This window comes from Perognathus longimembris, chromosome 3, assembly GCF_023159225.1.
Source record: "Perognathus longimembris pacificus isolate PPM17 chromosome 3, ASM2315922v1, whole genome shotgun sequence".
In the NCBI taxonomy this organism is placed as follows: domain Eukaryota; kingdom Metazoa; phylum Chordata; class Mammalia; order Rodentia; family Heteromyidae; genus Perognathus; species Perognathus longimembris.
In genome coordinates, this window is record NC_063163.1 from 17,478,950 (window position 1) to 17,623,128 (window position 144,179).

General features: G+C 33.9%; 1 pseudogene; it reads right to left on the bottom strand.

The window, feature by feature from the left end:
* Window positions 1-131,267: 131,267 nt before the first annotated feature.
* LOC125349765 lies at window positions 131,268-131,368 on the bottom strand (annotated as a pseudogene).
* Between the last annotated feature and the right edge of the window lie 12,811 nt (window positions 131,369-144,179).

The window sequence follows — 144,179 nt, forward strand, 5'->3', positions numbered from 1 at the left end:
TACTGTTTTCATTTGACTTCCATGTCCATGTGTACAACCGGGAGTCAGACAACACAGGTAATGAGAACACCAATCCCTGCTTCATCATTAGTTTTTGGATGAACTCTTAGGAAGAGTAGTTTGGGAAGACAGGTCGATTAGTAGCAAGGGAGTGAGTAACCCTAAGCACTTTGGCCAGCCCATCTTCTTTTCCTAGCTTTAGAATTCTGTGAGCCTTCACATGGAGAATCTCAGGCCACCTGGAACTGGGTTGGCTCACCATAAGTTAGAGTGTGTTTACCACTGCTCAACATTAAATAAGAAATGTTTCTCAAACTTGAGGAGAATGACCTGTAAAAGATGGTGGAGCCTCATTCTGAACATGAAAAGATAATGTGGTATTCTATAGAAGCTGATCCAAAGCACAGAACTTTGAGTGCTATTCGGTTTACTTGAACACATTAACTGAACAGTAGTAGAAGAGTTGGATGGATCTACAGACCTGCCCCCAGGACATTGTTCTGTTCCCGGTTCCCTTCAGAACTGGCATATGCATTTCATGTTTAATAGAGAATTATATGGTTTAAGCCATTGCTCAGCTTTCTCACTTATCGATGGTAATCTACGACTGATCTGCAGGCACAGTTCCTGCTTTTTGCTGGATAATTAAGATAAGAGACACTGAATTTCACTTTCCGTGTTGATTTGGAACGCTAATCCTCAGATTTGGGCCTCATGAGTATCTGTGTCCTTCATACTAGTAGGTGATGCTGGCTGTAGGTCGTGTAGCAGAACTTGTCAGACAGAGAACTGAATATTTGTTTTAGAGGACATATCAATCTGGCTAAGTAATAAATCTACATGTGGAAAATCATGGGCAACCAGAAACTCAAACTGGCCAAATTTATGCTAATACAACCCATGCTTCATCCTCCAATGTGCATGTCTTCTTCAAAGTTCAGTCAAATAGACCTGTGAAGGGGTTTACCTTTCCTGCATCCTTTCAAGTCCTAGACTGTGGTACGATCAAGGAATTCAGTAGGGCTTTGGGCTCACTATTTTCCTAAGTAGAGTCTATTCTAGTGGCCTTTAGTTGGCTTTTCCCACCGTAAAAGTCATCACTGCCCAAGACAGAGAATAAAGGTGATAATTCTACCTATTCTGTATGAGCTTATTGTGATTATGCCTTGCAGAGTAGGGACATATCTACAGAATGAGTTTGAATATTAACTGGCCCCTCTATAAGATGCACCTACATTAAATTCCTTTGATAATCCATCTCCACAAGCCCTCTCCTGACCGGTAAATTGTTTTGTATCTTTAGACATTTATTTTACTTCGAAGACATTGTCCAGTAAATCCTCCTTTCTTTTTTCCTCAGTATGGTCACCATAGCAACTTGTCCTAAGTCCTATGAGTAAAGCTGAAAGTAAGTAATCCTGGAGGAAATATTACTATTACATGTCTTTGTCAGTGTACAGCATTATTCATCGGGAGGGATTCAGGATTGGTGGAAGCTGATTCAGTCTGTGATTTTATGGAGAAGTCATTTTACTGTGCTTCAGTGATTCAAGATGTACCTGATACTTTGTTTTAAAAGATCAAGTAAAAATTTAGACTGCCCTTTGATTCTTTCTATGGTTGCAATACTTGACAAACAATCATCCTCTGATCAGTGTGTTAAAATATTATGAAAAATTTATCTACCTTGCATTGTCACCACTTATAATGATCACAAGATTAGAGATTCAAGTGTTGTAATACCAGTCACTAATTTAATTCATTGTCCACAGAAAAATAATAATCACAGAATTTTCCAGTGAATTTTGAGAATCTCCTTAATGTAGTTTTCCTTAGATATTTAGGAATATTTATTTTGTCTTTGAGTAAGAAATTAACTGAATATTCAAACCTCCTTATTCTCTTGGGTATCTCTATAATCTTTTTAGGCAGTTCTGATGTAGAATATCTTATGGGTTCTTTGTGAAAACCAGCAAATTGTTAGTCATCTCAGATTTTTACAAGAGATAATGAATTTGGTGTATCTGCATGGTTGGTCATCCATTGATTAATTCAATTCAGTTCAACTTCATGTTCCATTTACCATGATCTGATAAGGCCCTTAGAACAAGTTCCACCTATATGCTTCAAAGTTCTCCTCATATAAGTTGTATAAAAATATGAAATTATTTTGTAACATAGTGCAAAAACTATATACTTTATTCCATGAATAATTCCCCATGCATCACTTCTTAGTGTTGCACTGACTTGAGAATAGTTACAAGTTTAAAACAAAATAAGATGGATGAGGAGATGACCAGAGGCCCACAAGTGAATTATTTCAGGTGTTCTCAGATTATCTATGAGGAATATTTTTACTTAAAGACAAATAGCCATGGGGAAATCTTGCATCAATCTATTAATCACTAAAGTAATATTTGTGTCGTTAGTGACTCTGTTCTTGACATATTGGCAACGTATAACTGATCATAACAATTCCTTGGTTTCAATTTATCCAGATAGATAGATAGATAGATAGATAGATAGATAGATAGATAGATAGATAGATAGATAGATAGACAGATAGATAGATAGATGCCTCAGTCTAGTTAATACTCTCAAATTTTTTCTTCTGAAGAATTTGGAAGTGTACCTGTGAGATTCTGCTTCTTTTTCTCCTTGTTATAGATACAATTTATGAATTTTTGTGCTGCAAATACAGTGTTAACCACTTTGTGGACCAGTAAAGCATGAATTGACAAAATGCAGAGTGATGGAGGAATACATTAGTGCAGAGAGAGGAACAGATGTATGGATCAAAATGTGCTGACTCTGCTGGCATATTTGTTTCCAGTCATCCCTGAGGTCCAAGCACATAGATATCCTTAGGTATTTTCCTTGAAAACCCAGCTCCTTGCAAAACACATCCTGTTTGTTAAAATTTTACTTGGATTGGAGTTCTTTCCATTTCAATTCATAAGTATTCTAATTCCATCAGCTTTGCAAACAAAGTACTGTAAAAAATGTAGAGTAATGAATAAATAAAATCCAAACAAAATATTTTTCCACACAAAGAAAGCAGTACAATGTGATTGAAATCCTGAACTCTAGAGTCAGATATATCTGCTTCAGATAATGCATATGTCATGACAATCTGTTCATTAATCAGATAACTAAGTGGGCAACTAGCTTTCTTGGCCAGGTATATATTGGACAAACAATCCTTACTTCTGTTGAAATTAAAGGCTGATGATTATTCCGTATTTACTGTCTCCACAATTCTGTATGAGGCTAAGGCTTACTGCTAATTTTTCTAACTCAAAACACTTTGAGATTATCAGGGTGACAACTTCATAGGTTTGTTAAAGGCAAGGTGATTATATATATATATATATGTATATATATATACATATATATATATATATAATGACAGACACAAAGTTGTTAACAAGTTACTTACAATGTGGTTGGTAATTTTTAAATGTTAGAAAACAAGTGTCCTCATTTCCAATCATTTGGAATTGGTCAAAGTCATCTCTAAAGCTAATTTAGACAATTGTAGCTCTGGGTTTAGAATAAAAGGTTATATGATTGTGTAAGAGCTAACAACTACCTATTCATCCCAAGCTCATTTTCTTTCTTAGTAAAAAATACTTAATTTTATTGTCGTTGACAATATATCTATTCTATTTTTCATGTTTATTTTGCAGCTTTAAGATTTAGCCCAATTTTTAATTCTGTCGATGAAAGTGAAAGTTTTGAGTGATTCTGCTGGGATTCATCAATAAAATGCAGAATTGCAATTTTTATTGGTTTTCTTTGGCTTTGCCTTCCTCCTTTACTTTTCATCACCTTTTAGGAAATTCTCTGTCACAGCTAGACCTACATAAGCCATCTTATAAACTGATGGGTTGAAATGACATGTTTTAGTGACAGACCATGAAGGAAGGAGAAGACAGTCTCAGTTGATTGCACTTACCAAGCACTCACTGAACTGTGGGTTTATTCAATGTGAAACAAACAAGCATAAAATAGGAATTATTTTTAATCCTCAGTAGTTTGGTGTCTATTAATACTAGAAAATTTAAGGTACAATGGATGCATCTGTCTTCAGGAAATTAAAAAATAGGGTTAGTATAAATAAGCAGTATCTTGAAAGTCATAAAGAAAAATCAAAATTAAGCAATAAACCACTGCCATGATGCCTACTTTTCTTGATGTTTTCATTTATTTAAATCTTGAAAAAGGATTTGCATTTAAGGAAGAAGTAATATACCAAGAGAATGTCACATATACCTTTAGTAGCTAATATAAAATACTGACTAAAATGTAGAAGAAACAGGCAAGACCAAATAGCACATGTCAATCAGAGATAAGAAGCTACTTGCAAGTAAAGGTTAAAGCATTTAAACCTTAAGGTCTGGAAATACTCTGCCAGTACTGGTACATTTCCTTGGCATTTATCTTGTCATTTAAAATTGTCACAGCATGCAATATATTAGGTTTAGGCTTCTTGCTCTATAGGAGTTTGGAAACCATAGTGAAAAGCTGAGAGATGAAGACGAGGAAAAGAGATAGCCAGTAGGAAGCCAAGACCTCTGTTAAAGAAAACAAGAACATTCTTGTGGCCCAATTGCAGAAATAAAATACATGCATATGCACACCCCGAACCCCTGCAAATATGCATAGAATCTTCTCTACAGGTCAATGTGTGAATTGTAAGAATAATTCTGTGTCAGGATAAGCTTCCTTGTAACCCAGGACACAAATAACTGAAATGTATGTTCATGGATTCTATCTTCTTCTGAGAAACTAATGTTAACCACTAATGGCTAACATAAGAATGAAGTTGCTCATTCAATTAACCACTTATACTGCTTCTTGTTGATATGAACTTTTCTCTTGCTTTTCCTGTTTTCATTTCTCTTCTCCATTTTCTGCATACCACCTTTACATTTAAAATTAAAAATGAAATTACAAATTTTTCAGTTAATATATTTTAAAAGATAACTGTTAACAGCTAAGTCATATCTCTGATTTTTAAAAACCAAAATTAGAATTAAAATCTGATTAAATAGATGAACCAATGCACATACATATATTCAAACTTTAACTTGTTATATAGTAAATTATCCAAGAAGTCGATTTTGAAGGACAGAATCTTGGAGGCTTTATTAAAGCATTAGCTGTCCATCAGCAGACAGTTATTACAAAGGCCTGCAGCCCAGAAATACACTTTAAAGTATCAGGAAACAAGTCAGAGAGTGAAGAAAGAACAAAAATCATACGAACTAACCACTTCAGCTCCGGAAGAGCTGACCTGGGATGCCATTGAGAACAAAGAGAAGCCAGGAGACAGCACACAGGACATGAGCATGGAGACATGTGGCATGGCATAATGGCGCCTGAGCTGGCCTACCCTTAAATAGGGTCAGGTGAGGGGACAGTGTCACAGGAAGCTCCAAGTCCCAAGCACTTGACTGAAACATTCTTCTAGGATTCAGGCATGCCCATCAAGACAATATACCAGATAATATAACTCATAATGGGCCAAATGATGGCACTGGCAAGATCTGACCTCCATATTACAAATTAGAATTTAAAAGTTATACATCTGTGTATATGTCTATATATGTCTATATATATATATATACATACATACACACATATATACACGTATAGCTTTTAAATATTTAACATAATGTATTTTATAATATATCTGTATATTTTATCTACCTCTCTCTATATTCTCTATATTCTATATTCTTCATACTTGAGTTTTTCTTGACGCTTCCACTTTGACACTGGCAATGTGTCTATTTCCTGTCTTTATATCAATTCATTGGATCACACTCCTCTATAGACTTCTTACTGGGGACCAAGCCATATGGTATATCAGAGGTTATTAAGTATTATAATCCTATATTCCCAAATCCTTCATAAAAATTTTACCCGTTCTTTTTTTCCCCCTCAATCCTGGAGCTTGGACTCAGGGCCTGAGAACTTTCCCTGGCTTATTTTTGTTCTACCCCTCAAGCCACAGCACCACTTCTGGCTTTTTCTGTTTATGTGGTGCTGAGGAAATGAACTGAGGCTTTCTGCATGCTAGCCAAGCACTCTACCACTAAGCTACCTTTCTAGCCCTTAACCATTCTTTAAGAAGAAAAATTAGACTGGCTTATTTCTCAGGCTGGGAGCTTAGTTTAATTATTTAAATAATATTCAGTTTACTTACTTGGAAAATGAATGAGACCACATCCCTACAATTTTCTGGTTATCACAAGGATTAGAAAAGACAAAGTAAAGACAAAAACCGTACAAAAGAGCGAGCTGAGCAACACCACAATTCCAATTACTATTTAATCAAGTTAATAGACAAGTTATTAACTCATAAATGAAGTTATATTCTAAATATCTTAAAGGTGTAAAGGATAATTTCTAAAGTGTCACACTTAAAAATAATTTGTCCCTTATTTTATATAAAACAATATATCACATACTTTACGTAAATATAGCTAAATAACTATTGTGTGTCAGATACTATTCTATAAATGGAAAATATAGTGATATTAATAACAGAATCATAGAATCCATTTAAATTTAAATCTGCCTTCCTCTCTCTCTCTCTCTCTCTCTCTCTCTCTTTCTATCTCTCTCTCTCTCTCTCTCTCTCTCATATATTCCCTACAGTAACAAAAATGACCAATTGCTATTCAGGTGTATTATACCTATTTCAATGACACTATGAAAGTACTGAACAAACACAAATTAGAAAACCTATGTTGTTAGAATTTAAACGGTATTTTTCTTTCTTGACAACAACCGTCTTCAAATGCCATTGCCTCCTTAGTGGTGCTATATGTTAATCCTTAAGACTGCAACTAAAGATTCTCCTCCTGAGTCATTGTTCCCAGAACAGTAAGTAACATAAAAGATCCTGAGAACAATCTGGAAGCTGTTTATCTGGGATCAAAGGAATCAAATTGGCTGCATAAATGTATGTCTGTATCTGCCAAACAGGAATCTGAATGATCCTTTAACAGCATATGTCAAATTCAAAACATTCTTTGCTGAAAACCTTCTAATGGAAAACAAATCATGATTGAGGCCCTTGTCCCTTGTTTAATTCTCTAGTCTCCTCCCTTACCAATCTTTATTTTTCCCCTTTTAATTTGAATCCAAAAATGGGAGACATTTTTTGCTCATTGTATCATCCTCAATTCCTAAAAATGTACCTGGCAAATATGTCTGCATGTATGTATGTTTATACATATATTCTTATTTCATAGTTACTAAGTAATAAACATATAAATGATCAGAAGACTTAAGAGTACTTTTGAATCAACAGAGCATCCATAATGTTATTCAACATTAATTTGCTTCATTGATTCTGAATTCCTATGCATACTGAATTAATAGTGAAGAACTTCATGGAGGGGTGGATTTACCAGAGGGCACTAATAAGACTATTCATTGCAAAGTTTCATAGATCCCCTATGGTAAAATACCAGCCTGCAGTTAACAATTCATTCATGAGGAATAGAGATTTGTGCAATACACTCTAATTTACCAATATGTTAAAGAATATCGTCTGGCATAAATGTTTGTATAGCTGGATTCTATTAACCACAGTAACCTAACTGTGGTAGTACCAAAACTAAACGTCTATTCAATAGTTTCTCCCATCCTAGAGGGGAGGGTAAAGCCTATTCAATACAGTTTCTCCCATCCTAGAAGGGAGGGTGTACCTTACTGCATAAAGTGTATGGAGTATGTAACATACTCAATATATCTATGTATCTCTCCAAAATGAACAATAGGATACTGTGACATACAGGTTGCACCTTAGGAAAACCTGGGTTTAAAGCATAATGCCACTACTTGGTTGCTATGAGAGTTTATATAGTTTAGCAAAGTGAAAATAGAATGTAATTGATACCATTTCTGCAGGTTTTGCTTTTTTGTTTGTCTCAGGAAAATAACAACCTGATCAATGTCACAGCAATAAGTGTTAGGCAATAGTGTTTACTATTTTGCATATTCCTCAGAAGTGTCCAGGTATATACAGGTGGAATGATTTTCCCTCTAGAATTGTTTTTCATGTTAATTGTTACCTTATCGATTATAGTTTAGTAATAGTAATTATTTTTGTAATGTTTTTTCTTTACCAAGTACATAATGATAAAAATGAATAATTTTAAAAGAATTACAAAAAAGTTATTTCTAAACTGGTAATAACAGTAAATAATTCAGTGTTCAGAATAAGGTAAGAATGTGCTTATATATATTATCTGCTTACAACCCTGGGAAACATTTTTAAAACAATCTCATTTGCATCTCGGTACATTTTTTTTTTATGTCTAGATGTGATGGTTTCCTCTTAGCTATTTTGGAATGGAAGATTTATGCACTACAAGTGTCCCTCAACATTTCTCCCTATCTCAATAGCTGATATCATAGGTACTCTCTTACAATGACAGGTTGGGAAATTAGCGTTATTTCAATAACAATCACTAATCTGTTCTATTGGACTTGATGCTGCTGTAAATTCAGGAAATTGACAGGGAGAAAGACATGAACTAGTTTGGGGAGAATTCAAATATTAACTAATGCTTATTAATTGATTGTCAAGTACAATAAAGAATATGGGATAGCACTGAATGAAATCATGAGCAGCAATAACAATAACAAATGTCTTCTCTCATTAAATAATGGCACTATGGATATGCCCCCCTCTCTCTATACATAGTGTACTTTGTAAAATCTATTATGCACTCTAATCTAATCTAAAATCTAATACCTAATATATATGTGTATGTGTGTATCTATACATTATCTATACTGTATATTTATGTGTACATATTATATAAATATGGATATAGTGCTTTTATGTATATATAGCATTTATTTATTTGGGTGTATATGTAGCATATGTATGTACACACACATATATCCATATAACCTTTTTTCTATTTCAGAAATTCTTCAGTTTTAACAGAACCAAGGACACATAAAATGGTAACATAAATTAACAATAGGTAAAATTATCAATTTCTTCTTTAATAAAGACTTTGGATTATATAATACAAAATGATTATTTATTAACATATGTATATATAAGCCTATATTATGGCATCCTTAGTTAACAAAGCAGAGAAAAATTACTTCATGAAATGAAGCAGTTAAATGTGAATGTAACTAAGCCACTGAAATTTGAGAATATACTTGCTGAATTACCACAGGTATTAGAAAATGAACATTTCTTATGCCACAGTGAAAAAGAAAAATATGAAAATATTTGGAATCAATGTCTCATTAACAAAAGTATATGAAGGAAGAAACTAAATTGGTAAACAAAAAATTATGGGATACTAATGCAATATTTCTAGGCATTGGATCTACAAAATAGCTGCACGGCAGATATACATACATAACCTAAACACAGAAACCTAGTGAGTCCTCAGGTTGGAAAATGACTTTTCCGTATTGATTTGAATGTTGTGGAATTACCAGTTAATTAGGTCAGAACAATGAGAGCTTATTTTAGCTTGTTTTACTAGGAACAAGAAAGGAATGATGTCTCAGAGCATAGCCAATGACAAAATTTGATTGCCAGAAAGCTTATCCAAATTGTTGGTAACTTATCTGAGATTCCTCCAAAAGTAGAACTCAAGACAGAGCATGAATCTTAGCAGTTGAATTTTTATCTCAAAAGGGTCTGTTTTTTCTTCGACTTGCTTGTATACCTGCTGCTGTTCATTATGTTTTGAACATCAATGGATCATTCATATATTATATTACCACACTATTCTAAACCATTTAAGAGGCAAGCCTTCTACTTTTGTTCAATTGTCTGTCAATAGAAAAGTACCAGGCCACAATATGCTCAGATGGGAGGTATAACCGAGGTTAATGAGACAAATGTATAGAACAAAGTGTTGGGTATGTGACTTGCGAAACAAAAATATTGATGAGCAGTTTGAGCCCATTAAAATTTTCAACTAAATCCCATAACAGACATGATGCTACACAGTTCATGCTTGGCAAACCTAACCACCATTGTTTGGAGTTCTTTAAGGATCCATCCTCTACCAGAGTCCAACTCTGAGGCAAGCTGTACTTGCCATGTTAGAAGAGTTTCCTAATATGAGAGCATGGTGTTCTTTGAGAAACACAAACCAACTTGTTATGATTGTCGTCAGATTTTTCAAAGGTGTATAGGCATGCAAAATGAAAAAAGAAATATATTTATTCACTAAGAACACAACTTGGTTGCAAGTGGAGATAAATTTGTACATATGACTTAATTGGTTAGTTTGATTTTTTTTTTCTTCACTCACTTAGAAGAGTACCTGTGAATGTAATAATGAACAGTTGGAGTCATCATCAGATGGGTAGTATAGGTAATCCTCAAAATCTAAGATACTCTTTTGTACTAGCAGACTCAATGTACAATGCCTTCTCCTTTAACTTGGAAAATAACACAGAGGTCAAGACTGCACTCCACTAATCTAGCAAAATGGAGCTAATCTCTAACAATTTGTGGTTTATGAGTCTCATATTAGACTTTTACTTACAGATTCTATTTTGATCTTAATCCACAAGTCCTTGAATGGAAGTATAAATCTTTCCTATTTTAACTGTATTTATTTAAAGCAAGTTACCAGGGAAATGAACACAGGATAGCTCAGTGGCTAGCCGGTCAGTTTGAGAATTGACTGAAAGCAAACTCATTTTCTGGTTTTCAATCAGGAACCTTGTACCTTCTAAACCAGTCCACAGTAGCTTCTAGGTACCCAGGTTTCAGCCATTCAACATCAATATCATTGTAATTGGCTGCATCAGGATCATCCACATTAATGGCAATGACTGACTTTTCTTTATATGTAAGGTCCCACACACTTCTACAGTAAGAAAAGAAACTGTCAGAGCTTAATAGAAGGATCCTTTATAAATTCTCTGTCCAGACTGTTGTTTCCCAGTTGATTCAAGTATTAGATTTGTAACTAGAAAGTTGTATCAAATTACACAAACTAACTCTTAGTCTTATAGAGCAAACAGTTATATAAATAAATAGAGGAAATTCATTGTACAGAACCTGAAAACTACCAAGTGAGGTAGTATAATCAAAATTTGCCAGATAAATATAACAGACAAAATTCTATTACTTCCCCCTTCACAGTCATTATGTTATCAATAAAATAACCTGAATACAGATGTAATATAGTATTATATTTAGGCCAAATCAAATGTATCAAAATTAATTAAAATTACACCTTTTGAATATAATCAGGTTGACATTTTCTTCTGTAAATGTTTGTGGGACAGTGCAGTGCCTTCTGTGACTGTCCTTCACAATTTTACACAGAGATAAAAACTCAGATTCTTTTTATTAATATATTTTTTTATTATTTTAAGTACTTGTACAAATAAGTTGCCACCTAACAAAGCAGTTTATGAACATGATATTTATAATGTCATTAGGTGAAGTTAACATATGGCCTTGTGGCAAGAGTGCTTGCCTCCTATACATGAAGCCCTAGGTTCGATTCCACAGCACCACATATATACAAAATGGGCAGAAGTAGCGCTGTAGCTCAAGTGGCAGAGTGCCAGACTTGAGCAAGAAGAAGCTAGGGACAGTGCTCAGGCCCTGAGTCCAGGGCCCAGGACTGGCAAAAAAAAATTGAAATAATAGAAATCAATGATTTGAGAAAATGCATTTGGAACAGGAAAAATTAGACATTTTTCCATACAGTAGATCATACCAAAATAGAATGTAGCCAGAAAATTAAAATTATATACAATTTTTTTAAATATGCAATCTACTCTCTGTATTAGAAACAACAAAAACCTGAAGAAATTTACCCAGCTACCCTAAGAGCAACAAGAGCAAAAATAATTCAAGAACCTAATAACAAACTTAAAGGTTTATTAGTATTACTGAGTTTTGATACCTCCTGACATTTATAAGCTACTTTACTTTGAGAAAATAATTTCATTCTTCCTACTTCCATAAAACCTCTGACTAAAAGATTTCATCAAAATATAGTTGAAGAAATGTAAAAAAGAATGAGTGATAAAATCAAGGAAGAAGATGTCATTATCACAGCAAAACTATTTTTCTCTTTTTTGTTGTAAAATAGTTATAAGCTAAATTTCAGATATCAAATCAGATCATGCTCAATATAAAGTTTTGTTAACAGAAACATGAAAAATGAGAACATTTTTACCCCTAGGGGAACAAGACCTAATTTTGAAAAAATAAGCATGTTCATTTGGTTTAGAAAATGAATTTATTGGGATATGAAAGGAATATATGTATATTTTTTAGAAATTATGTAAGATTTGAGTTTCAAATATATCAGAATATAATTCTAGAGCAATTGATCCAAGTGTATAATAATTTTGTATTGTATATAGGTACCCTTTCAAGATTTTTTTAAATTAATATATTACATTCATGTTAGAAATACTGCAGGATACTGGAGTGTCATATAGGAAAACAGACAACTACAAAGGAACTCAGCAAGGTAAAATTTACTTCCACAGAAGGGTGTGCCATCAGACAAAACTCTATCAAGAAGCACAGCGATTAGGCAAGCTGCTCCTTTTTGATTCCTGACCCTATAAGGCCTCACACCTCCGCTCACACTGGCTGATAATAAGGTTCACAACCGGCAAAATGATATGGCTTAACAGGATGCTATTAAGGTAAAGAGCTTCTAACTTAATGTATTAATTAACATGATTAGAGAAAGGACATATGCAACTAAAACAGAAATGAAGCAAACTACTTTGATAGAACAGACACTTTTCTCACATTTATTATCTTTTCTGATTTCACTTGGAAAAATATGAGCTTGACATTATATTTCTACAAAATAAAAGTAAATGAGTAATATGATACTTAGAGAAAAAAAGAACATTCTGGAGTATTTGTCTATGTATTGGGTTGAACTTGTGGGTTGTATATACCTCACAGGTAAATACTTGTCTAGTTCTGATATACATTATTAGGCAGTATTTGCTAAGTTTACAAATGAAAATGTATGAGATCTCCATAGCACAAGATTAGAGAGTGGAAATAAAAACCAGGAGTCAATGGTTTTACATACACAACACTGCACTGGGTTTTTAACTCTCAATTCCATTTTAGAATTCCATTACCACAGAACTACAGAGTCTGATGAACCCCTAGATCATCCATCAACGAACTATGTGGTCCTCATGTACAGAAGATCAAATGCATTTCCATCTTCCAGCCTCAGCTGCCAAGACAGGTTTTGGGTATGGAGAACGGGTAAGGGTGGTAAATTTTATATACTGAATAGCTAGGGTGTGTTATGATAATCCAGCCTGCCATTTTCCGCCCAGTTTGGGACAATGTCCAGGCAATATTGACTTCAGAGTTATCTACTTGGACAGCTAAGGCACTGCCAAGTCTATATTAATCTTTACCATTACTTTACTCATGTTTTTTTTCTTTTTTCTTTCACAGGCATTATTCATGGTGTTTAATAAATATTTTATACCCAATTCAATCTCAGCGTCTATTTCTGAAAATTCAGTATGCAACACCAATTTCCTCACAGGACTAATTGTAAAAGTCCAACATTCCTACTGGGCTATGAATGAACATTTTTTCATGGGCTTCATCCTTTCAGTTATAATGCAAAGATAATATTTGGAGAAAACAAGGTAAAATAGTGAATATTTTAAGCAATTAAAATAAAATAAAAAGAGTCTGGGTGCTGGTGGTTCATGCCTGTATACCTAACTACTTAGGAGACTGAGATCTGAAGACCACAGTTCATAGCCAGCCCAAGAAGGACAGTCCATGAGACTCTTATCACCAGTTAACCACCAGGAAATTGGAAGTGGTAAGCCCTAGCCTTGAGCAAAATAGCTTAGGGACAGCCCCCAGGATCAGAGTTCAAGATCCACAGCTGAATCCCCCACCCAGCCCCTGAAAAGTGTATGTTTTTTCATACTGTAGTGACATTTGCCTAATACTTCATCCACCTTCTCTTTCCATATTCCACATGAGCTCCCAGTAAGCTTTTCTAACTTAAGAATTCTGTTTCCCACTTGAAAAATCTCCTGCACTTTCACTGAGCAGACAAAGATCATAATCCTTCAGTGCACATCACCACATGTGATTCTACTTGAGAGAAATTCTTAAACCTTCAATCAGTCTTTCATCTTGATAAATTATCAAGGATTTATAATTTTCATACTCAGGAAGAGCTAAACAATTCACATTGACTAAATACAACAGATGTATATTATTTGACTTTGTTTCCTGTCTTGACTAACCAACTCCAATGCAACCACCGTTTCAGTAAATTTTTTGTATAAAACTTTTCTTAGACTTTGTAAGTAGGCAATGTCATCACACTGCCAGATTACATAGAGTTGGGATTTTTGTTTGTTTGTTGTGTGAACTCTGCCATATCCACAGGAGGCTATTATGTGTGTGTTTGTGTGTGTCTGTGTCTGTGTGTCTGTGTGTACACTGGTGCTGAATCTCCTTTTCGCAGGCTTCCAGAACAGAATCCCAGCCTTCAGATCACCCAGTTCTATCACCTAGTTTTCACCTTTCATATTTGGTGCTGATCCTGAGGCTTGAATTCAGAGCCTGGGTGTTCTTCCTGAATTTTTGTATTTCAGTGCTCTACTATTCTGAGTCACAACTGCATTTCTGGCTTTTGTTGGTTAATTGGAGATGAGAATCTCATAGATTTTGCTGCCCAGACTGCCTTTGAAAGATGATCTTCAGATCTCAGCCATCTGAGTTGCTACATTTACAGAGCCACTAATGCCTGGTCCTTTTGGTGTTTGAACTATGATAGAATTATATCTAAGCATTACCTTTGACTGTTCAATAGATGCTAGCCACTTTGCTAGGCATTCTCTGTATAGCTCCAAATATAAAATTTATTTAAATAAGGTGAGGCATATAATAAAAAAATCAAAATATGATTGTCGTTTAGTCCCTCAGTTGCTGACCCAGCAGCTTCAACTTATTGCCTGTTTTCTACCAATGTTCTGCTCCTATTTCAAGAACTATTTGGACTTTCAACTTAGGAAAATATCTCTTCCTCTGTTATCAGAAAAGGAAACCAAATTAGTCAAATGTTAAATATTTAAACATCTAAAAAAGAACAAGTGAAAAAAAGATAAAGATTTTCACTAGGTCTTACATTTAAATTGAAAACAAACTAAACAAATAAATGAAATATACCTTTATAAGTTCATGGTATTTCCCACATATTTGAATGATGAACTTACTATAATAGCAAGAACATAATGTTTGCTCTTATGATCTTTTGCTCAAAAAATTTCCATGTGTGTCTTGTCTAAGACACTTTTATATATCGAAACACCACCAGAAAGCATTGATTTTACTGTAACAGAACTGTGTCATCTGCCAAAAAATATCCAACTTTACCTAGATCAATGATAAATGTATCTCAAATGGCTTCAGTTAATGCTGCATAGTGCACAACTAGCAGCTGTACTTTGGAGCCTTGATGGAAATCATTAATTTTTAAGCTGTGACATTTGTTGAAAAAGTTTCATAGTTTCCAAAGAAAGTCCCAATGGAAGTATTTCAACAAAATGGTAGGATAACAGTTCAACAATGCTGCTGTATCTTCTGAAAACAGATGACTTCACAACTGCCATTCTTAGCACCAACACACCTGCAGAATATGGCATCAGCTGGCAGGAAAATTCACATTATATTTAGTCAATTTCAGAACTATGTTGAGGAAGCCCTTTCTATGAATGAGCAATGAGAGGCAAAGGTTTTGTTCACATATGAAGGAAATTTTATTTTTCTAATGGAATTAGATTCAAAACCTGTGGTGAATATTAAACAATATAGATACATAAGTGAGTCAGATCTTACTGATGTTGAACAAGAACACAGGATCAACAGAGTAGAAGCAAGAAGAGAAATATGAATGGATTATTATGATGTAAACAAACTAATATGCTGTAACTAAATACTCATACACTAATTGAAAGAGAGTGATCATACTCATCAAAACTTTAATTTTACCATTCATTTACAGTCAGATAAATACATTTATATTTGTATTTGATTTTAGAGGTTTATTTAATTTAAATTAAGAATCCTCTTTACTGACAAAGTTAAATAAATCTGTTTGTCATAGGAAATAAATATCTTGGATAGACTCCACTGGACTAGTAGAGGTGTCTTGATTTTGGAAGACAAAGTAGGTAGTTCTGATTAGGAGAGTAACATCTAATGATCAATTCCCACTTGGAACAGGATGCAACACTCACTTGTAACACTGAGTGAGCTTTACCTCTCCAGTTAGTTTTCCTCTTCTGAATGGAGATGAACATTAGAGGCATAAATTGTTAATGACAACTAATGAACATTTGTCTGTGTTTCATTAGCATGTCTTTGCAAACACATGATACAAAAGCTGATTATAGCACCAAGATTGGGGGTGTGAGTAAGCAAAATGGAAAATTCCATCACTACTGTCATTTCCAGGATATATCTCCCCAGAGAGGAAAAGGTCTTGGTGCAGACCCACTTAATCCTGGTGACGATCATTGTACTGATTCAAAAGAAATCAACATAGGTTTAAAGGCAATGGTTTATTAAGGATATACGTTAACCTGCAGTTCACTTGCCGGTAAAAAGGGAACTATACGGTGGCACTGACAGAGGACAGAACACAGAACCATGTATCACAAAGCACTTACCCTCTGTGAGAAAATATTCATTTCAATGAATATGTGGTACATTTCAGCAAAAACTGTAATATTATAACCATAATATAACCATAATACTATACCTACAAAATACACATTTTTAAAAACTATTGTTGATAGGACAGTAGACATTATCTTTATAAGGTATCATAAACAGGTGGCAAACAATTTGATGGTAAACTTAATAACTTGTGATGAAACATAGACATTATAAAACGGAACCTATGAGAAAAAAAACTAATTTTATTTGTTTAATTTTGACATTTGAATTTAGGGTTTTGAGTGGTTTCACTGTGCTTTTCAACGTAAGCCATGCTTCCAATGAAAAGAACATATTTTAACTGAATGGCATGTAAATAGTGTTTGTAAAATAATAAGGTATATGTATGATTCATTGTATATACTACTATCAAATATGTAGGGTTTATAGATACATCCAGTGTGAGTGCTGCAAACAATTTCTCATCAACAACAAATAAAATAAACAATAAAAAATAACTCATTTTCAGACTAAAATAGTACATGGCTGTTTTAAAGTCCATATTCCAGATAATACCAATATGATCTAGAGCTCTAAAAGGACTTCTTAATACTTCTTAGTTTGAGAATGATGGTGACATAGACACACAATAAAATTCAAACAAAAAGTTAATTTGAGTAAAAATGCATCTTTTTATCCTACATTTCTGTTTCCCAAGCTAGCCTTCCAGAGACAGTCAAGAAACACTTTTGCAATATTCATCTAGAAAAATTATAATCTTTGTAATATATGATCTACGCAAATACAGTGTTAGCATAGCATTCTTTGTCGTCTTGAATATTTTCACTTAAAATGTGCTTGGGAAAATTGCTTTATGGCAACAAATGTAGATTGTGGAAATTACTGCTGACATTCCATTACTGTTGCATCACATTAAATTAAAGCACTCTGAATCATTCTCTACCGTACTGTTCATATAAGCAGGAAAGTGTTACAAAAGCAAACTATATTCAAATTCATGTCTTTTCTGATGTGAGCACATCTGTATCAAACCAAATGGAATATGAATTTTAATTTCCACAAATGACTCTCCAGAGAGTCATGACAAATTAATTTTCAAATAAATGGTTTATGAATGGATTTCAGTTATTCCTTTGGACCCATATTTGTAGCTTTGTGGATTGATTATGAATTTGACTGACTTATTATTAATTAGTTACAATGTAATAAGCTATTTGTATTGGGTTTCTACTGTTAGCAGATTCACCACCCCTCACTTAGTATTAGAGCATACTATATTTTTTCTTATTTTAATATTATGTATATTAAAATTTTAGAGGAATTGTCTAGCTGCTATGCTGTTTGTTTCTGGTGTTGAAAAATTAGGAGGAATAGACAATAAAATAGAATGTACTTTCAAACTCACTAGGTCATTGATTGAATTCAGATTTTTTTGTGTGACTATTGGACTGAACAATTTTCTTGTTAGATATCAAAGAGAAAATGGTATTATATCCCTCTTCTGACACATTCTCTCTGGTATCAGTCTGAATAACATTCTTTGTTTTAAGAATCCATGTGTTTATTCCAACTTAATATTCCAAGAATAATTTCCATAACCTTCATCACACCTGAAAACCCCACTTTCTGTCTCAAAATACATGGTCACACTTCAGGAATCAGGGCATTAGTGTGCCTGAATGAAAATTATTCTTCCTAGTACACTTCTAATCTCTTTTATGAGTTGTATGAAACACATAAGAAGATAGCAATGTATGCTCACCAACTGTGATAACTTCATATTTAATCTAGGGAATACTGGATGACAGATCTAAAAGTACTCATAGACTTCTGATTCCAAGGTCTCTTCCATAGGAAATAAGTAAGGTGAGCATTAAGCTTCCATATGTAAAATAAGCAGAAATATATTTACAGATATATATATATATATAAAATCATGAAAATACCACTTTAAGGTCAAACTTGACCGTATATTTCAATGAATATAGCCCATTAGCCAAAATTACAAATTCAAGAAATGGCCTACTTGTAGTAGGTCATTTAAAAATTATGTGTGTGTGTGTATTTTTTTCTACCAGTTTGTGACGTGTTAAAACATGACAATCCCAATGCAAACAAAATATATTAAGCAGTTGGATCACGACATCAGTATAGAATTAAAAAATGCAATATTGGACATTATTATAAACATAATAATGACACCATCCTAAATATTTTAAACTTCTATTATCAAAGCTGGTGAATGTATTAGGAATAACAATAGAATTAAGACCGATAATTGGCTGATGCTTAAATAAGTGAATTATGCCGAATTATCTCTGAAGCTACCTCATTCACAAGACTTCTTAAGAGTGAAACAGTAATCTAAAACAGTAGATTGCTGTGATATGAGGAAGGCTTAGCTCATTGCTATTGGTTCTGAAGATGAAATAATGACAATAGTCAGGGATGAAGGAAGAACATTGGCTAAGGAATGGGTAGAATAAGTAAGGAAACACATCCCCCTAGGAGCTTCCAAAGAAAATGGAAAGCTTCCATTTTTGTTTCATCTAAGTAACCTGCACATTGAACACGTATTGATGCTGTGATAACAAAATCATAGTTTTTGTGAGGAACTGCACTTGTAGAAATTTGCTCCCCATTTGACAGAAAGGTAATATTTCATGAATTAAAGTATATCCAAGAATAATTTATGATGTGAACAATATTTATTATATAACATTAAGCAAAATTTGTTTCTTTGAATATAATTTCAAGAAACTAAGTATAGCTCAAGGGGTGAATATGACATTATCCAAATTGATATTTGACAAAAGTTATGATTTAGAGTTAGACTTGTATTTGTATCCTATCTCAATCATTTCTTAGCTCTAAGATCCATGGACAAAATCATCCAATCATGGCCATCTTTGACTTTCGTACTTACACAATGTAAATAATTGTTTTTACTCCATATGATTTTTTTTGGGGGGGGGGTTCCTTGGGGTGTATACATTCCTAGCATAGGCATATGCTAGGATTACACTAGGCACTTGGATAGTTTGTGGCTAAATGCTATTTTTTTTTTTTTTTTTTTTTTTTTTTGCCAGTCCTGGGCCTTGGACTCAGGGCCTGAGCACTGTCCCTGGCTTCTTCCCGCTCAAGGCTAGCACTCTGCCACTTGAGCCACAGCGCCGCTTCTGGCCGTTTTCTGTATATGTGGTGCTGGGGAATCGAACCTAGGGCCTCGTGTATCCGAGGCAGGCACTCTTGCCGCTAGGCTATATCCCCAGCCCCTAAATGCTATTTTTAACCTTTATTCTACCAACTACAAAGGGCTATGAAATAATCTTAGTAATAATTCTTCCCACAGTAGAATTAAAATTATTACTAAAAATATCTTAGTAGAAATTTGTAACACAAGTGTGTATCTATCTGACATAGTACAGGGCAGATTATCAGAACAATGTGCTTTTTCAAGTAGTGAGAGTCAGGTGATCACCATCAGGTGAGCTGGTAAAGTATGTTTTCTTATCCTCATCTGTTTACTTGAACTTAGTCATTTTATCAACCTCAGATTCTGTAACATTCCATGTGTCTCTAATCATTTACTTACAAAGGCAGTTTTAATGGCAAACCAGTTGATTTCTCTGGTGAAGAAAGTGGGAGAAAATACACCAGGAAGAATAAAATCTAATAACTATCCAGTCATATTGCAATGTCATACAATTAGCAGTTGACAGTGATACTTTATGGTATGACATTACCATCAGCTGGTAAAACATTCTTGTTTTATTTAAAAATATAATTCTACTTTAGCATTGAACTAATGTCAGGTTAATACTCGTTTAGACTTCAACAATAAATACCTGATGATTCTTTTATAGTAACATAAACTTTGTCTCAATGTTTACTTATTTTATAATAAATCATTTTACATATTTCTAAAGGTCACATGGAGGATTTGTTGTAAGCAAAACACTCCTTAGTATTCTCCTTAGTGAAGAGCTGTATGCTATTTGTAAGGAAGAATCACAACCCATGGAGGCTGCAAGAGTCAGACTGCTGTTGTCAACAAAGAGGGCGTGAGGGCAGAAGGTGAAAAGACTCAGCAATGTAGAAAAATCACTTACAGCCAAGTTCACCCAGATGCATTTTTAAAATCCCAACCCACTCTCTCCCACACTTCCTTAAGAACAGGTGTGACCCTTGGAACAACAGAGAATCTGCAGGGGTAAGCGAAAGGTTATGCAGAGTTGAACACAGCAGAAAAGGTGAAAAATAAGCATATTTAATAAATAACACCTGTCCTCAATGGGGGTTTTGAATATTTAGACTTAGCAGGTATATCTTTAGTTCTGAAAAGCAGACTGGCTGACTCATCTTGATCTAGAAATCACTGACATAAATAAGCACAGATTATGAAAGAAAGAAATAAGAGGTCAAGACATTATCATAAATAGGTTATTTTAAAAAATCTATGCATCTTATTTCATAAAATTATAGACATAGAGCTAATATATATTATTCTGGTTCATGGACTGGTCCTATCCTAATTACTTCATTTACAGCTTATTTTAGGTTTTCATTAGGAATTACCATTAAAAGTTTCTAAGCTAGTCATGACAGTGAATAATGAGCAAATTGTCAGATTTAGCCCATGCTGACATTTTTGTTCTCTATTTGATGGTTGTTGACCTTATTAGGTGCACTTATAAAATATGGCTTAAAATTTGAGAAGTATTGGAGACTTGAACTAAGATGCCGTACAACCTGTCATTATTTAAGCTTTCAGAACATTGATTTTGATGAATTAACTTTCCCTAAAATGTTAAAAAATGATGAACAGATTCATTAATACAAACTCAGACTTTAATCTTAGCTACTCTTACTAAAGTATTGACAGCTGGTGAATTTGAGATTGGTGTTGCCCAGGTAGAAAAAAATATCACATAACCATGTCCTGTCTGTTGTTCAAATTATGAGCAATAGAAAATAGCACATTTATTCTTCAGGACAGCACAAGTCACACCACCTTCAATGCCAGTAGCTATTAGCCAGCTCAAAGTGCACTTCAACAACACACACATATTATTTTCTTTTAGCATATTGAAAATATATTCTACTCAGTATGAGTTAATTGAAATTGTTTATTTAGACTTAAAACAATATATAAAATTAAAGATAAAGGTGAGCTGTAGCTTAGTGACAAAACACTTCCCTAGCAAATGCAGTGTCCTGGGTTCAATTTCCAGTACCAAAAAAGAAAAGACAAAATATAAATAAACAGTCATGATGAGATTTTTTAAAAAAAAGTTAAACATAGTGGGCACTTCTGTCTTTCACTCCTTTTTTTTCCACACTGAATTAATGAAATTCCCAAGTCTGAATATTCCTAGAAATATGGTTTCCATTTCTCTACTGATAAATTTTTATTGAAATGCTTCTTTTATTCTACATCTAGCTTATAGGCTTTTTGGTGATGTTTGCTCAACATTAAGAATCATTTTTAGGGGCAGGGAATAGGGCCTAGTGACAGAGTGCTTGCCTTGTATACTTCAAGCCATGGGTTCGATTCCTCAGCACCACATACATAAAAAAAGCCAGAAGTGGCGCTGTGGCTCAAGTGGTAGAGAGCTAGCCTTGAGCAAAAAGAAGCCAGGGACAGTGCTGAGGCCCATAGTTCAAGCTCCAGGACTGGCAAAAAAAAAAAAAAAAAAATCATTTTTAAAGACTTCTTTATCCTTAGTTTACATAAAGGAAAACAGAAGTTTATTGAATTTTGTTTGTGGTCTTCAGAAAAACTAACATGGTAAATTGAGTGTAAGCACATAAGGTTTAATTACTGTTAGTATGGATTCTCTAAATTTAAATTGGCCATTCATTAACTTAATACACAAGAAAAGAGAATGTCATATCACTTTCATTTCAGAAACAGAACACCTACATTTAGTTAGTTCACAAGAAAACAAGGTATAGTCAAATTAATTAGCCCAAACTAGAATATAAAACCAAAGCTTTATGAATATATACATACATTTATGAATATATGTATGTATATAGTCACATTAATGGCAAATGGAATTATTACAAACATTTAAACTGAAGGGCATTATAAAAATTGTCAAATATATCACATCTTGTAAAAAGCTAAAATACCGATTTAAATGATTTCTACTTTAATCTGTTCTATGATGTGTCAACTAAACTTTGTAAGTATTTTTCTCTAAAGTGAATGGTTCCATACTGGCATACTTTCTTTGAATAGATATTTATTCTAAACTCATTTTAATAGAAGTTAGTTACTTGGATAGAAAAGACAACCATTGTTATATCTAATTGCATTTATGCTGGTGAAGAAGAAAAATGATCACTTGAAGTAGTCACATTTCAAGTATTTTTAATCTGGTCATTGTCAAATAGCTTTTAAAATAAGCTTTTCAGATGTATAGTCTAAAAAGCAGAAAAGAAAATAGATTGGGTTCTAAATCACTCCGTATCAATAAGTCAAACAATTTATCTTTATTACTTTAATCTTCACAATTAAATAGGCCCATGTACTATATATAGATTTGTGACTAAGTCTATCCTACAGTATTTATGAGGTAAATTTACTAAGAATCATCATGTACTACCAAGGTTAAATATTAAAAGTATTTTTTAAACTTTAAATTTTAGTCATATTGGAGAAAAGTGAATATATACTTATGTTTTAACAATACTTTCTCCAAAATCTCTGTATTTGGGCACAAGGTAGATAAATTATTGAATTTGTACCAGAAAATCTAAACTTGCATTGATTGATATGGCATTTGTCTTACTTCCCTGTGGATCCTATTAGTTTCAGGAATATTGTACCTCTCCAGCTCAACAACAGTGCTATGAGGATTACAGTACGTCAACTGCAGAATATGAATGAGGGAAATTATGTGGTTGGTTGTGACACTAGAAAAATTTGTTTATTACTTATGTAAGAAAAATGTGAAGAAAACCAGCCATCTTAACATAGAAGATATCATTCTAACGATGGAATGTAAAACAGATGATGCAGCCTACTAAAAAGGGAGAAAATGATAAGGGATAGAATCTAGAATTACTAATAGAAGCATGAACTTCATACGTAAAATTTCTTTTCCAGACAACTCACTTAAATTATTCTTTAATAGTAGAGACACTGGGGGCTGGGGATATGGCCTAGTGGCAAGAGTGCCTGCCTCATATACATGAGGCCCTGGGTTCGATTCCCCAGCACCACATATACAGAAAATGGCCAGAAGTGGCGCTGTGGCTCAAGTGGCAGAGTGCTAGCCTTGAGCAAAAAGAAGCCAGGGACAGTGCTCAGGCCCAGAGTCCAAGCCCCAGGACTGGCCAAAAAAAAAAAAAAAAAAATTTAAAAAAAAGTAGTAGAGATACTTCATCATAAAAAAAAACCATTGAATTTAAAATTTTGACTAAGGAAGGGATAATGATAATCTAACAATGATTAATTTAAGGATATGATTATTTGAAAATATAAATCAGAATATTTCTTAATATGTGATTAGCACTGCATTCTATTCTTTTCTTATACTTGTTTCCCTCCAACAAACTGAAATGTTCTGAGAGGAATAATCACATTTTATTCCCAATCTTTTCATCTGTCTGCATAAGGAAATATGTGTGCACAATATACACCGTAAGTGTTGGTTACTTCAGATATTGTCATTTTATCTGACAAAGCACAGTAAACTTCTGTAATGAGATGACAAGGGTGGATTGTCTCTTTTACTGTGATATAGAGTAGGTAATCCTCACATGTACCCTAAAGGAAATCAGAATTTATCATTTAGATTTTCTATCCCCTTCGTTTATTTCTTCTCTGTAAGTTTCCCTGATTTCTATGTTTTCTCACCTACAATGGCCATATATTACCAACAACACATTAATTACTATAAATTTTGATCAATAATATAAATATTCCTTAGTGATAATCCAAAAAGTAAATATATCCAAGAAACCAGTAAATTTGCCTACAAACCACAATTCATAATGGTAAAAAAAATAAAGTGACAGACATGATGAGTGTTATGTAACAGTGAGGAAATACTCACCACTTCAGCTATCAAATCTACATGTTTACTTATATAAAACAAATTATAGGGCTGGGAATATGGCCTAGTGGCAAGAGTGCTTGCCTCCAACATATGAAGCTCTCGGTTTGATTCCCCAGCACCACATATATGGAAAATGGCCAGAAGGGGCGCTGTGGCTCATGTGGCAGAGTGCTAGCCTTGAGCGGGAAGAAGCCAGGGACAGTGCTCAGGCCCTGAGTCCAAGGCCCAGGACTGGCCAAAAAAAAAAAACAACAAAAAAATAAAAAAGAATTATACAAGAAATGTACCCACTGCCTTACATATGAAACTGTAACCCCTCTGTACATCACCTTGACAATAAATAAGTAATTATTTAAAAAAATGTAATGTGGCAGCCAGCACCTGTGGATTATAAGTGTTAATCCTAGCTATTCAGCAGGTTGAGATCTGAGGATCAAGGGCAGTAGCTTCCATGAGACTCTTATCTCCAATAACCTACTCAGATAAGTCAGAAGTGGTGCTATAGCTCAAGTAGTAGAGAGATAGCTTTTTTTTTTTTTTTTTTTTTTGGCCAGTCCTGGGCCTTGGACTCAGGGCCTGAGCACTGTCCCTGGCTTCTTCCCGCTCAAGGCTAGCACTCTGCCACTTGAGCCACAGCGCCGCTTCTGGCCGTTTTCTGTATATGTGGTTCTGGGGAATCGAACCTAGGGCCTCGTGTATCCGAGGCAGGTACTCTTGCCACTAGGCTATATCCCCAGCCCTAGAGTGATAGCTTTGAGCAAAAGAAGCCTATGGACTATGTGCAGGCCCAGAGTTCAAACCCCAGGACTACTACTACTACTACCACCACTAAATATAATGTGGCTCTTTCTGGTAGCAAAAGAAGCTAAGTGTGGTTTAAAACCTGAAATACAAATGAGGGAAGAGGTGACACTATTCAAAAAGAAATGAACTTATTACCTGACCTATGTAACTGTAACCCCTCTGTATATCACCTTTCCAAAATAAAAAAGAAAAGAAAAGAAAAAAAGAAACAAAAACCTAGGCACTCACCTTACAGATGCACTTGAGAATCAAAATCTAACTGGCAGAAACTGGCCATTAGTAAGAGTTTGCTAACAACCTTATCGAAGCCCTGTAATTACAGTAACTCTCCATTTCTAAGGGGGAAAAAAACCCAGTACTTATCCCATGTACTGCTTTTATATCATAGTTCATTCTCTCCATTGCAGCTTATTTACTCAAGCCCACATATGGTGCTGCATACTTTACAAAGTTGTGGATTTTAAAAGACTTCTCTGCTCTTTAACCATCCTACTATGTGTAATGGTAGCCCAGGGACAAGATAATCTGAGTAAAAATCTACCGTGTTCTCACTCATACATGGAATCTGAAGGAGCTGATCATATGTAATTTGAGAGTCAAGAGTGGTTATTGGAGACTGGGGACAGAAGTGGGATAAGATAGGTTAATGAGTATGATTCACAACAAAATAACATCATACTATCATCGTAATACATTAATAAGCAAGAAAAGTAAGTTCGGTTACCTACGTGTTCATTATGGTTAATCATAGTTGATGATAATACACAATTTAGTTCACAAAAGCTTGAAGAACAGATTTTGAATTTTTTTCCCTGCAAACCCAAAACTATAACTGCTTGAGATATATTTATCCTAATTTGAGTGAAATAAAATGTAATTCATAGATAAAGCAACATAGAACACTCCCAAATTATGTGAAAATCTGTATGTCAGTTAAAAATTGTCTCTTGCTATAAATAGCAGAATGATGAACACAAAGAAGCAAAATGATGTGGGCAACTATGAACTTTTGTCCAATAACAGTAAGAACAATTTTTGTTAGGCTCATGATCTCTGAATGTGTCAACTGACAATTGATTCCAAATTCTATGAGTTGGTTCCTGATGCAATTTCCTCTGTAGCAGGAACTAGTTAAATAAAGCGCCATTGGGTTGTGCAGACTTTCTTCTATGATGAAGAAACATACCTACTTTAATTTTTCCCAAAGATTGAAATCTTTCCTTTAAGAAGTTTTAATAAATATCATCATGAAAAATTCCCTTTCTCAATATATTTTATTTCGTTAAGTTCCACCAGTTTTTAGATTTCCCAGAAATGTGCATTTCACAATTTCTCATCACTAATTTTTCTCTTCTCTGCTCCAACTTTTTACCATTCTTTATAGTGGGTACATCAAGTAAAGGTTAATAAACTACTCATTCTTTTGTACAGCTAAAGAATTAAGCAGCACATGTGTCTTATTTAGAATGATTGAGCATAACAAGTTATTGCAAGTATTTTATCACTAAGCTTTATGTTTTATCATAGCTGCCTTGAAGCTGTCCACTTATCTTTGCTATTAACAGTTAATCTTGAATATGATTTAAAATTCCACATACCATTTCTTATTTCTTATATTATGGATTAACTAGGTTAAGGCTAAATGAACTTAAATCCCAACATAAAAGACTACAAATCTATTTTTTTTAGCTTGAAAGCAGTTAAATGTTACTTTACTCATCCATAGATCCCCTGATTTTTCTTCATGCTATGAATGATTTTTTCAGCTCTACTTTGTGGTTCCAATTCCACACACAAAGAGTGTCAAAATCATCTACATTAACACTACTCAGTTAGAAGAATGAAAAAGAAAAAGACACAAAGAAAGTGCACATCATTCCCCGAAACCCTGGAAAAGAGCACATGCCCTACTTCAGGTAGCATATTTTGTTGAGATTTAGGAAAAATGTAACAGGAAATAGAAAATGGGGGGAGGTAATACAACCCTAAGCCAAGTCCTTACTATGGAAATACAAAGGATACTGAGAAATAATTACCATCTCAATTTATTATAGCCTGTAAAATGTCCCTCAAACTTCTCATACTGACTTATCCTAATTTCCAGTTTCTCAAAGAACATGACTGTATTTAGAAATAGGACTACCAAAAAGGTAAAAGAAAGTCATTGAAGCTGAAAGGAATCAAATCAGACTGATCTTATAAGAAAAAATTTGGATACCAACAGATGTGGACAGACATCTTAGACCATGGGGAAGACACAGAGAAGGCCAACAACAACAATGGGCCCAGGAGAGAGGACTGGTGCAGGGCCTTCGCCTTTGCTGTAGCATCTCATGAGAAACAGACCTCATTGACTCCTTGGCTTTGGATGTCTGGACTCCAGATGTGTGAGAAAATAAATTTCTCTTCATTAAACCATTCAGGTTCTAGTATGGTTTATGGACATTCTACCCTAGCAATACACTACTACCTAAAAGAAAGAAAAAATATTAATCATAGTAAAAGCAGATTCCAAAAGAAATAATTATTCAATACATTTTTAGAACTATTTATTTTGTTGATATGAAAATCTATGCAAGTTCACAGATTCTTTTCATGAAAATGAATTCTGAAGAGCAATGTATTTTATATTAATCTTTGCCTTGGACCAAAGGAGACCTGTGCTCTTCATTATGACTGGAATAAAATAGGCAGCCATATTAAGAACTTCTAGAAGTCAGCTTTACAAATGTGTAGATATCTAGTCACCTTAAAGATCTGTATGTGTGCCTACACCGTTAATAGTTTCACCTTCAGCTGATACTGTTGGTTCCACGGGAAACAGTGGTTCAACCTGCAATTGGTATCATTTCTTCTCCAAGTAGAGAGACAGTAATCACTGTATAAATGTGTTATCAAGGGAATCATTTCATCAAGTAGCTGGTGTATAACATGAGAGCTAAACAAGTACTTATGAAATCATCTAGCAAAATAAGACAAAGAAACACTATTCAATTTATTTCTCCTTGAGAGGCAAACTGAAATAATGGAGCTTCTGTGTTCCAGAAGCCTACAACAGCTGAAAGACAGAAACCAGCAGCAGCATCTGCTGGGAGGAGTAGAGGAGCAATGAGTAGAGAGAGGTGAACATCACAATGTATGCAGAAAAGACGTATGTTGAAAGGGCAGGGGAGATGCTTTAATGTTCACTAGCTTAATGGTAACCTTTCATGAGTCATTGAAATTATATTGAAGTCTAATAAGTAAAGCACCCAGTATCTATCAATCACCACATCTATTTATTATAAAATTTAGGAGTTGGGAAATAAAAAAATAACAAAGAATAGCCTTCTTCATTCAACCTCATTAGTTTATCCATATTAAATATAGTATGCTTTCACTTGATATGAACCAAGTATGTGTTCCAACATTCATTTCAGTTCTCTTCCTTTTCCTCCTCATCCTCCTTCTCTTCCTCTCTCCTCCTTGTCCTCGTTCTTCTCCTTCTCCTCCTCCTCCTCCTCCTCCTTCTCCTCCTCCTCCTCCTCCTCCTCCTCCTCCTCCTCCTCCTCCTCCTCCTCCTCCTCCTCCTCCTCCTCCTCCATCTTCCCTTCACTTACTCCTCTTCCTCTTTCTTCTATTTAGCACATTCTTTTCCTCTCTATTTCATCTTTGTACCCTAATAAGGATAACAATCCATTAGTAATTACAAAGAGCTATGCTAATCTACTAAATTCCAGATTTGTACTAATATTTAGTAATGGAAATACGGAGTTTTCTCTAAAATGTACAACACTAGATCAAATTATGTAATTAATGAACTCATAGATTTGATAATGTGTAATGTTCCTCTTCCAAAATAGTTATATAGTGAAGAGAATGCAGCCAAACTACAGAACAGATTTATGTATGGACTGCATAGCCTTTGTATAACTGGACCTCAAGCTTCCTTAGATGTTTGTCCTGTGGTAAACAGTCTATTCGCCATGTTCAGAAAATAATTTGACTCACAACATTTTCCCCCTTTTGGATGATAAAGTAGTATCTTTAATATTCAGAGTCCTTTTTAATTTAGATTTAATATAAGCATGGGGAAAATGTTTCTTTTTAAGGATCTAGTAATTCTGAAGCCAAGATTGTATGGATTGGAAGGAAACATAAAAAAAAGTAGATTGTAGATAGGAAACTGAGGTATTATGAGTTCCCCATGCAATTTATCTTTGTTCTCTTGACTTTCATATTCTGCTAATGTAAATAGAATGCAGTATATCATCTACTGCTATATACTCAGACTCAGTGGATACTTCTTCCTAAACAATATGATAATAATAATTTTGGAAATTCTATTCTTTTGAGCCATTTCTTCTTCTCTCAAAAGACAAACTAAAATCTTGAGATGGCTAATATCTGTGCTATGATCCTTTAGTGATCTGCTTGTCAATGTGTGCATTCTATCTGGGGACACATTGAACAGCAACAGATCTACATGTGACCATTTATATCAGATGGTAATATAACTTCTTGTGCTACAGTTAATTATACAATCCAACTACTAAAGGTATTTCTTTCCCATTAAATCTCATAAGAATTAATGAGTTACCCATTTATTTCTTTAACAGTTTTCACAGAAAATAGGTTATAACCTTGTAAGTACATGTTGCCACTACAATCCAAAAAGCCCTACCAAGTATTATGGATGTTTTTCTGCAGTACCATGTATCTTCCATTCAGAAAGCAAATTCAGTAATCTTTTATACTCCAGAAAATTTGCTAGTATGACAAGTGCCTGAGTATCTGTTATGTCCTATAGTTTAGCTCTCATGCATTTATTTGGAGCTCTGGAGTAGGTGGTTTTCTTTCCCCAGCTCTAATGTCACAATATTAATGCATTAGGCCAGTATGATTTAATAGAGGATGTCTAAACACTCAAGGCTGGGAAAGCTATATAATGGCAGGAAAAAAAAAAAGACTTAAACTAGGCCTAGAAAATTGGCTTCCAGTACCTATCAATGCTTATAATATCTTTTTTTTTCAAATTTTTATTATCAAACTGGTGTACAGAGAGGTTACAGTTTCATACGTTAGGCATTGGATACATTTCTTGTACTGTTTGTTACCTTGTCCCTCATACCCCCCTCCTCCCCCTTTCCCTTCCCCGCCCCCCCCCAGAGGTGTTCAGTTCACTTACACCAAACAGTTTTGCAAGTATTGCTTTTGTAGTTGTTTGTCTTTTTTTTACCCTGTGTCTGTCAAATTTGGTATTCCCTTTCAATTTCCTACTTCCAATACCAGTATACATGGTTTCCAATATACTCAGATAAGATTACAGAGATAGTGTAGGTACAACCACAGGAAGGGGATACAAGAACATCATCAATAATAGAAGCTACAGATACACATGGGACATTGAAAGTAGTTACAACTGTGATATAACAATTGTTTCCATAACATGGAGTTCATTTCACTTAGCATCATCTTATGTGTTCATAAGGGTATAGCTATTGGGCCTTGTGATGCTCTGCTATGACTTGCCTAAACCTGTACTAATTATTCCCAATAAGGGAGACCATAGAGTCCATGTTTCTTTGGGTCTGGCTCACTTCACTTAGTATAATTTTTTCCAAGTCCTTCCATTTCCTTACAAATGGGATAATGTCATTCATTCTGATAGACACATAAAATTCCATTGTGTATATGTACCACATTTTCCTGATCCATTTGTCTACTGAGGGGCATCTGGATTGCTTCCAGATTCTCACTATGACAAATTGTGCTGTGATGAACATTGTTGTGCTGGTGGAATTACTGTGATTTTGTTTGTGGTCTTTTGGATAGATGCCCAAAGTGGGGCTGCTGGGTCATAGGGAGTTCTATATTTAGCCTTCTGAGGAATCTCCATACTGCTTGCCAGAGTGGCTGAACCAGTTTACATTCCCACCAACAATGAAGTAGGGTTCCCTTTTGGCCACATCCCCTCGAACAATTGTTGTTGTTAGTTTTCTTGATATATGACATTCTTACTGGGGTGATATGGAATCTCAATGTTGTTTTGATTTGCATTTCTTTTATGGCCAGTGATGTAGAGCATTTTTTCATATGTCTCTTGGCCATTCTCATTTCCTCATCAGAGAAGGCTCTTTGTAAGTCTTTAGCCCACTTGATGAGGGGGCTATTGGTTCTTTGAAGTTTTGTTTTGGAGGAAGGTAAATTTTTTAGTTCTGCATATATTTTAGATATGAGGCCTTTGTCCGTTGAATGTCTGGTAAAGATCTCCCAGACTCTTGAAGTTCATTCATCTTTCTATTTTTGGATGCCATGAAATTCTCCATTAATTTTTGCTTTGCCTCCTCACGCTCTAGAATGATTGACTGAATAGATTCAAACTTTTCATTTATCATTTTTATCAGTAGACTTTGTAGAGCATTTTGGGGGTTCTCTTCTATGTCTTTGATTGACTGCTCTGCTTCCTGCTTGTTTTGAGTGGGGGATGAGACTTCATTGTTTGCCATCTTACTTGTGTTCCTTCCTCCCATTTGAATTGGGAATGCCAGTCCACCAGCACCTGTGAGCACCGTTTAAGTCCCAAAGAAGCCCTTACCAAGCACTGTTGTGTAAATCTTACAAGTTCACAATTATATACAGATACCTTGTCTACCTGTCTATAAAATTAGATTTGGTGTTCCTAAAGAATACAATTTCAATATAACCACCGATCCTGGGCCCTGTATTCAGTAGTTACTTATTTACTGTTATAACCCTATACACAATTCTTGTTTTTATATTAAGATCTTTTAGGACTGCCTTTCTCTATGAACCCCTTTGATTCACTCAGAATAAGCTGGGATACCCTCTATCCAATAACCAGGAGTCAATGGAACCTGGAGGTCCAGGCAGTAAGTCAGGAGAGTAAGTTGGAGGTAGTAAAGAGAATAGAGTAAAATGTATTGGGGGGGAATGGTGGTGATTTTGGTTTAGTTTCAGTGATGTGGAAATGTGGAGAAGAGTAGAATCAGTAGAAAGAACTAGGTTAAAATGATAGACAATGGAGAGTTAGCAGAAAAGAGTGGAGGTGTTATTCATAGGAAAGTAATTTTTAAAGAAAGAGAACTTAAAGAGAGAAATAAAGTAAAAATACTGGAAGACAGATGCACAAAACAGAGAAAAATTATTTTAAAAAGAAAAAAATAAATAAAAGAAAAAAATGGAAAAGGAACAACCCAAACAAACAAACAAACAAACAAAAACTTGATAAAACAAACCGGTAGAAATGGAAAACAAACAAACAAAAAAAACAAAACGACGTTTCAGAAGTGAAAAAATTAAAAAGAAAAAAAAATTTTTTTTAAGTTTAAAAAATGTTTGAAAAGAAAAAAAAAATGGAGTCCTCCTTGTTTTGGTGGTCTTTCCCCAGTCTCTGGTTTCCTTGCAATGGTCTGCAGTCTATTTTCCTGATTGGCTGGTTTGACTTGATTTCAGTTTGCAAGGGGTGGATCTGTTCTGACCCTTCTCCCCTGTTGGTGCAATCCTGGGTCTCTGTGGTTCACACAGCTTGCAGGTGGTCCTCTGTAGATGGAGACGTGAGCAGTCTCGGGAACTGTGGCTCCTCTGTCTGCTGTGGGGCCACTGCCTTTGATGCCTGGATTTGAATAGGCTGTGGACTTAGCAGGGCGGGGCGCGCCTCTGGCCTGTTTTACCCAGCTGAGAGTTGCCTGCCTGGGCGGGGCGGCCTCCTTGGTGGATGTGGCTATGGAATGCAGCTCTGTTTTGGGCTGGGAATTGGGCTTCCTCTGTGACGGGACCGTTTAACTGTCTCAGGAACTATTTGTTCCCCCGTCTTCTGTTTCCGGGCCGCTGGGAGCTGCTCGCCACTTATGCTTTAAATTTAGAAATTCCGGCGGGCAGGACAGGGCACCTCTGGCTAAGCTGAGGCCCAGGATTCGCCTCCCACCTGGGCAGGGGGCGTTCTCCTGGGCGGAGCTGGCTCTCACTGATCGGACCCTCTTGCCCTTTTCAAAGATGGCTAATTTGACCTCGCTTTCCCCAGGCCCACTTCAGTTCCAATCTGGTCTGACCCTATGCCAGTGGCAAAGATGGCGCTTTGCTCTGGCAGTGGGGGAAGGGCTGCCTTCCAGAAGCTGCTTTGTGGGTGTGAGTGAGAATATCTTTCATGGGGTACTCACACTTTCTCTGCGATTTCAGGTCGTCCGTGCTAAGCCGCCGTCTGGAGGATTTCTCGCTGGTCTCCGCTGTGTGCTTTAGCCGCGTGGAGTGCAGGTTGCTGTGCTGGGCGCTGTGCCGGCGCTGGCACTGGCGTGGCGGTGGGATGCCGCCCGGAGCTCAAATCTGTGTTTTCAGACGAGCAAAGTCGATTTTTCCTTCCTGGCCAGAATCCCTGTACTGCTAGAACTTACTCTGGCTGTCTTTGTAGGAGTAAAAGTTTCTCTGGGGTGAGAAAACTGCGATGTCGGAGGGAGCTCAGCTAGGGCTCTGCTGCTGCTCCTCCGCCGTCTTCCCGGAAGTCCTGCATATCATATCTTCATAGACTTCTGGGATAATTATAAATTTTCCAGAAATATTATTGGTTTAATTTAACAAAGGTGCCCTATTTGCTGATACCTCAAACACTATCTCACTATAAGATTCATTTACTTTTTTTCAACAAACAGAGCAAGGAAAGGTCAATATAATTTCAGTAACATTCTTTTGTAATCTTATGGATTTTCGAGGACCTCAGAAAAATCAGAAAAATTCCCAGAATATAGTATTTGCTTGTTTACTACTTCTAGGAGCTGGGCAGTTCTAAGTTTCACTTAGCCTTCACAGCATGAGTGAGAGAGCCACATATAGATTTTATAATTAACAACTGGGACCATTTTGACTTTCCCTTAAGGTATCAAGAAGCAACTTCAGAAAGAGTTGTGGGAATTCTATTTCTTTCCAGAGGTAAACATTTACTGTTTTTCTTACTATTTTTTTTCTTTTTTCAAAAAATTAACTTTTTTCTTTATTGTAAAGTAAAGTACAGATGGGTTACAGATTCATATGTAAGGCAGTAAGTAGATTTCTTGTTCAACTTGTTACCTCCTCCCTCATTTCCCCCCTTCCCTCCCCTTATCCCTCTCCCCCCATAAGTTGTTCAGTTGGTTTACATCAAATAGTTTTTTATTATTGCTTTTAGAATGTTTTGTCTTTTTATCCTTTGTATCTCAATTTTGATATTCCCTTTCCCTTTCCTAGTTCTAATACCCATATACATTATCCAGGGTACTCAGATGAGGTATAGTGATAGCGGGGGTTCCAATCATAGGAAGGGAAAACAAGAGAGACAAAACAAAACAAAACAATCAAATAAGCAGACAAGACAAAAAAAAAAAAAAAGGTACGGTTTCACGTGGCACGTTGAAAATAATTACAACAATCATATAATACTTGTTTCAGTTAATGTGGAGTTCATTTTACTTAGCATCATCTGATGGGTTCATATGGGTGTTTTGGGCTATTTTGATCTTTTGCTATGCCTAGACTAATCATGTGCTAGCTATTTCCTATGAGGCACACCATAGGGTTTATGCTTCTTTGGGTATAGATCACACACTTAGTATGATTTTTTCCCCAAGTCCTTCCATTTCCTTATGAATGGGGCAGTATTATTCCTTCTGATAGAGGCATAGAATTCCATTCTGTTTATGAACCACAATTTCCTGATCCACTCTTCTACCGAGGGGCATCTGGGTTGCTTCCATATTTTAGCAATGACAAGTTGTGCTGTGATGAACATAGTAGTGTTGGTGGCTTTAGTCTGGCCTTGCTTGTGTTCTTTTGGGTATATACCCAAAAGTGGGGCTGCTGGGTCATAGGTTAGCTCTATGTTTAGCCTTCTTAAGAACCTCCAAATTGTTTCCCAGAGGGGTTGAATGAGTTTGCATTCCCAAACAATGTAGTAGGGTTCCCTTTTGGGCACATTCCCTCTAGCATTTGTTATTATTAGATTTCCCAATAATGGACATTCTTACCATTCTTCAAAGAAATAGAGGAATCAATCTAGAAATTCATATGGAATAGTGAAAGACCCCGAAGAGCAAAAACATTCCTATGTAGAAAGAACAGTACAGCAGGAACATCAATACCAAACTTCAAGCTCTATTACAAAGCTATAGTAATAAAAACAGCTTGGTACTGGCACAATAACAGGCCCGAGGACCAATGGAACAGAACTGAAGATCCAGAAATGAACCCACAGCCCTATAGTTACCTAATATTTGAGAAGAGAGCTAAAAATATGAAACAAAGACAGCCTCTTCAACAATTGGTGCTGACAAAACTGGGTCAACACCTGTAACAAACTAAAACTAGATCCCTGTTCATCACCCTGCACCAAAATCAATTCCAAATGGATCAAAGACCTGGAAATAAAATCAAATACCCTGAAAATACTGCAAGAAGGAATAGGAAAAACTCTTGGACTCCTTGGCACTGGAAGAAACTTCCTCAACAAAGGTCCAAAAATCCAACAAATCAAAGAAAGGCTGGACAAATGGAACTGTATCAAACTACAGAGCTTCTGCAGGGCAAAGGACATAGCTTGCAAGATAAACAGAAAGCCCACAGATTGAGAGAAGATCTTTACCAGCCATACAACAGAGAAAGGTCTGATATCTAAAGTGTACACAGAACTCAAAAAGTTAAATTCCTCCAAAACAAATACTCAGTGAACCAACAGCGTGCTCAAACGATGGGCTAAAGACCTAAAAAGAGACTTCTTTGAAGAGGAAATGAGAATGGCCAAGAGTCACATGAAAAAGTGCTATGCATCACTAGCCATAAAAGAAATACAAATCAAAACAATATTGAGATTCCACCTCACTTCATTAGGTATGTCCATTACCAGAAAATCTATTTTTTTTCTTACTAAGTAAACTTCTGTTGTGACCAGAGGCTGATAGTTTGACTTTATAATGTAAAATAATTTAGAATAAACATCCCAGTCTTTTCTACGTATAAATAAATGCATATACTAATAAGCAATCACCATGACCAATAAACATATTATTCTTCAGGGTAAGTGAACCAAATCACAGAGGGATTGGAAGATTCTTCCTTAGAAATAGTGCTTCTTTTAGCATGATTGTTTCAGGCTCTTTCAGTTTGTTTACAAATGACATAATGTCATTCTTTCTAATAAATGAATAAAGTTCTATTTTGTATATATATATATATATATATATATATATATATATATATATATATATATATATATCACTTTTTCTTGATCCCTTTGTCCATTGAAGGGCATCTGGACTGATTCCATAGACTGGCTATGGTGAATAGTGATGCAATAAACATGGTTGTTCTGGTAGCTTTACAGTATCCTGGTTTGTAATCTATTGGGTTTATACCCAGAAGTAGAATTGAGACAGAGAATGAATGTTTAGGCTTATATATAAAAGCTAGATTTAGCTTATGAACTTATAAATAAATATATTGAGTGAGATGCAACTGTATATAAATGTATTAACTGAAATATTGTAGATTCAAAGGATATCTCAAATAGTGTGAATCCTTAATCAAAGTTTAGCAAAATAATATTAGGAGGAAGATAAAGTTGTGGGGAGGAGACAAGGGGAAATAGGTCGACAAAGACAAGTGGAGGTGAGAAATGCAGTAAAGGATTCAATATATATCATGGAAAATTTTTTTTAAAAGAGTGAAAAAAGGAATCTGTAAGGAAGAAATGGGTGAAAAATTTGAAGGAGACAATATCGATCAAGATAGGTTATACTCATGAACTGCTTCATTAAATTTCAACTCCATTATATGGCTAAAGATAATAATAATAATAATTAATAATAATATTGATTCTTGCACTATACATTGTATCACTTGGGGTCCTTTGCAGATACTTTCTGAAACTCTGTATTAATTTCTTTGACATTTAAGAGAACTTGGATCTCTAACAAGTCTCCAATCAATGCTGATCTTGTTCTATCAATGTTAAGACCTTGGTAACTCTAACTTAATAAAATAAACTCTGTCTACATCATTGAATTTTTAGGGTATAATTTGCTTTTAATCTCAAGTCAAGATAGGTTCTATTTTCCAATTTGACATTTTTATGAAAAGAGGAATAAACCTGCCTTCTGTTCCAAAGATGTCAGTTTTTCTATTGCACAGATAAAATCCTACTTTTATTAACTACCATATTATTTAGGGCTGATAAGCAGCATTCACTTAGTCATGTCCATGATCCCCAAGTATGATATAACATTGATCCTGCTCAGCAGATGGTGTGCCAATTTGACACACCACCTGTGCAAGAGACCCCATTTAATTTTGAGTAAATGTCTCCTATTTGCCCATCTAATTGAATACTGTGCCTCTGAAAAATTGCCCTTAGTCATAGTCAGTGTGCATTCCCTCACAACCTTAATGATTTTATTATAGACTTATTAGCATCTCAGAACTCATGTAAAATACATGATGCTTAAATTTAGCAACACATTGATATTTTATTTTTATATTTAAACCTTTTTTCATTATGTAGTTGTACAAAGGAGTTGCCACTCAACAAAGCAGTTTATGAATACAATGAATCCTGACCTTCATCCCTGACCACATTTTTTCTTAATTGTGTAAGACTCACATTGAAATTTCCACTATAGTGTCTGCCTCCTTTTCTCTATATTGCTTTTGAAAAAGGATTCCAAATTTTACTGGTTCAGTGGGAATTTATTACTAGGAAATACGCTTTTGTCATATTGTTTCATTATTAAAATGTATTTTATTATATTTATGTTATGATAAAAAGTCAAACATGAAAATAAAAATTCTAATATTCCATGTATTTAGTGGCACCTCTGTAAAATCATAAATCAAACCCAAATCTTTCATTATGAATAAGAAAGCAATGTATTTCTGAAAATGAATATATATAATTTCTTCCATAAAAAGATGTCCATCAAGAACTTGTGACATTTGCTTATCAATGGGAATTGTATGTAAAGAAATTTGAAACTTCTTTACTACTTTGTACTCTTTGATAATACTTTATGTAGTACTATTTTTAATATGATATACTACTTTATATCTTGTTAATTTCTATCTGGAGAAGTAACTTTTTGCATAATTTAAAAAGCAGATATTAGTTGTACAACAGACTTTCATTTAAACGTCTCCATTTATACATAGCATGCTTCATGATTGTGTTACACCTCTATCATTCTCCTGTCTCTCCCATCCCATACCGGTCTTTTCACACTGTGTTGATCAGTTACACATGTATATAAAATACTTTGAATATGTTTATGCTCCTTCTATTCATTAACTGCCTCCTTCCATCAAAGCCTGCACCCCACCCAAGAAATGTGTCAACCAATTAATAATAATTTTGGTTAAAATGCATGTTATTGTTCAAAGTGATTTTTCTCATGTTGTCTGCTTAGCACATGTATTTCACTTAGTCGACCTGATTACACACACATGCACACACATGTAGTCGTATATGTGTGTATGTATATATTATACACATATACACACATACATACACACATATACTTATATTTTGAATGAAACATATATGTATGAGAGAAAACAGGTGCCTTTTATCATTCTAAGCATGGTTTATTTCACATAATATGATGTTCTCTATATCCATTCCTACCCATGTACCATTTTCTGTAGTTTGAAACGGACTTGCAGTTTATCAGTTTTCATGAAGGTCTTAAGAAAATGGTGATTATTGAGAGAGCAATAGAGGATAGCCAATGCCATTGAAAGAAAAGTCAGTAATTCTCTTTGTTTTGCAAAGCTGGATAAGCTAAGTTGGCTTGCCAAAGAACCTTAGAAAATTCATCAAAATTCACAAAGATTGTCTTTCTTTACCTGTCTTGAAAACAAATCTTCAAACATGGAAAAGTCATACTACCCTGGAAGCTGTTTTACAGATAAAGAGAACAGCTCCCAGAGAGGAGGACGTCAAAATAATTTCTTGAAAAACAATACTTTTAAATGTACAAGTCTGCTCTTAGAGTGAAAAAATAAACCTATTATACATAATAAAAGTACAGATAAAAATTGAAGTGATCAATTGATCATTTTGGTAAAGAATGGAAAGAGGCACATTAGATTACCTAAATTATTTTTACATTTCTGAGATAATTCATGTAATCATTACCTAAACTCATGTTAACAGTATTTCTGAAACACTAGCAATGCATTATATACTATATTTCAAACACAAAACTTGTATGGACGGAAGCCCAAAGTATTAAATCCTGATTTCCAATTACCTCTAGTTTCTTCAGCATCTAAATCAATTTCTAAGGCAATTAGAATATCTGGAACTATTATGTATATTCCCTTTCTTGTTTTTAGCAGTTTATATAATCACTTTTTTGTTCTCATCAGTGATACAAATTGGTTGATGTTACTGATGTGTTTACAATTTTGTACACTGCAAATTTTTAAAGTGGTGTTGTAGATTCTTCTTTTATCTGCAAGTACCACTTCCTGTTGGAGACTAGAGATGGAAAGAATATCACCTTGGAGTTTGAATCCAGGATCCCAGGTGTTTCCAAGGCTCATGACCTTGCTTATCATTTCTGACATCCTGCCAATGTAAACTTGAGTGGTGCTTTACTTGAAACAAAGTTTAAAAAGACCAAGAAAATGTTTGGTAAATACATTCATAATATTCTATGTACATGTGTGAAGGTGGAAGTAGGTAACTTGAGGGAATAAGTAGGAAATGAATAGATGGTGGAAGAATGATGAATGAGTGACAATGAACAAGATTCACTGTACTCATAAACTGACAGGTAAAATTGAAACCCCTTTGTCCAACAACTTAATAGTAATAATAATTATTGTTTAAATATAAGATGGGAGAAGAACAAATGGATACAAAATGGAATGAAGATTTATTAACTATTCCATCTATTTGCTATTGCTACTATAAGTAATAGCTGTTTAAAATACCATAAATACATTATTATCTCAAGCTCTGGAGATCAAATGTACTAAATGTGTTTTACCTCTTAAATCAAGAAGTCCTCAGGACTGTGCTGTTTCCTGGATACCCTACATGGTATTTATTTCCATATGTTTTCATATTTTTCTAGCTAGTTGCTAATCATATCAGTTATGTTGGTCTCTTTTATCGTCAAAGTCAGGATGTTTCCTTCTGACTTTCTCACTTCTCATTTTCTTTTTCCTCCTCTTCCTCCACCTCTTCCTCCTGTTTTGCCTGCCCCCATTTTTTTCTTCCTTTTCTTCTTCACTATTCTTTTTTGTCTCATTTATATTGACTTTTAGTCTGAAACAGGATCCTTCTATGTAGCAGCATCCTTGAACTCAAAATATAGCCCAGGTTGTGCTATTACTCCTGAGCCTTGCCTCTTCGATCCTAAATTACCATACCTATTTAGACCACATTGAGATTTCTACATATCTACATATTTCTCTTATATATAAGTGCCCTTGAGCTTAAGTTAGGCTCACCTCTATAATACAAGTGACCTCACAATCTCAAGGACTTTTAGTCTGAATCATAATTCTACTTGGTACATAAATTACCTTGCAAATTATTATAGCATTTTCACAGGTTCCAAAAATTAGTAATTTTGAAGATTTTATTTTGCCAACTGCCTAGAACCAAACAACAAACCACAGAGAAAATGTGTATTATCATATTTGATACACAGAAATTTTTAAAAATAATTTTAATGTCAGATAAATCTTTAAGATATTTATTCTTACAAAATTATTTGTGAGAATTCACATAAACAACAATTTCATCTAAATTTAAGACAGAGTTTTGTACTTTAATTTCTGCTAAGAATATGTTTCCTCATGCAAAATACAGAAAGCATTTAGAATAGAATACTATTAAAAATACAGATAGGAAATACTAGACATTTTCTGTGTAGCTACTCACGAGGTACTTGTTTCCCTTTAAAGATGCCTAGAGTTTCTCTGCCCAGTACAATTGTACCTACTGGTGTTCTTCGTGTTCCATTCATGAGTTAATAGATACTTTGGTAGGCAGTTGAAGAGGTTTTCCTGTCTCTGCTACAGTAGGCTTTGTGGCTATCAGTTCTAACAATTGCTTATTGAGCTGCTTGAGTTAGTAAGACTGTGTTTAACAGTAAACTATGCACATGTTCTCACCCTTTTGTACCATTTCAAACAACCTGGATTAAACACATACTTTTTTTTAAGTGAAGGTTGTATTACCTCTGGTGATTAATTTGCTTCTGAGTCACAGCCTGCACAGCTAACAAAGAAAATACCTCTTGTCTTTTAGAATTAACATAATTGCAAGCACAGTCAATAGGTAAGTTCTAATGAGTTAACACACAATCTTTTTTTACATCACTAGAAAGAATAGAAAGAAGTTTTGTCATACTTAAAATTATGGTCAGGATATTTGCCTCATAAATGTAATGGTGGCTAGATTCTAGAATGTTCATAAATATATCCCTATCTCACTAGGAATCTCAAAGTTAAAGAAAGCAAGCACAAATTGAGACAATTCCTTTTGGTCTTGTACAATGTAAAATAACAAATTACATTACTGTTACATCTGACAATTATCTATTAAGCAGAATATATCCATCATGACCTCAATGAGACAAAAAGGAGTTAATGCTGATATTTATGAAAATCCACAAATGTAGTTTGTCTCCGCATTAAACACAGAAATTTAGTCATGAATATCCAACTCAAATACAGTAAATTCTTCAATATAAATAATAAGCTTGCACTCTAAATGGTAATTCATGTTTAATAAGGCCCATATTCTCCCCTCCCTGCTTTTCATTGCTTCTTGGTTGGGTATTTATATTTTGTGATATTCTTGCACATAGAACAATGCATTTGCACACATACACACCTACACATAGACAGACTTTTTCAGAGATACTAATTGGATATAGAATGGATAACTTTAAAGCTTTGGGGAAAACTGATTGTCTTACACATTGTGGAACATTTGACATCTCTGAAATGTACAGTGCATCTTAATACATAGATGTGGCCATGTGGCACGATCTGACAACCAACAGTGACATTTTATTGAGAGAATAATATACTGATTTGAGAACAATGTCTGCATATGGTTTTAACATAAGAAGAAAGATTAGTGATGTTCTGATGCAGACAAAAAGATAATAACAGCTTCAGAACTCTGTACTTTAATAGTCCAAAGTTTTTGATAGCATGTTTATATAACAATCCCACTTGCCATATATATATATATATATATATATATATTTTTTTTTTTCTGCTTAAGTCTCTCTCTTTACTTAGTTAACAAGTTTTAACGTTGTGTTTAGTATATTGTTACTTTTTATTTAACAATTCACAATATCTAAATAACCATCCTGTTTCTTACTTTATAGCTTTAAGGAAATATGTGTCTTTTATTTGTGATGTACAATATTTATTGCATACTGATTATGGGTCAAGAAACTCATGGTGTTGTTCACATGCACGGTTACATTTAATCCTATATTTAGCTCTACTTGGTAAGTCCTCTTATTTCTTTTCATGTGCAATGCAACTGAAGCCATAGAATAAATTATATCTGACAAGGCCTCATGGCCTTTAAGGCCTGGATGCAGATTGTTTCCAAAGCTAGTTATGTTGCTCTGCTGGCTACACTGCTGACTAGAATTTGACTAATTGCACATGTGTGTTCCTCCCAGGATAGCAAGCTCACTGAACACGGGAATGATGGATCTTCTTAATCAGCCCGGCGGTCTTTCTCTCTCTTGCCTTTCCTGGTAGATTGCTTGCAGACCCTGCTGAACCTAACTAATTTCCTCTAGCCAGGAATCACTTTGCCTCTTTTTGTCTCCAGACCCCAGAAATAATATTTTTCATCTCAGCCTCCTGACTTTTCCACACTGGAGTTAAGAGACAGAAATCACTGGATTTTGACAGCACAGCTTGGTTAAGTTGTAATTTTAATTTTGTAGTGTTTCCTACCATTGGACCTTTTCTTCCATGCTATGATTCTTGCTGTTTTTTAATAAACTCACCTTGGTCTGTTGCTCTTTTTAATCAGGACATATGGAAAACACTAGGATTTGGATTTTTTTTAAAAATCTACTCTTCTTGAGGAAATTTAAATTTAAATAACCCTTGCTGAAATCATCGGTTAGAAGTATTGCAACCCTTAGGGTAAATGTGATGGAGAGTGAGTGGAATAATCTGCAGTGTTAAAAGAAAGACAAGGAACTCATGTGGTCTAGCCTAGAGCTTCAACATTTGGCTAAATAAATATGTAAAATACAAGTTTTTAGGAAGGAAAAGGTACCAATGACTCTAACAACTGTGAGGAAATGTAACCTTTCAGGAAATGAGAGAAACAATGAATGCTTGTTGCCTGTAATATGGGGTCATAGAGATTCAGAGATAATGTAAATAAGGCTAGCACACAGACTAGAAGGAAGGTCACAAAATGGACAATGGCTCATTGAATTTTAATTCTTTCCTGCTGTACTTGTCTTGCCACACCCTTTGGTACCATATTATATAATCACTGGCAGCATAAAATTCACCAAACAACTTGAAAAGCAGCAAGAGAGATCTTCATGGAAGATTTTTTTTTTTGTATGAAAAAAAAAAAATCACATAATCCTTGGGAAATGTTCCCCTTTATACCGTTGTACCAGAATTGTTCAGCAACTACAATTCAATCACTGTCAAAAAGAAACTGGATTACCATATTTAGTTTCTGTAAGTGTTTTGTTTCTGGATCATTTCATGTGCTTTCCTTCTCCAAACACATTTAATTATCATACAAATAAATAAACAGAGCAAAGTAGCAAAGGGAGAATTAACTCTGCACAATGAGGCAAGCCTGTAATGCCAGTTACTTAAGAGAGACACAGGCAGGAAGGAACATCATGTGTTCAAGGCTAGCATATGCAATGTTAGGAAAGTTCTATCTTCACATCTGTTGGGGTAGGATAAGAATGAAAGCACAGTCATACTAAGTGAAGTGAGTTAGATCCAATGAAACAGACACTATGGTTTCCCTCATTGGGAATAATTAGTACATATCTAGGGTAGTCCTGGCAGAAGATCACAATGGCTCAATAGCTATGCCCATATGAACACATAAGATGATGCTAAGTGAAATGAACTCCAAGTTATGGAAACAATGGTATATCGTTGTTGTTATTATTTTTTAAATGCCATGTGAAATTGTGCCCTTTTTCTTTTTTCTTTCTTTCCTGTGGTTTTATCCCTAAATTAATTGTAACTGATTTCAGAACCCTTGATATTGGAACTAGGGAAGGGAAAGGCAATACGAAACTTGAGAGAAAAGGATAAAAAGGCAAACCAATACAATAGCAATACTTACAAAACTATATGGTATAAACCAACTGCACAACTCATGGGGGAGAGGCAAATAAAGGGGGGAAAGACTGGGGAAAAATGAGGGAGGAGATAACAAGTTGGATAAGTTGCATTACATATTAAACTGTAACCCCTCTGAATATCATTTTGACAATAAAGAAATGAGAAAAAAAAAAAGAATGCAAGCACAAGGCCTTGGCTTCAACTCCCACAAGAAAAAAATAGTGAGAAGATAATAGAAGCCAATCCATATTATTTAAGTATTTGTTACATCTGACAAATACTATTTAGGTAAATTAAATTTAAAGTTGTCAGAGAACAAATTAATGAGCATTAAGATGTAACTTCATCAGCATGTAGTACCTTTAATGTGTTCTTCTTCCATAATATAACCTGGAAATAGCTATTGATTACAGCCCTTGAAACACACTACCTTGTCATAAAAATATTTGATTTCCCAAAAACTTTGAAACCCTAAGATAAAATTCTTTAAACCAGTAAAAAATGAAATGTTTTTAATGGATTGACTTTGTAATTAGAATCAGAAAATATATTGTGTTCTTCTGTCTCATCATGAATGAGACTGAATTAGAATGCAGAGTGACACCACCTAGGCTTTAGCATTTGTTAGCGTTGACTTGAAATCACCACTGTAAAGTGTATGTCCTTAATCAGGTTTCCCTGCGTTTGAATTTTGCAGTAAGTATGAAAGAGGGGAAGGGAATATTATGTGACTTCTGGCCTTAATCTATCCACAGTAGATTGATTTTTACTTCTTTTTATATCCCTTCTTTATTTCTTTTTAATTTCCTGCTTCAACATCTTGGTGTTTAACTGACTCCTACTAGTCCCACTGTCTCTCTGATCTTGTCATTCTTTCTGTCATCAACTATTTCTCAAACAGACCTGTCTATACTTGGTCTTTAGCCATACAAACTTGTCTATAGGAGCAATGCAGACTTGTCTATGGGGAGCAATGCCTTTGTCATTGCTGGAACTTGTGATACCCTGGGCATAGAGGAAAGAAATCGGTGCATAACAACAATTGGCATGGATCTGCTTTCTCTTCTGAGCAAGTATCACAATGATTAATACTAGAGAAATATAACTGAATGAACTATTTACTTTTGTAAGTGATATTTTTAACTTAATTTTATTGTCAAGGTAATATACAGATGGGTTACAATACATATGTAAGGTAGAAAATGTATTTCTTGCTAACCTTTTTATTTCCTCTCTCATTTTTCTACCACTTTCCCTCTTCTCAGTTCCCTCTCCCATGTTGTACAGTTCATTTCCAACATATTATCTTTTTAGTATTGGTTTGACTTAATACTTTGTCTCACCATTTTGATGTTCTCCTTCCCTTCCCTGATTCAGATACATGTATATACAATACCCAAAATCAAATATAGTGACAACATGGAATAAACCACAGGAAAGAAAAACTTCCATCCTAACAAGGCTCTACTGGCAAAGAACAAGTCATAATCTCTCTCTAAATCATGTGAGTATACAATAAGAAGGTGATTACCTATACATAACGAAGAAGAAACTTACTAAGATGAAATTCTGACAGCAACTTGACTGTTGATTTATCAGCTGCAAAGCTGTGAGAAATAAATGACTATAGTTTAAGCTATCCAACAAATACCATTGATACGACAAAATCTGGGACATAAGACTTGTTAGGTCCTGGAATCATGACACCTCATTACAAATGCTTGTAAAAATAAAAGAACAAAAGTTATATATAAAGTAACTTATATTTATATGTATATATATTTGGTTTTTTTTTTTTTTTACTTTTCATGGTATGAGACAATCTCTACAAGTCAGACACTCTGAATTCAGCTCTAAACTTGAAAAGTACACTATAAGAACTTGCCTGAAAGATATTCAGAAATCTTTTCCACCACTCTCTAAACCTATCCTGTCTCTGGAAAACAAATAATATATAAGTCAGTGAATTTTTAACACCATGTACTAAAATCTCTGATAAAACAATGTAAAAAAAGGGAATGATTCATTTTGGTTCATGACTTCAGATATTGCAGCCCTGGCATGTGCTAGGCTACGAGGTAAACCATAATAACACACACACACACACACACACACACACACACTACATGCATAAACACAAATAGGTGCCAAGTTGAAAAGGCACTGCTTTCAAAACAATCCTTTTCTAGAGATATTGCCTCTAATTCCTCAATTCCTCTAATTACAATTAGGAAGTCACCTGGGTGGAGCCTGAATGTGATATTGTTTAGGTGGGTTTATTCTATCTGATTAGCTACAATGTTCTTCTGCAAGGTTTCTCTTGACAGCCCAAAAACATTGTCTACTTAGCCCTGAATGACTGAAGCAAATTCATTTCTCCTTTTCAGAGATTTTAGGATTAGCTATCTAGCTTTGTGCACTTTCAACTTCAAAACTCCCAACCACCGTAAGAAAGAAATTGGTCACACATGTCAAGGTTCATCATTTCAGTTGTGTGCAAATGCTAAAAGCTCTGCAGGTTCTTGTGTGACTCAAGAGGCTGCAATTGGAGTTCTTGAGCCCTTAGCTGTTGGAGATTTTATGTGGAAAAGTAGCAAGTGAATATAAATCATCATGATCAATAGAATCTCCGCCTGTGACTTCCCATGCCTGTCTGTTTTATCTGCATGTCCTTGTCCTTAAAAGTTTCGTGTAAACTAAATCCCAGGACAAGAGAAGATTACATGCTATACTAGAGAAGGTTTCAACCCAGCTCCTGATTTCCTAGACCATCAGAATCCAGTACTATCTTGTACAGAAAACCATTCAGATTCCATGATTGCCAAGTTGACTTCAGCCTTGTTACTCCTGCCCCACATAACTAGTAAAAGATTTGACAGCAAATCTCTGTTGGCAGAGTGTTCTGCCTGAATCAAACATTATTATTTACCCACAACTGAAACTGATATTCAATAAATTAATAATCAAAATAAAAAAGAAATCTATTAGTAATTGTTTGATTTGTTCTGAATGGTAGTTATATTCCCTTTGGAATTTATTCAGTACAAAATTAATTATATTCGCAGGCATCATAACAATTTTAGTTACATTGTTGTTTTGTTGAGACTTACGCAGCCAGCTTTAGCGGAACTATCTCTTACTTTCAACTTCCTCTGTATTCAAAGCAGAAATCTTACAAATCAGTTAAATTTGCCTACCCAGGAAAAAGCTTACTGTTTCTCTATAATACTAGGCAGCATCTAGAAACCTGATTGTGAATTATCTGCCATATCCTCTAATTCTTTAATTACCATTGAAATGGGTTTTTGTTTCTACCTAGTAAATTTCCTATCCCTTTAATTCATTCTTCCATACTTATTGTTAGAGATCTTACTTTATCTCAGGGTTTCAATAACTTTTCAAATGTGTAGGATGCAAAATATCTCTTTCCATCCACATATTATTTTTTAAATCTCAATTTTTGTAAAATGCTGTCCATAATTCAACACATTTTTTAATTTAACTATTATTTCTTTCTGTGTCCCTTATAATGCCACAGAAGTGGAGCTTTGTTTTGGATATAAGAGTCTCACAGACTTACAACTGCCCAGTGAACTGTTTTTGAACTGTGAGCCACCAGTGCCCAGCTGCAAATTTGTTAAACTTTTTTACTAGAGTACATAGAATAAATGAGGAATCTAAATATTTTAAATGTGACTAAAAAAGTCAAAACAGAGCATTAAGGGATGTGTTATCATTGTAAGAATAGGGAACACAGACATTAACACTATTTATAATTTGTTGTTTACATTTGTTTGAACATAATTGTAGAATCTTCATGAATTTCCCAATACTTATGAGAGCTATTGCCTCTGAAATTCTCACACATGCTGTAGGTAAAAATCCATTGTGACTAAAAGTTTTCTAAATGGTCTCTTCCATAAATAAATGCCCAGAGGCACAATAACGTACAGTTGAAATAAGTTAGGTATTTTGTAAGTTAACACTGAATTGGGAAAGAGAAAAGTTAGTGTACTGGCAACAAAGAAGAAAACCATAAAAAAAAAAAAGGAAAACATGTACTGTCATCCTTGCTATTAAAAATTTCTCATCATCTCTATTCTATGACAAGTTAGATATTAATAGACTCAAAGAGAATAACACTGATGGTACTATGAAATGTGGGTTATCAACATTATTTTATTAATCTCTTGTATTCTAAAATATGTATCAGATTTTGTCACTTATAAAACTGAAAAATTATTTAAATATGTGACTTGAATAACGTCATATACATCTTTGAAATCTCCAAGGAGTTAAAACTTATTATATATATATTATATTATGTATCCAGTTCCCATTTGAAACACTCAGTTAGAATAAGCTTTGTGCTATAGGGCAGCAGTTAACCTGTACTTGGTCTTTTGAGTTCCAGTGTAGCTCTAGAAGCTTTCAAAATAATCTCAGTGTTTTAAAATGCTATTCTCAACATGGGATGAATTCTGTTAGAATATCTTTTACCATCTGCTCACATATTAGCAATTGGGAAAAATAATAAAGATTCAGTTCACAGGATTGGATGTTCTGTCAGTATTTACTGTTCCTTGTGTCCTTTAAATATGAGGTTCCTCATTGTGCATATAATATGTGATATTTTTTATAAAAAATCCTTAGAAAAATGATGGCTCAAAATGCATGATTATTAAACATCAGGCTCAATTGGCCTGTAGAATTTAGAGTTTAGTTGCTTGATCATTCTCTCTGGATCTGAATGCAGGACTTTTCTTGAAGTAAATGACCTTACTTAAGCTTTACTTACCATGCCATTGTAATAAATTAAGATTACCTGATAAATTAACTGAAATAATCTACACAGAAATTTAACATTATCTGCTAAAAAAAAAAAAAACAAACTAAACAATGGGTACTTTCTACCAACATGAGTAATGACAATTATAAGAAAGGCACAATAGGATACTGAGATGGCCTCTCAACACTCCCTTCTAGACACATTTCATGTTAATTTTTAATGTCTTTGCATCTTTATTATAAATCATCAAGCAGTTTCAATTTCTACTTTTGGAAATTGTCTTTGTGAGAGTAGACAATTTAGCTGCAATTTTTTAAAAAAACATGTTTCTCCATTTGAATGGAAAGAATATACTTAGTGTTCATTTCTTCTAGGTCAATAATCTAGCTATTTCTTTCTCCACTAAATTTAGCTCTCTCAATTCAGTATTTCCCCCCTTAGTCCCCATGCCCAAAGTGTAATTTTTGTCTTTCATCACTGGCTTTGTTAGTGATATCATTTGATCCCAACACTGTATTTATCTTGGGCTTTGCTCCATTTCTAAAACACAATGGGCTAATTTTAGGAGTCTATGGAAGGGCTAGAATATGTTATTTATAAATTTATCCTTGCAGCAAATTTTCATGAATAAATGAATTTAGTATTCCTTCTCCATTATCTGGCTATAAATACTATTACAACATTGTATTCTCAAGAAAGTCTTTATATTTTAAAACCTGTTATATAAAGTTCCCCAAAAGTGATAAAAATATACATTGTTCCAGGATGTCAAGTGAAATGAACCTGAAATAACCTGCATAGTCTAGTTTTGTCATTCACTCAGTTTTTGTAATGTGTTCTCTATAAAATTGGATATTTTGCAGCAAATATTATTATATTCATTCATATGTGAATACTTTCCTTGTGTTTTAAATGTTCTTTTAATGTCACATGCAGGTATGAGGTTATTTAAACTGTTTGACTTTCTATCCACAGAGAACTAACTCTCTTCTCTAATTTCCTTGATCAAGTCCATATATATCCAAATATATTTGGAGATGTTTTCATGGTTCCCAAACTTTATGAGGAAATGTGCTAGATCCAGCATATAAAACACAGGAAAAGAGGATACTAAGAAAAAAAGTGAGAGTTATTTGAAAGTTATATGGATGCCTCAATTTAGACAGTTATTCATCATTAGGTGTTGACGACAATGATAACACAATCATTAAAAAACATTATTCAAAAATACTATTGTGCTTAACATGGAGAATTTCTTTACATTTGGCATTTCTGACATTGCAATGTGATACCAAAACAAACAAGCAAACAACAACAACAACAACAAAAGAACCCAGCAGATTTACAGCACAGAGAGCAAATAAACACAAGTAAACAAATGAAGAAAAGCTCACACTATACACTTCCATAAATTTATACATACCTACAAAGAAAGTTCTTTAAACTTTATGATCTTCAAATTGAAACAGCTTAATTTTTTTAAAGAGATGATTTTTTTTTATTTTGGTCAGGTTTGCTAGCGGTCTGTCTATCTTGTTAATTTTTTCAAAGAACCAACTCTGTTTTGTTGATTCTTTCGATTTTTTTTTTGTCTCTAATTCATTTAATTCTGATTTGATTTTAATTATTTGCTTCTGTCTGTTGACTTGGGGTTTGGCTTCTTGTTCCCTTTTGCGGAGATTAAGGTGCTTCCTTAAATTCTTGAGTTTCTGTTTTCCAGTTTGTTGATGTAGGCACTCAGAGATATAAATTTCCCTCTGAGTACTGCCTTTGCTGTGTCCCAAAGAAGCTGGTACTTTGTGTACTCATCTTGGTTAAATTCCATAAACATTTGAATTTCTGTTCTAATTTCTTCAATGACCCACTGATGTTTCAGCAGTGTGTTGTTTAGTCTCCATGTATTGTAGGATTTTCTGCTGTGGCTGTTTGAGTTGAGCTCTAATTTTATTCCATTGTGGTCTGAGAGAATGCAGGGAATGGTTTTGATACTTCTAAATTTGTACAGATTTTCTTTGTGCCCTAAGATGTGATCTATTTTGGAGAATGTTCCATGTGCTGCCAAAACAATGTGTATTCAGTTGTTGCTGGATGGAATATTCTGTAGATGTCAGTTAAGTCTAGTTGGTCTATGCAGTTGTTTAGTTCTGTGGTTTCTTTATTCCATTTTTGGTGTGTTGATCTGTCCAGAGGTGATAGTGGAATGTTAAAGTCCCCAACTATCAATGTGTTTGGTCTATGAGTGTTTTTAGAGTCAGTAGAGTTTGTGAAGTTGGGTGCTCCTGTATTTGGTGTGTAGATATTTAGGATGGTTATATCCTCCTGTAGGAGAGATCCCTTTATTAGAATGTAGTAACCTTCTTTATCTCTTCTTACCGTTTTCAATTTGAAGTCAAATTTATCTGATACTAGGATTGGAACACAAGCCACTTATGGGAGCCATTTGCTTGATATATTTTATTCCAGCCTTTTGCTTTTAGAAGATGTTTACTTTTGCTGTCTAGATGTGTCTCTTGGAGGCAGGAGAAAGTTGGATCTTGATTTTTGATCCAACTTATGAGCCTATGTCATTTGATTGGAGAATTAAGTCCATTAATATTGAGTTAGGATTCAGAGATGATCATTTGTTCCTTTCATTATATCTATCTTGTAAAAGCTGTGTCTTCCCATTTCTTGATCTAATATTCTGGTTTTGTATTTAGGGTTCACTTCTCTGTCTGTATTGGGATCTTGATTATTTTCCCTGTATAGTACATCTTTGAGGGTTTTCTGTAAAGCTGGTTTGGTAGAGATATATTGTTTCAATTTTTCCTTACTGTGGAAGACTTTTATTTAACCTTTGGCTATGAATGAGAGTTTAGCTGGGTACAGTATTATTGGTTGGTATTTATTTTTATTTAGGGTTTGGTATACCTCATTCCAGGCTCTCCTTGCTTTCATGGTCTCTGCTGAGAAGTCTGGGGTGATTCTGATTACTTTTCCTTTATATGTGATTGTTTACTTGTCCCTAACAGCTTTAAGGATTCTTACCTTGGACTCTATTGATCCTGTTTTGATCACAGTGTATCGGTGGGATGTCCTATTCTGGTCAGGTAGGTTTGGGGTTCTAAATGCTTCTTATATCTGTATAGGCCTATCCTTCTGAATATTTGGGAAGTTCTCAGCTAATATTCTGTTAAATAGGTTGCCTATTCCACTAATTTCTTTCTCCAGGTTTTCCTCAATACCTGTTATCCTTATATTGGGCTTCCTGATTGTGTCTTGAAGCTGATGGAGTGATCTGCTTTGTCGATTGGATTGGTTTTGTATTGATTTTTAATATTTCACCATAGATTGTAGGGAATCTTAAGCTGCTGAGATTCGATCCGCTGCTTCAGATAGTGAGGACTGTAGGCTAGCTACTTGATTTCGAATCTCTTTTCTTTCTGAGTGGACTTTCCTGATGATTTCCATGTCCTTGCTATACTTATCTCTTAGGTCCTGCATGGACTTCTTTACTTCATTCACTTCATTAATTTGGTTTTGAGTGTTGTCTCTCAAATCTTTTAGCTGGTAACTATCTTTTCATTTGACTCTTGAAGTTCAATTATCTTTCTATTTGTGAGGCCATGAAATTCACCATTAATTTTTGCTTTGCCTCCTCATGCTCTAGAATAGTTGACTGGAGAGATTCAAAACTTTTCATTTATCATTTTTTTCAGTAGACTTTGTAGAGCAGTTTGAGGGTTCTCTTCTATGTCTTTGATTGACTGCTCTGCTTACTGCTTGTTTTGAGTGGGAGATAAGACTCCATTGTTTGCCATCTTTCTTGTGTTTCTTCTGTGTATTTGGATTTTGAATGCCAGTCTACAAGCACTTGTGAGCACCATATAAGACCCAAAGCATACCTTACCAAGCACTGTTGTATAAGTCTTAGAAGTTCACAAATATATACAGATACCTTGTATACCTGTGTATAAAATTAGATTGGTGTTCCTAAAGTACACAATTTTGATATAACAACCAATCCTTTGCCCAGTATTCAGTAGTTACTTATTTACTGTTACAACCCTATGAGCAATTTTTGTTCTTATATTAAGTTCTTTTTGGACTGGCTGGCTTTGTCTTTGAACCCCTTTGATTCACTATAATTGAGCAGGGATACCCTCTATCCAATAAGCAGGGTCAATGGAATCTGGAGGTCCTGGAAGTAAGTCAGGAGGGTAAGTTAGAGGTATTAAGGAGAATAGAGTAAAATGTATTGGGGAAAAGGGGTGATGCTTTGGTTTAGTTTCAATGATGTGAAAATGTGGAGAACAGTAGAATCCGTAGAAAGAACAAGGTTAAAATGATAGACAATAGAGTGTTAGCAGGAAAGTTTGGAGGTGTTATTCATAGGAAAGTAATTTTTTAGAGAAAGAGAATGTGATGAGAGAGATAAAGAAAAAATAGTGGAAGACATATGCACAAAACAGCGAAGTTATTTTTTAAAATCAAGAAAAAAAATAGAAAAATGAACACCCCCCCCAAAAAAAAAAAAAACTTGATAAAACAAACAGGTAAAAATGCAAAACAAAAAAAACAATGACGTTTCAGAAATGAAAAACAACAACAAAAAAAAAAACGCTTAAAAATGTTTTGAAAAATAAATGGAGCCTTCCTTGTTTGGGTGGGCTTTCTGCAGTCTCTGGTTTCCTTGGGAAGGTCTGCAGTCTATTTTTGCTGCTTGGCTGGTTTGACTTGCTTTCAGTTTGCAGGGGGTGGATCTGCTCTGATCCTCCTCCCCTGTTAGTGAAATCCTGGGGCTCTGTGGTTCCAACAGCTAGCAGGTAGGCCTTGGGCATCCACTGTAGATGGGGACCTGAAAAGTCTTGGGAGCCATGGCTACTCCCATGTGCTGTGTGGCCAGTGCCATTAATGCCTGGCTTAGAATAGGCTGTGGACTCAGCAGGGCGGGGCACCTGGTTTACCAGGCTTAGAGTTGCTTGCCTGGGGGAGGTTCTCCCTCCTGGGCAGGGGGGCCTCCAGGGCAGAGCTGGCTATGGAATTCAGCTCCATTTCAGGCTGGGAATAATTGGGCTTCCTCTGTGATGGGACCATTTATCTGTCTTGGGAACGGTTTGTTTTCCCGTCTAGTTGTTCCATGCCAGCTGTAGATGCTAACTGCTTTCAGTTTTAATTTAGAAATTCTGGCAGGCTGGGTGGGACAACTCTGGCTGAGTTCATAGGAGTGTGTGAGCTGCATCCCAGGATGAGCCTCCGGCCTGGGCCTGAGTGGAGCTGGCTCTCACTGGTTGGTTCCTCTTGCCCTTTTCAAAGATGGCTCCTTTGTCCTTGCTTTCTCCAGGCCTGCTTTAGGTCCAGTCTGGTCTGACCCTATGCCAGTGTCAAAGATGGTGCTTTGCTCTGGCAGTGGGGGAAGGGCTAACTTCAAGGAGCTGCTCTGTGGACATGAGTGAGAATATCTTTCGAGGGGTACTCACGCTTTCTCTGCGATTTCAGCCCATCCATGCTCAGCCTGCGATCCGCGTTTGTCTGCCACCATCTGGAGGATTTCTCCCTGGTTTCCGCTGTGTGCTTTAGGTGCGCGGAGTCTGGGGTGCTGTGCCAGCGCCAACATAGGCGTGGTGGCTGGACGCTACCTGGAGCTCAAATCTCTGTTTTCAGGCTACGAAAATCAGTTTTTCCTTTCTGGTCAGAATCCCTGTTCTGTTACAACTTACTTTGGCTATCTTTCTAGGAGTAAAAGTTTCCCTGGAGTGGGAAAACTGCAATGTCGGAGGGAGCTCAGTTAGGGCTCGGCTGCTCCTCCGCCGTCTTTAACAGGATCACAGATGAAACAGGTAACATCACCACAGAAATATCCAAAATTCAGAACACAATAAAGGACTATTTTGCAAACCTTTATGCCAAGAAATTTGAGAACCTGGAAGAAATGGATGATTTCCTAGAAAAAATTGATATCCCCAAAGTCAACCACGAAGATTAAAAACTTCTGAACAGACCTATATACAGCATTGAAATAGAAATGGCAATAAGTGATCTCCCATCCAAGAAAAGCCCAGGTCCAGACAGATTCACAGCAGAATTCAACAAGGCCTTCAAAACAGAACACACACCAATATTTCTCAAACTCTTCAATGAAACTGAAAAAGAAAGTTCACTACCAGACACATTCTATGAAGCCAGTATAACCCTCATCTCCAAACCAGGCAAGGACTCATCACGGAAAGAGGAATATAGACCAATTTCCCTGATGAACATAGATGCAAATATTCTCAACAAAATTCTGGCCTATTGATTTCAACAGGTCATCAAAAAGAAATCATACACCATGATCAAACTGGATTCATACCAGGGATGCAAAGTTGGTTCAATATACATAAGTCAATTAATGTTATCTACCACATCAACTGGAGCAAGGTAAAGAACCACATGGTTATATCTCTGAAGCAAAAAAGGCATTCGATAATATCCAGCACCCATTTATGCTAAAAGCTTTGGAAAAACTGGGATTCCAGGGAACACTCCTAGATATAATAAAGGCAGTCTATGACTAACCAACAGCAAGTATAACTCTAAATGATGAAAAACTAAAGCCATTTCCTTTAAAGTAAGGAGCAAGACAGAGATGTCTGCTCTTTCCCCTTCTCTTCAACATAGTGCTAGAGTTCTTAGACAGAGCAATTAGGCAAGAAGAAAATATAAAGGGGATCCAAATAGGAAAAGATTAACTTAAACTTTCTCTCTTCACAGATGACATGATCCTATACCTAAAGAACCCCATTGATTCTACTCCCAAGCTACTAGAGTGATCCAAAACTTTGGCAAAGTTGCAGGATATAAAATACACCCTCAAAACTCAATGGCCTTGCTATATGCTAATGACCCAAATGCAGCGGCTAAAATCAGGAAAGCAACACCTTTTGTAATAGCCTCAAAAAACATAAAATACATTGGAATAACCTTAATGAAAGAAGTGAAAGACTTCTATGATGAGAACTTTAAAAACATGAAAAACAAAATTAAGGTAGAACTAAGGAAATGGAAAAACCTCCCATGCTCCTGGATTGGGAGGATTAATATAATCAAAATGGCAATATTGTAAAGGCTATCTACAAATTCAATGCAATACCCATTAATATCCCAACACAATTTTTTAATGAAATAGAGGAAGCAATCCAGAAATTTATATGGAACAATAAAAGACCTAAAATAGCAAAAACAATCCTAAGCAGAAAGAAGAGTGTCAGAGGAATTACAATACCTTACTTCAAGCTGTATGATAAAGCTATTGTAATAAAAACAGCTTGGTATTGGCACTGAAACAGGCCTGAAGACCAATGGAACAGAATTGAAGGCCCAGAAATGAACCCACAGAACTATGCCTACTTAATCTTTGATAAAGGAGCTAAAACAATAGTATGGAAGAAAGACAGCCTCTTTAACAAATGGTGCTGGCAAACCTAGTTCAACACATGCAATAAACTAAAACTAGATCCTTATAAATCACCGTGCCAAAATCAATTCCAAATGGATCAAAGACCTCAAAATTAAAACAGGTACCATGAAAACACTAAAGGAAGGAGTAGGAGAAACACTTGGGCTCCTTGGCACATGACAGAACTTCCTTAACAAAGACCCGGAAATGCGACAAATCAAAGAAAGGATGGACAAATGAGGCTGTATCAAACTGCAGAGCTTCTGCAGGGCAAAGGACATAGCTCTCAAGATAAACAGAAAGCCCACAGATTGGGCAAAGTTCTTTACTAGCCAGACAACTGACAAAGGCCTCATAATTAAAATATGTGCAGAACTAAAAAAAAATTACATTCCTCCAAAAGAAAATCGCAAAGAACCAATAACCCCCTCTACAAGTGAGCTAAAGACTTAAAAAGACTTCTCTGATGAGGAAATGAGAATGGCCAAGAGACATATGAAAAAGTGCTCTACATCACTGACCATAAAAGAAATGCAAATCAGGGCTGGGGATATGGCCTAGTGGCAAGAGTGCTTGCCTCGTATACATGAGGCCCTGGGTTCAAATTCCCCTGCACCACATATATAGAAAACGGCCAGAAGTGGCGCTGTGGCTCAAGTGGCAGAGTGCTACCCTTGAGCAAAAAGAAGCCAGGGACAGTGCTCAGGCCCTGAGTCCAAGCCCCAGGACTGGCAAAAAAACTAAAAAACAAAAAAACAAAAAACAAAACAAAACAAAAACAAACAAACAAACAAAAAAAGAAATGCAAATCAAAACAACACTAAGATTCTATCTCACCCCAGTAAGAATGTCCTATATCAAGAAAACTAACAATGACAAATGTTAGAAGGGATGTGACCAAAAGGGAACCCTACTTCATTGTTGGTGGGAATGTAAACTGCTTCAGCCACTCTGGAAAGCGGTATGGGGATTCTTCAGAAGGCTAAACAAAGAGCTCCCTTATGACCCAGCAGCCCCGCTTCTGGGCATCTACCCAAAAGACCACAAACAAGAACACACTAAAGCCACCAGCACAACAATGTTCATCGCAGTACAATTTTTCATAGCTAGAATCTGGAACCAATCCAGATGCCCCTCAGTAGATGAATGGATCAGGAAAATGTGGTACATATACACAATGGAATTTTATGCCTGTATCACAAAGAATGACATTGCCCAATTTGTAAGGAAATGGAAGGACTTGGAAACTATTATACTAAGTGAAGTGAGCCAGACCCAAAGATACATGGACTCTATGGTCTCCCTCATAAGGAATAATTAGCACAGGTTTAGGCTAGTCACAGCAGAGGATCACAAGAGCCCAAAAGTTATACCCATATGAACACAAAAGATGATGCTAAGTGAAATGAACTCCATGTTATGGAAACGAGTGTTATATCACTGTTGAAATTACTTTCAAAATATGATGTGAATCCGTAGCTTCTATTATTGATGATCTTCTTGTATGCCCTTTCTGTGTACCCTCACTATCTCTGTATCTTATCTGAGTACATTGGAAACCGTGTATACAGGTATTAGAACTAGGAAATTGTATGGGAATACCAAAATCGAGAGACACAGGGTAAAAAAGATAAATGACTACAAAAGGAATATTTGCAAAACTATTTAGTGTAAATCCACTGAATATCTCATGGTGGGGAAAGAGAAAGGGGGAGGGTGGAGGGGGGAATGAGGGAGGAGGTAACAAACAGTACAAGAAATGTATCCAATGCCTAAAGTATCAAAATGTAACTGCTCTGTATATCAGTTTGACAATAAAAAGAAAGAGATTTTTTTGAAACTAGACAAACTTAAAGGGAAATTTCATACATGCAACAACAGTGAAATTGAATATTTGTATTCAATGGTCATTTGGCTATGCAAATTGGGGAAAATGTTTGCAGTATTCCTTTAGAAGAAAATAAAAAGTAAAGTGTAAAAAGAGAGCCCCAAATCTGATGAAATAAATTCATCTTTCAGATGTAAAAGAAATTCTAAATACAAAAGGCTAAGTATATACTTTTCCACCCATTAAAATTAATGTCCATGCAATTGACAGTGTTTATGAAAATAGCATAAAATTTATGAAATAATGGTACTGATGCTTCTAGCCACAAGAAAAACAAAACAAGAACAACAAAAGAAGTACCATTTGATATCATTAACAGCTTTGCTGAAAAATAGTTACAAACACATAAGTTTTAGATCACAGCTCCTTGCTTTTATTATTCCTTTAGGTTTTCTGGCCATGATGAAAAACTTCAGAATGAAGTTGATTTTTATTACTTATCTTAACAATTTAAAGGTAAGTTTATTTATTATCCTTTCTCTTTTCCTGGTGGTTTATATTAATTGTACAAAGAGATTTTAATGCTAAACCTCCACACTGGCTTATAATGTACTTTGATCAAAGCCAATCCTTCTGTCCTTCCTTATCTCCTTTTCCCTTAAAAAATGTTTTTTGCTGTTTTATTTTCACACATGGGTATAAAGTGCTTCAATCACGTTCACAGCCTGTCACACTATTTTTCTGCTCTGATTCTAAAACCATCCCTGTTTTGCTCTTGTGTCATTTATTTGCTTAGGTCAATTTCTGCAAATAAGAGAAAACGTGATCATTTTTAGACTTGCAAGTTACTCTCTAGTGTTATCTATTTTCATGAAAACCCCATAACCTTATATGTTTATTAATAGCTGAATAATGAATAATCCTTTATTTAGTATATATTCACACACACACACACACACACACACACATATATATATACATATATATATATGTATATATGTATCATGGACTTGCTTGCCCAGGCTGGCTTGGAATTGTGATCCTTAGGTCTCAAACTCCTGAGTACCTAGGATTATAGGCATGAACCCGTGTGCCAAGCTCATGTAAAACTTTTTGAATGATCCATTATTTTATTATATTTTAACTGAAACCATAACTAGTTTACAGTTTGTAACTGCTTATAACTAGGAAGAACTGATAAAGTTGCAGAAATGTACTTTTTTTTTCTTTTTTGAAACTGGGTCTCTCTATATAGCATAGTATCCTCAAACACATTTCTCATTTTTTAACTTTACATCAATATTTTCTCTTTCACACACTAACTTCTTTACAAATATTGGTTAATTTATTTTGCAGGACTTTCTATGAGGGCTGGGCATATGGCTTAGTGGTATAGTGCTCATCATGGATAATAAATCATATATATATATATAGATAGATAGATAGATATATACATACATACACACAAATGGAGAGAGACAGAGAGAAGAGATTGACACGTTATTCCATAATTCAAAAATTACTTGTACTTCATCTTGGTATGTATGATGTGTGGATATAAAAATCTGTGGCAAGGTGTGGGTGGTTCATGGCTATAAACCTAGCTATTTAGGTGAATGAAATCTGAGGATCACAATCTTTTATCCTGGGCAGGAAAGTCCCATGAGATTCTAATAATTCCAATAAGCTATTCAAAAAAGCCAGAAATGGTGCTGTGGCTCAAGAGATAGAGTGCTAGCCTTGAGCACAAAGAAGCTCAGGGACTATGACCAGGCCCTGATTTCAAGGATCTGGACTGGCAAAAAAAAAACAAAAAACGTGAAATTAGGTTGACAAGGTACAAGTACTAGAATATTACAGGTCTCTAGAAATATGCATTCAACTTCTTTCATAATTTTTAACAATAATTGTGGTAATATTAATATAGGTTGATATGCCTTAAATAGCTTCTTATAGCTTTCTATCAGCAGGTAATTCAGAACTGAATTTTACTAGGCTTGAATTAAAAAAAAATATTTCCATTAACTCAAAAAACTAAAAGGTAAAGCTGGATATTGATAATTTCCTCCAAAATATCTACAGAACTTCTATTTACCTTATGTTTAACCATGGACACTCCCCCCCCTTTTTTTTCTGAGACAAATCTTTGCCTTGTGAGCAGATAATTCTGAGTTACTTGATGTCATGCCAATTGTTCTTTCAGAGTCACTATGAGTGAATTTGAAACCTTAAAACTACAATTGTTTTCTTGCCTGTTTGGGGCTTGAATTCCAGCTGTCTGAAGTACTGTCTCTGAGGTTCTTAGCTCAAGGCTAGTTGTCTACCACTCCAGCCACTGCTGTACAATGGAATTTTGGGTGGTTAGAGGTAGACTCTCATGAACTTTCCCACTGGGACGAACTTGATCAACTAGGATCTGATCCCAAAGTCATGTGTAGCTGGGATGATAGGCATGAGCCACATAAAATGGCAGCAAGTGTTATTTGCATTGATATCATTAACAGCTTTGCTGAAAATAGTCACAGACCTTTAAGTTTAAATCACAACTCCTTTCTTTTATTATTCCTTTAGATTTTCTGGCCATGATGAAAAACTGCAGATTGAAGTTAATTGTATTCCTTAACTTAACAATTTGAAGATAAGTTTATTTATTATCCTTTCTTTGTCTCTGTTAGTTAATATTAATTGTACAAAGGGATTTAAATGTTATACATCCACACTGGCTTATGATGTACTTGTTTCACTGTTAATCCTCCTCTTGTCTGTGTAGCTTTAAATTTTTTCAGGTAGTTATTTGTTTTTATGCTTTTTGAGTGATAGACAATTTATAAGTGTATTTAATTAGGAAATTGTATTCCTTTGCAAAATTTGGTGAATAGCTAGCATTTTCAAAATAATGGGGTCATAGAACAATGATTGTGATGTGTTGCCTGGGTAGTTTTCTGGAATGCTCATGCATCACAATAGCTATGCAGGAGAAAATGTACTCATTATGTTCCTCTCTGGAATTTCTAACACTTTGCTGAACTCCAGTGAGTTAATACTATCAAATATGTGCTATTATTTAAATCAATGTGTTGTAAGGGTCAAAGAAACTCCAAGAAACAGCATTTCACAGTAAATGTATCCATAAACATAAGGAATACAAACAATAGCGTCTTTTTGCAGAAAATCTTAAGAAAAATGATACTAATTTTCTAAATTATGGTAATGCCAATGTGTGCATTGAAATTATAACTCCAATTTCAGTATTAAGAAGAGTACATTTAATTGTTGAAGAATACACTAGTAAAATAGAAATAGTCATTTTAGACTGACTTTCTGTTAAGTAGTCAGATTTTGCAAGGTCTGCTCACCAAGTTTCTCCACACATTGATTTAGTAGTCTTAAGAGCTCCGTGACTAGACTATTGCTCACTGCAAGACACCCTAATTTGTTCCAAATTATCACAATTAAGGAAAGAGCTTTAATGCTTCCATCATTACACAAAAGCTGCTTTGGGTTTCATACTATTTTGCCTTGGCATTTTAAAATTAGATAGTTTTAGGTTGTATTTTTTCCCTGAGAACCAGTAAAACACTAGTAATTGGTAAATAGCTTCAAAGCTCTCCTGAAGAAAATTTCTTATCTTGGTTCATCAGAGCATTGTAAAACTATTGCATTTTTTCAAGAATTAAAATTTATAATGTTGGTCACCATTTAGCATTAAATTAGTTAAAATAATATATTTATTACATTTGTGAAAAGATATATTCAATAATAGAAAAGGTCTCTCATAAACAGAATAAAACATTACTATAAATAAACATTATATATATACAGTAAACATGTACAACATACATAAAAGCATGTGTTACATACGTATGTGTGTACATATATATACATGAATGGACCCCTCCTATCTGTTTGAAGACAATTATGTCACTTTTTTTTTTTTTTTTTTTTTGGCCAGTCCTGGGCCTTGGACTCAGGGCCTGAGCACTGTCCCTGGCTTCTTCCCGCTCAAGGCTAGCACTCTGCCACTTGAGCCACAGCGCCGCTTCTGGCCGTTTTCTGTATATGTGGTGCTGGGGAATCGAACCTAGGGCCTCGTGTATATGAGGCAGGCACTCTTGCCACTAGGCTATATCCCCAGCCCAATTATGTCACTTTTTAACCAAAGATGGTCTCATTTGTAATCCTTCTGCCTAAATTTCCTGAGTTTAGGAAATATAAGGTTTGTGCTTGAATGTCTAGCTGTTCCCGTACATTTACAATTTCATCGGTAGAGTATACTTTTCAGTATTTACACTTGAAATCTTGAATCTTATAGTCAGGTGGCTTTCTTAGTGTACTGCAAATTTAACTTCATGTCAATTCTGTTCATTTAATGGTGAGAAATAAATATTTCTAGGATTAGAAGTTATTTTAATACTCTAGATTTCCCTGGTTTCCTGGTACATATACTCTTAATTTCTTCCTAAAGAGCAGTTTTTGAGAGACAAAGTTTCTAAATATTTACATGTGAAATTCTTTGCTCTACTTTCACACTTTTGGGTACATTGGCAGATTATAGTCTGTAGGTGGGAATAGTCTTTTCCTGTGTTCCAATGAAGCTCCATTCTTTTAGAGCTTCCTATATGTTCAATATCCCAAACAATTGACATTTCCATCTCCTATTTCTGTTTTATTTCCCATGTGTTCTCCTTCCCTGATTGTTATTGGACCTTGGATCAGGTAGTCTCCGGAGATCTCTGATCTTTTAAAAATCTTTGGGCTAAGTGACATTTTCTTGTATTGTAATGATAATCTTTCTTTTTCCATCTTTTCTAGCTCTATTTCTGTAATTTCTGTTTGTTATTAGAATGTAGCTGTCATGATTCTCAAGTTGATCCTGTAAGGTACTTCTCACTTGCCAACTTTTTTTTTTTTTTCTGTTCTAGTGACTTGGGCATTTCTCAAGTTGTTTAAAATCTTACCAAAAAGCAATCAACTTCTAACTGTGGCTCATGCAAGTTCCGAAGACCCTAGGACAATACAACATTAGAATCTTAACTATTATATTCTTAAAAGTACTAAACAATGCTGATGAACTGTGAAAAACTCTTAAAACCTTCTGCATTATTACAAATACATTTATGAAACCTAAACAATCAAGTAAAATTTAGAATTCTCAATTGGCATAGTTTTCTTTCTAGGATAATTTCTTCCACTGGATGACCTATAAGAACAGAATACAAAAAATGTGTTCCAATAGAAAATTTGCTTGTCAATAGCTATGTACATATGATCACATAAGATGAAGCGTAGTGAAATGAGCTCTGACTTATGGAAACAAGTGGCTTATCACTGTTGTTATTTCTGAAACACTGTGTGAAATTATTTCTTTTTGCTTTCCTTTAACTTCTCTATGGTTTAGCTCTTGTTCTCACAGTATTTGATTTTGGTACCCTAGGTGTTGTTATATACATTTGTCTAAATCAGGGAAGGGAAAGGGAACATAAATATGGTGAGACAAAGGGTAAGAGATGAATCAATGCAACAGCAATACTTAAAAGATGTTGTAAACTAAACAATTAGGAGGGGGCGGGGAGGATTGAAGTAGAGGAAAGGTGGGAGAAAAATGAGGGAGGGGTAACATGTTTAAGGAGAAATGTACTCTCTACCTTACATATGTAAATGTAACCCCTCTGTACATCACCTTGACAATAATTTTTAAAAAAAAATTTTTAAATATTTAGAAATCTATGAATTTAGAGTAGAAATGAATGTAAAGTGTGGATATTTATACTTTAACAAAAATTTAGCAAACTGAACAATAATAAGTTATTCACCAAAATGTATTTGAGAAATTTAATAATACTATGCATATACATTAATTAAATTTTGAAGATAAAATTGTATAACAATCTCACATATTCCCTAAAAAGGCAAAAAATAAACCAGTAAGAATAGTGCAAGCAAGCAACTAAAGTATTTGTCATATAGTCACATGGTAATGTAAACATTAAATGCATCCTTAATATAGTAATCAACAAATCAGTATTTCAGAATCAACTAAAAACAGTTTAGAAAAAAATAAAGGTAGGTTCAATTTAAAAGAATAAAAGTTTCATAAAATAAAAATCTGTATCAAAGAGATAAAGCAGATATAATATCAAAGAAAATTTAAAAAGATAAATAAAGAGAACAGACTCAATTCACTAAGAAGCCATGGTCATTTTTAGAGTGTGTACAAAATAGTGAAAGTAAAAAGATATACCACAAAATTTACCACAAAATTTGCAAAACTGAAAAGCTGGCAAGAGAAATGCACAGTTGCATTCAGAAATTTCAACTGATCCTCAAAGAGTTCCCAACACAATAAAGAATATAGACAGATAAATAATCCAGAAGGACATCAACAGTATTTAACCAACAAAATGATTTTACTTGATGAATACTGTTTGTTTTTATCTTTCTTTTTGGCCAGTCCTGGGGCTTGAACTCAGGGCCTGAGCACTGACCCCACCTTCTTTTTTGCTCAAGACTCTACCACTTGAGCCACAGCACCACTTCTGGCTTTTTCTATATAAGTGGTGCTGAGGAGTCGAACCCAGGGCCTTCATGTATAGGGGGCAAGCACTTTACTACGAGGCATGAGCATTCTAGAAAATTACCTAGGCAACACATCACAATGATTTTTCTATGACCTAGTTATTTTGAAAATGTTATTCATTAAATTTTGCAAAGGAATACAATTTCCTAATTAAATACACTTGTAAATTGTCTATCACTCACAATGCCCCGAACACTGGTTTTTATGAGTGCTCACAGATGTAAACAAGAAAACTGATCCTGAATGAGGGAGAAGGGGAAAGAACCAAAAAATAAAATAATTGAAATCGTGTATAGTAATTTATATTTCATTTTATTATAAAGATGATGTATAGAGTGGTTACAGTTACACGGTACGGTGATGATTGTTAGGAAAATGATGGAGAAAGGAAGGAAACAGGAGGGACTCGATCTACGACAGGCCAAGACTCTTTACTGAGGAAGTGTGGCGAGCTTGGAAACTATATCCGAGGGCTTGGGGTTTCAGTCAACAGTTTTATGGAGTCTAAGTAAGGAGGCAGACGTTTACTTGAGTTTGGTATGGTGGGGGATGAGGGGTGTTGATTGCAGGTACAAGCAGAGAATAGGGTACATATTCCTTTATCCATGATATAGTGTGTGTGTGTGTGTGTGTGTGTGTGTGTGTGTGTGTGTGTGTGTGTAGAGAGAGAGATACATTCAGGGCTTTATTAAAATTAAATATTAGCTATGACATAGGGGGACCAAATGGATTTTATTCCAAGAGTATTAAGATATTTTAGTATTGAAGACATAATGATTGTACACAAAGACAACGACATGGAACAGAACAGCACTATCAGTTGATGTATAAATCATATTTAAAAGAAATAATCAATTCATATTTTTGATGAAAGAGGACAAAAATTGGAAGAGGGAAACAATTCTGCCACATAACAAATACATTTGAATTTTTTTTCCATGTCTTTAAATTCAAGTACTATGAAAATGCACTGGAAATTACAAGATTAAATATACTCAATTCCTTTTCATTCATAATGATGTAATAAAACCATACTTTCAGGAAAAATTGGTAAAATTTCTAAATACATATTTTCTCATGCTAAATAACTAGATAATGATATATAAAGCATGATATTGTTTTCAAAATATGAATGTAAATTGGCTATAACTAATATTATTAGTTATTCTCTATTTCTAAATAACATATGAGAAGTAGCATATTTCTCACATATTAAATTTCAGATTTATTTGCTATTGTTTGTTTAGACTCTAGTGCTACATTTAAAAATGTTTATGTAATATATGCTTAGTAGTGAATACATCCTCAAATGCATTGTTATTCAGTTCTAAATGGAAGCATTTAAAAGAAATACAGAGCTCCAGTAACTTTAAATCATTTCCTATTACAGGAGGCAATTTGAAACCATTGAAGCATTTTTTAAGGGTTTCTCTTTAAAGTGTTCAATGTTTAGGGATTATAAAGAATTGTTTAACTTTATTGCAATACTTGAGATTTATTGGTATCATTTTAAGAGGGAGGATTATAATGTCATATAAATCTATCAGCTAAAACAGTGTAAAATATATTTAATGACTATAACTGCCATATGGAGACAAACACTGAGTAAGAGAGAAGGCAGGGGAATGCAGAAAAGCAATCACAAATTTGAGGTCAAAATTTCACGGGCTACATACAATAGAATAAATTTGTCAGTAATAACCATTTTGAGCAAAGTGTATGTATTAAAAGAAAAATTTTAAGCAATCCTTCCTTGAAATAAATATAATCTTCCTTCTAAACAAGATATCCAAGGTGAATGCTGGCAGATTAGAAATTCAGAAAAAAAGTGGTAGGATTTTAGCTATGACTTCCTATGATTCCAAACTTTTTATATTCATGTTATTATATGATCCTATAATATTTTTAAATACTGTCTGGTCTCTACAACTCACTTTTAAGTATGATTGGCAAGAATTATATCACCATCATATGTATATATTGAGACAGGGTTGTTTAGGGCCTCAGATTCATTATACTCCAACCTTAACCTTCCCAATGCTGGATATATAATGATGCACTAATACACTCATCTTTCATTTCTAACCTAAGAGCTCTGATTTAATTATTTGCTACCCTGAAGCCAGTTATTATGGGGTAAACAGTATTGCAGATAGGGAAAGAATCTAGATTTGAAACCTGCTGTCCAATCTCCATTGAAAGCTAAATCTGCCAACAATTGTTAATAAAGTACAAAGCATATTCTTCTCATCAGTGATGACAGAGGACGCATTGTCCTGAGTTAACTCTCATAAGCTAAAATATCACCTTCTAAATTTCTATTCTCCTTTCTAACTTTGCTTTCTTTCCTTTTATTTTGGGGACTAGTTTTATCTTTTGTTAAGTTTTGTCTATGCACATCAACCCTGTTATCTGTCCTTTTGATTGAGTCTTGGCAGTAAGCTTTTCCTTCTCATAAGGAAACTGGCTTTGGCGTTCACCATATTGCCTGCCATAAATGTTTAAGGATACAAAACTTTTTCTTTTCCCTCTGCATTACAGACTCACTAATAGGTACTTCTATGTGAAAAATAAAACAATCTGAGTAACATGAGGGTGCTAATGTATCTTATTATAGATATCATATATATGTGATAGATGATATAGATGATAGATAGATTATAATATATATGTCTTATATTCCATAACAAAAAATAATAATTCTATGGGACAAATGTTTCCCCTAACTTATTTTCTGAGTGAGCCTGTGGAGGGACAATTGATTTTTAAATTCCTATTCCTTCATAAAAATAATCTTGATGACATGAAATCAAGATGTTCTGAAGAGCTCTTATCCATGGAAAATGTGCTTTAAATTGTTGACAATTCTACCACATCACTTTACATTCTTTTTTTTTTTTTTTTTTTTTTGCCAGTCCTAGGCTTTGGACTCAGGGCCTGAGCACTGTCCCTGGCTTCTCTTTGCTCAAGGCTAGCACTCTGCCACTTGAACCACAGCGCCGCTTCTGGCCATTTTCTATATATGTGGTACTGGGGAATCAAACCCAGGGCTTCATGTATACGAATCAAGCACTCTTGCCACTAGGCCATATTCCCAGCCCTCACTTTACATTCTTGCTTTAGATTTTACCCCCCCCCCCCAAATTAAGATTCTTACTTTCTTCAGGAAGACTTTACTGTAGCAAGGTTATTTGGAACCATTTTTACTGCCCTCCAAATTCCACCCAAATGAAGAATAAGTTCTTTTTAGTGTGTCTCTCTTTGCTCATTTTGTTATAAAATTCTATTTCCAAGAGCTTCTAGAAGTCTCTGTAGCAACATAATCAAACTATTAAGCATATTTTCTATTCTCATATTACCACGCATGACAGTTTAGTCACATTTTCTAGCATTTTATCATGGTTCATGTCTATTAGCTCCCAATAATATTTTCTTGATTTTCTTTTAATCTTTCACTGAAGTTGGGTTCAAAGTCCTTTCTACTTTTTCACATCCTCTAATCAGCTCCATCCACTTCTGCTAAGTGTTCTCCAGGGTCTTCTTTTTCTGATAGAATCCTCAGTTCTAAAGCCAAAGTCATATCTTTTCATTTCTGTCAAGGGTATGGATAAACATACTCTGCATGTGAGTGACTAGGATTGTATTAAGAGGGTACTGTTTGCCCATTGAAATATGAGTGAAAAGTGTTAATGTCTTGTCTTATGCCTTATTTTATATTATTTTTTGCTTTTGATTTCAATTTAAAAAGTCCAGGGTCGGGGAGTGAGAATGTTGTTGCATTGCATTCCATCACATAGTTATTTTTTCTTGTCTTTTTTAGTACTGGGGATCAAACCCAGGACATTGTACTTGTTACACATGTGCTTTGCCACTGAGCTACATCCCAACCCAAGATAGTTAATTTAAAAAATGGAAAAAAAATCAGATTCATTATAATGGTGAGTGTCTTAATGGAAAAAAAAAACTTGGCCTAATACATTTTGAATGTTCATTAATGAAGCAAAACAGAAGGAAACAGTAAGTCCATCAGGACCCTCGATGATATCTTTACTCTGTTCAGTGAATCAGAAATGCTCTAGCTCACCTTGAATGTCTTAAATGAGAGGTATAATCCCCCACTCGACACCAGATAATACTTGATGCACATGGATCACTAATTTATGTCTATAAAGAAAGATGATGATTCTACATCAGTAATCCCTTTAATAGTAATACAGGCAAACCCAATATGCATATGATTTAGTGAAAAGTTTATTACAGTCTTTCTATCTTCTAAGAGGTATATATTGTAGCTACAAGTTAAGGTTACTCATATAGTGCTGATTATTCTTTTACAAATGTTTTTATAATTACATACAATTGAATAGAGAGAATAGGGTTTTCCTATTTTTCACTTCTATCCATTTATCTGTATTAATATCTCAATGTGGACATATACCACTTGCACACAATGCTAAATAATACAATTGTGTAACCTTGTACAAAATTTGTATCCTTTCCCATCATTGATTAAAAGATTTTATTTTTAAAGATGTTTTATAGTCACAAAGAATTAACTGAAATAAATAGATCTTCCTATTGTTTGCTCTAACCCCACACATGATACCCTAACATTTCTCAGTGACACACTAGCTAAAATTGATGCACCATGATTATTCACTGAAGATAATCTCTCTAGGTCAGTGATTGACAATAGGGATCTCTAGCGCTCTCTCTCTCTGTCTCTCTCTCTCTCTCTCTCAACGTTGTTCATTGCACATGTCTTTGTTAAATACATATTTGCACACATTAACCATCATAATTTGATTGAATAGTTTTTGCTGTCCTTAAAATACTTGTATTTAGGGGCTGGGGATATGGCCTAGTGGCAAGAGAGCTTGCCTCGTATACATGAGGCCCAGGGTTTGATTCCCCAGCACCACATATACAGAACATGGCCAGAAGTGGCGCTGTGGCTCAAGTGGCAGAGTGCTAGCCTTGAGCAAAAAGGAAGCCAGGGACAGTGCTCAGGCCCTGAGTCCAAGGCCCAGGACTGGCCAAAAAAAAAAAAAAAACAACAACAAAAACTTGTATTTAAGATTTATGCATTCATGGTTCAAGTATTCATCCTTCCTTTTCTTCTACCCCTGAAAATTATTGACTTTTTTATATAATCATGCATATTCCAGAATGTCATAAAACTGGAATCATATTGTATGCAATCATTTCAGGTGTGCTTCCATCCCTTTTTAATATGAATTTAATGTCCCTTTGTGTATTATATTGGCTTGAGAAGTCATTACTTTTAGCTCAGAAGAGTATTTTCATTGTCCAGATTATCACAAGTTATTTATCTACTCATCATTTGCAGAATATTTTGATTGATTCCACTACTACAAGTAACTACTACAAACTGAATGTTCAGTTATGAACATCATTCATGTCTATTCAGTATAGGATTTTTATCCGTCCTGTATTTTTTTCAGTAACATTGGTACTATTTTCTGAAATAAACTATCTGCATTCAAACTTTCTGCCAGTCTCTGTTTCTGTGGAATTCTTGGCCAAATTAACATATAGTAGTTATAGCTTTCAGGTATTTTGATGATAATACTTTTTTGTCTATACTAAAAATACTGGCCTGTAATTTTCTTTTTGTAGTTATTATATTACTGTCATGTATTAGAAATAATGAAATACTGGTTCACAGAATCACATTAGTAGTTTTCCTTTTTTTTTATATGCATGGAAATGTTTGAAGAATATTTTGTTCAGTGATTTCCATCAGCTACTGGACTTTTCTGATTTGAACTTTCTTAAATACTGTATCTTACCAAAGAATGTTTCTGCTTCTTCTAGATTTTTCAATTTATTTCAGTAATTGTTTTCAAAATAGTTCCTCAACATTGTCTTCATTTCATTTGTGTTTGTTGCTTAATGTATTTGGATTTTTTTCCCTTTTATTATTTTTTTTCCCTGTGGTATTTTTTTTTCAAATTTTTATTATCAAATTGATGTACAGAGAGGTTACAGTTTCATATGTTAGGCAATGGATACATTTCTTGTACTGTTTGTTACCTTGTCCCTCATACCCCCCTCCCCCTCCCCCTTACCCTTTCCCCCCTGAGGTGTTCAGTTCACTTACACCAAACAGTTTTGCAAGTATTGCTTTTGTAGTTGTTTGTCTTTTTTTACCCTGTGTCTCTCAATTTAGATCTGGGAAGGTAGCTTAGTGGTAGAGTGCTTGCCTAGCATGCATGAAGCCAGACGTTGGACTTCTCATGACCAAATAAACAGAAAAAGCTAGAAGTGGCCTTGTGACTAGACTAATAGAATGCTAGCCTTGAGCAAAAGATCAACAACTGTGCCTAACTAGGCTTTGAGGACTGACCAAAAAAAAAAAAAAAAAAAAGATAGACTAAGGAGTTATGAATATATTTTTACTTTTTTGAAGAGTGAACTCTTTGTTTCACTAATTGTTAGTATTTCATTGATTTGTTTTTCAGGTTTTTTTTTTGGCCAGTCCTGGGCCTTGGACTCAGGGCCTGAGCACTGTCCCTGGCTTCTTCCCGCTCAAGGCTAGCACTCTGCCACTTGAGCCACAGCGCCGCTTCTGGCCGTTTTCTGTATATGTGGTGCTGGGGAATCGAACCTAGGGCCTCGTGTATCCGAGGCAGGCACTCTTGCCACTAGGCTATATCCCCAGCCCTTCAGTTTTTTTAAAATTATTTTTCTATCCACTAATTTTGTGTTTGATTATTTCTTGTCAATCTAGGAACATAAGGCACATCATTAATCTAAATATTTGATCTTTGTCTATCTTTGTCTTTCTCTTTGTGGTGTGTGTGTGTGTGTGTGTGTGTGTGTGTGTGTGTGTGTGTGTGTGTGTGTGTGATTCTGTAATGCAGAAGAAAAAAAAACTTTTGGATCCTTAGGAATTCACAGCTGTAGACTTTCTTCTAAATTGGCTTACAAATTAAATATATCCTGTTATTTAAGGAAAGTAATTTAATGCAATGTATTTGAAAATAAACTGTATCTAAATAAAATTAGAATGACCAGAAAAATTGTTTGAAATAACAACACAATCCTCTGGAATTTTTCACGCTTATGAGTCAACTATCATTTAGAGTGTGTGACTGCATGATGGCAGAATCCATTTTACTCTTTAAGAGAATGTGGAGAAAAATGAGCTAGCAAAGGGGTAAAGGATAAAAAGGCAAAAAAAAACAGTATATAAAAATAGATTACACATTGGTCATGGGAATTTCAATTGCTTGGAAAATGTCCTGAAAAATAGTGTTGAGCTCAATTTGGATGAATAGTTGGGAGAAATGGTAGGTGATTTTTAACACCTTATTTGTTATTGATATCAATAGCAAAGTGAAAACTGGATCTCTTCAGAAATGTGCCAAATAATATATGTTACTGTCTAGAAACTACAATCTGTTAATCACTGGACTTTAAAAGTTTCTATTGAAATATTACTGTGTTTCATATTTTGATAAACTATAGAAACTATCACAGTTTAATTCTGTTTTTGTTATCCAAAAATCTTCATTGAATAATGGTGTGTATGTGATTATTTCATAAAAATGAAGATACTTATTCATAATTCTCAACTACTATATTGAGAAGAATGAAAAAAAATCAGGCCTCCCTTCTTCTTTTTTTTTTTTTTTTCATGGACTCAGGCTAGCACTTTACCACTTGAGCCACAGCTTCACTTTTGGCCTTTTTTGTTTATGTGGTGCTGAGGACTCGAACCCAGGGCTTCATGCATGCAAAGTGAGTACTCTACCGCTAAGCCATATTCCCAGCCTCTCTATACTTGCTTTGACAACAAATTACTATGATTATGGTTGACTTGGTGAATGAAATGGTGGGGGTTTTTTTTGTTTTTGTTTTTGCACCAGTGGTGGGGCTTAAACTCAGGGACTGAGCACTGTCCCCTGTAATGAGTTTTAAGTGAAAGGTAATAGTGCATCACAAAAGTTTCTCTGAATTTGTGTTCACATAAAACAGTGCAGTTATAATGAAAACAAATGTTCGGTATTTTCTGGATTGGTTTGCATCATCTTCTTCAAAAACCTTTGTCACATTTTGATATGTGACGCATATATACCATGTTCCACATAATTCTCTTAAGTAAATAAACATCTTTGCATTTTTCTGAAAAAAGCTTAATTCTATATATATTTTACACATAATGAAAGTCATCACAATTTATCAGTATACTAACATAGATTGTGGCCCTCTTGATCTATTGTATACTTTTCGTTTATGTTTCCTGGTTCTTGAGTGTGTATTGCAATTTTTGGATAAGAATATAAAGATTTGATCAAATGAAGTAAATGTATTACAACATGTTCAGTTTTATGGAAAAATTAAGTCATAAGTAATTTCATTATATGAAAGAATGCTAAAACATTAAGAAGGTAATGCTGCTTTATAAAAAACAATAGGAATCATAATGTCATAAATATATTGGCATCTATATAACAAGTTTGATAAATTACACATTGCTTATATCATTTAACATATTTGATTAAGCACTTATTATTGTAAATGAATCTATTAAATCGTAGTAATGAAGTAAACTTACCCTGTATTTTTAAGTTATACTGCCAGAAATAATAACATACTCATTTTAAAAGCATTATGTAAAATATACCTAATTTTATCAAAGGAAATGTTCAATATTTTAGAAGGTTAATGATATCAAATCTTGTTTGCGTGTACTCTTAATATATATTAACTTTATTTTATGATAGAATTTAACTCTTTACAATTGATTTATTTTTCAAGTTGAGTTATTTTCACACAATTTTTAAATGAACATGACCCCCAGCAATTAAACATTCCTTGAGATTAATACACTTTTGTAAAACAAATCCAAATACTATGGCAAAATAAATTATTGTTACTTGGTATTTTTATTTAGTAGGATATTTGCTGTTGTTGTTGCTAAAGTGATTTGATGATTTTTGAGCTAATATTTCAAGGACTATACAAATTGTAAACATATTTCCATTACAACTGAAAGTATTTTTTTATTTCTCTGTATATTCTAAGACATTCAAAATATTGTCAAATTCGTGATTTATTACACAACTTAGAACTGGTTTCCACACTACGGTTGCTGGGGCGAGCTAACAAATGTAGGACTACCATTTGATTTTTCCCTGTGACAACCATTCACAAGGGAATAATGAATGTGCAAATAAAGCACCTGCCCTGTCTCTTCCTTGTCCACAACTTCCAGTGTGTTATATCCTGGTGCCACAAACACAGGAAAATGATGCTTTTAAGAGTTCAAGTTTCCAAAATACAAAATGTAAAATTTTACCACATTGAACATTTCAGATGGTTATAGTTTGACTCACTTTTGTAAATTATGTAGCAATTTCCTTTGTTGCTTTTCTTTTACTCCCTAGGAAGATTTCATATTGCTTACAAAGCAATATACTTTTCATAAATATATGTATATATTTGTTCAGAGATTTTTGTTTTATAATTTCTTTTGTGTCATTTTACTTTTTTTTAACTTTCATTTTGATACTGGCTTGCTAATTGAGTCTCTGAAATATGTTTCAAAGAGTTTGGTTACATTTAAAAAATATATTGACTGAAAGATTAGTTCAAATTCTGGAAATGAAATATATTTTTATAAAATAATATTTGGAATTGTGAAAGAAATTGTCTTTACAATATTTTCAGAATGTACCTGCATACACTTGTAATTTTTAGTAAGAATGTGGTTATACTGTGGAGATAAACTAAGTTTAGACTTGCGTATTTAAGAAGTGCTTATTCTAGATGTGTACTTGGTGTTAGTAAAAACTGAAAGATGATGGCTGGAAAATACTCTGTTACATTTCCAAGACATGTCGGGTTTTCAGACGTAGTAACATTTATATATTTTATTTCTGCATTAGAGTTTTCTAAGTAAAAAAGTATAATTCAAATAGTAAGGATAATAAAAACCCAAAATGTCAATCCATTATATTCTTATTCTTCAATGGCTATCATATTTCCCATGCTATTTCTTTGAGTCAACTTAATTATGAAAATTTCTATTCAATAAAATCACAAAACTATTACCAGATTTAATAAAGATTATTTTCAAGTACTTGAAACAGCTGATAAGTAAACATTTCCTCCCCTTAAATTGTTTCTCAGATTTTTATCATAGTTACTGAAAACCAAACTGTTATCCCAATTAGGAAATGCCACCAGTTACAGGAAATAACTGCTAGGATTCTTCAGTAGGTGATTCCTTATATAATATTTTAAGAACTATGAAAGAAAAATTACAAAGGCTCTCAACACAACATGTTGATAATTATTTTCAAAAACAGAAAGGCTAAATGCCCTAACTGTACCTTATACGCCATGACCATGCTTTGAAGGAACATATTGCATTACATAAATAAGGGTGAGTTTTTAAATAGCAGGAAAATAATATTTCTGTAATGAATATGCAACAAAGATGTTAATTATGGACAGTAAAATTGTAATCAGAAATAGAATATTTGGGTGTCAAATTATATCCTCTATGATATTCATATGTAAAAATGAACAGAGAAAACTGTAATCTATTTTATTTGTGGTTATATAATTATAAAATAGAATTTTTAGTAAATAATACTAGGAGACAACATCTTTATTCAAAACATCAAAACAAAGTATATGTCACATGAATTTCAGAGAGCAATCTTTGCTTCCATAATATTCTTGCAATTTGAAAGGCACTTTCCTAACTTCATTAACAAAACAATTAAAAATCACCATGCAAAGAGAATAGAAAGATCTTGTACAAAAATGTACACTGGTGACTTAAACTTCTAATTCTAGATACTCAGGAGGATGAGGATATGAATTTTTATTTAAACCCTGCCATAATGCTTTTAACTAAATTCTTTTACCAGTTATTCTAAATCTTACTCCATGCTTCTATCTAAGTTAACTGTGCCTCCTCACATGAAAACGGAGCTGAAATACTTGCCCCATTTTTCTGTCCATGTTTGTACGACAACAACAAGAATAAAATACAACTATCACTGAAATGGTTGCATTTGGAAAACTCCATTTTGTTTTCTCTTGAAGTGCAGGTTCGGAACACATAAACACCAAAATTGACTAAGGAATTTCTCAACCTGGAGTATTTCTTCTGTCCTACAAACAGCTGCATACCCTATAGCACAAAATGAAAAATGATACATCATATCAGCACTCTCTGTACAAGCTATTGGATTTTTATTTAATTATCCATTTATTTTGGAAGAAGAGTGGACTGGCTAATATTTTAGGAAAATATATGATTTCTACTACTTTTTTTTTTTTGTTGTTGTTGTTGTTGTTTTGGTCCTTTGTGTCTAAGTTACTCAAAAACTGATTCCTGTCGTTTGCTATGTGGTCCCAGATCATACCTGCATGCTAGGATGCCTTAAGCATTCTTCTCCAAGTTAGGTGGGGGAAAATGCTTCTTTCATATCCAAGGTGGATGGGTAAATTCCGCAATTATGATCTTCAGACAACTCACTGAATTAGTAAATTATGTAGAATTATGGAATCTTAAAATGGCAAGAGTATTTATAAAAGTTATCACACAGTGTATTTTAATACTACTGATTCTGGTACAGGATCACATATTGGATGGACATTGTGACCATCCCAAACACTAAAAGTTGTTCCAAAGCCTACTATTATGGAAACTTGCCAAGATCATTTTGGGTATGCCAAGTTATTATGCTCTGAATTAATTTCTAAATATACAAGAGAAGGGCACACATCCTAGCTATGATATGGTTTCCAGTAGCCCATGACTAGCCAGATTTCCAGGCTGCTATGCTATTTCCAAATACTTTTAAGCATGCCAAAATTTTATTCTCTCATTTAATTCGCAAATAACTAAGAATATGCCAGATTGTGAGACTATAAAGTCAATGCCAGAACAGTTAATTTCTTGGGAGGAGAAAATTCTCATATAAACAGATCAGTTTAAAGTTTATAGTCTTACATGGTAATTTATACACTTGTCTCTTTTTCTCCAGTGAGCTTTTTCTTTTCCTTTTGATTTTGTATTTGTGAAAATTCTAATAACTTTGTGCCAGGCTCAAACTTGGCACTTTAAACAATATAACACCTAGTGTAGGAAAATTATTTTTTAAAAATTAAATATATAAATCTTTAAGTCCATCAATCATATGCCTTCCTTCAAATGAATTAGCTTCCCCTGTGACATTTTAAATGAATTATAGCACTATTTTAATTTTGTTTTCCACTCCAGTCAAAATATTAACTATTGTTCTGTCCTATGTCTTTCAAAAATCAGTTATTTTTAATTCAACTAGAATACTAAGTATAAAACAAATTATGAGTTTCACCATCATTACAATTATGTTAAATCAGTTTTTCAACCATATTGTTAAAATCAGTATAATTTTCCCCAAATGTATACATCCATCAGCATGTCTGCAAAATCAAAGATTATAATCTGGAGACATCTTACATTTCTATGAAGAAGTTTCCATTTTAATTTTCCTTTGAATATCCCCAACTGCTCATGGCTAGTGGGTACCTATCATCAATGAAGGTAATGACTGAAAGAAAGTGTATGATTTAGAGATGCTTTGGGTATATTTCCCCAAAACTCATCATTTGGAAGCTTGGTCTTCAGTGTAATACTGTTCAGGTGTTAGGACTTTAAAGATAGTTAGATCATGGAAGCACAAACCACAGAAGCAAATAACAATGTTTACCAGGACCTTGATAATTTTAAAAGAATAGATTGTTTTTAAAATGCTCCTAGCAAAAGTCATTGTTATATCTGGTCTTTCTTGCTTCCTGTCTCATGATATGACATTGCTTGCAATGCTGACATAGCAAGTGATGACGTTTGTCTTGTTATAGCATATCAGAGGCTTTACCAGGACTGTTGCCCAAAATATTTTGTTGATAACTACCAAGATTCAGAAAATTTGTTAAGCAAAGTAAAACTAACCAAGAGAAAAATTCTATGTATTAATGCCAGAGAGATAATAAATAAATGGCAAAACAATGTACATTACAATGAAGAAGCTTTCAATATTCAGAAAAAGTTATTGATTATATGAATCTCATGCTCTTTGCAATATAGGAAGATAAAAATAATACAATGTAGACAGATTCAAAAATTGACTGAAGATGACCAATTGAATATTTATGTAAAGAGGTAATTGAAAGCATTCAAAAACCAAACTTCATATTCAAAATCTGAATAGCAAATTGGATTCATTGATTGAAACAGTATTTAGCATTATCTCTATAATGATAGCTAACTTAGGTTTCATGGAAGGAGTTGGATGAGGCAGAGAAATCTTTATAACTCGTGTTTTTAAATATCAAGTTATCCTTGCGTCTCTTCAGGTACAGTGTATAAGTAAAGTGATAAAGACAGTAATGAGTCAGTTTTCATGGATAGGTAATTGGGTCATCAGATAAAGTTATCTGAGAAAGTCATGACCTGAATGAATTTAAACATTCAGCTATGAGTTTGTGGAAGAAAGCTTTCTTACCACAAGAAAAAAAGCAATAGGAATATATATATATGTATATATATATATATATATGTGTGTGTGTGTATACATATATATATATATACAATCTCTTGAAAAAATATACTTGAAAAATAGCAAAAAGAGAAAGATTACTATTATAAAAATGGTGGATTGTAAAGCTTAAATTCCATAACATATGGGAATCACTCAACAAATATGTGAGGCAATATAAACACTCAGTAAATGAATCCTGTGCATTACTAATTTATCAACCAGCACAGATGTTCCAGTATGACTAGAAAACTTAGGCAAATACAATACAATGTGTGCTTTCTTCAAATTTTGCCAATTTTGGATCTTTATGTTTATTATAGAGATGTTTTGTTGCTCCAAAAGAAAACTTTCTTGGAATAATATCCAAAATTAGTTTCTACATCACAAAATTTACACATTATATGAACATTATAGAACATTTCTTTCCATACTGCCTCAGTTGGAGGTATACCCTGATAATCATACCTTCAGCATTTGCTATTCAGGCTTTAATATATGCTAAGATCTCTTCTAGGTATAGGAATTACTATAACAGGGTTCTTCAAACTTAAGACTTCTCATTTGCAAGAAGATTAATAAATATCAAAATACTAAAATTAGCATCCTAATGTTAATTGCTACAAGCAAGAACAGCAATTTTAGTTGGTCTTTAAACTGTATAAAATCCTGTTTTAATTTAAAGTATACCATCTAATTTCTTTTAATGTGGGGAAAAAACACAATATGGCAAAGACTGCCTGAAGTGAAAATATGATGCAGGATAAAGTTATCTTTTTCTAATGTAACAGTTAGTAGGAGACCTATTTGTCACAAGAACTCTCCAGTGAAATTTGGATAAGAAAAAAAGGAGTGGCAGAACAAAAAGTTAGCAGGAAGTAAAAGAGAGATTCATTATATTAATAAAGAAGGATATTAATTCCTATTAATGTTGCCTTTGCTTGTCTACAGTGAGCGAGTAACTGGTTATTAAGACAAAGTAGTCAAAGATTTGTACAATTACTTTCCTTTTTATTTTCCCATGAAATTGAATTAGAAGATGTATATTATGGATTGTTAGTGCTTTGGGTCATTTTACTTTTTGAAAAACTATTTTAAAAAAACAGATTTTATTTATTTATTTATTTTGTTTATTTTTTGAGTAATTGCTTATTTATTGTCAAAGTGATGTACAGAGGGGTTACAGTTTCATACACAAGGCAGTATGTAAATTTCTTGTAAAATTTCTTCCTTCCTCATTTCCCACCACCCACCCCCTTTCTCTTTTCCCTCATGAGTTGTTCAGTTGGCTTACACCAAATGGTTTTGTAAGTATTCCTTTTGGAGTCGTTTGTCTTTTTGTCCTTTGTCTCTCGATTTTGATATTGCCTTTTCCTTCTCTAGTTTTAGTACCAGTATATACAATATCCAGGGTACTCAGATGAGATACAGTGATAACATGGGGGCAAACACAGGCATGGGCTACAAGAGGATCAACAACAACAAAAAATCTAAGGTTTCACATGGCATGTTGAAAATAATTACAACAGTGATATAACACTCATTTCCATAACATTAAGTCAATTAACTTAGCATCATCTTATGTGTTCATAAGGGCATAGCTATTGGGCTCTTTTGTGATCCTCTGCTGTGACTAGTCTAAACCTGTACCAATTATTCCCTATGAGGGAGACCATAGAGTCCATGTTTCTTTGGGTCTGGCTCACTTCACTTAGTATAACTTGGAATAAACAGAGTTTTTAGATGCCAGGCCCAAAGCAAATCATTTTCATATGTCTAGACTGCCTAGTGGTACCTATAGGCCAAAGAAAAAGAAGGGAGTTTTGCTGAGTTTGCCCCCATATTTCCTCTTCATTTGTTTGCCTCTTTCTACTGGACCCTACAACACCCCTTTGGAGTTCCTGTTTCCTGGTGTTTTATTTTGCTATACTTTGATTTTTCTTTTCAAAAGAATTTTACTCTTTGAGATTTCCTTTGAATCTACTGCATATCAGTTAACATTTATATTATTTCAATATATTCAATGTACATTATACAAAATGAGTAAGAATGCCAAAAGGGTGATATTGATGAAGATATATTGTATTCATTAATTGCAAATGGAAACTTTTTTGTGCAACTAAAGATAACAATAAATATAAAATAAATATATTTGTAAACAAATGAAAGTAGATTTAATAAGTGACAATTATAGAAGATAAAATTTCAGTGTATCCTCAGTCATCTTCTGGGTTGGATATCTGGAGTAGGTGGCCTAATCCTTCCAGGCTTCCTAGGTGTTAAAAAGGGCCTACAAATACAATTGCCTAGGACAAAGGACATAGGTACAAAATGGAAGGCCCTGGGTTCTCTAGCCTTCATTACATTCCTAGTAACCGTATGGGCCAATAAAAACAGCATTTAAATACACCTTAAAAGTGATACACAGTGCTGGGAATATGGCCTAGTGGCAAGAGTGCTTGCTTCATATACATGAAGCCCTGGGTTCAATTCCCCAGCACCATATATACAGAAAATGGCCAGAGGTGGCACTGTGGCTCAAGTGGCAGAATGCTAACCTTGAGCAAAAAGAAGCCAGGGACAGTGCTCAGGCCCTGAGTACAAGGCCTAGGACTGGCCAAAAAAAAAAAAAAAAAAGTGAAACATAATTGTGGTATACAAATCCAGATCAAGATATTTCCTTACAGTATGGAATGATCTAACCAAATTAATTAATATATAAATTATCATAAATATGTATTTATTCCTCCAGTCTAAATGTAACTTTTGTTCAAAGTCTTTCTTTCCCAACTTTCAGCCTCTGCTCATCATTCTTCTACTCTCTGACGCTTTGAGGTACTAGATAATTATGTGTATTTGAATATTAGTTGTAACTATTCAACATGTCTTTTATTTTTTATTGACTTGGTTGGATATTCTTTTCAATGTGACTTCCTATATTTCGGGGTGTGTGTGTGTGTGTGTGTGTGTGTGTGTGTGTGTGTGTGTGTGTGTGAGAGAGAGAGATAGATATTGGGCTATAATAAATTCTGAAAAACCTCAAAAATTCTCTCAACAAATATTTTTCCCTCAAAATTACTGTTTGCCAGTGGATAATTTGATGGCTCCACACAGTGAAAAATTGATATAACCTTAGTTTTATTGGTTTATAAAATTATTTTAAAGGATTTTCTGAGCTAAATTTGGATGTGGATGTTGATTGGCTTCAATTGCTTGGAAGTGAGATACATGCTAAAATAAAATCACTACATCAATGGGTCATCCTTTAACTTTCTCCAGTACTTTCAAAGCATAATGACTTTAATGGAAGGATGTATGTTAATTTGTATCACATCTACCAACTATTTTACACTCTCAAATTCAGGACATTAATCATTTTCAAGAGTATCTTGTCATCTTTCTTTCCTTTTTCCATAAAACATATGTCTAACTCTTCTCTCTCACACACAGCTGAATGTCTCACCACCCGATTCTCAGAAGACTCAACCTCTCATTTTCTGTGGATAATAGAATGTGTCCTGTAGGATCTCTCTGAACTTTCTATTTCTATCTACTGCCAATCATACATATTAAAGATGATCTTTTCCCATTGCTGTTTCTCAGACTCCGCCACAGTCAGTACTTGCATGCTGAAAAAGCTCTCCAATTTAACCATGGCAGTTATACAAAGTTGCGGAATTGTAATAGGTACTTAACACCAGCTTTTGCTGAGCCCATAAATTGACTGAAACAAAGAATACAGCTTGGGATCTCTGTCTATCTTTTGTATTTTCTTGCTCTAAGTCATTCTATTTGTATTCACTTCATGGTCACCTTGGAATCTGGAAGAACAAAATCATCCATATTATCATTATTACAAGAAATTGAAAGTAATCCTAAAGTGCAGTAGATCTTCCTATCATAAAAGGCTAGCTTATTGATCATGGCCAGTGATAGAAGCTATAATAACTTTTCTAAAATTCCTCCCAAAACAAAGATTAAAATTATCATCAACAAGGCCACATGTAAACAGGACTACTTTAAGTATGTATATAGTCTTTTCTCGTAGTTCTCCTTATTTCACCTAAAGCTTATATTTGTACCCCCAATGATGCCCACAGATGGATTGATGGGCAATCATCCCCTGGCATGTACGAGTGAATAGTTGGATATGAAACAGAATTCCTACAGTGTGGGCCTGCAGTGTAACATTCTAGTATCAGGATTAACACATTGGATATTTATTTCAGTCATAATTTTGTAGGTAAGTAGTTTGGATAGGATTCAGCAGTTGTTCACTTCTGGACCACATTACTTGTGAATCTGCTATTAGCTAGCTGGAAGGAAAGAGCTAAGGCTGAATGGTTCATGTGCATTGGTCTGGATTGGCAGGGATAGATGAATTCACATTTGTTTCCCTGTTACAGAATCCTGGTCCTCATTCTCGTAGCGTCAGACCTCATGGATCTAGTTGGAAAGCCAGGTACACAAGCAATTTTTGGTAATGTTTTGCAATGGTCACACTGGCAAAAACAAGCCAAAACCAACCTTTATTGAAAGTTGAGAAGAACTTCATCTTTCATGACAATAGATAGTCATATTACCTTCAATGGATAGATAGCAGGTACTTACAAAAAGATTTTTCAAAAAAGCAGTACAATCTTACTTGGGCCCAAAAGTTTACTCATAACAGATTTGCTTTTTATTTCTGCCTCTCTTGTGTGCCTGTCTTCTTTGCTTTGAGTCATTCATTTTACCTCAGTCACCTTGGATTCCAGGAACAATAAGACTGATAAACATTTTTATGACAAGGGACTAAATTACCCTGGGGAAACTGCAGAACTTCTCAGACAGTTGACCCTGGAAGCAGAAGCAATCATCTTGCTGAAGCGGGCTGTCCCCTTGAGCAATAATGACTTTATAAAACCACCTTACAGGACCAGAACTAAGATTGTCATTAACCAGCCCTTGCATCTGCTCTGAGACTGCTTAGTTATTCATACTTCTCACATTCTGCCTTAATTCTTCCTTTAGTTAAACTTAAAGCTCATATTTGTACCCCAAAATTGGACAGAACTTATTATTATTATCCAGTTTCTGAAATTTGGCACATTCAGTAAATATCTTTTCCCTGCCACTTCACCACTATACTTATCTTTACTCACTATATGGAGGCAAGTGGCTGGATCTGACATGACTCCCCAGAGCCAGGCCTAGGACTGCCCAAGGACTTTAGTTAAAAATCACTGATCTGGAGGAAGGGAAAATATCTTTATTCACCACCATAATTCACCACAAAGAGATAACAAAACAAGTGTAAAGTGAGGAATATTATCAGGTAAGCTTTGTCTCTAATTTCCTTCTTACAATTTATTTTTTCTTGAAGTAATTATGAGTAATAGTGTGATGTTTTACAAATATTCTGAAGATTAGATAAAGTTGTGTAATATTGACTTCAGGTCTATAGTTTAATTGTGTGCTTTTTGTTGAGTAACACCGACTCCTTACTTGGTGCCCATATAATAACTGGGAGCAGAATAAAGAATTCACAGACTCCTCCATTCTGAATCTATGTTCTTTGCCGTGAGCTTTTCTCTCCTTAAGTCACTTTTTGAGAAACACAGTCCCCTTTCTGAGCTCAAAGAATGGATGCTGGAGACACAAAATAAACCTATCCAAAGCACTTACAGCAAGCATTTTATCTAGTCGTAGCCCCTAACAAGCCTGTCACTAAGTACTGTAAGGAATACAATCATTTTGAAGATCACCTAAAACTCATTATTTTCTATTGAGTAATTTTAACACACACACACACACACACACACACACACACACACACACGCAAACACACATATCTCTTGGGAATAGTAGAGTTTAAGAAGTGTCTATATCTGCCTTTGTCTCCAGTTCACTTTGTTCTCATATGGCAAAAAGGCTTTGTGCTATGTGCTTCCTGGAACATATATAGTTTGTACCTAATTTGTCATTTCATTTGTGATCCAACATTTGACCATTTCTAACATACTCTGTTTACCAAAGGGACCTTCCACAAGCTCAGATTTAGGAGTGCCAAAGCAGCAAGCTTTTAATTCATTTTGTAGACAAGGCCCTGGTACTTTCCCCACATGGCCAGACACCTTGTCTGGAAATGGACCACCATTGGCTTTATTTCCAACAACTTTATAGCAGTCTTGGAAAGTATTATGGACAAGACGTTCTCAGGCATCAATGACAATGTCGGACATGAGCAATTCCAAGATAACAGGCTATCCCCTCCTAAGCACACATCTAGTCATCTCTGAACACATTTATAACCTCCTGCCTCAGTTCTCCTTTATGTGATGTTAAAATTTATGTCTGTACCCAAGGAGATGTGTTAAGATGAACAGAAATGTTTTCTTCCTTTGGCTGTCATGTAATACATATCCTTCTCTGAACTCCTCTATGTAACCTTATGTAATACTTGAAGGTGAATGGCCAGACCTAACGTGGAATTCGTGGATTATGTGCTTGGGGTATAAGAACTCAGGGTTTAATGGTTCAGAGAGATTGAGTTAAAGACAATTTTTATTAGAAATCTACACTATAAAAATATTTTTTCTGGATTGTTACATGAAAATTTAGGTGTTAAGTTAGTTAAAATTTATGTAATTGATATGGATTTTTTATAGCTACTGTTTTAGTAATATTTCTCATAGTTCCACAGTAATTTAGGACACTGAGTTATTTTAGGTATTCTACCTACAAGGGTATTATTCTACAGCTAAATTAAAAGTAGTGACAAAAATAATGTATGTAGGACAAATACTAATATTCACCAAAAATCTGTATTAATATGCTTAACTTCTTTTCCACTGAGACTGAGGCTAGGTAAAATATTTCATTGTTTCTCATAAATATATGGAACATATTTAGCATGAGATATACCTTTAAAAAACACTTGGATTTTATGTACTTAAAAGAAGGTATGTTTAAGAAAAGTATATCAGAGTTCAAAAATATATTTAAATATATATTTAAAATGAAACATTTATGGAGGTATTTCTGATAAAATTTGGCTCTTCAAAAGTATTTTGTTTTATATTTGTGATTGAAAAGGCTTGATTTAACACAGTAGCCAAAGAAAGTTGCAATATACCTTCTTGGGATTTCTGAATCAATTCTGTGTGGAGAGCAAGGTAAAATTCTGATGTTCCTTACACATAAGAAACATAAAATGCCCAGTAACAGGTAGAACATAATGATGCTCTCAGATTGCTCTGCATGCCTTACCATCTCCTCTAGTGTGTATGAGGGCCTTGACTGACTGAAGAGTGCTCCGTTGATTACATTATGTCAAATTATGTCAGATTGATGTTGTGGTAAATTTCTTATAATGAGCACAATGTATTATATAGGACTCCGTCAAAACAAACTTGAGAAAGAGTTGCTTACTGACTTGAAGAAGCAAAATTCTGTGTTCTTTGAAGCGGCCTCATAGTGGGCATGCCACTGGCTTCTTGTGGATAACAGCTCCCAGCTGCCACTCAACATGAAAGCAGGTGCTGCAGTCTGGCAACAGGAGGGAACTTCAGCCAACAGCATTGGACTCTGGGCCTCTGATGTGATTGCAGCCCTGAGTGGAATTGATTGTCGCATGGTTACACCTAAGCTGAGGATGCCTGTGTCAGATATCGAACAATAATCCAAGGATGGAGACTTTGAGTAACAAATTTATGATTTTTGTGCTTTTATATTTGTGACAATTTGTTTTGCAACTACTGTTTAGGAAACACATACAAGCATAATCTTTTCAGGCATACTTATTATGAAAGGGATGGATGAAATATAAGGTTATAATATTTTATATATCCGTGAATTTTACAATAAGCAAGTGATTGGTCTTCTAAATTATTCTAGTTTTTAATTATTTTTATTGTAAAGGTGATGTGCAGAAGCGATACTTACATAAGTCAGGTAATGAGTGTTTTTTTTCTTTCAGAATAGTGTCACCTTTTCCTTCATTTACTTCCAAATTTTCCCCTCTCAGCCCCCTCTTCCCCAAGTTATGTAGCTCATTTTAAGCATTTTGACTAGTGAGTATGACTATTGCATTCACTCACTGTCTATTCCACTATATCTGTCCACCCCCTTTTGAACCCCTAAACATGTAAACTTACATACAAGACAAAAGGTACAGCTATCACAAACTGCAACAGCAGAAAATAAAAACAAAACAAACAAAAAAAGCAAACTAACAAAAATGTTTTCTTTCCATTTCTTGGAGTTTATTTTGATAAATATCATTTAACATAATCATATGCACATAGTTATTCAGCTCTTGTAATCCTCACTTAAGTGTATGCTCCTTTGGTGTCACTATGTGAATTGTTCTTATTTTAATATATATTTATAACGGAGACTATTCACTCATATACTTTTTCAAAAATATTTTCTTGAGCATCTCTGTTGTACTCAGAACTCATGTCCACATTTTCAAATAATTATTATATTGCAAACGTTTATGTATTTGAAAACATGTGTGATGATATAGACCTTTGGTACAGTAACCTGGGAATGAAGAACAATTCAAACCGTTTTTGCCATTAATAGAAGGACAACTCGTATTTGTTAATATCTGCCAATATTGCCCAATGTTGGACCTATTTCAATTATACCACCGTTTATTTTTCATTGGAGATCATTTCTAATTATAGAATATAGGTAGCCAGAATCAGTGTTTCTCAAACTTTAGAGTACAGAGGAATCTCCTGGGGTCTTGTTAAAATGTGGGGTTTGATTCAGTCAGACTGGAGTAGGCCAAGGACTTTGCCCTTCTAACAAGCTTAAAGGCCATGACAGTGCCACTGGCCAGAGGATCATACTCTAGGCAGCAAGAGTGTCCATGACCTCCACAGGGTTATGCTAGGGTCAAGGAAGATAGCTGGTAATGATTTATCACACTTTTGTGCAGTCTTAAATTAGTGTCTTTATCTTAGAAAAAAAATCCATAGCCAAATGCTATTTCCATCAACATTAGAGATGTATAGCTATAATCTCGAGTATTTAATATTCCTTAATTTTCTTCTACAACATAGAAAAGATGGAATAGAAAGATAGGTAGGTAGGTAGATGGGTGGATAGATAGTTAGATATATGCTATGCTGTTAGGAAGAATAAAATAGTTTTTCAAAATATTAATGTTCTTTAATAGTTAACAAATATTTAATGTATTCTCTGTCAAAAAAAAACAGATAATATTTTGACCTAATTTTAAAGAATTTGGGAAAGATAAGAGAAGAAATATCAAGCCAAGATAATATACCTACATGAAAAAGACAAAAATAAGGTATGAAATAAGACTTTGACTAATGTTTGTGAAATTTAAGTAATTTTCCCTGCTTCTTTTCATGTGCCCTTAAACATAATGCAAAAAAGAAATAGCACTATGAAATTTAATTTAAGTTCTTGTAATATGTATAGAATCTTAGGCAATGCAAGTTGTCTTATTTGTATTTATTTGTCTTATTTAGTACTAAATAATAAATAAGTAAATGAATCAAGAAAAAATTATATCAAAAGAAAATCTGTGAGAATTTTTTATCATAAATTTCAGAAGTTGTTTCGAAGGAAGAATCTTAAAAAAGAAAAGCAACAAACAAAAACAGAGTTATAAATATAGCAAGGTAAATGTGGAATTCCTTATACAACTTTTTTTTCAGTTAATCTTTTCTATGATTGTTTATTTTTTTTCCTTTAGTGAATTATTGAGGGGTTACAGTTTCATATGTATGGCAGTGAGTACATTTCTTGTTCAACTTGTTACTTTGTACCTCATTTTTCCCCACCTTACTCATCCCTCTTTCCCTCTCCCCCTATAAGTTGTACAGTTGGTTTACAGCAAATGGTTTTATAAGTATTGCTTTTGGAATCCTTTGCCTTTTTATCCTTTGTCTCTCGATTTTGGTATTGCCCTTCCCTTCCCTAGTTCTAATACATGTATGAACAGTATCCAGGGTACTAAGATGAAATACAGTGATAAAGTTTCCCAACAACCCAGCATCCCCACTTTTGGGCATCTAACCAAAAGACTACAAGCAAGATCACACTAAAGCCACCAGCACAACAATGTTCATTGCAGTACATTTTGTCATTGCTGAAATACGAAGCCAATCCATATGCCCCTCAGTAGATGAGTGGATCAGGAAATGTGGTACATATACATAATGAAATTCTATGCCATATACAACTTTTATAAATGCATATAAGTCTGATAACAAAGATGACAATAATCTTGCATGTTATAACCTTAGGAACTACTTAGTTGCCTTAGATTATATGTGACTGTCTTAGAATTTTGTTTAGAACATTTTCCATGATTCAACTGTTTTACTTCTTTCCGTGAAATTTCAGTGGAAGCTTTTATGACACCGAATGGTTATTCCTTTCATGTGTACAAAAGCACCATTATGTGAACCACACCAAGGTTTTCCAGCAGATTGAGTCGCGCATAGGCCCTATAGTGTCATATAGCCTCTGAGTATCAGGGCATGAGAGCACAGTGAAACAGATCCTGGGGTAATATTTTGCTAGGCAGTCTTGGATGGTTGGGGTTCCCTAAAAGTGCTCTGTAAGGGAACTTTTACAGAACAATTTAATCTTTTGTACACTTGAAATTGCTATTATCCTGATGCAAAGTACTTTATTTCATTTAATGGCTTTACTTCCTCTCCTCCCTTCTCTCTTGCTCTCTTGATTTTTCTCCCTCCCTTTTGCTTCTCTCCTTTTTTTGTATCCCCTTCCTTCCCTTCCATTCCTTCCCTCTTCCTACATCCTCTCCCAACATTTCTTCCTCTCTCTTTCCTCCTACCTCTCTCCCTCATTTTCCCCTTATCTTTTATTCCTTAATTTCTTTTTTTCCTTCATTCACTTTAAAAAATATTTTAAAGGTGATGTACAGAGAGGTTAAAGTTACATGATTAAGGTAATGAGTACATTTCCTTTTAAACAGCCTCACTCCTCCTTCATTCCCTCCCAGTTGTTTCCTCTCACAATTTCCTTCCCCCAAAGTTGTAGTTCTTTTCCAACATTGTGTCTAATGGGTTTCAGCCATCTTTGTGCTTTCTCTTCCTCTCCCCCAATTAGATAAACTTATAAACAAGACAAAAAGTACAGAAATCAAAAGTAGTGACACTAAGGAATAAACCAAAGAAGAAAAGGAAAAATAAGATAAAGAGATTCTGGCAGTATTGTGGCCAAAAGGGAATGCTACCGCATTGTTGGGTTGGTGGAAATGTAAATTTGATCTACTATTTTGGAAAACACTATTGAGGTTTCTCAAAAGACTAAACAAAGAGCTTCCCTATGATCTAGCAAATCCACTTCTGGGCATCTATCCAATCGATCACAAACCAAGCTACTCTAAAGCCATCATCACAATCATGTTCATTACAGCATTGGATACCATAGCCAAGATATGGAATCAACCCAGACACCCTCAGGGTATGAATATATACGCAATGGAATTCTATGTTTTCATCAGAAAGAAACACATTGCCCCATTCATAAGGACATGGGAAGACTTAGAAAAAAATATTTTAAGTGAATATAACCAGACCCGAAGAAACATTGGGTGCATGGTTCCCCTCATTTGTAATAGCTAGAAGGTGCCTTTAAATTTACAATTTTATCCAGTGGACAGTAAAATATGAATAATTATTCCTGGACATGATTAAGTAAACACCAATCTAAACATTAACACAGAGAGAACAAAGGTGCATATTCCTAGGAGAGAATAACAAGCATTCAGTAGATATGTGCGTAAGATCATATAAAATGATGCTCCTCAAAATGAACTACAAGAAATAGAAGTAATTAGTTTCTTACTTCTTTTCTTTGAGAGGCCTTGTTATCTATCTGAGATACGCTCAAAAATATACTCTAGAATAGGATGGTCTTATTTTGTCAGTCCTCCTATTTTAGCCCCCCTGTAACACTGGAATTTTGGAATGTATCCCAATACATGCCTACCATTGGCATATCTATCAGTATCCCAATCTTCTGAGATGTCACAAGTATTAACACATAAATTCCACTTATCAAATGAAGAGTTTCTCTAGTTTGCATTCCCATCTTCCTGTCAGAAACGAATTCCAAACCTATGGTCAGGTTTAGTAATAGCACCTATCCCAGTTTTGGAAATAGTTTTCTGTATTAATCACATTTAATGGCTTTAACAAAATATCTGACATGAATATTTTAAGAGAAATAGGATCTCTTTGTCAGAGATTTCAGTCTATAGTCCTTGGCTTGGTTAATTCTGAGTCAAAGTTTGGGCAAATATCTTGGCAGCAGCAGAAGCCTGTGTGGTAGGAGGCAATAGAACTCATTTCAGGAAGAAAGCATGCAGAAAGAGGAAAGAGTAGGGAAATAAGCACAATCTTCAAAGGTGAGCCCCCAGAGCCTCCACTAACCAACTTCTACCAGCTACGTCCTGAAGTTTCTATCACCTCTCAAAATGCTATATCAGATAGGAGCCAAACTTTCAGAGGGAGCCTCTGGGGGCTATCTTTTATTCAAACCATTAAAGGAGAGTATATGAATAATTACAGATTAACACTGAGCATACAGTCCTAGGAAGGGGATGAGAGATAACAATCTGGCATAAACATTGGGTCCAAGAGGCAATATATGGGTATACTATACATATACATATATATAAATGAAAATTTCTGTATTTTATTCATACCTAAATCTAATCTGAAGTTTGATTAATTCTCATAGAAAAGAAAAAATACATTAAATAAACATAGAATTACTTCTGTTTCGTGCAGTATTTGTAGACTTTATATTCACACATATACGTGCATATATTCACACAAAATACATTTATATTCACACTATATATTTTTTTGTATTGAGCTATATAAAATAATATGAAAGTTCATATTTGAGTGTTTATTCAAGTTCTCCAAATTACTAACATGTGACATTTTCTCAGTTGATGAATTACAGATTTGTCAGGAATAAACTGAGTCATGAATAATGGTGATGATGATATCTCTCATCCTCAGATACACAGTGGGGAGGAATCAGGTTTCTGTGGACATTATATGAGCATTTGGGGTTATTTATCTCTAAAGTTAGGAAGATTTCAGAAATGTCCCAAAAATAAGAATAAAAAATATATTTTTCCATCAAATATTCTCATGTTTGTGGTTTAAAGTGTGATTATATACCTCTGCTAAAAGTACAGGTGCTTTCAAGGTCTCTGTTAGTAGAAGAAAACTTTGAAACTGCTGGTGTACTTCTGTTCGATGATTTTCTGAAATCTATCTTTAGACTACACTGAGCTACCTTCCCTGTTCTACCAACCTCCAAGCAATAAAAGAGAAACAGTCACTCAGCCAAGTGTTATTTAAGGTAAGAAAATTCGAAGCATTTACAGGATCATTTATATAGTCTTTTACTCCAGCTTTATTTACATGGATATAATAAAGCCACCATCTGAAAGGCAGCAGGAGTTGTGTGTACCTTTAATGGTCTATAACTCACAAAATTACAAGCACAGTCATTCTTGTTTTCTAAAATTAACTGTCAGTTGGAAACACTGAATCTGTTTTATTGCAAATAGGAAATTGCTACAATCCCCCTACTATGTATGTCAGGTGAATTTTTTTGCCATGGCTTTTTTTTTTCATACAAAATTAAAGAGCATTTCAGGTAATAACCTAAACTTTTGACATTTTAAGGAATTTGAAATTTAAATATCTAAATGGACTAGAATTCACCCAGCCAAAAACATTGTTCAAACTCTGTGTACAGTAACTCATATCAGAGCTTGAGTTCTCATGCAGTGAAAAATGGGGATATTTTTCCCCTCCTGGGATAGTTTTTTTCTGGTTTTTGAGATCCATACATTCCTCCTTACTATGAAAAGTATCTTCCATAAATTCATTTTTTTTTTCAAATTTTTATTATCAAACTGATGTACAGAGAGGTTACAGTTTCATACGTTAGGCATTGGATACATTTCTTGTACTGTTTGTTACCCCTTCCATAAATTCTTAATGAGGGGAACAAAAGCCTTGAAATGAAATTCACCTATGTTTTCATATATAAAATAAAGATTTTATTTTGGGAGAGTAGGAAGGCATATGAAAAATACAAAGCTAATTTTACTTGTGCTCTTATTCCTACCTCATTTTTAATTATTTGCATCAATGAGAAATACATAAAGTGATTATGCCACAGGAGTTTTTGACAAAAAGTCATCCAATATCAATTCTGAAGATATCCAGTAATATCTCCAATAAGTTATGAACTCTATTCCTAAACAATAATGAAGGACTCAGAAAAAAAATCTGAGTAGATTGAATGTACATTGTAGTGGGAAACAAAGAGTTTTCTTTGCTCACCAACAGTTAAACTACTTTCACCATATTGTCAACTCTTTAAACAATGAGGGGGGAGCATAATGGTTAACTATTTGTTTAGTACAGCTTTTAAAATCAATGAGTAGCCTACAAAAAATTTAAACTTTGCTGTGGCATAAGTTACTTAAAATTTAATTTATTTGATTTTACATTGATTTTCTTCCTGTGTTAATTTTCTTTTTGTTATCCAAACTATTAATTGTGAGTCTCCTTCTGCTTGGTTCTGTCCAAACTGCCTTTTCTTTTTCTGTTTTCTTCTATGTTTTTTAAATTGGTTCAGAACATATCACTTTTCAGAGAAGCTACTTTTCTTTACATCTTTGTTCATGGAAAAGAGAAATAGGAAGCATTATGGGGAAAAATAAGGATGACCTGTTAAGTTCACAGTTTATAATGCAAGCTGTTTCTTATCAATTATCTTCTGAAAGGGAAGTGAAATGAAGTGTGGTGAAGGACTCACTGGAGTATAAATCCAACGTGGAGATAGGCATGGAGAACAGGTTACTTCATCAGTTGGACTCTTGTAGAGATTTGTGGTGGCAGGTGACCAAATATACAACAGAACTAATTTTGGTTTTAAATTTATGGAATAGAAAAATCCACAACCTAGAGATATAAAGATTGCTTCCCAGTGAACTTGAAGTTAATATTTTATTTTGGTTGTTGGTAAAAGCATATCTTTTAGGAACTAAATTTCTCTGTAGCCATTGTGATGAAGAATTCACATTGTTGTTTTATTATTAGAGCCTGTTGGCTTGAATGTCTGTCTTATTAAACATGAACTGCATAGAAGCAGAAATCATACAGAGCATTTTTTTAACTTCATTCCAACATGTTATACATTACTGGGCACATGACAGAATTTTCATAACCTCTGATAAAGAAAGAGATAAGAGTATACCTTAATCTCACTAGGATGCGGGCTAGTAACAGTGTTATTTTTAGGTACTCTGAAATAAAATAATAAATGCAGACTAATAGTAAGTGCTCTGCTTAGGCAGGAAGATTTCCTGTCCTTTCTGGCTTGTACAGATTCACCAGTACAAGGAAGACAAAGAAGGGTCTTCTCCACCCCTGCACCAAGATATGGCTCACTTGGGGATTTCTGGAGATGCTGAGATGCAGAACTAGAAGCATACTATATCAAGACCTTAGGTTTCCTGCACATTCCCTGAGACAGGTGTCTGTCAAACATAGAGAAAGAATAGATTTCAATGGAAAAACAGTATTCATTCTGTAATAGGAATGCCACTCCAGTCTTTCTTTTCTTTTTTTCTTTCTTATATTTGGTAAAAATATCTATGCATAAGCCATGTTTTGAACCAGGAAAATAAATTATACATCATAGAAGGACAAAGAAGAACATATACATATTATTTTAGAAACAAGTTTTCACAGTTCTAGAGAGGCTATCTTATGTTGATTGAACACTTCAGGTGCCCAGGCAAGGCTTTTGTCTGTTGTTCATTTTACCTGGAGAGGTTTGAACAGCATGAGAGGAGAAGGATGTATTCCAAACACTATTTAAATAACAAAGTGAATACAGATAGAAAGCACTTCCTCTCTAATCCCAACATGAAGAATTCACAATGGCTTAGTGCCTTGCTTTTGTTAGAGAAACACCTATCCCTGTAGTATCAATTTGAAGAGCTCTAAACCAGAATATAGCTCTTGTTCTGTCAGTAGAAGGAAAGACTCACAGAAAGAAGTAGGAATCAAATGGCTTGCTTCTGCAAATCTGATCCTGCTCCAGGCGAGATAATCAGGAGAATGCCAACATCTGTGATGAAATCCCAGTGAACAAAGGCTTCTCTATGTGTGATTTATGGTGGCTGAGACTGGTATGGTGCCTGTCCTCATTCAGTCACACAACTGAGATTGGAAAGTCTTCGTTTTTTCGTGTTTTTTTTTCCCTAAATTTTTTTTTTTTAGGGGAAAAAAAGTTTGAAAAGCTCATAGGACAGTATTAACTGTTACAGCAAATTTCTTTATTCAGAATCATATTCAGTGTCTTATACGAAAAAAAGCGTAGCTTGGTGGCTCAGCCATTTTTTAACTAGCTCTTTAGGAAGCCAGCCTATCTGCAGGAAGATTTATACCAGTATTCTTCTACCTATATTTTCAACATACCTGGGACTGCAGGTACATGCCACTGGACCAGGAAATTCATTCACATCATCATTATTATTTTTCTGTGATGACTTTAATCTGTGATTCTTTTGATCTTTTAGTTTTGCATAAGTGAGATTACAGGCTTGAGCCACAGTGAACAGCCTACAATTGTACGTTGTTCTCTCAAACAAAAAAAGAGACTGAGACAATAAAACCCACGAACCATTTCAAACAACTTGAGAAGGACATTGAAGCACCAGGAAGATGTGAAAGAAAAATGATTATATCCTCAAAGAGAAGGTTTTCATTTATATCAACACAGTTTAGTTGTTGCTATATTTACTGCATCAAAAATTTAAGAATATCTAATATATGTGCTTAGACTATCATACATCTATATCACTTCATCGAAAGAATGCTAGTATGTAATTATATAGCCTCACTAGGAAGTAAACATATGTGATAAGTTTAGTCAGATGTGATCATAGAGGTTTCTGTGGAAGCCCACTAGCTGTCTTTTATTGAAATGCATTAGTTATATAACCAGCATATATCAGATCATCTGTTGATGGCAGTACCCACAGTGCTGATGCAGGAACTAAACTCAGAGAGTTCAGTGCCAGTATTTTTTTTTAACCACTCAGCCTGCTAAGCTACATATGTTTGTATTGTACTGCTTCAGTAGTTCTAGTGCTCAAGCTGTAGACCCTTAAGGCAGGGATTATTTCCATGAGAAGCAGCACAGGACAGTATGCCTCACCAGCACACTGCAATCTGTAGCAGAAGATCCTAAAATGGAAAACAATTTGGCTTCCAGCCATCATCTATAAACAAATGTACTCGAGTGCATTTTGCCTGGCTATCATTATGAACCATTTTTTCCCCCTCATTCATCTCCTGTTTTATAAGAGATATTCAAGGCACATTTCATTTGCTTTTGAAAATTCTGGTGAGATACAGAGCTTTGTTTAAGTAGAACACAAACTAACCTTTATTGTGAGGTTGCCTCCAAGTTGATTGTTGTGTTCAAAATGTATGTAGAAAAGTGAAAGAGAATTAGATAATTACAGGCTAAACAAAAACTCTCTGTATGCATGTAGTTTGGGAAGAAGGCTTTCCCCCTCCTTTCTCATTTCATACAACATGAATAAATACTTTGTTATTTGTATCACATCGAGTGAACTGAGAGTATTTGAGGATAGCCAATTATGATTAAGTGCAAATCCAAGGAAAATAGACTGGCCATCAATGAAATGTGATCAAGGTCCAGGCTATTTTGTTTCAGAGGTAACTTTTCATTTAAAAAGCAACGGAATGTGTGTATTTGTTAATCTCTTCTTAAAAATGACTTTCACAAATACTCATATTATGGACTCTATTGTTATGGATTTCAAAGCAGTATATAGATGTAGAGGGAGAGAAGGATCTCATTATTTCTAAGAGAATGGAACCTGAAAACCATTATGCTGGTTGTTTTATTTTCCTTCTGTGAACTGAAGTCCCTTTCCCTAATTTAAGCTGACACTGTATTAGCAATGAGGTGCAATGTGGCCTGCACTGACACATCTTTTCTTTCCTCTTTAAGCTGTTATCTTAAAATCAGGACATTTCTAATATTTTTTAGATAGTTAATATCTATTTTTGTCGACTTCGCACAGCTATATGGTAAATGAGTAAAGAATGTGGTGGAAGGGAATCTTATTTCTTGTCTAAATAATTAGAATTTTACCTCTCAGTTTGGTTTTTGTTTTCCAATTTCCAGGATTCTAAAATTAGTAAGTTCATATTTGGTATTAAATATTCACTTTTAATAACTTGATATAGTCTATTCCCTTAAAAAGATCAGATAATTTTTAAGTCTGTTCTATCCATACCAGTGATGTTACAGAATGACGTAAGCCCCAGCAAAGCAATGCACAAACATATAAAAAAAAAACAGCCATTCAGATTGTCTCTGTGTAGGGACCATGATCCATCACCTGTCATTGCTTTTGGTCAGTCTGGTGTTCCACCAGTCAGTTTTAAATTACCAAGAAGTTAGTGCCTTGTGCCTCTAGACTCTACAGAGTCAAATCTCATCCTTCATGACACCAACTCCTGTCTCAACCCAAGTCACCTGTGTTCAGGAGACTTATGGAGGAGAGTAGGTTAGATGGAATGTGTTTAAGCTCTTTACTTGAGAATAGAAAATTGAGTCTACCTAGAAAAATCATATTTTGGGGAAAAAACAGATGTGTCAGTTCATACACAACATGGAAATAATGTCTAACACTAGGCAAAGATAGCAAAAAAATTTCTAAATGTTGTAACTCCTTTATTAGCATCTGTTTGTCACTTGTTGGTAGAGAAGATTTTTTAAATACAATGTAAGTTATAACTTGTATTATAAAACAAATATGGAATTTAAAAATCACAACTTGACCATATAAACACAATTGAAAACCAGCTGCAAAAAATTACTGAGATAAACTAAGCTTATTTTTAAACAACGTATGCCCCAAATGGGCAATGCTAGATGAGTATAATATAAATAAGTCAAGCCCAGCTCCTGTGGCTCATGCATATATCCCTGAAATTCAGGAAGCTGGAATCTGAGGATCTTGGTTTGAGGGCAGCCCAGACAGGTATATCCTTGAGACTCTTGTCTCCAATAAACTACTAAAACAAATGTAAAAACAGAGAAAGAGAGAAAGAAAGAAAGAAAGAAAGAAAGAAAGAAAGAAAGAAAGAAAGAAAGAAAGAAAGAAAGAAAGAAAGAAAGAAAGAAAGAAAGAAAGAAAGAAAGAAAGAAAGAAGAGAGAGAGAGAGAGAGAGGGAAGAAGGAAGGGAAGGAAGGAAGGAAGAAAGAAAGAAAGAAAGAAAGAAAGAAAGAAAGAAAGAAAGAAAGAAAGAAAGAAAGAAAGAAAGAAAGAAGAAGGACAGACAGAAAGAAAGAAAAACAAAAACAGAAATGGAGTGGTTAAGTGGCAGAACACTGGCCTTTAGCAAAAGGAGCTCAGGGATAGTACACATGTCTTGAGTTTGAGCCTCAGGGCAAGCACCAAAAAAATAAAAGGAGACAGAGAGAGAGAGAGAGAGAGAGAGAGAGAGAGAGAGAGAGAGAGAAGAGACAGAGAGACAGAGAGACAGAGAGACAGAGACAGAGACAGAGAGACAGAGACAGAGAGAGACAGAGACACAGAGACACAGAGAGATGGATAGAGACAGAAAGAGAGACAGAGAGACAGAAAGAGAGACTGAGACCCAGACAGAGACAGATACAGAGAGAGATCATATTGCAAGCAAATACAACATACATACTTCTAGGAATCTGTTTAATAGGTATAAAATGAGGGTTTAAACTTCAGCCTCAATATTCTGATTGGCTGTTTTGCAGGCATTTTATATTTATTTCTTCTTACTGAAGGATTGGCATGCTATAGATATATCCATGCCATATTTTCTTGGCACCCTTCTTTCTTTGCTTGGAGAGTGGACACTTTTAAGCTGGTGGAGCAAATGCTTTCTTTGCCATCCTGTGGTTTAGGTTTTCTGAGCATCTGTATCATTAATTGAAGAGGTATGGTTGTACCATTGAGGTAGCTGCTAAACTCTGATCCCAACTATTGGCTTTCCTTACCACCTTTGCTTCTGTGTTCCCCGGTTGTGTTTGGTGAGAAGATCTCTTGGATTCTCTTCAACCTCTATACTTAGTCTATTCCCTCTATGTACACATGTTCTGTCTCACTGGTTTGTCTGGAACTACTGGCAACTTGTAGTCAGGACCTTTTCTCTCAATCACAGTGTCATTAGAACACTGTGATTCAGGCCCAGAGACTCACTCTGTTTAGTGATAAGGAACCCATTCCTGTCCACAGAAGCTTTGGGGAGGCTGGCATTTAAATTTTCATTAGTATTCTTGGTTCTTGGTCACACTCCCACTCTTCTGTCAAAGTTAGGGTCAGGTGGGTTTCCAAGCTATGGAGAGAAATTCTGACAAAACTGAAAGCCTCAAGAAAGGTAGCAAGCAGAACACTGCATGTTTCCTGCCTGCAAATGAAATTTCACAAGGGCCTCCAACAATTTCTGCCTCTGCACCCCATTTTATTCAGCAACGCTAAACTCCATAGGCTCTTTATTGAGTAATAACAATAGCTGTGTTTGCTGTACACACATATGTTCCTGGATATCATTCTTACTAGAGAAATTGTAGCTATTTCTTCTCTGAAATCATCTCACTCTTCCTCTGACCTTTATTTGTTTATTTAGGCTCCATTAGGTGAAGTCATAGCCCCTAGGCTGCTGGTCATAGCCCGTAGGCTGCTGGCTGTAGTCACAGAATTGTGTTGGCAGGGCTAACACCATGAAGCTTCAGGGCTTGGCCTTATGGCTCAGAGTTCTGGCAAATGTGACTCTGGGCCACTCTAGCAGCTGCAGCCACTCCTGATCTGTAATTTTACCTGGGCCAGTGGTTTTAATGTGGCTTCACTGAGCATTTTGGGATGTTCTATCTACTCCAGCTTTTGAATCCACACTATGCAGCTTTTAGTTCCTACTCATCTTAACTGCTACTAGCACACGACTGAGATATATTATTACAGATGTTTAATTCTATATGAGTTATAGTTGGTGAATATATCATACAAGAACCAGTAGAGTCTATTTCTTGCTGTTATTTTTACTATATGTACTGCACATATGTTTATGTACTTAAAATCAAATACATTTTTTCACATTAGACACAGCAGTGATATGTGATATCATATTATAAATTAAAATATACTTTACATATATTTTATATACTCAGATACTCAGAGCACATGACTAGCTTTAAGGAAATTGTTTTATGTAGTCTACATGGATTATCTACAAATTGTTGAAAATCTACTATACCTACAAGTGGACGCACATGGTTAAAATCCATGTTCAAAGTCAAGTGGATAACATAGCTTCTTCTCATGCTACATAAAGACCCAATGATATTCAAAACTACTACAATGCTTAAAAATGTAATGCAGGAAAACGGTTATTTTAATTTCAGGAAATGAGAAGAAGAGGTTAGAAACCTTTAAGAAAATCTAAGATTTTTTGTTATTTCATGAAGCGAATAAGTTTAATGCCTCCTGCCATAGACATTTTATTTTTTCCTCTCAAATCAAATCCATATCTGTTTCATTTCACTCATGCCGATGTAGTTTGGGAAAGAGCTTCTGAGCCTATTGTCCCCACTCAATATTCACACAGCATTCTGATTTTTCAAAATCAGAAGACCTGTGCCAGATGAATCTCAACCACTGAATATAACTAGGTAATAAATAAAAATCACAAAATATATTGAAGAAATTATGTTGATTGGAAATGTGAAAAACAATTACTTTTTAAAATTCTGATTTATAAAATGAAGTTTTCATTATAAATGCCTACTTATCCTGGCACTCTATAAGAATCAGATAATACCATACAAACAAATCATAAAACTCATTGTATTACTTTGTGGGAATTTTACATTTTTGGTTTCCTTGTGTGTGGTGGGGTGGGTGGACTGGTAAGTGTGGTACTGAAATATACTCTCAGGAACTCCCTTCTACTAGGTTTACCTGATGCTCTATCATATCTAGGGCTTGGGGTGTATTTTTGTTGTTGTTGTTTGTTTGTTTCCTTCTTAAGAAACTGCTTAAAACATACAAAGCAGCAAGAAGAAAATTCTCTATCACCAATAATTGATTTTGATGGTTAATTTTGAAGTCAGAGTGAATAAACTTTTGTACGCAGATTGGCCTTTAATCACAATCCAATCTGTTCTTCATCTCCTGAGTATTTATGATTATATGTGTAAGCCCAAGGTTCACAGAAGCTAGGCAGTTTTTAATTTTAGAAAGTTGAATTTGGTTTACTTAGTAAAATCTCAAGACACATATATCATATATAATTTGATATATGACATATTACTTAATAAAATAATGTGTACATATATTGTGATATATATATAATGTATGTATCTGAAAATGAACTATCTGATGACCTACAGTGTTCATAAACAGGAGCTACAGAGTTGCCCCGGCCCGCGGGGTTTCATCAACAGGAGCCCAAGGGGGAATTGACCTGAATGAGAGACAAACCAGACACAAGGAGGGAGACCAAGACAGGATTCTGATCAAGGTCTCAAACTTTATTTTCGCAGGGCAGCTTATATAGTAATCAGCAAAGGGTAACTCACACAGACAGGGTCATTAGGTTGCTAGGTTACAGAACCATGGGATGGTCCTTCTCAGGACAGGGACTGAGTAAAGTTTACAAGGTTGTTAATTAAAACTAGACAAGATGTTAGGCTTAACAGGCAAGGTTGTAAAAGCATCAAACATTCTTATCAGCTAAGACTTATAGTGTCTTCTTGTTAGAGCATGACAAACAGTGCCAGATTTTCTTATCAGTTAAGTTTTATAGTTTCTTTATGTTACATCCTGACAGCCATTTTGGCTCCCGGCACAGAGTAATTTACAAAAAAAATCATCCATATATACATAATATATAGTATATATCTAGTAACTCTATCATGTTTTCTTTTATTAATACATTATATCAATATATGTATAATAATAAAATTGGAATAATTAAAATTAAAGCATTACTTATAAAGTATTTTAAAATTATAGGTTCCATTTTCAAAGTTAGAATTAAATTTTTTTAAACTCCATAACAGTTATATGTAGAGATGAATAATTGTCTCAAAATTGGCAAGTTACAAAATACTTTAAGGTTTGGGATAGAAAATGAGAAGGGACTTCAGCTTCTATCAGATTCAGATCCAAAGTCTATGAGAAAATATTTTTTAAAAAATATTTTTGATGTTAGAGAAAATAAGTGCAGCCAAAATGTTGGACAAAAACTGGTCCCATTATCATATAAAAATGAAATTTTTTTTTTTGTTTTTAGGTGGTTCCACCTAACATTGCTTGACTTTCAAAGATTTTTGATAATGTATCTGATAGTGGTTTTTTTTTAATTCAACACATGTACTTACCTTGCCTTTGTGTTCAATAAAACATGATTTTATATGGTACAATATATCCAAGGAAGATGGTCTCTTCATCCAAAATAAGTCAAATTTCTCTAAGTCAGAAATATTTGGTTTTCCTTTTCAAATAATTACTTTAAAGGAGAAAACGTAACCTTTTTCTATTCTTCAGTGATAAGAATACTTTTTGGAGGTAGAAATGTGATTATTTTCTGAAGAAGATAGCCAGGATGTTATTACTCATCAAAATATCATAGAAGATCAACAGTCCCATTAACAGTTAGGTGAACTTGAATTTAACCTATTTTAAATGTACATAATAATTGCATTTGAATTTCTGGAGTGAAGAGTGCATCAACATGTGGGTAAACTGGTCAGGGTTAATGATCCATTCATTATTTCAAATACTTATATTTTTTAACATATTGTTGTGCATCAATAATTAAATATTAAATATCCTACTTTGTGTCTGCCTTTCACTTATACTTGTTGTCTCCTGATGCTGTTGACTCTCACACAAGACAAAAACTCAAAGGCAAGACTTTTCTGTCACAAATGACTCATATACTTTGATGTTTTCCTTGAGTGACTGGATCTGCCCTGAAATACCCTATTTTGAGACTTCATTATTAAAAGAAATAATTGCATTGCTTTGGTGATGAAACACATTAAGTCAAGTGTTTTTGGTACTTATAAGCTTCGGGACAAGAATTTTAAAACCTGTTCTTCAAGAAATTTAGAGTTGTGAATGACACAATTATTTCTGCTATAATGTGCTGTGAAGTAAAAGGAAAAAATGACAGAAATCAAAGCAAAATTGCATGAATTATTTTTCAGTACTAGATATTACACTTGCCTGGCAAGCACCTTGCCACTTGAGCCACACCCCCAAGTCTTCTCTGTATTGGATATTTCCCAGATCATGTCTCCATACATACATGGGGTCGCTTGGGATGTTGTCATTTCTGTCACTGACAAATAACAGATCCTTGTCACTGTGCCAACACCCTACTTCAAATGGAGTTGTGTGAACTTTTAAGTCCATGATATCCTTGAACCACGATCTCTTCCCTTTCTGCCTTACATGTAGCATGGATTAAAGGCTTAAGATGCTCTGTCTGGCTTGAATGAACTTTAGTTTCCTATGATAAGAAATGACAAATTTTAAAAAATAGCTTAAATTTGTGAGTAATATCAACTATACGAGTACTAATGCCTAAGTGATTCAAAGCCGCTGAATTACCTGAAAGCATGTTTCTTAGTACTGCATTCAGACAGTACTTTTACCACAACATAACCAAAATAAGAGTAGGATAATTAATAATAATAATAATAATAATGTCAATAAGGATTTTATTTTATGTGGCTTGGAGCAACAGTCATTTGAAATTCTTAGTTAACAAACCATAAATTATATACTTTAGGTTTATTCTTCATTAAAAATATTACATATATTTTAATTCTACTTACTAAAAAGAAATGTTACATATGTCAAAGAGCAATATTAACAATTTTAATTATGATTACTGTTAGGAGGCCACACGTGGGGATGCTTGCTGATTTCAAATATTTAGATATGCTTATCTTTATGAATTTCTCAAGATGTTTGATTCTTACTATTCTAAAGATATTTGATTCCTAATGTATAAATTTCAGTACCACATGGTGAAAGAGTGAGCTATCAAAATTAAATGGGCTAATATGAGGCTAGATGAGATGACTAAACCTTGTAATCCTACCTATGTGAGAAGAGGGAAGAGAATTGCGGCCCAAGACTGGCTAGGGAACAAAGGGTAAAACTGTCTGAAAACAAACAAGCAAGCAAGCAAACAAACAAACAGTATTTTAGAGGTTTGGGAGAGATTTGGATTTTAGTGCCATATTGCATAATAATAATAATGATAATATAATAATAAGTTATAAAGGACCTAGATAAATTTACTTGATAAATGAAAGCAGAAGAGGAATATCATTAGTCACTTTGAATTTGGAGGAGAGTTATTTTTATTTATGTTCCTATTATTATGATTATTATTCTGTAAATACTTAGCCATAGTGGTCTCAGTTTATCATGTACATTACTTTGTACAATGCATGTTAAGCAGTGTCACCCTTTCAATGAATTTCCCTCACGCTCTCATCTATTCCCATCTCCATCTTCTCTGTTTGATCTTCTTAATTCTCCTTTTTGTTAAATTTAAGAACATTTTTTGTTATTCAAAAATGTTATAACAAAACATGACCAAAAATAAATATTGATAGAGTCAGTATGATTTTATGTAATGAAAAATGAAATAGAATAGTACAAATAATAAATTATATGTCTACATACCAACTCTTCAAAATATGAGGCAAACGATAGAAGTGCTGCTTCTGTTAAGAGAATCTTGAGAACCTATAGAAGCAGTTATTTTATACTGCTTGCGCTTTATTTGGGAATATGAATGCTTACTGATTTTTTTCCACAAAATATATGATTCTCAATAAGTTGAGGATTATATTATTCCTGTTATGAAAATGTGAGTTTACTTCACAGTTAAAAAAATTCTAGTGATATTACTCTGTTCTTAAAATGTATTTTGAATATCAACTTTGTAAAGTGCTTTTACTGTGATATTTTTATCATCCCTACAATGAACATTGATCACATTTGTTCCATGTGTATAACTTCTCAACAACCTTCCTCCTTGCACCTCAGTTTTATTTTTAGGTGTTTTTTATGATTTTTTTCATATACGTATACACACATATCAATATATATCATCCACAATTCCCTATATGCTTTCCCTGTACTTTTTTCTATCCTATACTTGCCGGTCCTGCCTCCTACTTGAATACATCACCTCTTTAATCAAAGCTTATTGTGCCATTTGAAAATCCAGACTGACTCTGAGCCAAAATATGAAACATTTATTTTTCTGGTATATATTATTTATATAAACACACAAAAGCAGACTGAGCACACAGTCTTGTGTACTAGTATACAAACCTCTGGCCAATCAGTTTCCCTATAAGCATTCATGACGACCCAGGATGTGTGGTAGTGAAAACTGCCTAAACTGTTGACAGAGATGCACCAGTGTATGGGTCATGCATCTAATGAAGTCATAAGGAGAAAAGAGTGATATCATGTATTATAGTCTGCATTTAATAAAATAAGTCAAGACATGATCTCAGAAAAGAAATTGGAAGATTTCCAAACAAGAAAAAAGAGTAATAGAAAGGCTCCATATAGTTTGAGATGTTAGTTTTGTAAGTCAAATACAGAATTATTAAAATATAATTTTATCTTTCTCTCAATAGGAATCCTCAAACTGTTATGCTATGAAATGAATCTTTTCATGTTTCTTTGGGTCTGGCACACTTCACTTAGTATGATTTCCAAGTCCTTCCATTTCCTTACTAATGGGGAAGTATCATTCTATCTGATAGAGGCATAGAATTTCATTGTGTATATGTACCACATTTTCTTGATCCACTCATCTACCAAGGGGCATTTGGGTTGGTTCCATATTTTAGCAATGACAAATTGTGCTGTGATGAACATAGTTGTGCTGGTGGTTTTAGTGTGGTCTTGCTAGTAATCTTTTGGGAAGATGCCCAATAGTGGGCTGCTGGGTTGTAGGGGAGCTCTATGTTTAGTTTTCTGAATAACCTCCACGCTGCTTTCCAGAGTGGGTTGAACAAGTTTACATTCTTAGCAACAATGTAGTAGAGTTCGCTTTTGGCCATATCCCCTCCAGAATTTGTAATTATTAGTTTTCCTGATAATGGGCATTCATTCTAGGTTGAGTTGGAATCTCAGTGTTGTTTTGATTTGCATTTCTTTTATGGCCAGTGATGTAGAGCACTTCTTCATATGACTCTTGGCCATTCTCACTAGGATAGTCATAGCAGAAGAATGCATAGCTCAATAGCTATGCCCATATGAACACATAAAATGGTGCTAAGCAAAAGGAACTCCAAGTTATGGAAACAAGTGGTATGTCATTGTTGTAATTTCCAACATGCCTTGTGAAACCATACTCTTTGTTTTTTCTCTCATATTCCCTTCCCTTTTATTACCCCTGCTATCAGTGTAACTGATCTTAATACCCTGGATACTGTATATATGTGTATGGGAACTAGGGAACGGAAAGGAAATAGCAAAATCAAGAGACAAATGATAAAAAAGAAAAAACATTCCAAAAGCATTACTTACAAAACCAACTGGTGTAAACCAACTGTACAATTCAAGGAGGGGGAGGGGTATATGGGAGGAAGGCGGGGGGATGAGAGAGGTGCTAACAAGTTGGGTAAGAAAGGTACTTGCCTTACATATGAAACTGTAACCCCTCTGTACTTCGGCAAAAAAAGAAGAAAAAAACAAAAATAAATCTTTTCTTTTGGATAAGAAGTTAAAAAAAAAAAAGACAAGGAAAAAGTAGGTCATATGTTCTGCTTAACACCACCACATGCTCCCTTCCACCTCAGCCTCTGTAATCTACTTCATTGTGTGACAGAATTCTCTGTGATGCTGAAATCACATTATGCTACATACTTCCCACTCTTCTTGTCACTGAAACTTCCAACAAGTTCAGAACACATTTCCATCAACTGTACAGTGTGGAGCTTAAAACTTAAACAAAAATACTATTAAGAATCAACTATGGTTCTGTTTTCATTCATTTTATGACCAACAACATGCTTTTTTTTGTTTCAGATGAAATAATCTTTTAAAAATGGTTTCCAGAGGCAATACAGAAATAAGGAAAAAGTGCAAAAATATGCTTGTCATCCCTCCCTCCATCCCTGCCTTCTTTCCTTTCCTTTCCTTTCCTCTTTTCTTTTTACACAGTTTTTTTTTTTTTAAGAAAACATGAAGATAACTTTTCTCCACCATGCTAATCTTGGCCAGGCCTTCTGAAAATAACCAGTGTTTGTTTTCTTGATTTTATATAATGTAGTCATTAGCTAGTATGAGAGAACATTATGTAAAAGCACGCATTGTTCATTTATTCTTCTGGGAATGTATATTTACCTGAAGCATCTACTGTCTACTGTCTCCTTCTTTTTTTTTTTTTTTTTCCAATTCTTGAATCATTGGAAAAGGCACATGGTTGGGAGCTCCTACTGCAACAGGTTTTCTTTTGATTATGGCAATGACTTGTTTTAGTGTGAAGAAATTTTTCAATCTAATGGAATCTATCATTTATAATTTTTAAATTTTCTGAGAATTGAATTTTATTCAGGAAAGTGTTACATTGTGTTTATCTTATCTAACACTTTCTTCCTGTGGTTTCAAAAAGTTTTAGTATTAAAAAAATAAGATATTTGACCTATGTAGAATTGGATATTTGTAAAAAAAAAAAAGATTACATATATGTTTGAATTGAGTTAAAACTACATGTGAATTTTGTGGCTATTGTGTAGAACTAAACACATTCGAACTGGAATTAAATAAATTTAACTTGTACTATAAAATAGTTCCTAAAATTTCCTGGTTCATTTTCATTCTATTAGTAAGAGTGAAATATAAAATCAATTTGAAATCATTGGGAAAGACTCTAAGCTTTTATTTAGAAGTGGAGTTCATTTTGTTTTCTTTTGTTTTATGTAATTGGTGTGTCAACATTTGGCGTATAAATTTATGATATAATAAAATCATCTGAATGGATATTCCCTTTATAGTATGCGTAGACATCGTTGTCTCTTCTAAATTACCTTTATTTGACGTCTGTTTTCGTAGAAATGAATGTGGCTACTCCTTCTTGATTTTTTTTTTTTTTTTTTTTTTTTTTTTTTTTTTTTTTTTTTTTTTTTTTTTTTGGCCAGTCCTGGGGCTTGGACTCAGGGCCTGAGCACTGTCCCTGGCTTCTTCCCGCTCAAGGCTAGCACTCTGCCACTTGAGCCACAGCGCCGCTTCTGGCCGTTTTCTGTATATGTGGTGCTGGGGAATCGAACCTAGGGCCTCGTGTATCCGAGGCAGGCACTCTTGCCACTAGGCTATATCCCCAGCCCCTCCTTCTTGATTTGGTACTGCACTTACTTGGAAAATATTTTTCAGTCTTTACTGTGCTAATTTGTATTGTCTTTCTTAAATAGATGCAGATTTTGGAAAGCACAAATGGTTCAATCTTATATTTATTTTTTTTAAATCCAGTATCCCAGCAAGTGTCTTTTGATTGGGCAATTTGGACTAGTAATATAGAAAGTCCCTATCAAAAACTATGTATTTCTGTCATTTCATTGATTTTTTTTCCATCATGTTCATTTATTTAATTACCTACTGAGATCTCCCAAACCTCTAATACCATGGTAGCTTTTACCTTCCTCTTCGGTCTATAGAATTTCTGAAAATGTTCTCCAGTGATGGCTTTACGGTCATAAGTTGTTTTAATTTTGGTTAAATATAGGAATTTGTGATTGTACAGAGTAATCCAGGTTGGCAGATACATTCTTTCAGATCTGGTAATACACAACACTATATCCTTCAAGCTTTTAACTTCTCTGTTTTTTAATGGGTCAGATTTTATAGATGAATTATCAGTTCTTTCATTCTTTCTTCTTTATATACAATGATGCTTTAGTTATAATATGATAAAGGGAGAACTATTTTGTTTAATTTGTTCACAATCTCTTATTTCCCCATATTTTCTATTAGAATCAATTGGTTAATAAAAGTGCTTTAATTTTCACTTGTTCATTTATGCAGATCCACTCACCATTTGTCCTTTCTCACCTTCCTTCCTCACTCCCTCTCAAATGATCAACCATTTTCACAAATGTACATATTCTATTTTGGCAACTTTCACTCTCCTTCACTCTCTCTGTTCATCATGTCCCTTACAATTAGTACTGAACCTTATAAAAGTCTTGTTTTCTATTGCAGTCATTTGTGTTTTATAGTGTATGCTAACTGTTCAAAGGAGTTAAAATGCCTCTAGTACTTGAATTAAGATTTTTCTCTGAGGAATGTTATTTAAACCTACAAATAATGGTTGACAAGAGATGGTCTCATTACCTTTCTTATGTAACATCTCTGTACATCACGTTTACAATAAATAAAATTTTGTAGAGATACAAATCAGAAAAAAGGAGCAAGATATATTTTATTTACATTCCAAATATTTTAAAGATATGTGTAAAGATGTGTCTAGATAGGTACATAGGTATATTACATATATAATTCATTCTAGAGCTAATGAAGTTCAAACAGAACTTCAACATGGAAGAACTGAGAAATTTTTTTTTACTCTGAAGATACTTTATATTCAAACAGCTTAAGAAAACTGATGAAAGTAAATGAAGGAAAACATAGATGAAAAGAAATAATAACTAGAATCTTTATAACAGACAAGGGAATTGGGAAATTATGTTCTTAAATCAGGAAATGTGGCCTGTGGTTAAATAAGTAGATTTTGCTTAATTAAGAATTAGTACTATCAGCAATTTCAAATATTATTGCCAAGTATCACCAAAGGTTCAAATGCTTCCATTTTTTTCTTTTCAGTTTATAATTACTTTAGATTTTCTTTGTAATGCATAGGAAAAATAGATAATTTAACTATAAACCTTATTGGTATGTTTTGTTAACTCACAGAACATTTACTGAGCACAAACTTCACAAGAAAAGCTAATGAGCAACTCTGGGAATTTATTTAAATATCAGAAATTTTCCATATTTAAGTCGAGAATTAAACAATAGAGGGAATCACAATAATTCTTATTAGGAACTTTTTTTTATTGTCAAAGTAACTTACAGAGGGATTACTGTTACATAAGGAAGACAGTGAGTACATTTCTTATCAAACATTTTACCTTTTCCCTCATTTTTCTTCTACCTTCCCCCTCCCCAATTCTCTCCCTCCCCTCCCCTGAGTTGTACAGTTAGTTTAGAGCATATTGTCCTGTAAGTATTGTTGTTGCCTTTTACCCTTTATCTCTCCTCCCCTAGTTCCAATAAATGTACATACAATACCCATTGTATCAAAGCCAGTTATAGTGACAACAGGGGTAAAACCATGGGGAAGAAAGACAAAAGAAAAAGGCATAATTTCATAGGGTACATTGTAAATAACAATAACAAAGACAAACCACTTATTTCCAAGTCTTGTAGTTTATTTCACTTAGGATCCTCTTATGTGATCATATGTACATTGTTATTGAGCTATTGTGCCCTTCTGCTAGGACTATCCTAGACAAGCACTAATTGTTTCCAATGAGTTTATGTTTCTTTGAGTCTTGCTCATTTCACTTAGTATGATTTTTTCCAAGGGTTTTTTTTTTTTTTTTTTTTTTTCATTTCCTCAAGAATGGGGCTAATTCATTCCTTGAGAATACACTCAAGAGTTACAAGTTGGGCTGGGGATACAGCCTAGTGGCAAGAGTGCCTGCCTCGGATACACGAGGCCCTAGGTTCGATTCCCCAGCACCACATATACAGAAAACGGCCAGAAGCAGCGCTGTGGCTTAAGTGGCAGAGTGCTAGCCTTGAGCTGGAAGAAGCCAGGGACAGTGCTCAGGCCCTGAGTCCAAGGCCCAGGACTGGCCAAAAAAAAAAAAAAAAAAGAGTTACAACTTATTGTTAAATAAATATAAATTCAAATTTAGCAAGTATTTCAGAGAAAGTTTAGTATAGTTGGCAGTGATGAAATGGTTTAAACAAAACAATTTAAAGGTGAGTTAAGTCTTAAGAACGGCCAAGACTTGTGGTTTCGCCAGTTACTTGTACTTCAGCACTTGAGAACATAATGTGCATGGCAAATGACAAATCAATAACATTAGTATAAACATTTTACAACACAGTTTGACTGTAAGTTTAAAAGTCTTAGGATAAGCTTTATAGTACAGAAAAGCAGAAATCATCTAACATTTGAAATATTTTAATGATATCATTTGGTCTTTTTCCTTCCCTTTAGCCTCTCCTCTTTTATTCTCTTCCCTGTTTCTTCCTTCCTTCCTTCCTTCCTTCCTTCCTTCCTTCCTTCCTTCCTTCCTTCCTTCCTTCCTTCCTTCCTTCCTTCCTTCCTTCCTTCCTTCTTCCCTCCCTTTATTGCTCCTTCCCTTCCTTCCTTTCTTCCTTCATCTTTCATTCATTCTTTATTTAAAAGAATTTTGTGTAAATTCCATTTAAAAATAGATGGAACAATTCTGTCCTGCGTCATGAAATTTTCTTCTCAGAAGGAAGACACTTATTTCACAAGCCTTATAATATTTTAGACATTGAATTTCTGCAATTCATCCAGGACTAGGGAGACTCTTTTACCAAATATTCCCCCTTCCATCTTGATCTACAGAGTAGTAGATTGGCCAGTTTGATGGTAGAAAGACCTTTGACCCTGTGGTTGATATGTCATTGTTCTAAGCAGTGTTTGTTAGTTATTTTTAAACTATCATTTGCTTTGATCATCTGTTTATTGCAATTTTCCTGAGGCTTTAGTTTTATTTCTAATAGTTCCCACTCTTCCGGTTGTATGCTTTTTTTTCCCCCATGTAGAGTTATTTCCAACAATATTAAATAGTTTTCATCTCAAAGTATTTTTCATTGTGACTCCCTTACAAAAGAACTCTACCAAAGAAAACTTCCATTTTACATTTCAGATGATTCATTCTTAGTGTTCCTCATTTCTTCTATTTCTTTGAGCTAGGCTTTTCACAGAAGTAGATACAGAATTAAGAAATTAATGGGAGAGTGCTAAAGTGATTTAGAGTATTTTAGGTGAAGGGTTTGAGAGAATAATCATGTATGCATTTAAGAATTTGTTGAAATTGAAAAGCTAGGTAGGGACAATGAGTGATACTTGCTGAGTTCTCTCTGAGGAACAGAGAGGATCCAGGGCCCTTGTTAATGTAATGATGAAAACACTAGATCCATTAAAATGTTCCTTTGAGTCATATGGCTAGTGAAAAATGACTTCATTTTTCTTTCAATTGATTTTGAAGAAGTACAACTTTCTTAAAGTGCAGAGTTTCTGTGGGATTTATAATCATGTAGGAGTACATTCAGCTTTGAAGTTTGACCACTCAATATTTTAATAACCATAAGCAAAATGCTTAGATATTCTGAATTTCACTTTTATGTTTAAAATGAGGAAATTGTTACAACTAATAGATTGGAGAATTATTGAATAATGTTTAGCATAATTTAAACAATGAAACAATATTAAAATTGATTGTGAGTTTATTTTTGTACACTCAATGAAACTTCAATATTGTTTTGCATAAAGAATTTAAAACACTGGAGAAAAAAACCAAATGTAAATACAGAAAATGACACAAAAGAAAGTCTGATAATAAATATGGAGGTAATTAGGAAAGCTTGTTTAGTATTATAAAGTGATTGAACAAAAAACAAGTAAACTAAACACACTATCCCGTCATATTACTCCAGATAAATATTTCTAGACATGTACTAATTATTCTCAATGCGGGAAATCATAGAGAATATGTTTCTTTGGGTCTGGCTCACTTCACTTAGTGTGAATTTTTTCCTGCCCAGTCTGGCTTTGAATGGCGATCCTCAGATCTCAGCCTCATGAATAGCGAGGATTACAGGTGTAAGCCAACAGTGCCTGGCCAGAAATAAAATTTTAAAATATGCTTTGGTTAAATTATGTCCATCTAAGTTAGATCTACAGAGGAAGAAGAGACTGGAGCTTGGGACAAATGAAATATATTACAAATTGCAGAGAAAACAGAATTAGTCACAACTGTAGCTAAGAATAAATATATAGATGAAGAATTATGGCCCACTAGAACTTAAGAGTTGCTTCAGTCTTGGATTTCGTTCAGTGACTAGTGAGGGACTCTCTTGTTTGAAACTAGTAATCTGCTAAATTACTTTGATATCATTCAGTAAACTTCAAATAAGCTAACAAGAAGTTACCACAGGAAAAAAATATTTCTAAATATCCTAAAATATTTTATTTGTCTGGGAAAACTTACTAAAAAGATGGTCTTAGCCAACTTTTTGCTGAAATAAGAGAATAACACAGACTGAGTAACATATACAGAAAATAATTTCTTATTTCATAGTAATGGATAGTAGAAAGCCCCAAACTGAAAAGTCACATCTTGTGGTGGTCACTTGCTGTTGAGGACAAGTTAGGGTTGGCATACAAGAAACAGAGAGGACATAAAAGTGAACTCAACTTTTCTAAAAATGAACCAGTCACACACTCTCCTTTGTATAGTCATGTTAATCATTCATAAAAATACGTTTATTATTACTTACAAAGGTTAGTAAAATGATTGAGAATGAATGTAGTGGGATTGGAGTAAGACTGTGTTACTTTCCAATGATCAAAATTTAAACACATTTTTCACATAATTGTAAGTCAGTTTTTAATTCACCAAATTGCAACTCTAATTTGCAATGAAATCTTTGATTCTTCAATAAATATGCATGTTCAATTATTATGAATGTATACATATACATATATGTACATATAGAAATGACATCTTTGTAGGATTATTTTTACATCATCAGCAGTAAAGTTTTATATGAATGTGAAGACAAACTTGCATAATATTTCACTAATGTGTCACTTCACAGGGAATTTTCAAAAAATCATATTCCTTACCTTACAGAAACTTGGTAGAAAAATACAATATTTGACAATAAAATATGAAGCTGTTTTAAGAAATACATACATTATATTTCTCAGATATTTTCTTCTTCTGTATAGTGCTGAGGATTTAACTATTTTGAATAAGACACATTGAGTTAATTCTTATTTCTTTATGTCTTTATTATTTATGAATACCTTTAACATTCTATTTTGTACAGAATGGAAATTTATGATGAATTTCACAAATATTACAAAAAATATAGGGATATTTGGGCAATTTATCTTTCAACTTTTGATAATGTTGCATATAACTTATTCTTTTATTTTTTTTTTCCGGCCAGTCCTGGGCCTTGGACTCAAGGCCTGAGCACTGTCCCTGGCTTCCTTTTTTGCTCAAGGCTAGCATTCTGCCACTTGAGCCACAGCGCCACTTCTGGCCATTTTCTGTATATGTGGTGCTGGGGAATCGAACCCAGGGCCTCATGTATACGAGGCAAGCTCTCTTGCCACTAGGCCATATCCCCAGCCCGCATATAACTTATTCTTATTCATGACTTATATTTGACATTTCTTTTGTCATTTTCTCTTCACAGGAGATTTCTTACTCTACTTTCTCCCTCTCTCCCTCTCTTCCTCTCTCCCTCTCTCCCTCTCTCCCCCTCTCCCTTTCTTCCTCCCTCCCTCCTTTCCTTCCTTCCTTCCTTCCTTCCTTCCTTCCTTCCTTCCTTCCTTCCTTCCTTCCTTCCTTCTTTCCTTTCCTTCCTTTCCCCACTTTCTTTTTCTCTGTTTTTCTTCTTTCTTTCTGTCCTTCCTTTTACATAGTCATTGATTTTAGTCACTTTAAAGCTAGACTTATCAAATATGTTTGTCAGGTTTTCCTTTTCTTCTGTTATGAAAAAAATGTAGCAGATCAGCAATAGTTTCTTTCTAAAATATTTGCTTGAATTAAAGTAAAATGCATATCCTGTTTTTATAAATATACCAAATAAAAATTTCAGAGCATATTAAAATGAGAGGGTACACATATAAGAAAATAGACAAATTATGAGAATGACAAATGGAGAAGGGAGCTCACCCACTCAAAGGCTAGGCAAACTGGTAGAGAAGTGGACAGAAGGGGAAAAATTAAGAGACTGATTCAGAATAAATGAGCCAATTAGGTCCTATATCATGAAGTTGCATGAAAAACTATTACAAGGTTTTTCAGGAGAAAATGGCTATGATTAATCATAATGCATATATGTAAATCTGGTATAATTATTTGTGTTATCAATAAGACTGCCTTAAGGCATTAAAAACTTTTAAAATATGCATTCAGGTTGGGATATAGCTCAGTCACAAAATGCTTGCCTAGAAGGTGCAATGTATTACATTTGAGCCCCACTACCAGAAGAGAAAAAAATAATATAGAATATGCATTCAATGGAGTGACATTGACCAAAACAAATTGAGTTAATAAAATGGTTTGTTGAATGGCAAATTTTTAATAATTTTGTCCTTATTATTTGCATATTGTTAACATATCTTGCCATGATAACTCATAAAACATGGCATTTTTAGGTAGTACCTTCAGCGGATGAGCATAAGTAGTAATCACTTTTGCTATTCAAAATAACACTTTAAAGTCCACCCTATTTGTTCTCTATTCACAGAAAAGTAAATTACATGTCTTTTTGCTAATAAGAGAGGAAACTTTTTAAAATATCTTAGCCATAGCTTCATAAAAAACCATCACATTTCTTTCAGTAAAGAGACTTCTAACTAACAGTGACATATCTTTTTTATTTTTTTTATCATGATTAACCATTGAGGAAATATGTAGCATGTTTCTTCTTTAAATCCAACAATCCTGCAAGGCAGACAGGCTAAATATTATTATCACTGTGCTGCTAATGGGGAACCTGACAGGAAGACACATTACATATGGGCCATTATTTGGTAATCTTTTCTCTCAGTAATATTGAAGATAATGATTAGAAAAACACCACGGGTTCTAACTTCCAGTAAGATTACCATAAATACCATCAAGCAAAGTATAAATGCATCTAAGAAGGATGTGTTGCCTCAGAAAGACTTCTAAGTGTATGTGAGTCACAGCACATTGATTTAAGCTACAGTGAAAAAGTTAAGAAAATTGGAAAGGAGGAAAGCTTTGAGCAATAGTATAATATAAGTGGAGGGACTAGTGTAATTAGAATAGAAAGGTGATAGAACTAAAAGGGATTATTTGTGAACATAAGGCTGACAGTTTTTCTTCAAACACATAGTAATGTAATTGGTAATTTGTAGCAAAAATGTATTTATGTGTAAATTTGATTGGAATGATAAAAGTGTAAGAGTAAGGAATAGATTGTCAAGGATTGAGGCAGGACAGTGTGTGACCACAGTGTAAATACCAGTACCGAAATACTGATGCATGCTCTGAAAGTGCTTTACAAAGAAAAATGATACAATGTCCTGAATTACGAGTGGAAGAAGATGAAATACAGTCATTTGTGACTTTTATGGGTGGAGATCAAGTCATTTTTGTAATTTGTAGCGAATGCATCTTAGATTTTTAGGAACTTAATTTCTACTTCTGTTAAACAAAACTTGACAGAGCCCTAATGAGAGGAAGAAAAGTGTCTATTGTTTTATTCACACTCTATAGATCTTATGTTCAAAACAGAGCACCCATACTTGAGTATAAACAGAAGATGTATTAATAAAGTGTCAAGGAAACTCATGTGAGAAAGAACAGTGGTATAACTAATATATTGCTAGGCAAAGAATGAGAGGTGGCTAGATTCCAGATATTTTTAATGGGATGATTTTATTAAGTACTTGTCATAAAGTTGGAATAAAATAGAAGATTTAAAGATTATTTCAATAATGAATGTAAGGAAGGAAATGAGCAAAGAATGGTTTGAAAGAGTGAAGACCCAATTACCATTTGGGGCATGTCAAATTTAAAACATTTATTAAATGTACTAGTGGAAATTTCCAGTTTGTAGTTTTGCATAGAAATCTATAGTAAGGCAGTAATTGATAGAGGGAAAAATATGACTTACAGATAATTTTAAGATCACAAACTAAGATGAAATCATTAAGACAGTAAAAAAAAATGTATAGACTTGTGAACAAACCTTGTGAATGAAAACTCCAAGGAAATTAAAGACAATCAGCTAATGAAGAAGGAAAGAAATTAATAAAAGAGCACACCTTGGGAGTCCAATAAATATGCTGAAAATAAACACAAAAAGAAATAAGAGATAAGCACCAGTGGGAAGCCCATGGCTATAATCCTAGGTTCTCAAAAGACCGGTATGAATGTATCTCAGTTCAAATTAAGTCTTCTAGATTATCTCCAAAGTAAGGAGCAAATTTCAGGGGTAGGGGTGGTCTCAAGTGGTAGAGCATTAGCCAAGCTTACAATAGACCTAGAGTCCAAATTTTAGTACCATCAAAATAAAAAGGAAATGACAGATATGTGGTATATGAAAGAAATCTGACATAGTTATTAGACCAATACTTACAAGTCCAATATAAGACAAAGTATATTTTTGTTATAACTATTGCTATCAAGAATATTATGAGATTGAGAGACAATAGAAAACAATAATCATTTTAATTAGGAAAACAAAAAATTCAAAGAATATGAGGCCAAAATTTATAAATACAGAAAGTAGATAAATCTCTAAACCTTTAAAAACATAATAAGAGCACAGAAAATTTAGACTAAATCTAACAAGGAAAAAGAAAACAGGTTAAAATAATTTAAATATCAGTTTAAGACATAGTACACAAAACTAAAGCCTGTAAAATAAGAAGAAATGAAAAAAATAGATGTAGGATAAGAAACTGATGAAATAGAAAGTAATATTTAAAATGGAACATAATCATTCTTTGAAAAAGTGAATGAAATTAATGAATTACATTTTTGCTAAGGAACACTAGAAAAGGCATAAAAAACAATTCCAAATATGAATAAAGAGAACATTAAAATTGTAGAATGTGCCTATAAATATATAAGTAAACACACTGGGTGGTATGCAAACTTTTACAAACTAATTAACTGAAAAATAAGAGGCTCACAATATGGAGTGCTAAAATGGTGTAATTCTTTAGACAACGAAGTCAAAGCCCAACAAAATAAATACCAGAAAATGGAAACTTGCAGGACTGGAGAGGGTGTGACCATGGGGAAAAGGGCAAACAAATCAAGGGAGGAAGTGGGGAGAAGATACTCAACAATTAATTTTATAACCACATAAATGAGAAAAATAAGGGAAGAGGTAGAAGTAATGGGGGTGAAAATGTTGAATGAAAGACATAGATGATATAAAATGCTTTATTAAATGAATAAAAAATTATCATTCCTTATTCCCAAAAATTAAATGAAGTGAGGGAAGGGGTGGGTAGAGAGATCCAAACATGCTGTATTCAGCATGTTTGTTGAATGCCTACTCCTTTGTGAGACTACATAAAGATAATAAAAATTCAAAGAAAAAGCAAGTCCACAATAGGGTAAAACCTGGATGAAAATTCAGGAACTTACAGTAAATTTAAATAAGCCAGTCATAAAGGGACAAGCAATTTAAAAGCTTTCCTACTAAGAAATAAATATAAAACTATGATTATCAAGGATAGAATAAGAGGACTTGGGTTTCTTGGTAACTAATAACCACAAAGTACAGTGATGTAAGATGAATACAGTCTTGCAATGGGTTTTTACTTTGAAATTTATACTTTTGTTAATATGCTCTATACATAGAAACTTGTTAAAATGTAAATCTCTTGCTGTGGATGGATCACAATAATATAAGAAGTAATAATGAATGGGAACATATAAAGAACAGCTTAAAATGTAGTAAGAAGCAAAATTAAAAATACAAAATTTCATAATTTAAATAAGAATACTAATAATAGTCAGGAGAAACTTTTTTGGATGAATGTTACAACTTTGGGAGGGGGCTAGGAGATGAGGGGAGGAAAAGTGGGAGAAAAGAAGTCAAAGGGAAACAATGTTCCACAAGAAATGTACTCATAAATTTACTTATGTAACTATAACCACTCTGTATATCACCTTTACAATTAAATGAAATAAAAATATATTAGGCTCCTATTACAGCTCTTCAAAAAGAGAATTTCTTTCACAAATACCATTACCAGTGAATTACTAAAATACATTTTGAAACTAATGATAGTAACCTCATCATCTTTATATATCTTCAGAGGATTGACAAATGCAAGATAGTTTTTTACTTGTAAAAGACCTATCTACCTTGAAGTATAAACTGAGACCATACACGTGCATCTACATATATGTGTGTGTATGTGAAAAATACTTTGTCCTTGGTCCATGGGAACCCACCTAACTGTAATATGAAAATTCGGTGTGAGAATCGAGGTCTGTCGCTAGCATCTGAGACACTTGTTTAGGAATCTCTTGTTTCCAAGCAACACAATTAATTTCTACATGCAGAGAAAGGTCTTTAACTTCAGCATTATCCTAGGGAGCAGGATACCTAGGTCCTAACCCTATACGTAAAAATGAGTGTTCTTTTTTGTCTTGTTTGCCCTTTACCATAAAAAAATAAGAAAAAGAGAAAAAAATAAAGCAAAATGTAGAGCATGTAACTAGTCTCCAAGTGCTGTTTCAAGAAGAATTAGTAGCACATTTGATTGATAGAAGTATTTAAACACTGTAAAATACAAGATATTAGTATGGAATTTAATTAGTCCAGATGTCTTTTATCACTCCCGCCTCATATTTTTTGTTTTAAATGTTGATCTCATGAATCATATGAGCCTCAAGGAATGACCTCTAACAAAGCCGAGACATTCAAAAGCAGCAAGGTAAATCATTCTACTGGAAGAAATCATCTCCAGGAGAATTTGCCTGTGTATTTCATTCTGAAGTCATCACTTCTGTCTTGTCCTTCCACACTGAAAATGTAAAGATGCTTCTCAATGATATCAGGACAAAGAAACATATAACCTGAGGCCATGAAGAGAGATTACTGTTACTTAGCATATTCTCTCCTAGTGGATATAATATAAAATTGCTATTTTATTCAAACTGGATGCAATAGTTACCTAAGTATACACCATGTCAAAGCTCTAGTTTAACAATGGAGTTCCTCCTGGGAAGTTTCTAGTACTTCAGCTCATATGAATCCAACTTTTTGCATGAAGTTACTTTAGATTTCCCTGTTTATCATTTACAGATCAATTCTTAGATATCCCTGTACTTATTCAGCTTTTACTGAAAAGCATAGCAAGATAGTAGAGAGTATTTCATTTCCAATAGTGTTTTCCACAATAAATTTCATATAGCACCTGCTATGTACCAGGACTCAGCAACCACTTTGGGCAAATATGTTTTAATGCTTACTTCCCAATTTACTGTTAATTTGCATCTTATTTTGAGTGAGGAAGGCAAAATATGGAAAGCTGATAAATCTTTGCACATAAAAAATACTATTAAATATCAGAGCCAGTAGTCCAGAGGGGTGCATTTCTAAAATCCATTTCACTTAAACTTCATGATATTCTGATGCATTTTCTCAGGCTAATTTGGTTTGGCCTCTGAGAAGCTCTCTGTTCAATTTGGATATACGGATATATATATATGGCAAGTACTTCTAGCATGTATAGTATCTATTTGAAGAGTAATGACTATTTCAAAGTTGGCCATTACATGGGATATTGGATGAAGTAATAACAAATGTAACTACAATGACAAACAGTACAAGAAATGTACCCAAGACCTAATGTATGAAACTGTAACCTGTCTGTACATCACATTGACAATAAATAAGAAAATAAATAAATAAAAGGCAGATTACCATGTAATTGTGGACATAACGCTAGTTTTCACATGCTGTTTTCAAGGAGAAGAAAGTCTAAATCTAACAAATTATATTGTAAAAAATCAGAATCCTAGTTTGTCCTTATACCCAATACATTTGTGAAATAATCCCCGAATGGATTAGTTACTATTTGAATTCAAAATATAAAGTGCTTGAGTTGTACAAAACAAAAATAATTATTATAAGAAGGGCCATAGCCACTGATCCTTTCCAGCAGGCTTCCCTGCATGATATGCTTTAGATGATTAAAACAACTTTCCGGTGACAAAACAGATGGGAATTGGAGCAGATGGAAATTGTAGAATGATGCCAAAAAAAGAAGTCCAACAGGCTAACTGTAAACTCAGTGTATGGGATTACATTGGTGAGTTTCTGGACTCCATAAACAAACAGAGGAGATTTTAGCATTGTATTCAAACCTGTATTTTGTGTTCCTTAAGTAGCCTGTGGAATAGTTCTGCTACTGAATTTATTAGGGTCACAGTTAACCACTGAGAGGAGCTTTGTCTATGTGAGAAGAAGAATCACATTGACCAAATTCAAATTTACTTTGTTAAAAGAAAGGAAGACATAAATAAACAAAGCAGAAGACAGTCAATAGGTAATAGGGAACAGAGTAAACAAATCTAGAGATAGAGTGAATTCTGTACCTCTAGGGAGAAGTGCTCAGATAATAAATATTTACAAAAGTGATTGAGTCGTGATAAACAGTCATTAACAGGTAAGTTATTCCAATTAAATGTTTAATTGTTTTGAGTTACATGGATTAATGTGTTCAATTCTACAGCAAACAGAATAAACTGAGATACTGAGCATCTAATGGGTATTGAGACTTTTTTTCTCTGGGCAGTATTCCAAAATATATTCATTTCAGTCTTTCATTTTTGTAAGTCCACATAATACCACAGATCTCTTCTAGCAGATGGCTTTCTTTGAAAAGATTGTTATATTTTGTCAGATCAAGCTCTACATGGTAGTTAAATGTAATTAGGATTTATTAAATTTATGGATATATTTTTGTGCTGAATTATAAAAAAATATCAAAAGTTTTTTCTAATTTTCACTTTGGAGGCTTTTAGTCTGAGATAAAGACATATTTCAGTTTGAGAATACTTAACTGTCAATGACATTGATAAACAAGTATACCTGGTTATTTTTTCTTGGATACTTAGAAAACTATTTGTTCTTCAATTCCAAAATAATTATTCACAACTCAATCATTGCTTCTAAAGCTATTTTTAATATGATTTCATTGTTATTTTGAAGGTTTTATATTTTAGAGAGTTTACCATTATACAAGTCTGGTTCATAAAGTTTTGTATTTGGGCATTCCATATTTTACAAAACAATCTTTCTACATTATAGATGTACTATGATTTAACTCACCATGCCTTGCTGAAGAAAAATTTCACTGTTTCATTATAATTTTACTGCAGTGAATATCATTGTTTCCTCTTTTTGCATAATATTTTTTGGTAAATTATCAGGTTTGGAGTGTGGCTTAGATAGCTCATATGCTTACAAAACACTGACAGACGTGCTTCATGATAGTAGCATTTTTGTATCTGTAATCATCAGAAAAAGACTTTTTAAATTTTTATATAACTTATGAGAAAAAATACTAATAATATGTTCTAATTTTTAATATGAGAAACCAGTCTGATTAGGTTTTATAGGGTCCCGAATCATCTATATGCCTTTATGCTGATTTTTTTTTACTAATCTCTAATACACCTTTTGCTGGATTGTTCTTCCCCATTATTCCAAAGCCATTTGTAAATTAAAGATACCAGTCTTTTGTGAAATATGAATTCGGATATTTTTGTTATAAAGTTTGAACTTGTGTGGGCATAGAGACACAGATGGTAGAAGTAAATGGTGGTTTAATCCTTTAAATTGGATCTAATTCTCAACTGATCTACTGAGTCTTTGGAATAAGATGATATATGTATCTTGTCATGGTCTATTTCCAAGAAAATAGTGATGATCTAGACTGTCTCTCTTCTTATTTGGCTACCACAAGCTATCAAGCCATATTCTAAATGCTAAGTTTTTATCATGCCTGCATTGCTCTTTTCTCTCTGAGGATATCAGCAACTATCTTCAAAAGAAATGCAAAGGCATATTCTTTCTCCATGCACCTGCAAGCATTTCAGATCCCTCAACGTAGGCTTGCTCCCCAACTACCAATTTGTGTTTTACTTGCCCTAGAGTGTTCCTGTAGATGTTTCTGATGTAATAATCTATACTTTTGTGGATTTTGAATTTGGAAACACGGATACAAAGACCATGCAACTTGGAGGTTATAAATCTATGTGTCTATGTTTCAATTTGTTTGGGTTTTGATACATGATACATTATAATTCTATTTATACATTGCAGTTTTACTTATCTATCTTTGTTTGCACAGGGCCTTGATGTAAAATTCTTAACCTTGGTACCCTAGTTTTTGTTGTTGGTTATTTTCCCTCTTGAGATTCCTCCAGTAAATTTTGTTCATAGTCACATATTCTTGAGTTTTCAACTTAACTAAAATGAACCATGGTCCCCATACAGGTTTCATCACTTTCTGAGAGAAACTACGCACCACAATGTCCAGCTATTAGTTGACTTGAGGTGTTCACAAAGTATTGCTTATTTTGGTCTAACTGTGATTCTCTTAGCACCCACCTCCTGAATAGTATAATTTGGGGTGTGGCCAAATCACTATAATTTCCATCTCTGTGTTAATATTTCCTTTATATAATAGTATCATTTTATGTACTTTTAGGTATGCAATATTATCAACATCACATTTTTTTCTCTGTGTATTCAATTTAAACACCAAATACTTCATTAAACACTTTTTGATAATTGGGGCATATCTGGTTACACATCTCCTATCTTTTGATCATTTTTCTCATGGTATGTTCACTCAGAGGCCGAACTTCCTTCCTTTCACATTTTTAATTTCTGTTTTAGAACCGAGGATTGGATTCATCTTATCAAATTGCTGGTCATATGCTTTGTCACTTGAGACACACCTCCAGATTTTTTGTTTTCAATTTGTTTCACAGACAGGGTGCTGTTCCACATTTATTCATGTTAGCCACCAACCAAGTTATTCTTGTCTTCTTCATCAGACTAATTGGGAATACAGGCATGTGTCCCCACACCCAGTGCTCATATTATACATCTAATGCATCACTTGAGACTTATAACAGATTCCTTGGCAGCAATTGGGAGGATTAATCTAGGTAGATCCCCAAGAAATGCTGCATTAAATAGTTTATTAGTTTATTATTTAAGTCTTCAAAATATTGGAAATGGGGGCTGGGGATATAGCCTAGTGGCAAGAGTGCCTGCCTCGGATACAGGAGGCCCTAGGTTCGATTCCCCAGCACCACATATACAGAAAACGGCCAGAAGCGGCGTTGTGGTTCAAGTGGCAGAGTGCTAGCCTTGAGCTGGAAGAAGGCAGGGACAGTGCTCAGGCCCTGAGTCCAAGGCCCAGGACTGGCCAAAAAAAAAAAATATATATATATATATATATATATATATATATTGGAAATGGTAAAAAAAAATTTTCATAAATATTCTTAAAAGTAAACCATGTGGCATCAGTTTTGGCTTTCCTATAACTTACAATAAACGCCTTGCAGTAGAGAAACTTTATTTGCTAAAACACCTCAAATTTGCTAGCTTTAAGAAACAACCCTCATCCCAATTTCCAACCAGTTTATCTCCTTCCATGGAAATTCTGTTCTGCTTAATATTTGTTCTACTTGGTGTGCTGACTTCAGTTTGAGATAATTTCTTTCTCAATGATAGCATGCTAAAAAACCTTGCAATGATATATTCTAATAATGAGCATTAAATGTCAGTGATTAAAATCTAGGTCTTGTCTCTGTGCACCTGTCTCTATGTTTCAACATTTGATCTACTCAGCTGAAAAGGAAGCTAGGTAACAATGACCAACTGAATGAAAGGCATTCAATTCGCCAGAAGATAGCAGGTAAGAGGTGTATAGACACAGTCCCACAATTTTTTCTATACAAAGTGTCCTTATTGTATTGTGAGGATATGTGTGTTTCTAGGTTTCTTATGCAGGTCTATTTCTATCCCTGGGCATAAAGCTTTGTGTCTACTCATGCATGCTCCAGGCTCTGCTAAAGGTAGAATTTGAACATCAATACTTTCATGTGATTTATTTATTTTTTCCTGATCCTAGTTTTCTTGTATAACCAGGTTGTGAAATTGTTGCTTTACTAATTCTTCCCTTAGTACACCATACAATTTCCCATCTGAATGGAAATTCTTCTCAGGGATATAGAAAAGATATATTAAAAACTCTGAGTATAATTTCTTATCACTAAAATTAGGGAGCTTGAGCCATATAAAATAAAATTTAAGATTCACTAGTAGGCTCTCATATGATTCAGTAGTGGAAGCAATTCACTTAAATTATTTTTATTCATTTTTACAGTCTTCCTATCCAAAGAAAAGTACTTTTAAAAAATGTATCTCTCCAAAGTTCACCACAAGAACAGGTATTAAAAGATATATATATATATATATATATATATACTATTTCAAGAAAATGTAAAGGAAACCATGTCACCTATGACCTTCTTGATAATGAAGCCCAACTTATATAAGCCACTGAGCTCAAAATATTCAATGTAGTTCAATTTCTGTTCTGTCCAGAACATTATGAAAATAGCTAATATAGAAAGACTGATGATATTAGGAAGAAATAGTATTTTGTCTTTGAAGAAAGATGTAATTATTTTAAAAAGTATTACATTAAGCTAATCTGTAACACTTACTCAATGCTGGACATTCTAGGCTTAAAGAATAAGAAATGATCAAATATGTATTTTTTTGGTTCTGTCGTTACTCATGCCTATATCTTCTCAAATTAGAAAGCTTAGTTATCAGGATGGTAGTAAGTCCTATCACATGTACTGTGAACATTTCCATCTAGATATACAAAGGTCATTTTGTGATATTTGAATCTACGGATTTCAAAGGTATAAAACTCAACACCACATGGGAATTTTACAGTCCACAATAAAAATGGAGTTTTGGATTCCTGATGTGGGGCAGAGGTTAGACAAAGAAATAGGAAGAAAGGAGCCATCCTAGGGGATAATCCTTGATAGAGACAAAGATTCATTTGCTTGGATTTATTACAATTTTTAAATAGATGAGTAATACACTAATATATAGTAGGCAAAATGACATTCTCATATATGTACATTTGGTAAGGTTACTACATTAACTAATTAGTAAAACTATCATCTTAACCTTCTTTGGTAAGAATATAATATATAGTTAGCCCACAGAGAGATGCTGCTTTTGAATGTATATTGAGGAAGACAAAAGAGAAGGATGGAGAAAGCAAAAGTAATGAGTAAATAAAAGATGAACTTTTTTTTAATGAGAAATGTATGATGATGTAACGTTGTTGCTAAAAACACATCACAAGAAGAGACAAATGATATTGACAGCAGCTGTAATGAAGTGAGGATGTTGGATTTAACCAGAACCTTCTTGGTCACCTGGTGAATAGTGAATTGGGTTTACCTGGATCTATCTTGTTTGAAGGAAGGGGAAGTCCTAACTCTCAGATGATGGGAGTGCCTTAATTCCCAGAGGCAGGGTGGGGACTTGGATAATAGGTTACTGGACCTGCCAGTCTTGGGGTCAGGAACTCTTAAGCTCTCTGTAACCCTGCTCCCCTGGCCTGACCCTATTGAGGCCCAGACCAGCTCAGGTGCCATCATGCTATGCCTCTTGTTCCCTGTGTCTCCTGGCTCCTGGAGACACCTTGGGTCACCATAGCATCCCACTTCAGCTGTCGGTTGGAGTTGATCTGGTTTGTTGGTATTGTTTTTCGGCTCTTTCTGTCCTCTCCTTTTCTCATGGCTCAGTTTTCTATCAGCGCTAAGTGTATTCCAGGGACTGCAGGTCTTTTTGACAGGAGTCCACCTGCATTTGCTGGCTTTCCAATGAAGATTCCCAGTTCGACATCACAAAATGGGTCTTCTCTCTTTCTCATGATCTACTTACAACAGTAGGAATCTGGGCAAAATCATATGCAAGGACTATTGGCCAATGTCTTGCTTTTCATCTACTTAGGTTTGCATTTCCTTACTGTATTTGAGAATGTCTTCTGCCTATGGTGGAAATCAGGCCAGGGAGATAAAGAAAGTCTGGGAAGGTGTGGCAGAGCACATTAGAAAACATTTTGACTGTCTTTAATAGATTGTTAGTAGAACTAGGAAGCTTAATAATGGTTACTCAGCTTTCAGAGGAAGTTAAAAGGATAATAAAGGAAGCCAACAGCCTATCCGAGCTCAGAGCTAAATATTTTTGCAGAAATTATTTGTGGAAATTTGTAGGCTAAGTGTGCTACCCGTGATCGTTATGAAAGAGATAAGGGTCCTGCTTACAGAAAGGAAATATTAACATTTGGAGAGAGTGGCAGTAATTTTTATCAGCATTCCGTCTCTCAGTTGTGAGGAGAACACCACCTGTAAATGCTAAACCAAGTATTTGAAGACTTACTCAAAGTATAGAGGAAATGGACAGATTCATTTAAGACGTAATGAATGAGATGCATACAGGAGTAAACATAACGCAGAAAAAGAATAATGATGCAATCGTTCTTGATACAGGAATGTATTTAAAAGAGCTATTCTTCATAACACATATCCATGTGTTCATGAATCTATATATGCCAAAATGTGCGTACAGGACATGACATGGCAGGAAGCACAGAAGCACAGAAGAGAAACACAAGAGTTCCAAATATTTTTTCATTGGGATCATGGACTGATCAGACAACAGGAGCCAATAATTTAATAAATAAAAGTAAGGTATTAGACTCAGGTTGAAAATAATTCCTTGGGAGTAAGAAGAGACAATCACTGATGATAAATGAACACATCTCAAAGGGTAGATTCAAGTGTCAGAAAAGTAGTGTGGGAAACAACAAAAACACACAAAATGTAAAATAAATTAAACATTGAACTGAAACCCCTCTGTATATCACCTTAAAAATAAAAATTAAAAAAAAATAAAATGGGTGAAGGACAATTTCTGGACTTTGAAATCAATTAGAATTTGCTTTGCTGAATTTGAAAATAATTTTTGACTTGTGATGTCATTTTCTTTTTAATCTCTTCAATTCTCTGGCAAGAATCTCTGTAACTGTTATCCTGTAGACATTTATCTTAGCATTAGCCAGTAGGTTGTTTTCTGAATTTTACAGTTTACAACAGATGGTGAATGATTTTCACAGTGAGGTTGACATGACAGCCTTACCTGTGGTCAATGACCATGAGGTTTTTGACATGTGTGAACATGGAGATGATATTGTAATGGACTGAGACTTTTATGGATCTTGGCAGGAAAGGGGCACATATGAATAGGACTTGAATTTTGGGAGGAACAGTATGTACACTGTGGTTAGCAAAAAAATAGCTATCTAAAGGCATCTTTGTTCTATTCTTCAGGAGCTGTCAATGTATGAGGTTACACAGCAAAAAGTATGAACATAACAAATGGAATCTAAGTTGCTAACCACTGGACCTTGAAATAAGAGTATTAACCTCAATTATTCCAGTGGTTTCAGTATAATTATAAGAATGTTTAAACTTCAACAGGGATATTAGAAATCTATCCAGAAAAGTGGCAATAGAAGAAGGATTTGGTTTAACTCATTAACGCTGAAAATGAAGGAAGATAATGATGTCCTCAAGAATCTGCAAAAGGCAAGAGAATAATTTCTTCCATGGTGCAGTGACATCTCTAGAGATCTATAGCCCAGTAAGACCTATTTTGCATTTTTGCCTATATATGTGCATTTCTACAGTATGTTTTCTTTCTTCAAGCCACTGATTTTGTGGATTATTTTTTATAATAGTCAAAGAAAACCATTAGATCATGTTTGATTGACATGTAGACAGCAGACATGAAATGTACACTCCTGCAAGAAGATGAACTTGGTTAATACCTCAATTAGAAAACAAACAAGGTAGAGGCAATGCTGTTTGCAATCCGTTTTCTGCTGATCATTGACAAGGTGGTTTGAACTGTCATGCTAAGATGGTGAATTCTGGTGCCACCAGAATTGTAAAATCATTTATTTGTGTCCACTTTCAGGACAGTGTGTCCTTGCTGGGGATTTAACACTTGAGGGTTCAATATCAGTCATATCTGTAGAGTCCCAAGGGCTATGCAGTCCAATTTGTAGTCACTTTAGAGAGTTTCTAGCCTGCCCGAATATCCTTTAAAAGACATGGTTTCTGAATCAGATAGTGTGTATTCTATATTTCGATATTAAGAATCCTGATTAACACACACTGAATCTAGATCGAAACTTCATTGAATTTTTGAGTGATAAATCATTGTTTAGACATAATGTAGAAAGAAATAGTAAAGAATTACAGAAAAGGGGTAGAGATCACTTTGTTTAATAATCTGTGCCCTTCTGTTATTACCTCCTGAGACAAGGAGAGTGCCAAAGCAGTGTTGCAGTGAATGAACCAGGACCTTTATATTCTCTCTGGGCAAATGAAATGCTAATTATCTCAGTGTTTTAAATTCAAGCAGCTTATTCTTACATTCACATGTGGGAACTCAAGCAAATATAATCTCATGTAGTGAAATTCTGTGTGGCTCAAAAAAGAAGCATTTAAATGTCTCCCTTCGAATGAAAGGCAAATGGAAATATTTCTGTCTATGAAACTGTACAACACACATTACTTCTCTCACATAAATTTGTGGATACATTAGCTCACTTATATTTATAATTTATTCATTAGGAAGCTACTATTTGCTTTTAAAACACAGCAGACATTATTTTGAGATTATTAACAATCACTGAGTTTTGTATATCATAAAGTTCCATTATTCCTAACAACATTCACAGTGCTTTCCAAATTTATATCCATCCATACATGTAAATCATGAACATTTCTAAAATGAACATTCACAAGTCAGACTTATGTTTTATTTTCCATTTCTCATTCTTCTCCATTCCAAAGCTCAACACTTGGTTTGTATTTTTAATGGAAAAAGGCTCACCCCAAGTTAAGTACTGTACTAGATTTATATTTTTAAATTAAGTCAATGATAGATAAGATAATATCTCATGAACCAGTCACAAACATTTTTCTTTTATAACTTTTTTAGAACTGGCACAAGTCTAGAGTATAGAAGCAATTTTAACTGTTAAGAAAAAGAGCATTTCTTGAGTAATTCCCCATTAGAAAACCATACAGAAGGATGGGTATGAAATTTTGGTTTCATCTTTGGAATGCCAGAAAATATTTCTTAAATATGTGGAAATAATCATTTTTCCTTTAGGAAACCTTAAACTATATTCTAATTACATAAATTGGAGTAGAAAACTCCTTCTATATTTTTGTAGAAAAAAATGGCATACGTGGAAGGAATGACTATAAAAGAAAACTTGACTAAGAACAGGGTTAAGGAATATATATTAGAAGAATGTGAAACCTGCTTTGGGTTTAGTTGTCCTTAATTGTGTCTTTCCCTGGAGAATCAAATATGATGCACATTGAAAGTCTTTGTAACTGAAGAGTTGAATAATTAAGACCCACTGGAAATATATTACACTCAAAAAGGCAATTTACAACACTTCATATGAAAATATTGCCAAACAACTATGTAACATTGCCTGATCACAGACTTATTATGTGTGGTTTTAATTAAGCATGGTCAAAATAAATGAAAATGACTTCAAACAAATTTTAAAATTTGTAAATTCCCATGTGATTATTATGCAGCTCACTTGATTTAGAAAATTCTCAGTTGAGTCTATGTTATATTTGACTATTTAATTCATTGTATAGTCTGCTATTTCCTGTTTAAAATCTTATAAAAATAGGCCTCCATAGAGGTAAATGTTATCCCCAAACAAGGTATCATTTAACATGATGAATTTAGTAATTAAAGTAAAAAAATTGTTGAAACAGATCATATCTTTAGTGGAAACTTGTGAAAATTTATGGGAAATAAAAATCATACATGTGCTCTAAAATTCTGTGGATACCAAAAGACCACTATGCAACCAATATAACTTTGTGAGCATACTTCCTTCTCACATAATTGTGTGTTATATACCATGTAAGTAATTGTTAAATAGGTCAAAATTTGTTTTTTCTTTAACTTATTTAATTCTTGTAGTTTTTTTGTGAATTCTAGGATATAAGTTGATTATAAAAAAGCAGAAGATATGTGCAGGGGCCATGCTAATCTTCTCTGTATCGTTTCAATTTTAGTATATAAAGCTATCAGCACAACTATGTTCATCAAAGTACAACTTACTATAGCTAAGATATGTAACCAACCCAGATGCCCCTCAGTAGATGAATGGATCAAGAAAATGTGGTACATATACACAATGGAATTCTATGCCTCCTTCAGAAAGAATGACGTTGCCCTACTCATAAAGAAATGGAAAGACTTGGAGAAAAATCATACTAAGCGAAGTGAGCCAGACCTAAAGAAAAATAGACTCTATGTTTTCCCTCATTGGTAATAACTACTACATGTCTAGGATAGGTTTAGCAGAAGATCACAATAGCTCAATAACAATGTACATATGAGCACATAAGATGATGCTAAGAGTAATGAGCTATAAATTATGGAAATACGTGGTTAGTTTTGTTGTTATTTTCATTGTATCATGTGAAACTATGCCATTTTCTTTTGTTTTACCTCTGATGTCACTGTAACTGATTTTGGCTCCCTAGGTATTATATGTACATTCATTGGAACTAGGGAAGAGGAATATCAAAATGGAGAAACAAAGTGTAAAAGGTAAACCAATACAACAGCAATGCTTAGAAGACAGTATGCTTTAAACCAACCGTAAAACTCCAGGTGGGGGGGTAGGTGGGAAGGGAACTGGGGAGGAGGGAAGGTGGGAGAAAAATGAGGGAAGAGGTAACAAGTTTGATAAGAAATGTACTCACTGTATTATATATGAAACTGTAATCCCTTTGCACATCACTTTGTCATTAAATAAGTTAATTAAAAAACAGAAGATATACAATGTATATAATTATGTATATAATTATATGTAAATGTATATAATATTTTATAATAGTACTAATATTTTAAATTGTTATATAATTAGGAATAAATCAAAACATGAAACCTAGTGATACAATTACGTTTTCTTCACATAAAACAATGTCCCTACTTCTCATTGCAAACATTTATTTTTTTGCATTTCATGTTTACCATTCAAAACATTATTCAGAATTTGTTTTCAGTCAAGAAACAATTCATGGACTTGTTTAGAGTAGTATACTTGCATGAGAACAGTCTCAAAGAATTTATTAGATGATTTCACCTAAAGCATATATACTATAATAAAGAAATATGTATCTTCTTAAAATACAAAAATGAATCAATAATGAACATGACTAAATCCCCATCATCTCATTACATAATTGTATGCAGGACAAATCAGGTAGAAGGCATTTTGTACAAGGTCAGTGAGTTAAAGAGTGATTCATATTATATGAAAGTTAAATTTATTACAAGGTTGGCATGTCTTCATAATGAGGGATGATTTTATTAATCTCTGCATTAAGGTAAGCAGAAAGTTCAATCACACAATCTACATCAATTGTTTTGGGATTTTGTAGAAAATGTAATTTTCTCCCCTTAGTTTATTTATGAGTTTAATTTTCAAAGTCATCTGGGAAGAAGAATAAAGGGACTAATATCTATCCTCAAATTATTAAAGGATATGATTAATGAAAGATAGTTCATATTTCCTCCAAATTTAAGGTACAATAGGATTAGGATATAAATTTCATTAAAATTCAAATATAGAGGAATGTCTGCTGTGTTCTCTGAAGGAAGATGTGCAATTTCTAGAGGCCCATTATTGAAACCCGCATGACAGAGTAAAGGTGACATAATTTGTTACAGACATAATTTTCAGTTATCAAAATGTGTTATATATCAACATGTGGTCGATAAAGCAGGGTTCTGTAGCTCTAAGTGATGAGCCATTTTGATATCAGACAAAAAAGAAGACAAAAAGAAGTAGAGAAGAGTTGGATATGATTAGTGACTACTAAAGGTGTGAAGGGTTTAAAGGTCCCCCAAGTGGTTCCATTTGGAACAATTGTACATATTTCTCCGATTTCCCAGCATATGAAAAGGGACAGCAATTAAGAATGTTAATTCAAATCCCTCCAGAACTTTGAGTAACAATAAACCCACTCTGTTTATGAGTTCACTTGTCTATTGTGATTGACAATGGAATAAAATAGAAAGTGGGGCTTTCGTAGGTATATCTCTTGTTGCAAATAAACCCTTAGAATTGATTTGGAAAAGAATGGAAGAAGAATGGAAAAGTGGCTAAGGAGATTCTATGCTTTGGGAATTCATGTCCTATGCCACTCATGTCTGATCTGTTTTACTTATTTATAATACCTCACCTGCTCAAAACGACACAGGAAACGAAGTTAGCAGAACAGGAAGTGCTTCATTAGTCCAACCCCCCTCACTAATGATAAAATGCCTGGAGTATCTCAGAGGGAATGTGAAAGAGTCATGCCTTTATGTATCACTAAAATTCATACAAAAAGATTAAAAAAACAAACTTCTATACAGTTTAATTGTATGTGTGAGGTTTGATTGTGTTCATGCATGCATATTCTGTACAGGAGTAGAAAGCAAAAATGATTGAAGAGTCTTGATGTACATAGTCAGAATAAAGCAAGTGCATAGCTTTTATATTTAAATATTTATCAGTAATTACCCCTAAAACTATATATATGTATATTCTTTATATTTTTATTTCTTATTTATATTTGTATTATATATTCTTTATATACATATATTCTTTTAGAAGAAGTTACTGTATATAGTAATATGGTATTACTACATATTATATATAATAGGCAGCTTGGCTACACAGTCTCTATTTGATGCTTTAATATCCTGTCATGTTGATATTTTTAGCTTTCCTTCTTTATTTCTTTTAACAATTTCTTTTCTACCAAATCCCTTAGTTTGTTATAGAGTTTGAAATGGTTTCACTCGGCATTACCCTCTAATCACTGATGTTAAATAACTTTAGTGTTTATAAAAGAATCGGCCTCTAACATTAATCAGAATCGTTGATTGTGGTATTTGGAAACTGGCTTAAGGACAGCAAGTAAATTCAGTCATACCTACTGAAGACTAGCAGATCATAAGCTTACAATATTAATACTTAATGTTGCACATGTATGTCAGTTCACATTTTACATTTACAACTTAGGTAACTCAATTCTATACTGCATGATCATTGGAAACCCTATATTGTAGATTCTCATTTCTAATTATTGAAGTATGAAAGTATATATGACATTTTTATTAACTATCTACCAACATGAAATAAACTGAGCCTTGAAAACAGCATCCTAGATTGCAAAAAAATAAAAGAACAAATTAAGTATTTACTTCTTTTTTTGAGCTAAGTAGCACAGGAAGAAATAAAATGTGTTTCAATTGAATTTGACCTCACTTCCCAGAAAATAACAAGACAATATAAAAATGGTCCCTACTAGAGTAAAAAATCTTAGGAAACTATATAGTATGGACATTATTTTATATCATTATGTCTCAATTTCTAATGTACTATCTCTAGATACTTAGTCTACTTTTTGTATATTTTTTTATTTGGCTGAAGGTATTCACCTGTTATTAATCTGTTTTTTAATTTTTCATCTGCACAACAATCAAAATAAGTTTATCATCAAATCAACCATTACATTACCTAACATATCTTTTTGAAAATATTAGGCTATGAACTCTATATACAATATTTGTTTTGATACCTTTGAAAAGTTTATTCCTGACATGGAAAATATCCATATATAACTTACTCAAAGTCTAATGCTCATTAGACATTTTCCTCACGTTTATAAAATAAAGATTATAATTCTAAGGGTTAATTATTTTGCAAAGTTGATATGTAAGTACTGTTAATGTGGTTTAATATTTTTGTTAAGCTATCTTCTATTAGACAAAAAGTGCTATAAATTCTATCTCCATGATCCTCATCTTTAAAAAACAATGATTCTTTCCTCCCCTTAACACAACCCCTGACAGTTTATTTTATTTTTGCTGTACATCATTTTATGAAAAAAATAGTGATAGCAAAAGGTATTTACTAATAAATATATGTTCAATAAAATGCACATCTAATTCTTTCAAAATAGTTACTCAGAACCTGTAAAACATTGCTTTAATTGCTGAATGAATTACTGGAGTTAAGAGCATTAAACTCTATGCATGAATTCAATGGTCACCACTGAAACTATCAGCATTGACTGAAAAGTGATAAAGCATTAAACAGTGCAGGATTATCGCCAATCTCAAAGATACATAAAGCCCCAAGTTCTGAAGAGATATATTTTAATAGCCCAAGTGTCTTTTAATTTAACTGTATGGTTTTAAATTTTAATAATGCTATCTCATTAAATGCAGCATTGAAATTTCTTTTTGCTTTTGGATGATGTTAAGTTTCCTTTTGCCCTCTATTACTATAACTTGGACGATGCTTTCAAAAGGGTTAATCTAATTTTAATTAAGTTTATTTAATTAAACTTCAACCCATTTTAATAATTGAATCTGTAATAGAAGTTAGAGTTGCAAGGAACCAAATCATTTTTTGTGATATAACATCTTTAATTGGAAATGATATAATGTTTCTAAACTGAATTATTATTAGATGACTTCAAATGCACATAATTCATATTTATATCAGATATTTAGAAAAGAATAGTTCTGAAGAATAATTTCTAAAAATATTTTCTCTCATAGGATTATTTGTTATTGACTTATTTTTTTAATAAAGCGTAGTTTAACTTTGAAGTCTTGGTAAACTTCCACCAAATAGGATCCCTAATATTTTGAGTGATGCATTTTAATTTTAAAGTTTTATTATCTTCAAGTAATTGTATGAAGTTTTTGCCATTTAATGAACCACTTTTTGAATACAGTGTATCTCGATCAATGTCATCATTCTCAAGAAAATGTGACAGAAAGATACCTCATCAAGAATAATCACAATATTTCTACAAAATTTTGTGGTACTCATTCTCTTCACATTGGATGTTTTATCTTTAGTAGGAAAATGATATTTATATGCATATATAGGAAAAAATATTTTCATAAAATGTATAAATTCTGGAATGATCAAATCAATTTAATTTGTGTACTTTTCACCAAATCTATCACCTCACATGCTACACACACTTGTGTGTATATGGATAGGAGAGAAATAAAGAGACTTATAAATATAATTCCCTCTTATTATATTTTCACATGATTTGAGAATATACATTTCATTACCCATTTACATTAAAAATGAGTCCCTAAATTTTCAGTACAATCCTTCCCGGATATCACAAATATTTTATTTTTCTCACTGTGCTATCATCTCTTTCCTCATATACAATGTTCCAGTTCAAGCAGACCTGGAGAAAAATAATCTCTAGACGTGCCATTCTGGCACAGAAATGGTCGCTAGTCAATCATTCAACCATCTGGGCCCAACACGGTCCTGACTGAGCTTTTGTACTTTGAAGCAAAGGGGAGAAGCTCAAAGATGATAATTAGCAGTGGGAAGGGGAGCCCTCTGTTTCCCATCTCTGCATCTATTCTGGGATATTGGCCATCAACCTGAAATACTGGTTCATTCTTCAGCTCAATTAAAATGCAGAACTTCTAGTTTTTCACAGCTAATAGACTTTAGCTTAAGAGAATTATGTCTTTAGTCTCTTCACACTGTTGCTGCATTAGGACTCACAAATGGGGCTCTATTTGTTTTTATTTCTTCTACGAAGAAAGTACTTGGATTCGGGCAACCTCACGAAACAATACAGAAGAAATGTTTTGGAAATGTAACTTTATACATTCCAGAACATGTATCAGCTGGAAAGCTGTGTTGTCCAGCCCCTCCATCTGTACATACTGCACTCCTCACTTGGGCTCAATCCCTGTCAATTTCCCTGTCATTCTGGCTTCACTGGTGGCTAATCCTCTTGGTCTATTGATGAGAATACTAACTGACACATCATCACACAAATCTGGTAAAATTAATTTTTCACTTAGCTTCTTTGGGAATCTGAATAACTTAAGGAATATTTAAGAATATAATGTGGTGAATACTCCTAAAACTCCAAAGAACTGTAGGTTGAGAGACTCTCATTGAACAATGAATTCATTTATGTGTGTGGATATGTGTATTTTATTGATGATTTTATGCCTATTTAACTGAATAACTAAATGGTATTCAAACTTAAATGAGGAAACAGGGTCTAAATTTTGATATTAAGTTAAAACTATTTCAATGAAATTATTCAGAATAATAAATTTACCTGTATTTTTATCATATTTAATATGAATCAGAGCCAAACATTTCAGGTATAGCTAAGTAAATATATTCCCTTTAAATTATGAGGCATTTTCTATCGTAGGTTTCAAAACTGATATTGAAGAGAGTCAGGTTTAATTTTGGATTTGAGAGTTTTAAATCCTATGTATCAGAAAGTCTTATCAACATGATTTGACTTTCATTTTTTATTATAATGACATTATAATAGAAATTATAATGACACACAGAAAGGATTTTATTATGAAACTAAACTGAAGGTTTTGTCTATCTGAAAGGATCTTTATTAGTATACAAACAGTAATGGTTGTAATGACATAGGTCTCTAAAGTAAAATATTAGAGGATAAAGTGTAGACAAGTATTTATAAAGAAAAAATTAATCATTCCTCAAAGATATACTAAAAGTGTGAGATTAAAAGATGGATGGTAATTCACCCATCCTGGAAAAGTACATTCTTAAAGCTATGGTGAGACTTCTGTCTCAAAATTAATGTGACACTCATGTGAGTTAATCATTCCTCTCAGGAAAATCAGAATCAATAAGATACACCCCTATCACATTTGTCTTCTTTTGATGGATTTATACACCAATAAACTTATTGTCATTCAAAAGTATTAGTTTGTTAAAAACACCTGAACTACCAAACAGCAAAACTTCCAGCAGAGTATACTGCAGGGTACAGATCCTTCCTTCATTGTCCAGGTTTGCTGCTGGCACCTAACACCAGAAATACATATCTTGAATGTCATTAATTAGGGAGAAATTCAAATTAAAATTTCAAACACACACACATATCAGTTTCCTGCGATGACAAAAATCGAACAATTGTAAATTCAATCTCTAAAATCACCATCATATCTGTGAGTTCAATGCACACATACACACATTACCATTTCATTGGCTATTTCTAGTTCTCTTAACTTCAAGTTCTTCTGTGTTCTCTAATAAAACACTAAGACAGATCACTTTGACAGCAGAACAAGTCTGCAATTCATATTTGATTGTATATTAATCAGCACTCATGGCAAGAAAGGCTCAAGATAGCAGAACCAAACAAAGAATGAACAAGACTCTAAAAAGTGGGTTGGTACCAGGTCCTCTGATGTCGTCATATGTTAAGATGGACTTTTCATTTTGCCTGAACCCTTCATTGTCATTATTCTTCATCTTGTTAGATCTCTACCTCATTGTGATTTTCTATACTAACGTAGCATAGATAAATATAGATAATTTTCACAACAGTTTTATTCCTCTAGTTTATCATCTTCACCAGTTCCTAATTGGGATTTGGAGCAGATCAGGTCTGTAACCTTTCTCAAAGTGTTTTGTTTTAATGACCTTATTTTATACAGTCTGGCTTCTTAGTATCCCTGTTGATGACAAAAATTTTGACGCCTGAGCTGACCTCCAACATGCCAATCTTTAGGTGTGTTATCTTAATTTCACAGCCTTAATGATGGTGCTATTTTCTTTAATTTCCAGTTTTCCAGCGTGTCTGTTAACCTAATAAATCTAAAGATGAATCCTACTGTCATAGTCTGAGAGCTAGTGGGTAAGAACTCAAAAGTTAACGTTCACACTCAATGATAATGAGTATATATGTATGTATATATATATGTATGTATTTCACTTACTCAGCTTTAAATTTATTTAGGACTATAAGGGTCTGGGAAAGATACATTCCCACTAAACTGGTTCACTGCTTTTATCATTTTTCCAATACAAATGTAAATTTTATGCAGTTGTCTCCCTTATAGACAAACCAGTAATGATATGGACAAACGATCCAGAGACCCAATGTTTCATTCAAGGTGACATTTTAAATTGCATCCACAACAAATGTTTACCTAAATTTTCTGCTGTCATCACAATATAATAAAACAGATATAAACAATATAATTGGTAAATTTTATAGAATATTTAACCAAAAATTCAGTGTAAAGCCTTTGTGGTGAGGATTTTTACATGGTTCTATATTTGCATTACAATCATGTGTTTTCAAAAGAAAAGTTTTTTTCAACATATATAGGTGCATTTTTAAATATTTGGGTATAGAAGCAATATTATAATGATTATCATGTTGAAAACAAATAGTCATTTGTGTGTTTACTTAGCTCTCATGAGTTTCCTTTATAAATTTAAAGTGAAACAAATCTCATTTTTCATGTAGTCAATTGTTCTATTAAGTATTTTTATTTGCCACAAGCACTTTACTTGTTTCTGGTTTATGTCACTTCAATGACAGTGAGGAAATGAACTTGATGTGGTGCCAGTATCTTATTGGTACAATTTTTAAAAGCCAACACTTGTGAACAATAGATGCATGGCCATGAAAGTAAACCTAATTAAACCCTTGTCAGTTACAACAGGCACTGGCTTGATCTATAAAGTCAAATAATACTACATTTGCAAACCTGAACAATGTTAAGCAGTTGTTAAATCTTGACTAAATATTGACCTAGATTGGGAGGATGGTATTTCATTGTTTCTCAAGTGCTTATTTGTTTCTTGATCCTGTGAAAATATCCTTATCAAGAAAAATGTCTTCTTGTACATGATTTTAAGAATTTAAGTGTTTATCATATTTTTTGCATTAAAGCTAGAAGTTGGGATGTGGCTATAATTTAATTCAGAGGGAATGGAAAAACTATGAAGAAATGAGTTGAATGTCAGAGGAGAAATTACTCAGGCTTGCTTTATTTCTTTAAAAAATTTTAAAACATTCACATAGTTAATTTCAATACAATGGCATTATCTTCTTAATATGTATTTCAATAATTACTTGAGTCTTAATTTTCTCAACATTTAAAACTGTTGATATTATTCACATTGTACAATATTATCATTTAGTCTAATATATTGAAAAATAATTTAAAATGTCAGAGACCCCCAAATTAAAAAGTGGATGCGAAAATCCTTTAGCCTGGGGAAGAGGAGATATGAGACTGCTTTGTTCATGGTGACGCAGGTAGACCCTCCTGGTATTATAAATACAATAAATAACCTCAGTGGAACCCTTTGCATTCTTATCTAATTTCTCACTCAGAACTAGGACATTTGTAACAACCTCCAATCAACACCCTTGGCTGTTCTTAACAACCAATAATATGCTAACAAGAGCTTTGCTGTAACATCCATCTTTGTTCTTTTGAGGCATAAAATCCTGATCCCTAAAATTCCCTCTTTTTTGGAGAAGCCATAATTCCAACTGAAAAGTGTTGTTCATCCAAGGGTGATCATATTCACATTGGCTCAACTAAACTGTATTCATTTAGAGTGCCAGAACTGTCCCTTTAGGTTGAGAGCTTTAGTATAGTATGTTAATATATAAAATTAATATAATATTTACATATTTTATTTCCCCTAATACTCTGAGAAGACAATGAAATACTACATACAAACTACGTCAATTTTAAGAGTTAAATGACATTACTTTTCCACCAGATTTTTGCTATTTTACTTGCAATTATGTGAATTTTTAGTAAAATTTTATTCATTATATTTCCCAAATGATTTGTTGTTGTAAAATGAAACCTTCTCTAACACTTTTGGATTATTTTGGGGCATCATTGTTCATTATTCTTGTAGAAGCTCAAATTCATGACTGTCAAGTTAGGTTTATATATTTTATATGTAAATCCCTGAAAAACTTTGTGAACACCCAAATTCCATGTCTTCTTTTGGTTTTGAAATCAGAGTCACAGAATATTAAATGAATAGTATGAATTTTATTCTTCAAAGAAAAAAAATCTGCTATAATAGCAGGATAATCAAGATAGGTCCTTGCTGCCTACCAAAGCTGAGTCATTTACTGACCTTGTTGCAAACTCAACATGCTGTTTCATATCTCATTTCTGACTATTTAGAGCATGGAGAATAATAAATAACTATTGTTTATCTAATACCTATAACCATATTCTAATATTCTAACCATTATCTAATATCTATACCCATATTTTAATATGGTTTTGTAATCCTCTCAGAATAAAAGTAGACATTCTTTTTAGTAAATTGTAGATGCTACTACTGGCATACAGTTATCTGCAAATGGTCATGACAGCCCGGTATTGGAAAATTATCAATCTTATCAACACATACACGAGGTCAGTATATCTTGGAAGTTCCACAGAAGTGTAAAAGTGTAAAAAAAAAATCTTCAGAAAAATAAAGCCAAGCTTTTTATTTGCATAGCTACTACTTGGTGTTAATGTCCACCTTTCTACCAAAAAGTTTAAAACTCCCTTTGGTTTCTGTATTGTTCATTAAATATCTTGTATACTATATTTCACATTATAACTAAAATTGCTTTAATCCTTCAACATGAAAGCTGTTCACCCACTACTAGAAAGGACATTCATTGTCACATCATTTTTTGGGACTTAAGAGGTAAAACAAGGCAAAAGCATTTTTTTGTTCATCAGTATAAATGTGAATTATTCAGTTAATAAAGTTAGAAAACTCTATAATATCCAGGAGGTAAGTACAGTACAAGTGTTATTTTTTGTCACCTACAAGAAAAAGGAGTATAGACAGTAATTTGCACATACTGCAATCAACTTAAGCAGCATTAATGTCTGTGAATGTTATATATTCCAGAAAATATAGAGGACACATGATGAGGAAATAAAATTATTTCAGAGTTATGAAGTAGATAGTAGAACTATAATTAAAATATGTAACTAATCATAAAAATATTTTATTAAACACATAAAACAAAATTCTATTATCCCATGGAGTGAAACTTGGCTCAAGATTAGACTACCATTAATAGAGCTATTTTCAAGTTATTTGTTTTGTAAACTTTTCCAGGTCATACATTTGATATTAAAGTTGTAATCATGGGGAATAAGTGGTAGACTTGTAATATATTTAAGTAAAACTAAGTATTTTTAAAAATTCCAATATTGGGGATTTAAACATAGATTTCTTTTAAAGATCTTCATTTCTAAGAAGAAATGTAAATGCTATATATTAGCTAAATGCATTCTATGTTAGATTATGTCAATGGCGACGATGGTAAGAAAATATTACAGAAGATATTTAAGGGAGAAAATACATTGAAGTACATATGCTAATTATTTTCAATTTTAGCTGGATGTTTTTCCTTTGTAATCAATTGATTTCTACTATTTTCAGAATGGACACTAGCATATTATTCATAGCACGAGCCTGCTATATTTTTAGCTTTTAACCTGAAGAATAAGTAGAAAAATTTTATAAGATTTTAAGTTAAATTTAGAGCCAAATAAACATTTATATTAATGCATCTGTGCGAACTCCTGACACTTGAAGGGATCCCAAGATGACTTCAATATTACACGAAATTTGCACTGTTGTGTTAGTACAATGATATAATGCCTAAAGGAAGGGAAGATTACCTCATGAAATAGGTCAAGTCATTACTCATATTTAAACATGAATAGTTCAATGAAAAGTCCCAGTGATTTTTATTCAAGTTAAAGTGAAATGATATATCCAAAATTGATTTTTCTGATATGTAAGAGTAGTGAGGTTTTTTAATACAGAAGAAATCTATTTTTATAATATCATAGAACAAAACATTTAATCTTAAATTATTAGAAAAATATAGAGAATGCTACAGTAGCCTTTGAGAAGTTATCAAGACATCCCTCTTTATAGATTTCACAAGATTTGTTTGTAAAGCTAAGAAAAGAATCATTTGTTTGACTTTATTATACAAATGAGACTATATGGTGGGTTTTAGGTTTTAGCATTAATCATATTATCTATGTAAATTTATAGTTTTCTCCATTTTGGGTCATATTCCTTATGTGAATCACATACTTGAACTTTCCATCAGTTCATCAAAGCAGACATATTCTAGACACAAGGAAGACATTGACTTCTATGGCATTTTTAAAACACAGCTTCACTTGTTGAGATCAATAAATATTTCATTATATTCAAGCCAAACTCTTTTATTACTTTATAAGCATCACATATTCTTATACATTTCTAAAATTCTGTACTTTAAGTGGAACAGGTAATAAAATCAACCTATATTATTCAATGAGATAGTAGCTAACAAAAAATGAGAAATTACCTATCACATTGGGAAGAAAGTAGGACCTTCATGGTGATTCATGCTGAACACCAGGGGCTCACACCTGTAATCCCAGCTACTCAGGAGGCTGCTATCTAAAAATTGAGGTTCCAACCATGCTGCTTAGGAAAGTTGGTGAGACTCTTATGTCTCATTAAGCACAGGAAACCCAGAAGCTGTGTTGTGACTCAGTCTGGTAAAACACTAGCCTTGAGCAATAAAAGCTCAGAGATAATAATAGGATCTGAGTTCATGCTCCATATAAAACAAAATAAAACAACAAATCTCAATCAAAAAATCACAGATTTGATTTGGAAGGTAGTTTTATGCAAAATTTTAATATGTATGTTTACATTTGTATTATAGAATTATTTATTTACAAATTATAGTTTGGAATTTTTATGGGAAGACTTTTTTCTTTTTTGTAGCTTTATTTTTGCTATTATTAATTCTTATTTTAGTCGGGGCATTGATGATTGAAACATGAATATCATGTAATGAATCTCTGAACTCTAAAAGAATAATGAAATTTTCTCCATCTAACATCATTAAATTTTCCTGAACTAACAATTTCCAAAACTAAATTGCTGTTGATGAACTTGAAGTTCCCATGGAAGGGCTGCTCTCCTGGTGTGACATGG